Genomic DNA, 132266 nt, shown 5'->3' on the forward strand with positions numbered 1-132266 from the left:
CCGAGCACCAGAAATGTGTCCAACAGTCCCTGCTAGACCAGTTTTCTTTTGGTCTACTTTCCGCCAGTTTACAGCGCCCAAAAATGGCTGTGACACATATTAATTCTGTCTGAGTTTCCACTCCGCCAAAGCCACGCCCCTTTTCGGAGAAGAGTCGGAGCAGACGGAAAAAGTCATTTTTTCTGTCCCCGACAGCTAATAAATAGGTCTGAGAGCAGAACATGTGGTGAGAGCGCCACAAAACTGGCGGAAACACCATAGTCAATGTCCCCCTATCTGTTTTGTGGATGCAGATAGAGTTGAGTACAATGATAATGCAGGGGGATGCTGGTTCCTTGTAATGAGAGACAGCACCATCGTACTAGCTGTGTTTTCACTTTACTTTACTTCATCTGAATGCATTTCTTATTCCTGGACAGACCAGACAAATCTTCTGGTCTTTAGGAAGAGTACAGATGGGCCTGGAAGAGGAGGAGGACAATGGGGCCAGGAAAAGGAGGAGAACAATGGGGCCTGGAAAAGGAGGAGGACAATGGGGCCTGGAGGAGGAGGACAGAGGGGTATGGAGGAGGAGGACAGAGAGGCCTGGAGGAGGAGGACAGAGGGGCCTGGAAGAGGAGGACAGAGGGGCCTGGAAGAGGAGGACAGAGGGGCCTGGAAGAGGAGGACAGAGGGGCCTGGAGGAGGAGGACAGAGGGGCCTGGAGGAGGAAGAAGACAGAGGGGCCTGGAGGAGGACAGGGGGATCAGGAGCAGGAGGATAGAGAGACCTGGAAGAGGACAAAGGGGTCTGGAGGAGGAGGATAACAGAGGGGCCTGCAGGAAGAGAACAGATGAGTCTAAAGGAGGAGGACAGAGAAGTCTGGAGGTGAGAGGGGCCTGGCAGAGGAGGACAAATATGTCTGGAGGAGGAGAACAGTGGGGCGTTGAGAAGGAGGACAGAGGGATCTGAAAGAGGAGGACAGATAAATCTGGAGAAGGAGGACAGATGGGCCTGGGGAAGGGCACAACTGCGTCTGGAGGAGAAGGACAGAGGGGCCTGGAGGAGGAGGAGGACAGAGGTGCCTGGAGGAGGAGGACAGAAGGATCTGGAGGAGGAGGATCTGGAGTGGCCTCTAGGAGATTGGAGATTGGGGTAGGAGGAGGACAGAGGGGCCAGAAGGAGGACAGAGGGGCCTGTAGGAGGACAGAGGGGCTGAAGGAGCAGGACAGAGAAGTTTAGAGAACAGAGGGGCCTGGAGGAGGAGGATAGAGGAGTCTGTGTGAGAACAGAGGGGCCTGGGGGAGGAGGATACAGGAGTTTGGAGGAGCAGGACAGAGGGGCCTGTAGAAGGATAGAGGGGCCGAGAAGAGGGAGGACAGAGGAGTTTGTAAGAGGACAGAGGGGGCTGGAGGAGTGGGATGGAGAAGTTTGAAGGAGCAAGGCAGAGGGGTCTGGAGGAGTACAGGGGAGCCTGGAGGAGGAGGATAAAGGAGTCTGGACAAGGAGGACAGAAGGCCTGGAGTGGAAAAAAGGAGTTTGGAGGAGGGAGACTGAAGTGCCTGAAGGAGATGGACAGAAGACAGAGAGGCCCGGAGGAGGACAGAGGTGTTTGGAGGAGTAGGACAGAGGGGTATGGAGGAGGACAGAGGTGTCTGGAGAAGGATGACAGAGAGGCCTGGAGAAGGTGGAAGACAGAGGGACCTGGTGGAGGAGGACAGAAGACAGAGGGGCCTGCAGGAGGACAGAGGAGTTTGGAGGAGGAGGACAGAGGGGTCTGGAGGAGGACAGAGGGGTCTGGAGGAGGACAGGAGTTTGGAGGAGTAGGACAGAGGGGTCTGGAGTAGGACAGAGGGGTCTGGAGGAGGACAGAGGTGTCTGGAGGAGGACAGAGGTGTCTGGAGAAGGACAGAGGTGTCTGGAGAAGGACAGAGGTGTCTCGTGGAGGACAGAGGTGTCTGGAGAAGGATGACAGAGGGGCCTGGAGAAGGAGGAGGACAGAAGACAGATGTGCCTGCAGGAGGACAGAGGAGTTTGGAGGAGGAGGACAGAGGGGTATGGAGGAGGACAGAGGGGTATGGAGGAGGACAGAGGTGTCTGGAGAAGGATGACAGAGAGGCCTGTAGAAGGAGGAAGACAGAGGGACCTGGTGGAGGAGGACAGAAGACAGAGGGGCCTGCAGGAGGACAGAGGAGTTTGGAGGAGGAGGACAGAGGGGTCTGGAGGAGGACAGAGGGGTGTGGAGGAGGACAGGAGTTTGGAGGAGTAGGACAGAGGGGTCTGGAGGAGGACAGAGGTGTCTGGAGGAGGACAGAGGTGTCTGGAGAAGGACCGAGGTGTCTGGAGAAGGACAGAGGTGTCTCGTGGAGGACAGAGGTGTCTGGAGAAGGAGGACAGAGGGGCCTGGAGAAGGAGGAGGACAGAAGACAGATGTGCCCGCAGGAGGACAGAGGAGTTTGGAGGAGGAGGACAGAGGGGCCAGGAGGAGGAGGACAAAGGAGTGTGGAGGAGAAAGGCAGAGGGCCTGAAGGAGGACGACAGAGAAGTCTGAAGGAGGACAAAGGGGCCTAGAGTTATTATTATCATCAGTTATTAATTTTTAATATTGGTGCTGACAATTACATCCCTAACCACAGCCCAGCCACAGGTAGGAAAACAGGGGTCATTATTATACCATCCCCGGCATGGGTGTAACTACTGTAGTAGCAGCCATAGCAGCTGCACCGCGGCCCGTAGTGCCAGGGGCCCGGCCCAGAAGTGTGTTAAGAGAGTGCTGAGTGCAGGGTAGTTGCGAGTGTATCTATTATATCCTCTCTGTAGAACACTACTTGTTTAACCCCTTCCTGACCCGCACCATAATAGTATTGCGCGCATCGGGTGTGGGTGCACTGAGGGGGTTTACAGGCTGAGCGGTGCTAGCACTGATCACAGGTGTTATCCCGTCGATCGCTTTGCTGGCAACTTCAAAAAGATTGTGGGCGCCGCCATCTTGGTGACGATAGTTGCTCCCCGTGACGTCATCGGGTAGCGTCGATCGGTTGCCATGGCAGTTTCAGGTCTTCCAAAGACCCGAAGCTGTAGTACAGCAGTATATGGTAGGATCACTCAGACAACCTAGGGTTAAAGTATCCTAGGGGGTCTGAAAAATTAGCTGTAAAATCCAAGGCCAAAGAAAACGGCGCAAATGCGTTTTTCACCATTTTCACTGCATTTGGAATTTTTTTCCCGCTTCCCAGTACACGGCATGAAATTATTCAATACAATCACTATGAAGTGCAATTTGTTATGCAGAAAATAAGCCCATACACAGAGCTCTTTTCATAGAAAAATTTTAAAAAGTTATAGATTTTTGAAGGTGTCGAGTAAAAAATGGAAATGAACAAAGAAAAAAGGGCCTGGTCATTAAGGGGTTAATGAGAATTTTTGTTGCTACCTCTCGGTCCTTTGTTTTATGTGCCCTGGGCCCGTAGTTAGGTAACTGAAGAGCAGTGTGAGCAGGGATCAAAGAGCAGCGTTCTGAGCGGATCAAAGAGCTCAAGAACAGAGTCTCGTGCCTCCACGTCTCCGCTTCTTATCAGCTCAGAACTTTTATGAGATCCTGTCTGGACCTTCACTGCCGTCCTGGCAGCAATAAATGTGAATTGTTCTATGTGATCTGCACAGCGGTAACAAAAAAAAAGTTTGTAAGAAATAAAACATAGATTTTTTTTTCCCCATCATAATTCACCTGACACCTGATGTTACTATAGTAAAAAGCAAATTGAAAATTAATACCTATTCGTTTTCTGGGCATGGATATAAACAGGAGGAGTCAAACTGCGTTCGCACGTTGCGTTTAAATTACATGTTAACTGGTTGAAGACACGGGACGAAATAGATCGTCCTAAATAGCAGCCTGTTGATGCATTTGGACGATCTATAACGTCCTCCTGATCCGCAGCAGGAGACCAGATGTTACGTACAGCTGTGCCCCTGCTGTGTCTGCCCGGCAGTGAAATCTCTCCTTGCTGGGCACTTTAATTCCTTAAAGGGGTTGTCTAAGAGCATTAAAAAACCTGAATGGTGCCCGGGAGGGGGCTGGTTAAAAAAAATAAACACTTACTTACCTCCGTGGTCCCTCCTGGCTTCCCACACTGCCATCACTCTGGTCCAAGCGCCATGTAAATAGACAGGGGCACGGAAGCCGCTCTGCGTTCCGCTTCCCACAGGCCACGCCCACCCGTCCCTATTCCCAGCACTGTGTCATGTTGGACCGGTTGGGATTGGCCTGCCACCTTGACCAGTCTAAAGCTGAATGTAGTGCGGCTTCCTTGCCCTATTGTTTACAGGTAAGTGTTAATTTTTTTTAACCAGCTGCCTCCTGGCCACCATTCGGTTTTTATGCTTTTTTATGCTCTCGGACAACCCCCAATCAAGCACAATTGCAGTAGCCAAGGAGAAGAACAAGGTGTGGTGTCGGGGGTCGCCAGGGCACCCGCCGGTCGCACAAAGACCCCCATGTCTGCCAGGTACTGTGACCTATTAGACCTAGGTCTAGACTAGGTCTAACAGGCAAACTGTCAGAAGTCCTGCAATGTATTAAATAAGGGATCAAGGTTTTTAAAAAATAAATTAAAAAAATAAATAAAAAACCCCCAAAAAAACACAAAAATCACCCATTCCCTATATATAATTCTATTTTGCATTAAAAAATTAAAATAATAAAACCCACCGGAGAACATTGGTACCTACGCGTCCGTAACGACCTTGGCCAAGAAGATGTAACATTATTATACCCCTATTGTAAAGGGTATAAAAAATAAAAAGCTAAATTAAAAATTGCAATTTTAGTGCTTCCTACTGCCCCCAAAAAAATTTATAGAAAGCAATCAAAAAGTCAGAATTATACTACAATTGGACCAATCTAACCTTTCCTTCAATAAACAAGCCCAAATAATCGTCTTTTGATTGGGGAAAAAAAAATATTATAGTGCTCAGAATTTGGCAACACTTAGGCAAATGCCGTTTCCTTATAAGGAGTTTTTATTTGCTCAAGTATTAAAACCTGTAAATGTTTGGTATCTCCGTAATCGTACATAAAGGGGCAGATTTACTTACCCGGTCCTGTCGTGATCCCACGGTGCGTTGTCCGACGAGGATTCGGGTCTGGCGCGATTCACAATGGTCGTGCGCCCGAGTTCCTGCATCCATTGCTTCTGCCCCTGAGCCCGAGGTCCGCCGGAGTTCAACTGCTTCTTCTCGCTTGTTGTCCGAATCCATCAGGTTGTCGGACGGTCCGGACCCAGATTTCTGTCGTGTGCAAGCTGGCGCAGATGCGCCAAAAGCCGATCGCGTGCGCCAAAATCCCAGGGACAATGCAGCGCAAAATGGAAATCGTCTGGAAACCCGGCAAAAAAGCGTCCGGCGGACCTTTAGTAAATGAGCCACATTGTATCTGAAATGGCTGCTACTATGGTAGCTACGTCCCTGAATACGTTACTAGTGTGGGTTCCATTGGCTCTGGATTTTACCCCTTCCCACCAAATTTGAGTGACATGTTGATGGCTTCTGTAGATCACAACAATTTACAACACTGCCAGGCACAGTAAAAATGCAATGGTGGTAGTTTATGAGGACAAAACTACCTGAAGGTTTTAGATTTTTTTGAAAGGTGTTTTTCGTAATTTGTGAAACTTGGCAGAATATTATGGAAAAGAGTCATAAACTTAGATGTGACCCTGACGATGGAAAGCCAAGCTACACATCTATGGGACGGGGGCCCATTTAAAATTGTGCTATGGGGCCCAGACACTTCTAGTTATGCCTATGATTAAAGACCGAAGTAGGGCCTGAAACGCGTCAGTAAGTCTCTATTTTTTGATGAATGTCAATGTGTAGCTATTTTATCATGGACCAATAAAGTATTCACGTTGATGGAACAAGTGAGTGCAGACCTCATCCATTTTTAATTTCCTGTATATGTGGAAAGGTTCCTGGAGGATCATGAACCTGGAGCTGAGCGGCTTCCTATGTGTTTTTTAAACAATATTGTTCTTCTAGTTATGCCCCCGATTCACTGGAATAACAGTTGTAGCCCCAGTTTCCCAACCAAAACCCGTGCACCTGGAAGAGAGTGGAGAAAGGTATTTCTGTATTCTTTATTTCACCCCCACCTTGTCTATACATTTCCGACTCCCACAATATACCGTGGTTCTTCTGCTCCTCTTCGGGATGTTCCGCTCCTCTTCAGGTCTTCGCGCTCGGCTGGCACACGGAATGACGTCAGCCACTTGCCAACGTCATTGTGTGTGAGCCGCCGCCATCGCGAGGGCACCCGAAGAGGAGCTGAAAAACCTGATTTAGGTTCAAAGTACCCGAGTCGGCTCCGGGGCATCAGAAGCAGAAGAGAACCTACAGGGGACGTCGGAAAGGTGAGTACAGTGTTTTTTTTAATAGACTCGAGTATAGGTCGAGTTAGGGTTTTTCAGCTCAAATTTTGTGCTGAAAAACTTGGCTTATACTCGAGTATATAAGGTAGATAATATTTTTGTGTACCAGTAGGTGGGCCCCCAGAATCCATTTCACTGTTGGGCACCAGGCACTCCAATCCAACCCTGTGAGGTGATGTTGTTTCTATCTTCCTCCTTTAGAGCAACTCTGGCATCAAAGGTCGGGAATTCCAACTACTCTTCTTCTTCCGTGGGTCTTTTCCTCTACGTGAACTTCTAATTTCATGCTTGGTGGCTTTCTCTTGCTTTCTGGTGTTGTTACCATACGTGGCTGACCATCAGTTTCTTCTCAAGCACCAGTACATTGAGGTCTCTCGGCCAGACCACCTTATAATGAATGGATTCATTGTGGTTCTTCTGGTCTGTCTGGTTACACATCATCATATGATCTGCAATGTCTATAGGCAACTTCTTATCAGAAAAGTGTGTAGGACCCAACCTCTGTGGTGCGTTGCTAATGGTTGACTGCCAATTACCATGTGCTGCACCATGCTACCATTGCAAAAAGTTCTAATGTAAAGTGTCAACTTCTACAGATTGGGGTGAGAGTAGAACCACTATAGCTACGCAAAATCTTGGCAGGTCCATAGTGCCCTCTTTCCTCGTGCATCCACTTTTGGTTTCATTCACCTCTCCTGTTGACAATTTAACAAGATGAGTCAATATCAGTTGGAACTTGCACTCTCCATCACCCCCACATTTTGGTGACAGAGTTGCTTTCCACTTGTTAGGAAGGTTTTCTTTTTGTCACTAGTGAATCAGTGACCCTCAGGAGCCACATTCAATGTGTCTTCACCACAAACTGGAAAGACAACTTCAGGGTCACTTTCCTCTTGTGGGCAACTTAAAGAAATTGAGGGTTTCATCCTTCTCTCTCTTCTGTACATTGGGACCATTAGACTCACTATAGGCTCACCCTGATGATCAATGAATATTGATTATTCCATGCATCTTCACCGCAAAAGCCACCAAAAAGCCAGCTTCAGCTCCTTGAATGGGTTCACTTTTCCCCCTTTTGGGCCACTTAGGTAATTTTGGGTTTCATCCACCTCTGTCTCATGTTCATTTAGACCTTGAGGCTCTATAGTCCACAACGTAAAATGGGATTTACAGTTGAACTTGCTAAGAGGAGCAATCTTCACCCTCATTAGGATTTCTGTAAACATTTCTCACAGTGGAGAGATCATGGCGAGGAACTGAAGTTTTTTGGGTTCTTCTGATCCTCTCTCGGGTCATATAAGCGATCAACGACCATAGCCATCCAGTACCTACTTCAGCAGCATCACCAACTGGTCACCAAACTGCTCTAAGTCTTTACTGACAGGGATTCGAAACACCCGTGCAAGTCAATCTTTGGCTCCATGGTAAAACCTTCATATCTTCATATCAAGAGAAGATTGTATCCATGATGTTGATCATAAAATAGACACAAGCAGATCAAAGAAGACCATAGTTGGGGACCACAGAAGGGTAGATAGATTGTGAAGATTCTTCTTTGTCTAGCAGTATGTGGTCCTATACATGGACATAGAACTATTTCCTGTTCTGTAGGTCTCCAGTAGGTTCCACAGGACGAGGTCCCAGGTCAAGGTCAACAGTGCCACTTCCTGGAAGCCCCAGCTGTTTGGTCACCTTAACATGGTGTCCTTTCATTATAAAGGAAGAAGTTGACTTTAAGATCATATATAATTTTATAGGCTGAACTGTTGATCAAAACTGAACTTAAACCAAATCAACGTGGACCCAAAATTTTTTTAGGGAATGCAATTTTTGACACCTCCTGCTTAAAACCCAAAAAAATTGCATTCGCCTGAGGATAAAATATATTTTACTTTTCTACTTTGAAGGATCGCAAGTGGATCAAAAATATGAACTGACTACAACCACCAGTAGATGGCTCCGTTATACTCCAAACCAATGAACACTAAGAGCCCTGAAGTAAATACCGTGAGGTTGTGGGAACATCAAAATTACTGTGAAAAAAATATTCTGAAAGTAAAAAATTGATCATGATTATAAAATTTGAGCTGAAACTTAAATGCTCAGGCTATGTTTTCAGTTCTACTTATGGCTATCACCCCCATACAGCAGGACAGACCCTAGATCACTACAGGCCCCAGACCAATGCAAAAAGACACCCAAACCAACCTGATAAACTAATAAAGACATAGACCAAACATAAAAAGACCTCAGACACAATACAGACATCAACTCAGACCCCAATACAATATTATATAATTATATGTGGAGAACAATGGAACAGCTTTATAATGCGATGGGCACAAAAGGAGAACATTATAAGTAGTGGCCAAGGGTGTAACTACAAGAGTTGCAACCATAGCAGATTCTATGGGGCCCGCAGTGTCAGGGGGCCCTGGCATCTGAGGTATTGGATGTGAATATGCTGTATGTGTGTATTTGTGATGTGTATATGCTCTAAATGTGTATGTGTGTATGTATATGTGTTGTGTATATATGTGTTGTGTATGTCTATGTATATGGGTGCACTGCAAGTGGGGGGGGTCACAAAAAGAGGACTTTTTAAGAGGATTGGGGGACAAAGATGTAGGATATTACAATTATAAGTTGGTGGGCCACAGGAAAAGGGACATCATAAAGTAGGGTTCATTATACAATGGTGGCTTTAATAGGAGAGCTATTATATATAGTTGGAGGTAGAGAAGGGTCTGTTGGGGACATTATACCATGTGGGGGGTTCACTAAAGGGGCTTTAGTGTAGGCATGGAGGAAGGGGGGTTACTTGATTTGACGGTCGTACTCCGAGTCCTCGGAAACTCCATCTATTGGTATCTCAGGAGACTTGTTGAGTATCAGTCAGTCAATATTCACATCTGTGTTGGAGCCTTTGTCACAGATGTCTTGGCACAACTTTACCCACATCTTTTGGGTACCTCAGGTGCCCCTGGTCTGGGCTGGCGACAGCACTGAGCATACCTGGGAAAATGCTGGGGCCCAGGGCTGCTGGGGTGGCCCACATAAGGCTATACATAGGGAGTGAGGGGGGCTTTATGTATTATACCCATGAGGGGGCTGTTTGGTGTGATAAACTAAGAAAAGGGCCCCACTGAGGCTCTGTCACCCTAGGGCCTACTGAAACCTGCACCCAACCCTTTCCCTGGTGTCTGTCCCAGTACAGATTCAGCACAGTTTTGTGGCATCTAAACTCATAGGGGAGGTAACAGAAATTTGGCATCAATAGGTTTATGACCTGACAGGGGGCACAGGATCAAAGCTCAGAACTACAAACACAAATCAGAGAATAACAACCGTGGTGACAACACTACAGGACAGTTGAGCAAATCCCTGGAACGGAGGAATTGGAATCACAAATTATTTTGATGCAAAAACACCTTGGACATGGCAATGTTATCTGAAGGCCTAAGGTCCGTAATGATGTAATCTAAGGGAGTCCTCTCCCAAAGTAAAAATCATACACAGGACCCTCCTTTAAAAATGGCCGCCACCGTTTAAGAAACTTAGCAGTGGGCAAGTCCAAGACGTGTCCCTCAGGGTAGACCCTAGATGCTATTGGGCTAAAGGTACTTTCATAATGTTATGAAAACATGGCCAAGCTCATCCTAAGTCTTCTACAATCTACCGTAATAATCTAGGGGTACTGTCTTAAACTTCGGCACACGGCAAACGGGGCTCAACAATGGAAAGCAGTCCACCAGGGATCTCTACTCTATGTTGGGTGTATGTAGTAAAATTTTTACTTCATATTAAAGGACACCATAAGAACAGGTCTAAATTTTGTAATTTTAAGGCTGATTTTGGTTTTGGGAAGGGTCACACAACAAGAGTCTGTTTTACTGGTAGTGAAGTCGGGTGAAGGTCTACGTTGAACACCACTGTGGGTCATTTTACCAGTGGACACTTTACATCAACATTTTCAATTTGTTTGTAAGTAGGAAACAAGATCTGACTCCATAATTATTTACCACCATAGAAACTCATTTGGACCCCAGACCACGCCCTTAATGTTACTCAGACCAGAAATGGGACTATTATGCTTAATTCAGACACCTGACCATATCTTTATATTAATGTAAGCCCCTGACTAGACACTATGCATTTTAGACTATGGAAAAAAAAAAAAAAAAAAAAAACATTCTAGCATCTAAAACCTGACATTACTAATTCCGTAACATCCTCACTCAGTACTGAAGATCACGGACACCCTATGTCTGACACTACCCACATTGACGTTGACAAACTGGTAACAGTCGGTAACACAGACAGACATTAGTGACATCCAGTATCTTACAGGGGACTCTTTGCTCTATCAGGTAGATGATATCGTTATGATTTCTCCCGGCCATGACAATCACTGTTGAATTCATGGCCAGATATCTTCAGCTCCGTGCAGCATCTCCACACTGCGCTCGTAAAAATACAACAATCACTTACAATGTCACCTGGATAACAACACTGTGCTCCTAAATAGTATATATCGCAAACTACACAGTTTAATATACAGCCCCTTAATAATTTAATAAATAGTACCACCCATATAACTAATAAAACACCTCCCTAATGAACTTATATACAGCCCCTAATTAAATTATATACAGAACCCCATATACCCCCCCTCCCGATTATTCAAATCTGCATCCCTTTATGGAATCCCTCTTTAATTATATACAGTATCACATAACAGCTCTCCCTATAAAAGCCCCCCTTTTATTTAATATCTGACCATCTACATCCCACCAGTTAAGCTATATACATCGGGCCACCCCCCAGTTCAATTAATATCCATCACCCCCTAAAAATCCCCCTCCAGCCCCACTTTGGTTATACTATATAGTATAGTACTTATTTTTAGAGAACCCCACCCCATTTTAATGCTGGGCACCATAGTGAGTCATGGACCTCCGCCTTCCCTCCGGTTTTGTTATATATAGAGCCCAATAATATCCCCTCCCCCCGATTTAGTTGGAATTCGGCACCAATATTTAAGTCTCCCTCTCCTTTTTCGGTATATATTAATAATAGTTATTATAATTATATTAATAATGTGGCCTGTTAAAAAACATAAAACTTTTACTTACTTCTCCTCCCGGATGCAGGTGGTGTGATATCATCAAACGCCACCTGCATCCTCCAGAGGCAAAGAGCAGATAAAAGGGTCTGCACTGCTCTTCTCGGCAGTGCAGACCCGGGCTAGCGGGTGATTCAGCTGTTTTGCCGTCTCCTTCTGGGCTCCGTATCTGCCGCCTGAGGCAGAATTTTCATCCCGCCTCATGGCAGATGTGGCCCTGGTTAAGGCCTATGATCTTTGGCATTTAATGAAATGGTCTTGCCCAAGGTCTGTATCAGTTTAGAAGTCTGGTCTGGGGTCTATATGTAGTCAGAAAGGTTCAGAATCAAAAACATGTTGAATTCCTAACTTTTTAGTCTTATGCTTTTTATAAATTTTAAAATCCTCCCTGATGTATGGGTTCCACCCTTGCAACCTGCTTTTGCTCTCCCTATAACCTATCATACATACATGCTTTTACAGATGGCAGACTGCATTTTGCTGCTATTCCTACATTGCATAAGGGGACCCAGAGTTTATACTGCTCACCTACTGTAAAGGGACTTATGTGAAATATAACTCGGGGTTACTGTGCTAAATGTCAACTGATATACAGGGGAAGGTTCACTAAAGGTCAACAAAAACTTTAAAGAATGATTGACAATTCAAGTCATTAAGAGTTACTTATACATACGATAAGATAAAAGTCTTTAGTAAATATTGTCAACCAAACTCTGAGACTTTGGCCATAACAAGTACACGTTAAAAGTCAATGCTCGGGCATCTGCCAGGCAGGGGCAGCAGGTACCAGGAAGAACTTGAAAAATTGATGCAAGGTCTGGCAAATTGATCAAAATGGTGAATTTGGCAAAAATGTTACAAACTGTAGGATACCGCCCCACCAATTATCCAATCAGTAGTCCAGAGATCTGAATGTTTGAATAAATGGAGCTGATTGGTTACATGTTGCTGATTGATACTGAGACTTCCTGCTGGGAGAGGAGGAGAAAGAGCTGCTACATGAAATCTCTTACTAAAGACAATTCAGAATATTGAATAAAGTTAAGAATGTGGTCCAATTGTTCTTGACTGAACAATGAGTGTACATTGCAATTGTACACCTGTCACGGGCAGTCCCGCGACCCATGTCTCAGGTCACAAGCTCGCCCGTGCCCCTCCGTGTGCCCCACTCCGCGACACAACTACTTACCCGTCCTCGCTCCTGCTTCCTGGGTCCTCTTTCGGGTCCTAGGCCATGTGCGGCTTCACTAGATTTAAAGGGCCGGCGCGCCGTTAATTGGTGCTGGCCTAACCCAGAATTCTATTTAACCCAGCCTCTTCCCATACACCATGCCGAATCTTTGTGCTTTATGCCTTTGAGAAAGCTTTTATCTGTGACCTGTGTATTGACCTCCCGTGGTGAACCCAGACCTGTTCCTGACTTCGCTCCTCCACTGCCAACCCTGACCTCCTGCTCCATCTCTGACCGCGAATCTTTGCCACATGTCTTGACCTCCTGCCTGTCCCCGACCACAAGATTGCCTCCCGACTCTGTACCTTGACCTTGGCTGTCACCATGGACAAGTCGCACTTGTGGAACGACCTGGTGGTACCACGCCGCAGCAAGTCCAACCCGCTTTGTGGCGTGCTCTGGTGAAAACCGGGTGCCACTTAGATTCCGGTCCCAGGTGTCAGCTTGTGTCATCATCTGCGGAGGTCCAGGGGGTCCACTACCCTAGAAGCCTGACAACATTGAAACTTACAGGACTGGTTAGAGGTCCCGAATTGTGGTAAGTTACATTGGTAGTCTGTCTTGTAAAGCCTATTCCCTCAGGAGAAGGTGCCTGAGCAAGCCTAGCCTCGTCTAGTTTATGCAAAACTGCTCCTGTCTAATATCTTCTTAAGTTTTCCTTTATGACATTTGGTTTGTTTTCCGACCTCAACTTTGTACATTACTCTGAACTGTCTTCTGGAACTCTGTCAAACTCTCCTGTCCTGATCTCAGCAAGTTCCTCATCAGTGATAAAGCTGTTCTCTAGGTGGTTTGCCCTATTTCCTCTCTACGAAAAGGAGTATAAAGTGGTGAGGTGGCATTTATCTATTGTAATTGGGACTTTGTCACCAAAACCACAAATTCCAGAAGTACTTGACTGGTGGTCTACCTGCGGCAAAGTCCAGACTCCTGTATGGGGGTTAAAGAGTGAAAACTGAGAAGGACCCTTAGGCAATACGCTTATTATTGGGCAAAATTAAATACAATAGATGTTTGGAAAATCACAGTCATAGAAACTTCTGATACTGAGATTCATGAAATTCTAAGTATCTGCAGTAACCGTCAAGGGACTATAGGAGCTTACCACCCCAAGAATCTGCACAGAATAATAGACCCCCAATGGAAATGGTGATAAGAAGTGGAGACTTTACTGAAGGGTCTTCTCAGGTCTTCCCACCATCTGATCACCATTGGATATCGAGTGTCCTGGTTCAAACATGATCTATTATGTTTCTACATCTTCCTGATTAAGTAGTGTTTTTCTCGTTGACGGCCTCGTCGGTGTTGGCTCTGCAGATGATGTTTATGTTCCGTTCTGTCCAAATTTATTAAATCATACAAGAACCAGAAGGAAAACACAAGGAGGACGAGAACCACCAATTATCAGAGCGAAGGAAAGAAACCACAAAGTCTCGGCAAAACTCCGAGAAGACGGTGCCTGTGATTAGCAGAGAACAAACCACCAATTCTCCGGGAGTAAAATTATATATCCAATTTCCTCAAGACGTTGAGGCTTCCACTGTCTGAGGTCCATCGACTAGAGGTCAAAATACTGGAACATGGTACAATTCAGTGACATCCAATATAGGGGATAACTTGCTAATCAGTGGGGGTTCGCAGTGGTGGGACCCCATGGATCAGGAGAAAGAGGGTTGATTGTTCCCCAATTGTATCCCGAAAGACTGGAGCGGCAGGTTAGTAGGACATGCACTTACTGTTTATGGAACTGAGGGAGATAGTCGAGTACAGGTCTCAGCTATGTCTATCACTATAATAGCTATGGATAAAGCAGCAGAGGGGTGTGTGACTGGCTGCACTCTTCATTGGAGGTACAATGGAACCCCAATTTCATGATCCTTGGGGGTCCCAAAATTAGGGCGCTAACAGATCTCCAAGATATCCCCAATACTGTGGAAGCTATCGGTATGTGTTGACTCATCTTGTAGGGGACACAGATTTGCTGCTGCTGCATAATCTCTTCCCGGGAGTAATTATTTTTATATTGTCCTATCACTGGGTTCTCTTATCTCCCTGCAGCTGAGATCTCAATTGTTGTGTAAAGTACAAACCACAGTTTACTATTATACAAACATCCCACGCAGATTACAAAATAATATTAACATGTAGGTGTGCACTCAATATTCTGCTGGTGCAGTCACTGTGTATATATATATGACATTACTTATCCTGTGTCACGGGTGCCCCGCGACCCACATCCCGGGTCACGGGCACACACGTGTCCCTCTCTGGTCTCCGAGCTCCCCTCCCCCAGTCTTACCTGTCCGCGATCCAGCTCCAGCAGACTGGCGCCCTAGTTCTCACCTCCTGGGGCACGCGCAGGCGCTCAGAGATTTAGAGGGCCAGCACACTGCTGATAGGTGCTGGCCATTCCCAGGAAAATTGATAAAATTTAGCCTCTCCCAGCATTCCGCGTGGATCTTTGTGCCTGGTGCCTCTGAGAAAACTATTTCATGCAATTCCGTTATTGACTCTGATCCCGTGCTGCCTGTCCTGACCTTCTGCTACGTCCCCAACTCCAATCCTGTGCTGCCTGTTTCGACCTCCTGCCTGTACCTGACCAGGAGTTTGCCTTACGATTCTGTACTTCGCCTTGGCCGCCACTACGGACAAAGTCGTGCCTGTGGAACGACCTGGTGGTACTAAGTCCAACCTGCACTCACTATTCTGCTACTGGTGCAGTCACTGTGTATATACATGACATTACTTATCCTGTACTGATCCTGAGGTACATCCTGTATTATACCCCAGAGCTGCTCTCACTATTCTGCTGCTGGTGCAGTCACTGTGTACATACATGACATTACTTATCCTGTTCTGATCCTGAGTTACTTCCTGTATTATAATCCAGAGCTGCACTCACTATTCTGCTGCTGGTCGCAATCCTGCTCCAGCTCCAGCAGCTCGGCATGTGCATCTCCACCTCCTAGGGCGCACGGGCGCCGACGTTCGAAGATTTAAAGGGCCAGCGCACCGCTGATTGGTGCTGGCCATTCCCAGGAAAATAGATAAAAGCCCGCCTCTCCCAGCATTCCTGCCAGATCTTTGTGCCTGGTGCCTCTAAAGCAATTTATTTCTGAATTCCAGTTGTGACCCCGGTTCCGTTATTGACGCTGATCCCGTGCTGCCGTTCCTGACCTTATCCTACGTCCCCAACTCCGATCTTGTGCTGCCTGTCTCGACCTGCTGCCTGTCCCTGAGCACGAGTCTGCCTTACAATTCTGTACTTCGCCTTGGCCGCCACCGCAGACAAAGTCGCGCCTGTGGAACGACCTGGTGATATCATGCAGCAGATGGTGCAGTCACTTTGTACATACATGACATTACTTATCCTGTACTGATTCTGAGTTACAACCTGTATTATATTCCATAGCTGCACTTCTGGTGCACTCACTTTGTACATATGTGGCATTATGCATACTGTACTGCTCTTTACGGAGTTACAATTTGGTTTATACTTGGTTGGTTGAATAATAGTTAATCCACTGTGATGAACAGCATCTCTCCCTACTCTTCTTGCTGCCCAGTCTAGTGTGAAAGAACTGATCCAATCATCTTTTGGACCATAGCTTTGGCATCTCATAAAAGGCTTTGTGGACTATTGCTCTTTACTTGCTATAGTATTGTACTGAGCCAGCTGTGTTTATTCTGTATTCTGATATATTTGACCCTTTGTCTATCTCTATGACTATCCATTTGCCTGGTTATTTTGTACTGCATTGTCCTCTTGGTTCTGATTAGTATTTGGCATTTGTCTGTTTGTTTGTCTTGTCTTATCTTTGTTTCTGTGATTGTCTCCCAAACTAGAAAGGGACGGATGAGTAGAACATTTAGTCTCATGACACACTGTCCGTGTCTGTCCTTCAAGTCCATCCTATCCGTTCCCTTACACTGCATTCCAATCATACAGGAAAGTCAATCACAAAATTGAGCAATGGTGGTCAGGTGACTGGCTCACAAGTGGAGGTCATTTACATTTGGGGACCTATTAGCACCAATCATGTGATTAACACTGCAATGAAGTGGACTTATCTGTCCATAGTTGATTACCTTTTGGTGGAACAGCTCTTATACTACAGACAGAGTTCTGTTCTTCTGGGTTGACCTTAGTGTAAATTAGTTGATCGATGGAGTAGTTAGTTGTTAATAGTTGTTCCCATCATACACATTCATAGCATATCCTCATATACGTATTCTGTAGATAACTGTCAGGGTTGTAGCGCTGTGTCTGTGGACCCTTTGGACCACCACAGGAGATTGTACTAGCCGACACCTGGGACCGGAATATAAGTGGCACCTGTTCACCAGAGCCCATCTCAAAGCAGGATGGTCTTGCTGCGGCGAGGTGGCACCAAGTTGTTCCACAGGTGCGACTAACCTGCGGTGGCAGCCATGGCAGTAATGCAGGACACAGTCCGAGCCTGGGGTGACAGCAGGAGAACAGCGCTGGAAGGAACACTGGAACTCACGGTAGGAACACAGGAGCTGGCACACAGAACAAGAACGCAGGAACAGACTGGCACACAGAACAGGGATGCAGGAACGGATGACCGGAACACAGGAGACATGGGAACACAGGAGAGCTTATACTTCACAGGATGATGCTGAAGATCCGGAGCAGGAGCGTGGAGAGGTAAGTGCAGCCCAGAGGACCGGGCAGTACCACACAGAAGGGCACGAGTGTGCCCGCAATCTGAGACATGGATCACGGGGGAACCCGTGACAGTAATGGGCCAAATCTCTGGTACTTTCAGCCATATCAGGAGGCCAGAAGGCTGTTGACCCTTGTTTACTAATTCCGTTATCGGTGGTCTCCAGCCATTATGATTCTCATCATCCCCAGCTTCTTTTTACTGCTGTCAAGATTTTTTCTCGCCAATTTACTACCAATGACAGAGCGACATGTGATCCACAGCGGAGCATTGTGTTGAGTTGCGTCCTGAGGCAAACATCGCCCTCCCTCCAGAATGTCTTGTTTTCTCTCAAATTTTTCCACTATAGTAGAAGAACTCCCGTAATGTCAACAAATATAAAATGTGGTCAAGTCACTCAGTGTCAGTGAACTTGGAGATAAAGCTTGTGGTGACTGCTGGCAGGATGATCAGGGGAGGGGAAGAGAGGGAAGTCAGCACCCGCCATCACCTAGAGATCAACTGGGCTGACACAAACTTCTGCGTATTCTAATCTATCCATATCCATGTATCCATACATCAATCTTTCTTCAATTCTTTCAAATCTTTCAATAATCTATTATCCGTCTAGAGAGTCCAAGGCTGCACAGAGTAGCAAACGCCTAATCTAAATCCATATCTATCTATTACTACCATCATATTGCCATCCACCTGTCAACTACCCCCTCTGTAGTCTACTAAATGTATCGGGAGAGATGGAAATTACGGTGGAATGTGGGAATAAAATGATGGTGTGACAAGATGTGTTGTCACCTTTTAAGTAATGGCCCCATGTTTTGGAAGTCCAGTATTTTTCACTTCATTGATGGTGGATGAGCTTGGGGGCTGCAGAGTTGGGTAGGACGTTAACCACCCAGACTTCATGTCGATGGAATTTAAGATTTCATGCTCTCTTTGCACCTACGTTAGTGCGCTGTTGTTGTTTTATCCAGAGTAAAGCGAGTTTAATTTTGGGATAAATCGGACAGAGAGGAACCTATGGAATGGTGCCTGATTGCCACCCTTCTGTAAGGCGCACCTCGGTGCAGAAAGTAGTGACCGTCTGTACAAGAACACTCGGTAGCAACGCCATGGAAAGGAGAAACTGCAGTTGCCTGGTGGGCTCTGCTAAATACCCGAACGACCCGAACGCTCCTCTACAGTTGGCTAACGGACTGATGAGATTCCTTACTATATCTGTAATTAAAAAAAAACTCTCGTGTTTGGTTTAAAAATGGGACGTGTGGAAGATTTTTGTAAAGTGTACAGAGAAGATAGGGTTTGTTTTTTATTTTGTTTGGTTCACCAATGAAGTGGTATTGTGGTGGTAGCCCTTACCAGAGGCCCATAATAGATGGCTTGGATCATTGCCGCCACCTCTGTCTAGGACTATATCTAGTTTAACCTTAATATTCAGTCTCCAAGTTTTCAACCCTCAATCTGTGTCATGTCCACTTGGCAGCTATTGTCCTGGCAGTAACCGGTCTGCACTCACTGACCTCTCCTTCAACGTTGCACCCAGCACATTCAATCTTTCGGATTTACTATCGGACGGGTTCTGTTCCCACAGTGATCTTCCCATTTCTACTCACAGATTCTGACATGGTCCTCCTTTATAAGGGGACTTACTTCACTTAATGGTGAAGGCTCTTCCTCTATACTAGTAAACCATGAAATTGTAGCTATTCCACAATTCTATTCTCCAATAGGAACCCCAAGTGTTTCATAGCTTCTATAGGAACATAGTCCCACATGCAACATTTCTTCAACTGCAGTTTCATCTATTCCACTCGATATTTACAGTGAGATAGCAACTTCTGATATTAATTTCAAGTAATCTACTGAACTGCCTAAATTTTTCATATTATTCTTTTTTTAATAGTAGTAGTTTGATTAAAATATACTGCCCTTACTGTAGGCATAGGGACAATACCACTTTTTCCATGAGGCGAAATGAGAATCTTGCCTCAGGCGGCATATGTCAGGACCCTGAGGGTGGCGGAAAACAGGCAACCCGAGTGACTTAAATATTGTCCTTATGTATAAAGGGGATGGGGAAAATTCCTGCCATGTGGATATCGGAAAGGGTATTAAGACTCCATTATATATTCTCCACTTTTTCACTCAGGCCCACCCTTTATATCCTCCACCCTGTATATTCTCCTCTATTCTTTTGGAGGAGAGGTGGCATTTCAGTTTTTGACAGCAAAAAGGTGTGGTTAAGTTTCTCATTATAGGACTACATCAAACTGGAAAGGACCAACATCCACTTTGGGTGAACTGCTTCAATTTTTCTGGGGCAGAATGTCTGAATTTGCCAGGATTGTCACCAATTATTGGGGAGAGTCCCATCAAATTTGGAACTGTAAGTAAAAATAGCAAAGTTATTCGAATCTTACAATTTCAGCAGGATTGTCCAACTATGTTTTGCGCAATGGTCCTTCCAATTATATTCTTTGGGAATAAAAGGTAAGAAGGTACAATACTATCATGTCTGATCTGCTGTTCCTCTGGAAGATGCCAGAGAAGTCCTCATAGGTCCCAGCCATGGATGTGTTTCCCATGGGATGTAGACCCACTTTGCCAACAAAGGGATTTGACTTGAGACTTCTCCTAAGGGCATTGTTGGAGTGGTTCCATGGTATTCTCCCTTTAACTTGGCCTTTGTTGCATGGGACCACAAGGTCCCTTCTACTTGGTTAAGTTTCATTAATTAACAGTCGACCCAAATGGGTTAAGAGACATTAGCTTGTACCACAAGAGACAGATTGGTAGGCAATGCGTTAATCAGTCAGAGATCAGAACTGTCGAAAGAGGTGTAGAGCCGTGTTACAAAAATTATGGCCCAACACGTGAAACATGGACAACTCTAATGTCACTAGGAGACAGTAGAAGAAAATATATAGGGGCACTGCTTGTAGCCTCGATTTGTAATGCTTGCCTTAGCATGTAGGGCTAGCAAATAATATTTCTTAGAGAGTCCATCTTTTCTGGGGGAAAAAAACACCGATGGTGCTCTGACTTAGTAAAGATGAAAGAAGTCTTTTATCTGAAACACATCAGGAAGATAGAAAAATAGTCGGCACTCACCGTTTTTCTTTAAAATACTGACGTAGTAAGAACACACCCACAACCTTAACCTGTTGCAATTGGTTAAAAACATAAACAAGGGAGGAGTCGAATTTCGATCACACCCTTGGGAAGGCTAAATGCTGCGTCGGACCAGAAGGGAAACTACTTCTCTATTTTCCTCCAATCACTGATTCAGTGGGCGGAGCTATGCGTTTGAGGCAAAATGGACCTTAGTGGAGGCTGGATTGTAAGGCATGATCACGTGTCTACCGCATCATGAATGGGGGCGTAGTGCAACGACTTTGGGGAGGGGTTTAGGAGATATCCAATACATTGTAGAGGGAGGATATCTAGCCCGGCCAGGAATTTGGCACGGACTTAAGGAAAAACGGAGTCTGTGGTCTATGCCTTCTATTTGTAAAGTCTTCCCCTGAATCATCTGGGAACAATGGTTGCAACTTCCACATCTGTGGTTTCCTAAAGGGGTCATCTTTTTTAACCAATTTCCCTCATTATTTCTCTCAGGCAGTCTACTTCGTACTATGAAGTCTTTTATCGTTTTGCTTCTTCTGAAGGAGGCATAGACCACAAAGTGAATTCCTTTATTACATGTAGATCGTGCTACATTGTGTATGTCATTTTTTGTCCATGTGGACATTTTTAGCTCCGCCCACTGAATCAGTGATTGGAGGAAAATAGAGAAGATGTTTCCCTTCTAGTCCGACGCAGCATTTAGCCTTCCCAAGGGTGTGATCGAAATTCGACTCCTCCCTTGTTTATGTTTTTAACCAATTGCAACAGGTTAAGGTTGTGGGTGTGTTCTTACTACGTCAGTGAGTTTTGCATGGCGGCTAACATAAATTGTTTGGAACACCATGCAGTAGCAGGCAAGATGAAGCGCTAGGTTAGCGCGAAACGATTCGTCCCTCCGACTCTCACTTTTTTCCTGCTGTCAGATGCCTCTCCCTGTGAAACAGAACACTTTTTAACGACATGAAATAAAAGAAAAAGTATTTTAAAGAAAAACGGTGAGTGCCGACTATTTTTCTATCTTCCTGATGTGTTATGGACAACTCTATGGCTTACACTGTTGAAGGACAATTAGAACTAGGAACCGTATTGTCCAGGCAGCTTCTCAACAGGTATGTGGACCCAAGGAAGCCATCAAGTCCTAATGCTTGTTCAGGAGCCATTGGTAGTGAACAAATAACTTGACACCTTCAGTCATTCGTCTTTTGGTCAAGAACAGGTTGGACAAGTGCACATTTTTAGAGTATATAGTCTCCGCACACTCCTGGAGTGGCGCTTATGTTTGACCAGGTACGAGTCTACGAGTAATCGCGAGCTGGAATGGGTTGTTACGACAATTACATGAATTTAAACAATGCGGCTCAATAATCCCTCAAGATTGTTTACCGAGTGCCACAGAATAGAACTGAAGAGGACTCGTAGATCTCATACTTTACCCCCTCAGGGGACTTCATGTTGAGGACGTGATGAGTCTCAATACTTGCCACAATCTGTGTAATTCTTGTTCATTCTGACAGCTATTGACTCATAATAATAAAGCTTATTTACTAAGGGTCCATGAATTGCACTTTCGCCGGATTTTCGAAATTTTTCGGGATTTGCGCTGCAGTGACAGGTATTTAACTGGGGATTGTGCCACAGGCGATCGGACTGTGGCGCAGGTCTGATGGACAGGTCTAAGTGCTATAATATTCTGCTGTGTGAAATAAAATAACAGCAGCCTCCTTAGAGGATGGGGAGAATTATAAGTTCATGGAGGCTGCTGTCAGGGCCGGCTCCAGGTTTTAGTGGGCCCCTGGGCGACAGAGCTCTAGTGGGCCCCTTTATGGGCCGCCCTCCAGTAGTCACACTGCCCCCCCCCTGCAGCGTGGACATACGGCCCCTCATTCCCATGTACACATCCCCCCCTCCTGTATACATCCTGCCCCCCTCCCCCTGTATAATACACACTGCCCCCATCCCCCTGTATACACACTGCCCCCCTCCCCCTGTATAATACACACTGACCTCCTTCTCCTGTATACACACTGCCCCCCTCCTCCTGTATACACACTGCCCCCCCCCTGTATACACACTGCCCCCCTCCTCCTGTATACACACTGCCCCCCCTACCCCTGTATACACACTGCCCCCCCTCCTCCTGTATACACACTGACCGCCCTCCTCCTGTATACACACTGACCCCCCCCTGTATACACACTACCCCCCTCCTCCTGTATACACACTGACGCCCCTCCTCCTGTATACACACTGACGCCCCTCCTCCTGTATACACACTGACGCCCCTCCTCCTGTATACACACTGACCCCCCCACCCCTGTATACACACTGCCCCCCCTCCTCCTGTATACACACTGCCCCACCCCCTCCTGTATACACACAGCCCCCCAGTAAGTAATGTCCCCACACAGCCCCCCATGTTCTCCCCCTCACAGATGCAGGTCTGTGTTGTCACTGCTTTTCCCGGCAGGTCATGTGACCATGATGTCATCACAGGTCCTTCAGCCTCTGCAGCTCCTGCCGGGGAAAGCAGTGACTGCACATGTACTCACCGGAGAACACAGATCGCGATGAGAGAGGGAAGGAACCTCCCGGGCAGCGGGGCAGATGTCCTGCTGACCCAGGGGCTCGAGTGGGCCCCTCCAGTACCCCGGGGCCCCGGCACTTGCCCGGGTTAGCCGGGTGCTGGCGCCGGGCCTGGCTGCTGTGATTTCATGTGATCAGATACATACATGGGGTACATGTTGCTAATGTTAGGAGGCTAAAGGAACTTAGATGTCACTCTGGTCACATGACATTCTGGTAGGAGAATGGGACATGGGGAGTAGTAGATGGGAGGGACTGGCTCAGAAGTAAACGCCCTCTCTGATGCCAGGGAATTTAATATAAAGTTGATTTATGTGGGTGTAAGGGAAACTATTTTTAGCTAAAAGAAGGTTGTCAATTGTTAATAGGGCTCTAAAGGAACCTGTGTGAAAATGTGGGGACATGTTAACTTTAAAAGGAGCACATTTACTAAGGGTTCGAACACCGCATTTTTGTCGGGTTTCCAAACTTTTTACCATTTTGCTATAAATTGTCCCGGGTTTTTGGCGCACGCAATTGGATTGTGGCGCATTGGCGCCGGCTTTCATGCGACACAAATCGGGGGGGCGTGGATGTCAGACACCCGACTGATTCAGACAAACCACGGAATTTAAAAACGCAAGATCAGCACTCACATGCACCGGGAAGAAGAAGGTGAACTCCGGCGGATCTCAGCGGGGGAAGCGCCACATGCAGGAAATTGGACGCCCGATGATTAGTGAATCGCGGCAGCTCCGAATCCTCTTCAGACAACGCACCTCGGGGATCGCGACGGGACGGGTAAGTAAATGTGCCCCATAATGTTTATATAGTCACAACGCCCCACTTACTAGCGTGGCCATGCCTGGTACTGCAGTTACTTCCTAGCCACATAGATTATCTGGACCAAGCTGCTGGATTCTGCTCATAGGAAACCATCATTTCACATCTGTATACCCAGGGCATGGTTTCTGGATGTAAAGCCCCTTTAAGAAGTATCTGCTGATGGCGTAGTCTGCTGACCTCTCTACATACTCGACAGTGTGATGTTTACCCAGGACTGACAGCAATGCATTATTCAGTGTCAATACGAGATTGCTGATACCGAAGGATGAAAATAGTATGAATAGTATGATGTGTCTACCCGGGGGGGGGGGGGGAGTGGGGAAACCACATGCCACAACAATCCTGCGCCCGCTCCGTACCTCTCATTCCAGTCAAAACACAATCACAAGATCATTTTAATCTACACAATTGTTCTCCATGTACAATGTTGTGTCATATGATCAGCACAAGATAACGGCAAAACAGGACTACGGTATTTGTTTTTTAACTTAAAGGGGTGTTCCTGAGGCTTATGACCTATGGCTCCAATTACTATCTATAGGAAGCCAGAGATACAGCTGGGATCCCTGGGATTCCAACTGCTGGTGCCCTTACGTTTGCACTAAGTGCCGATCCCGAAAATTCAATGTACTATAGGGTTACCCGTGGATATTAACAGTTCTGCAAATTTCTAGGGGTCCCAGTATTAAGATATTTATTTCCTTCAAGAATGAAACCCCTTTAAATTTTGGGACAACACCTTTAATTATCCGTAGCTAAGTGGTGTCTGGAATATGTCTACTTGAAACTGACCACTCTTTTAAGATGTTGGGCTGCTCCCCAAACTTGCACCCAATTGAATACATTGGGGCTCATTTACTAAGGGTCCGAACGCCGCACTTTCGTCGGGTTTCCCGAATATTTCCGTTTTGCGCTGAATTGCCCCGGGATTTTGGAGCACGCGATCGGATTATGGTGCATCGGCGCCGGCTTTCACGCGACAGAAATTGGGGGTCGTGGCCGTCGGACAACCCAACGGATTCGGAAAAAACACAGAATTTGAAAAACGAATTATATCGCAAGATCACGCACTTACATGCACCGGGAAGAAGAAGGTGAACTCCGGCGGACCTCGGCGCAGCAGCGACACCTGCTGGATATCGGGTGCACGACCTTAGTGAATCCCGGCAGACCCGAATCCTCGTCGGACAATGCGCCGCCGGATCGCGACTGGACCGGGTAAGTAAATGAGCCCCATAGAGTTCCCTCACCAGATCACTTAAAAAAGACCCCTAAATATAGACCCCCAAACTAAACCCACAGCAGCCCCACACCCAAAAATAAAATTCAGACTCCAAATTCCCTAGTTAGAGATCCCAAACCAGACACTACATACTATCCGGCTCTGTATAGCCTTGATTTTCTTCTCCCGGATTTAAGGACCTACAAGGATGAGGTCATGTGAGCTTATTTGTGCAGGTCCTTCAACAGAAATTACCTTACATATGATCACGTGACCAATGCAGATCCCCCAGACCCTCTACACTTTTCCTAGTGGTTTTGATATTAAAAAAACACAAAAAAAAAAAACATAACATCAACTTTTTACAACATCTAAAAATAAAATTCAGACACCAAATTACATACACCCTAAATACAAATCCCAATCCAGACCCGAGAAACTTAAAGTTAGTGCATACTATCCGGCTCTGTGGAGCCTGGATATTCTTCTCCTCGATTTAAGGACTTACAGGGATGAGGTCATGTGACCATATTTACACAGGTTCTACAACAATAATGACCTCACTTATGGTCATGTGATCCATGCAGATATTTCCCTAGATGCTTTAAATTTTTACAAGTGATCACAACACGGAGCGGTTTTGAAATGAAAAAAAAGCCCTCCCCCCCACACACACTGAAAATCAACACCAACTTTTTATGACACCCAAAAATAAAACTCAGACACCAAATTATCTAGATACAGATGCCAGGCCAGACTCTACACACCTAAAGTTAATGCATACTATCCGGCTCTGTAGAGCCCTGATATTCTTCTCCCAGATTTAAGGACCTACAGGGATAAGGTCATGTGACCTTATTTGTGCAGGTCCTTCAACACACAAAAAAACTAAAATTAACATCAACTTTTTACGACAGCCAAAATGAAAATGTAGACACCGTATTCCCGAGTTATAGATCCCAAACCAGACCCTACACAGTAGTCCATATTATCTGACTCTGTGGAGCCTTGATGCTCTTCTCTTAGATTTAAGGACCTACAGGGATGAGGTCATGTGGCCTTCCTTGTGCAGGTCCTTCAACAGTAATGACCTCATCTTGTAAACCCATGAAGATCCTTCTCCAGACCCGCTTACTTATCTGTGTTATAGTATTATAATCCAGGCTAGAAAAGAACATTCCCTATCACAACCGGATAATCTGAGCCACAAAAAGTCTGGGAAAATATGCAAAGTTTTCAAAGGATGGGATAAGGAAAACCCCGCCTCTTTTTGCTACCTTGTAAGGCAGCCCCCTTGACATCAAGCATGACCTAACAAAAAGTCTTAACAGATTACAGTGTTACTCAATAGTCATCAGTCATCAAAAATTTATTATGTGTTACATCATTATAATCTATTCCGGGGGAAAGTAATCTATGTAACCCCACGATAATCTCTGTATTACAACATTCTAATCTGTTCTTTTGTAATTGCATTATTATGTGTTATATTACATTATAATCTATGCATCACAAGTTGTCAAAAATTATCCAGAGAACATGAGAAAAAAAAAGAAGACTTACCATTGCTGCAGCATAGGTTCACCAATGCTCCCGATTGGACCTGAATTGTTGGCGGTCACTGGACTTGCTGCAGCCAACCAAGTGGCCTACAAGGCAGACTTTATGGCAGAAGTCTCTGACCACTAGAGGAGCATAATGCAAGAATGGGATCACAGACCCAAGTAGCCATATTGTCCCTATCCTGCTGACCAGGGGTTTTCTAGGTTACTTCCTTAAAGGGGTTTTATCTTGAGGAGAGTCTGTCACCACCTTTTTCACAAAAACAGGGATGGGTTCCCATAGAGCCCTATAACCGCAATGGCACCCTTCATTAAACTTTGGCTCACAACCCCATAAAATTAACTTTGTTGCCTTACCTGCAGCAAGTCAGAGGGTGTGTGGCCAAGTCCAGTAATACTCCAGCCTCTTGAGATGTATCATCCGAGTAGCTGGCTGAATTCCCGCGCCTGAGCACTACTCTTCAGTTTCCGGTCATACGCAGTGAGTGGCCGGGTTAGTTCACGCCCTCCACCACCTCACTGAGCATGACCGGAGACTCAAGAGTGTAGCGAGAAGTGCAGGAATTCTGCTAGCTGGCTCAATGGGTGGAATGAATGGGTGGAATGAGGTCGGGAGGAAGGGATGGGTCGTTTGACTTGGACGAGGAGACCTCACCATCTCCGACTACCCCTTTGTGTCAGGGTTCAGGGTCAGTGGACCCTCTGGACCACCGCGAGAGAGGGTACTAGCCGACACCTGGGACCGGAGTCTAAGTGGCACCTGGTCTTCACCAGAGCCCGCCGTAAAGCGGGATGGTCTTGCTATGGCGGGGTGCCACCAGGTCGTTCCACAGGTGCGACTTACCCGCGGTGGCAGCCGAGCTAGTAATGCAGGACACAGTCTGAGCCTGGAGTGACAGCTGGAGAACAGCTTGGGAAGATACGCTGGAACTCACGGGAGGAACACAGGAGCTGGCACACGGAACAGGAACGCAGGAACGCACTGACGCACAGAACAGGAACACAGGAACTGGAACGCAGGAACGCAGAAACGGAACACGGGAACACTCAGGAGTACAGGAACGCAGGAGGGCTTTCACTTCACAGGGAATGGCTTGAAGATCCGGTTGGGAATGATGGGAGCCGCTGATCTTTATGGAAAACCCGGAAGTGCCATTGCCAATCAGAGGGATGCTGGCCCTTTAAATCCTAAAGTGCCTCGCAGCCGGATCATGGAAAGGTAAGGTTTACAAGTATGTGTATACAGTATATTCTGATGTACAGGTGGACAAGTCTGTGTATACAGTATATTCTCAGTATACAGTATACAGTCTTAAAGGGGCAATTCATTTACAAGATCTGATTATTAATCCCATCCAAGATGGGGAGTGATGTGACTACTGCAAAGATGATCTTTCACTTCATTGTTGTCAGTGCCAATCACGGTGTAGAGTGACTACTATGGCCTTAGATGCCCGACTACTGCTTTATGTATAGGATAGTCAGGGAACAAGATACAGTCATAACTAGGAGTGACTACTATCTCCCGACTGCTGTTTTATGTATGCAGTCTCAGACAATGCAGAGTGACTACTATGTCCCCGACTACGACCTTATATGTAATACCAGAAGGGCACGGGACAGAAAAGGGAACATAGTAATCAGATTTGTGTAGGTAAAGATGCGTCTTAATAGGGTGTCCCGAGATTTATCTATGAGGATAAGGGACAACTTGAACTCCCACTGATCATGGATGGTGCAATTTGGATGCCGCTTTAAAGGAGAGGGCTGTGTGCACAGCTGATGCGGCAGTGACAGTTGTGAGGCTGAATTATTGCAGAGTCAGGATAGGAGGCTGCCCCGGGCTCAGCTCCCGGTGTCTCTCCTCCCCCGACCTCCCTCCCGCCCCTCTGCTCAGCGCCTCTTATCTGCCGCCCGGTGCGGCGCACACTCCTCATCCCAAGCCATGGAGCTGAGCGCCCAGCAGCACCGCATCCCCCTCAGCGACGGCAACAGCATCCCGCTCCTGGGGCTGGGGACCTACTCCTCCCCCGCCACGGTAAGTCATTGCTACCTACCTGATTTATCATCTCATAGTACCTGCAACTCCTGGAGTGTAACAAATGCACTACTGCCATAGACTCTACAACTGCTCTGCTACTACTGCTAGTAAGCATGAAGCACTACTGCATTGCTCCTGGTACTCATATGGTACTCTATTCCTAATGTTACTTCTATACTTGTGGCATGTGTACTGATGTAATACTACTATTCCTCATAGCACTATTCTCATACTCCTGCTCCTGTTACTATACTTCTACTACTTCTGTTATACTTATCTACAATATCTAGTTTCCTGGTGCTACTTACTATATTCTTGTACTTTACTAGTACTAGTAAACCTGGTTGTATTACTGTTACCACTATAACAGATAGTGCTACTGAATTACTCCTGATACTAATATGATAGCATTGTTTATATTCCTGATACTACTATAATACTTGTGGTATTGATTGTATACTCCTTGCGCTCACATTACACCTCTCCTACTACTATGATACAACTTATATATCCTGGTGCTACTTCTATTATTGTGTTACCATACCTCCCAACTTTTGTGGAGGAGAAAGAGGGAGAAAATGGCGGCGCGCGAAGCGCGCCGCGGCGATTTTTTTACCCACAGGAGCCACACCCTAGCCACGCCCCCTAACCACACCCCCTGGCCACGCCACTGCTCATACCTTCAACGCATCCACTGGCACCAATGTATATTTATGTATATAATTGGGGGGCATATTCCACTCCCCCTAGACAACGAGCATGCCCTCCTAGACAACGAGCATGTCCTCCCCTAGACAACGAGCATGCCCCCCCCAGACAACGAGCATGTCCTCCCCTAGACAACGAGCATGTCCCCCCCTAGACAACGAGCATGTCCCCCCCAGACAACGGGCATGTCCGCCCCCAGACAACGAGCATGCCCCCCCCTAGACAACGAGCATGTCCCCCCCAGACAACGAGCATGTCCCCCCCAGACAACGAGCATGCCCCCCCTAGACAACAAGCATGCCCCCCCTAGACAACGAGCATGCCCCCCCCTAGACAACGAGCATGTACCCCCCCCTAGACAACGAGCATGTACCCCCACCTAGACAACGAGAATGTACCCCCACCTAGACAACGACCATGTCCCCCCCTAGACAACGAGCATGTCCCCCCCCCCTAGACAACGAGCATGTCCCCCACCTAGACAACGAGCCTGTCCCCCCCTGTGGCTGCGTGCCCTTTTTTGTGTGTTTTGTTATTTTTGTCTTCCAGGACCGTGCCTGCTGTGGACTGCTTCCGATTCGAAGGATTACATCGATGACCGACAGTTCTAACAAATAAAATGGTCAACGAGGGTGTGTCTGCGTTTTTTGTTCAATAAAATTTTCTGAAAACGGTGTGATTATTTATTTTTTTGCGACACTCTTCATAGTTTGCCGTAGTAGTGGTGCCGGCTAGGTGACGGTGCTCATTACTAAGGGCTGGCCTTAGTGTTTGCCTTAATTTTTTTGGCAAATTCACACTAACGCCCATACCATTACCCCGGTACCCACCGCCACCAGGGGTGCCGGGAAGAGCCGGGTACAAACCAGTACCTGACCGTCTATAGATGGTCAGGTGTTGGGGCGGCTGCAGGCTGTTATTGTTGCGCTGGAATAGCCCCCTAACAGTGACCTATCCCAGCTCAGTAATGGCGGCTGCTGCTGCTTTTTTGTATCAGGCTGATTTGAAAAATAGGGGGCCCCCATGCCGTTTTTTCTTCAAATTTTTGACAAAAATATGCGTGGGGTCCCCCCTTTAAAGGGGGCTCCCAGGCTGTTTCCCCCATTTTTACAAAAAAATGGGGGGGAAAAACGGCATGGGGTGCCCCCTATTGTTCAAATCAGCCTGATACAAAAAAGCAGCAGCAGCCTGCCATTACTGAGCTGGGATAGGCCACTGTTAGGGGGCTATCCCAGCGCAACAATAACAGCCTGCAGCCGCCCCAACACCTGACCATCTATAGACGGTCAGGTACTGGTTTGTACCCGGCTCTTCCCGGCACCCCTGGTGGCGGTGGGTACCGGGGTAATGGTATGGGCGTTAGTGTAAATTTGCCAAAAAAATTAAGGCAAACACTAAGGCCAGCCCTTAGTAATGAGCACCGTCACCTAGCCGGCACCACTACTACGGCAAACTATGAAGAGTGTCGCAAAAAAATAAATAATCACACCGTTTTCAGAAAATTTTATTGAACAAAAGACGCAGACACACCCTCGTTGACCATTTTATTTGTTAGAAATGTCGGTCATAGACGTAATCCTTCGAATCCGAAGCAGTCCACAGCAGGCACGGTCCTGGAAGACAAAAATAACACAAACACACAAAAAAGGGCACGCAGCCACAGGGGAGGACATGCTCGTTGTCTAGGGGTCAGGGGTAGACATGCTCGTTGTCTAGGGGGGGGGGAAATGCTAGTTGTCTAGGGGGGGGACATGCTCGTTGTCTAGGAGTCGGGGGGAGACATGCTCGTTGTCTAGGGGGGGGAATGCTCGTTGTCTGGGGGGGGGGACATGCTCGTTGTCTAGGGGGGGGGCATGCTCGTTGTCTTGGGGGGGGACATGCTCGTTGTCTAGGGGTCAGGGGGAGACATGCTCGTTGTCTAGCAGGGGGAAATGCTCGTTGTCTAGGGGGGGAAATCCTCGTTGTCTAGGGGGGGGACATGCTCGTTGTCGCAGTAAAGGGGAGGGGTCCTATGGAGCGCAGTAAAGGGGAGGGGTCCTATGGAGCGCAGTAAAGGGGAGGGGTCCTATGGAGCGCAGTAAAGGGGAGGGGTCCTATGGAGCGCAGTAAAGGGGAGGGGTCCTATGGAGCGCAGTAAAGGGGAGGGGTCCTATGGAGCGCAGTAAAGGGGAGGAGTCCTATTGAGCGCGCAGTGAAAGCCATAAAAAACACATTTGATATTTTCCTTCCCGCTTCCCAGTACAGGGCCTGGAATATTTAATACTGTCACTAGGAAGTATAATTTGTTACGCAGAAACAGGCCGCACACAGCTCTGTACGTGGAAAAATAAAAAAGTTATTGATTTTTGAAAGTGGGGAGTGAAATATGGAAACGCAAAAATTGTTCCGTCAGAGTAATGGAGCAGACGGCCGTGTATGACCATTCTGCTCCATTACCGTCATAGAGCGATGACATGGACCTTATGTGGACCCCAACAGACCCCTCGTTTTCATGATCTATGGGGGTCACATCACTGAAACCCCCACACATCAGCAGGTTAAGCCCTGTCCTATGGATAGGGCCTAACTTGTATTTGTGGGAAAACCCCTTTAACCCCTTAACGCTCTGCGCCGTAGCTCTACGACGCAGAGAGTATAAGGAGTGTATGAAGAGGGCTCACGGGCTGAGTCTTCTTCATACAAGGTGGGGGGTTTTGCATGTTGCAGAAAACCCCCACCGCTAATAACCGCAGTCGGTCATTGACGCCGGCAAAGTCTTTTTTACGATCGCTGTGCCCCCGAGGCTACATGGCTTCTGCAGGTTCGTTACAATGAGCCAGAAGTATTGCAGTATATGGTAGGAGCGATCTGACCATCTAGGGTTAATGTACCGTAGATGGTCTAAGAAATAGTGGAAAAAAAAGAAAAAACAGGTTTTAAAAATAAAAAAAATTTATAAAATATTAAAAATTCTAATCACCTCCCTTTCCCTAGAACGGATATAAAACATGATAAACAGTAAAGATCACAGACACATTAGGTATCGCCGCGTCCCAAAATGCCCGATCTATCAAAATATAAAAACGGTTACGGGCGGCGGTGACCTCCGAGGCGGGAAATGGCGCCCAAATGTCCGAAATGCGACTTTTACACCTTTTTACATCACATAAAAAATGAAATTAAAATGATCAAAATGTCGCACAGACCTCAAAATGGTAGCAATGAAAACGTCGGCTCATTTCGCCAAAAATGACCCCACCCCCAGCTCCGTGCACCGAAATATGAAAAAGTTATTAGCGTCAGAAGATGGCAAAAATTTTTTTTTTTTTTTTTTTGCACACATGCGTTTAATTTTTGAAAATGTATTAAAACACAATAAAACCTATAAATCCGGTATCACCGCGATCGCACCAAACCAAAGAATAAAGCTGAGGTGTTATTTTGAGTGCACAGTCAAAGTCGAAAAAACTGAGCCCACAAGAACGTGACATGTGCGGTTTTTTAAAAAATTTTTTCCACATTTGGAATTTTTTGCAGCTTCGCAGTACACGGCATGTTAAAATAAATAACATTACGGGAAAGTAAAATTTGTTACGCACAAAATAAGCCCTCACACAGCTCTGTACACGGAAAAATGAAAAAGTTATGGATTTTTGAAGTTGGAGAGCGAGAAATGAGAGAAAAACCCTGCGTCCTTAAGGGGTTAAGGGATTAAGTATATGGTACAATAAAAGCAGAATAGAAGGGCACTGGGGGGGTTAGGGATGGGGGCAGGGGGTCTATGGAGGAAAGTGTTTAACCCTTTAGCTGCTGCCTGCAGTCACTGTAGAGTACCTGTTATCACACTGCAGCAGCTGCACACACTCGGCTCTGCTTCATCAGACGAACTTCAGTGAGGAGCAGGAGGAGGAGGTGGGGGCAGGGAGCTATTGATGTAGCAGTGCTGGAGAGTTCCTGCCTGCACGGAGGATGATCCCCTGGGGCTGCTGTGCAGGGGCAGTGCAGAGAACATGACACTCTGCACTGCTCCATCCATCCATCCATCCATGTGCCTGCAAGTGGCAGCCTGAGGACAGGGAGGGCTCTGCCTCCCAGGGGAGGGGATGGGGGAGGTGCCGGCTCTGCAGCAGACAGCCCGGGAGCTGGAGAGGAGGAGGACGCTGTACCCCGCCCCCTGGCTTCTCTGTATCCTGAGCAGGACGGGGGCGGGAGACGGGGGCGGGACTCGGGGGCGGGACTCGGGGGGGGCGGGACTCGGGGGCGGGACAAAACGGAAAAATCCGTGAAACCGCAAAAAAACCGGGACTTTCACTTAACGGTCCGTGCAGGCGGGACAAGGGTTAAAAAACGGGACTGTCCCGCCCAAAACGGGACGGTTGGGAGGTATGTGTTACTGCTGTTGGTACTATTACTATTTTCCCTATTGGTGACAGCTCTACTGTAATACTTGTGGTACTATTACTATACTTCTGCTACTCCTGTTGTACTTCTTGTACTCTGCTATTCTTGTACTACTACTACTATACTTGTGCTTCTAGTGTTATAGTCTTGGCATCACTCTTACAGTAAGTACTACTATACTTGTACTACTCCTGTTGTACTTCTTGTACTCTGCTATACTTGTACTAGCACTACTATACTTGTGCTCCTAGTGTTATAGTCTTGGCATCACTCTTACAGTAAATACTACTATACTTGTACTACTCCTGTTATACTTCTTGTACTCTGCTATACTTGTGCTCCTAGTGTTATAGTCTTGGCATCACTCTTACAGTAAGTATTACTATACTTCTACTACTCCTGTTATACTTCTTGTACTCTGCTATACTTGTGCTCCTAGTGTTATAGTCTTGGCACCTCTCTTACAGTAAATACTACTATACTTGTACTACTCCTGTTGTACTTCTTGTACTCTGCCATACTTGTACTACTACTACTATTGGTGACAGCTCTACTGTAATACTCGTGGTACTATTACTATACTTGTACTACTCCTGTTATACTTCTTGTACTATGCAATACTTGTACTAGTACTACTATACTTGTGCTTCTAGTGTTATAGTCTTGGCACCTTTCTTACAGTAAGTACTACTATACTTCTACTACTCCTGTTATACTTCTTGTACTCTGCTATTCTTGTACTAGTACTACTATACTTGTGCTTCTAGTGCTATTGTCTTGGCACCTTTCTTACAGTAAGTACTACTATGCCTCTACTACTCCTATTGTACTTCTTGTACTATGCTATTCTTGTACTAGTACTACTATACTTGTGCTTCTAGTGCTATTGTCTTGGCATCACTCTTACAGTAAGTACTACTATACCTCTACTACGTCTGTTGTACTTTTGCTATTTTAATTACATTCCTGGGACTCTTAGGCTATATTCACACTGCCGTTGCCCGCCCGTACCGTACTGTAGCGGGCAACGGCAGTGTACGGGGAGAGGAGGAGGAGGTGAGCGCCGCTCACCCCCGCCCCTCTCCATAGCAACCTATGGCGCACGGCGCAGTATTACGGGAAAAGATAGGACAGGTCCTATCTTTTTCCCGGGTACGGAACGGTACGGTGCCACACGTGTGCTGCACCGTACCGCTCCCGTATGGCGCCGTGCGCCCATAGAAGTGTATGGGGGGCGTATATCGGCCGTATATACGTCCCCCATACGTTCGTGTGAATATAGCCTTACTACTATATTTGTGGTAGTTGTACTATTATTGTGCTGCTGCTTTACTCATGTTCCTACTATCACAGGTCTGTTTCTAGTATTATATGTGTGTTACTACTGCTCATCTCACTTCTGTTACTATTGTGACAAGGACTAATAGTATATGGGGGTCATTTATCTTTTCCTTCCGTTGTTTTTGCATCTTTTGGCTGCGTAATGGCTGTTTTGCAAATGTTACTCCTCAATTCAATAATGCGCCAGTCCTGACCGTGCTTAGGAAAGGCAATGGTGTTATTTGCGCAACAAAATTGTGCCTTTTTTTTAACATTTGCGCCTCATAAGGCACAATAAAACCTGCATTTGAGAAAGAGCCAAAAGGTCCAAACATGCAGGGGTTTTTTTTTTAGCTTTATCAGGCGCGAATTTTAAAAATGGTGCACTTTTGTTGCGCACATTGGGGGTCATTTACTAAGGGCCCGATTCGCGTTTTCCTGACGTGTTACCCGAATATTTCCGATTTGCGCCGATTGTACCTGAATTGCCCCGGGATTTTGGCGCACGCGATCGGATTGTGGTGCATCAGCGCCGGCATGCGCGCGACGGAAATCGGGGGGCGTGGCCGAACGAAAACCCGAAGTATTCGGAAAAAACGCTGCATTTAAGAACGGAAAATGTGTCGCTCGGGACGCGCTTACCTTCACTCAGCCCAAGCCGGTGAACTCCAGCGCGTTCAGATGCTTTTCAGCGCAGCAGCGCCACCTGGTGGACGGCGGAGGAACTACCTTATTAAATCCCGGCCGGATCCGAATCCAGCGCAGAGAACGCGCCGCTGGATCGCGAATGGACCGGGTAAGTAAATCTGCCCCATTATACCATTATACCACAATTATTTGTGTCCATGTAAGCGAAAATCAATGTTAAATAAGGCGCAAACACCTGTAAAAAGGCACAATAGGGCGCAATAACACACAACGGAACATTGAGGCGTTACATTCCAAAAACACAAAACGGCCATTACGATGCAAAAAGGCGCAAAAACACCAAAAACGACAAGGGTAAAAAAAAAAAAAAATGACCCCCATAGTGTAAGATTCTCCTTTGCCCTGTAGTAACGTGCTGTTATATATTCCTACTATTGCCTACAATATTATTACTGTTGCTGTTATAGTAATATACTACCCTGTAGCTGTATTATGGCTATTGCTATAGTTTCCTTTGTACCTTCACACCTTCAATAACTAATATAGAAAATATCACTACACTGATTATGTAATGGCATTACTATATTCCTCCAATACGAAGCTAATACTGTAATATTACTATCGCTATAACACTACTTGTACCTATATTGTAACCCTGTGACTCCTATCATAGACATATTGGGGGAGATTTATCAGAAGTCTCTTAGAACTATTGCCCATGGAAGCCAATCAGAGCTCAGCTTTCATTTTCCCACAGCTGCTTATAAAATCAAAGCTGAGCTCTGATTGGTTTCCATGGGCAACGACAACAGTTTTACCTCAGAAACTTGATGATAAATCTCCCCAATTAACCCTACACTACCCTTCAAAACCCTAAAATGACTATTGCTATAGCACACTTGATACCCATAATAAACTTGTTACTCCTATGATAGCCATATTACTCTTATACTACCCTAAGGCCTCATTCACACTGCTGCATGGGGGACGTATTTACGGCCGATATAAGCCCCCCTCATTGACGGAAATGGGCGCACAACGCCCTACGGGAGTGGTACGGTGCAGCACTCGTGCGGCACCGTACCGCTCCGTACCCCGTAAAAAAATAGGACATGTCCTATTTTTTCACGGCATACGGCGCCGTGCGCCATGTATCCCTATGGAGATGGGCGGGGGTGAACAGCACTCTCCCCCTCCTCCTCTCCCCGCGCGCTGCAGTGTGCCCGCCGTGCTACGGTACGGTGGCCAACGGTAGTGTGAATCCAGCCTAATACTGTAACATTACTGGTGCTTTAACATCACGCTGTAACACATTTATCAGAAGTGTCTGAGGTAAAACTGTCCTAGTTGCCCATGGCAACCAATCAGGGCTCAGCTTTCATTTTCCCACAGTTTTTTATAAAAGTAAAGCTGAGCTCTGATTGGTTTCCAAGGGCAAATAAAACAGTTTTACCTCAGACACTTCTGATAAATCTCCCCCCAGTGGGGAAGATTTATCAGAGGTGTCTGGGAGCAGAACTCTTCTAGCTGCCCATAGGAACCAATCAGAGCTCAGCTTTCATCTTCCCACAGCTGTTTATAAAATCAAAGCTGCGCTCTGATTGGCTGCCATAGGAAACCAGGACAGTTTTACCTCAGACACTTCTGATAATTCTCCCTGTTGCTTGTATAATCGCCTTATCCTACCCCTATTACTCCTATAGTACCCTAATAGTACTGGTGCTCCCACACCCCTTGTGTCTATATAATACCCCTATAACTCTTATATTGCCTTAATACTGTAATATTACTTTTCTTATGCCACTCCTTATACCTGGATAGTAACCCTGTTATAGTCTCTTATACTACCCTAACAGATTAAAATTACTATCACTATAACACATCTCATACCCATAATACTCATAATACCTCTATGATAGCTCTATTACTTATTTATGCATGTATTATACCCCTATTGCTCCTATAACATCCACTATACTCCCCTTATACTGTGATATTACTGCTGCTCTACCACCTACCACATGTATTATACCCCTATTACTCCTATAACATCCACTATACTCCCCTTATACTGTGATATTACTGCTGCTCTACCACCTAACACATGTATTATACCCCTATTACTCCTATAACATCCACTATACTCCCCTTATACTGTGATATTACTGCTGCTCTACCACCTACCACATGTATTATACCCCTATTACTCCTATAACATCCACTATACTCCCCTTATACTGTGATATTACTGCTACTCTACCACCTACCACATGTATTATACTCCTATTACTCCTATAACATCCACTATACTCCCCTTATACTGTGATATTACTGCTACTCTACCACCTACCACATGTATTATACCCCTATTACTCCTATAACATCCACTATACTCCCCTTATACTGTGATATTACTGCTGCTCTACCACCTACCACATGTATTATACCCCTATTACTCCTATAACATCCACTATACTCCCCTTATACTGTGATATTACTGCTGCTCTACCACCTACCACATGTATTATACCCCTATTACTCCTATAACATCCACTATACTCCCCTTATACTGTGATATTACTGCTGCTCTACCACCTACCACATGTATTATACCCCTATTACTCCTATAACATCCACTATACTCCCCTTATACTGTGATATTAGTGCTGCTCTACCCCCCCTACCACATGTATTATACCCCTATTACTCCTATAACATCCACTATACTCCCCTTATACTGTGATATTACTGCTACTCTACCCCCCTACCACATGTATTATACCCCTATTACTCCTATAACATCCACTATACTCCCCTTATACTGTGATATTACTGCTGCTCTACTCCTCTACCGCATGTATTATACCCCTATTACTCCTATAACATCCACTATACTCCCCTTGTACTGTGATATTACTGCTACTCTACCCCCTACCACATGTATTATACTCCTATTACTCCTATTAGTCCTATAACATCCACTATACTCCCCTTATACTGTGATATTACTGCTACTCTACCCCCCTACCACATGTATTATACCCCTATTACTCCTATAACATCCACTATACTCCCCTTATACTGTGATATTACTGCTACTCTACCCCCCTACCACATGTATTATACCCCTATTGCTCCTATAACATCCACTATACTCCCCTTATACTGTGATATTACTGCTGCTCTACCACCTACCACATGTATTATACCCCTATTACTCCTATAACATCCACTATACTCCCCTTATACTGTGATATTAGTGCTGCTCTACCCCCCCTACCACATGTATTATACCCCTATTACTCCTATAACATCCACTATACTCCCCTTATACTGTGATATTAGTGCTACTCTACCCCCCCTACCGCATGTATTATACCCCTATTACTCCTATAACATCCACTATACTCCCCTTATACTGTGATATTACTATGGCTATAACACGTGATGTAATATAATATCCGATCATGTAATATGTTCCACCTGTTGTTTTATGGTCTGACCCCGTGTAATTTATCCCCCATACACCAATTACATCGAATTACTCCAAAGGACCCGTAACACCGTCTCCCTCCTCCTCCTCCCGTCCCCTCGTCCTCCTCCCTCTCCGGCAGCTGTGCGCCTGCAGATGTTTTATATGTCCAGCACCTCGTGTATCACTAGCCTCGTATTTTAACCCTCTCATGACTTTTATATCCAAAACCGGTGCACGTTGTTCTTATCGGGGGGGCTCGGAGCTGGGTCCCGAGTTTCGAAGAAGGACCATTGCCATAAGCTCTTAGTATCTTGTGTGTAACTTTTTACGGCTTTCTTTTTTGCTATGGTTTGTATTGGTTATCATTCTGGAGGACTGGAACAGCAGCGCCTAGTGGTGAGAACTGCGTTCTACACTCTGATAAATAAAACGTTGCATAAAATGTGGTGATCTTGGGACACCCAGTTATCTTCTTTTTCCATGGGGTTGATGTTTTTGTTTTTGCTCAGAGAGACTTTCAGTTTTGCAAGTTGCTTTTAGTTTTCTCGTTCTGAGCTCCAGGAACTAGCACTTTATGCAGTTCAATACAAAAACCTTTTGGCTCCAAAAATAAAATTGTATCAAGCAACAAAAAAACCTGTAAAGAACCTTCATACTGAAGAACCCTACAGGTGGGAGCTCAGTGAATAGTGCCGTCTCTCCGCACTGTTCAAAGGTTCGGCCAGTCAGCATTTTTCCAGCCGTCCAGGTGAGACCATGGAGGAAATATCTGAGTAGGTTTTATGGTCCTGGTGGGACCTTTGCTCGATGTTACTGTTAAACTTAATTTATGAGTCGCTGACATATGACTCAGCCACTCGTTCTGTTCTGTTTCTCGTTCTGGGTTCCTCACATGGACGTTGCCAACCTCCATTGAGACACTGCCTTCTCCAATCCCATTGGTGGCATCTGGAAAGAGCTTCCTCTGGGATTCATGGGTTGGGTCATGTTAAAGAAATTTGAGTCATTTTGGGTAGCATCCTTGAAGATCTCCAGAGATTGGGTCATTTTACACTAACCTTTGACTTCCAAACTCTCCTAGACCTCCACCTGCCCTGACCTTGGCCTGACCATAACCATTCACTTTCCTAACCCTCTTGGTGCCTCACACTGATTTACCCCGACCCTGTTGGGTCTGCTGTACTAGTATTTAGACAACTCCAACAGGTTGTCGTACAACATCCAAATCCTGCAAGGTCACCCTTGGGTTTAGCCAAAAGTTCAACCTATCTAGTGGAATACTGGAATACTTTACAGCAAAACTTTCACTCCTGAAAATCTTCAAAATGTATCCCAAACATCCAATCTTCACGACGTGAACTTGGGAACTTGCCCTTGCTGTTTTTGCAGGACTCATCTAACAACACCTTACGTCTATAATATATATTTTGGCCGATCTGAAGCCAGACCTACAGTGACTATGAGCCAATTTTTTTCCTTTCCCCGTCCCAGTCGGTGCCAGTTCCCGAGTGGAATCTCCCCATAAGAGTGGTCTCGGGTTAATGAATAAAGTCTCTGTACGGGGCTGAGTCATATGTCAGCGCCTTATAAATGATGTTTAATAGTAACATCGAGCAAAGGTCCCACCAGGACCATAAAACCTAATCAGATATTTCCTCCATGGTCTCACCTGGACGGCTGGAAAAATGCTGACTGGCCGAACCTTTGAACAGTGCGGAGAGACAAGACCTACTCACTGAGCTCACACCTATAGGGTTCTTCAGTATGAAGAGTTTTTTTTTGTTTATTTTAAGGATACAATTTTTTTTTTGGAGCCAAAAAGTTTTTGTATTTAACTGCATAATGTGCTATTGTTCAAAACCTTTCACGCACCTTCTTTCATAGGAGAAGTTCCACTGATCCAGGGGTGGTTGGAAATTTTCCGTTCCTGAGTAAGCCATTCGTTTTGGTTCTCAATATGAAGATGGTGATTTCTAAAGTCAAGTGGGTGGTGCTAGGTTGCCTGCTCCAACCAAGGACCTCCCCTTTTACATAACAGAACTCGATTAGCATATTAAGTGAAGATACTTGTTGTTCAGTAGCTATTTCCGGGCCTCGTGGCCGGTGGAGGATCCTTGTTACAGATTTTGTAATGGGGCCATGGAGTTTTTTATCCGATTCTGGTTTGTTCCAACCCAGGATCCCGATTCCTGGAAAACCCCTAAAGGGTCATGACCATAAAGAACACATACTTACCTTCCCCCTTCCCCCCTTCCCGGGCTGCACGTGGCTGGGGCATGAGGTGGGGTAAGGGTCATGAGACCCAGTTTAGCAAATAAGGAATTTTGGCTGGTGGGAGAGGGGATCGTGTGACCCACTTTAGACAATTATTGGTCTCCTCAGGCCAGGGAAAAACAAGGAAGTTTGGCTGATGTAGGGGGGGATATGTGACCCGCTTCAGAAAATGACTGGTCCCCTTAGACAAGGGGACAACAGAGTAATTAAATTCCACTGGAAAAATGAAGCAACTTCCTGTTGTCTGGGGAGGCCCCTCATTGGTTGGAGTGGGTAACTTGTGGACAGTCATGCTTTGTCTGTTAAAGGAGGAGATCAGCACCAAACACCTCTGCCTGACCCCATAAAATTTTTGACAATATGGCTTTTCTAAGCCACACCTCCTTTCTGGATGTCATGCCCCTTTTTGAGGTCGGACACACCCCTTTTTGCCCAATGTATACACCATTCACTTCCCACTTGGAATTTTCCCTTATCTTTGAGAAGTACCGGGTGAGTTGGCAATACGTCTTTAACCAGATACTTGAGGCTTATCAGTCCCAAAGCGAAATTTGTAAAGGGGCTCTGACTAACGGATGTATCTGCAACATCCCCCGCAGGGGCCTAGCTTTTTTTGGCTTGGGGAAGCCGGAGCGCTATGTACCTGAGTGGCTTTCTGAGAGTGGCCTAGCGCTTATCAGTGGTCTCTGTGCTTGGTACCAGGGAACGGAGGCCTCGTCCACAGCCTGGCAGGTCTCCGGCAGGTGGAATGTAGAAGAGATAGAGGGAGAGGCTGATAAGGTAGGTTTCTCCCTGGGGAATCCCCGATTTAGCTATAGGATCCCTGGTGTTGTCGAGTGGGGCACCCTTGGTGGTAAACAGCCTGGCAAAGGGATCATTCAGAGGCAACGTTGGTAAAGCATTCAACTTACAGTCCTTTTAATGGAACTCAACAACAATAACTTCAACTGGATAGAGATGGCTGGTTGCATGTCATTGCACAGGGATGATCTTAGCCTGGTAAGCTAGCTTCATGTTGGAGAGGATAGTTGGCTGCTTCAGCAGGAGGGTAAGACAGACTCCTGTTGGTGAATGTCTGCTTGGGCCTGATCTCCACTCAGGTCAAGGGTGTCACGGCAGTTTTTATGAAGCTCTGCATCTCCAAGTCTCTAAAACTTTCCACACCCAAGGGGTTTTATATACTCCCCTTGTGAGGCGGTAAGTCTCTAATCCAACCAGCTCTCTCTTTGCATTACAATAGTAACATTACATCTGATTGGTCAATATTATTAATATTCGTCTCATTTCGTCTCAAATTGCCAGCTGCATTACCCTTATCCAGCACGTGAGTTGATCAGGCTCCTTAGAGAAACTCTATTGCATGGAGAGGGATTTTAATTTTGCAACATTAGACTTGACCCTTGCATTGGCAGGGGTGTTGCATATCATCTTCTCGTACTGGAAAGGGGGAACTTTTGGGGCTCCTCACGGTTTAGGACCTACTGGATTTTTTGGTGTTTGCTGCATTTTTTGGGAGGACAAAGGGGGGTTCGCAAGACAATATATTACCATAACTATTATCCTAAGCTTACTATGAGTGAGATCCCGATCTTGTGGTTACGTCCTCCACGACACATGGGTTTGAAGACGGGGGGATTCTCTCCAACTGCACTTTGGGTCAGATTAATAAGCGAGAGTCGAGAGTCGTCTTACATTCAGTATGTTTTATGATGCCAGGAACATGCTGAACCTTCTCCAGGCCTTCCGATAATAATGGTTAGGGAACAGAAATATGCACAGTCTTAACATTTATATCCGTGTTCATGTTAATGGAAATTGGCACCACTTCCTTCATGTTGTAGAAATTCCTCAAAGTCCTGAAGAGATGCTCTGTGCGGCCGGGACACTTAAGCCGGGGTAACAACAGTTCATCTGTACCACGAACAGACCCCGTTCCGCCTTCAAAGAGGAACTATCACATTACTGGAAAAGCTGTACATGCATTAGGAGCGGTGTGAAGGACATGCTGCTACGACGTAAGAATTCCTATTCATTGGCAGTGACCACCATCGGGACGTTTTCTATACTGGACGGCGTCCAAAATGTACATATTAAACAGGTTTTACCCAAACTGGTGGATTATGCTTAATAAATGTGTTCCCAGGGGTTTAACTAGAGTCACGTGGGCTCCAGGGCAAGTACAACAGAAAAATAAGAACATAAGACCACCAAATGGCTGTTTGACCATCTAATACAACCTTGTGATTTCTGATTTCCTTTCCTGGAAAAACCCTTTAAGAGAAGTGTCTTAGGACGTTGATACGGCTGATTCATCTTTGGCTGGGGTTATATCTGTGCAGTAGATAAGATGTTCTGTGGTGTACCGGCGGTCATTCCCCCGCTGCCTCCTTGACTTCCACGTGTAATCTTCTTTTATGGTTGGGACCTTTTGTTATTGATTTGTGACCTACAGTTAGAAAAACCTGTATCAGCTCTCCAGATCCACACTGTTCCCTTGTTTCTAACAAGGAGATGTATGTAATGTCTGAATACTATGAGATCGGTGAAATCTGTTTTGGGGGTTACGGTGATCAAATGCTTTGTTGATACCACATCTCTGGAGTTGGATTAGCAGATACCAGCAGGGACCAAGGAAGTGCTGGTAAATGAGTGGCAGGGGACAATGTTTCGTCGATTTAGTCTGCCAGGGACAGCTTTTGGTAACAACATTTATGGGTTTGCAACTTTTAGAAATTTCCAGTATTGGTGATATGTTGTGACCACAGAGGCTTGGCTTTCGTGTAAGAACCATCAAAGTAAAGCAAGGTGTCCAAGCTCAATGGAAGATTAGAACAGACAATAACTGAAACTTGGGGTATAGGACAAAGAGATGCTGCCACTGGGGGGGACAGGACAGGGACACGCTGCCACTGGGGACACAGGACAGGGACACGCTGACACTTGGGACAGGATAGGGACACGCTGACACTTGGGGGACAGGACAGGGACACGCTGACACTTGGGGGACAGGACAGGGACACACTGACACTTGGGGGACAGGACAGGGACACACTGACACTTGGGGGGACAGGACAAGGACACGCTGACACTTGGGGGACAGGACAGGGACACGCTGACACTTGGGGTACAGGACAGGGTCACGCTGACACTTGGGGGACAGGACAGGGACACGCTGCCACTGGGGGGGCAGGACGGGGACACGCTGACACTTGGGGGACAGGACAGGGACACGCTGACACTTGGGGGACAGGACAGGGACACGCTGACACTTGGGGGACAGGACAGGGACACGCTGACACTTGGGGGACAGGACAGGGACACGCTGACACTTGGGGGACAAGACAGGGACACGCTGACACTTGGGGGGACAGGACAAGGACACGCTGACACTTGGGGGACAGGACAGGGACACGCTGACACTTGGGGTACAGGACGGGGTCACGCTGACACTTGGGGTACAGGACGGGGACACGCTGACACTTGGGGGACAGGACGGGGACACGCTGACACTTGGGGGACAGGACGGGGACACGCTGACACTTGGGGGACAGGACGGGGACACGCTGACACTTGGGGGACAGGACGGGGACACGCTGACACTTGGGGGACAGGACTGAGACACTGACACTTGGGGGGCAGGACAGGGACACACTGACACTTGGGGGACAGGACAGGGACACACTGACACTTGGGGGACAGGACAGGGACACACTGACACTTGGGGGACAGGACAGGGACACACTGACACTTGGGGGACAGGACAGGGACACACTGACACTTGGGGGACAGGACAGGGACACACTGACACATGGGGGACAGGACAGGGACACACTGACATTTGGGGTACAGGACAGGGACACGCTGACACTTGGGGGACAGGACGGGGACACACTGACACTTGGGGGACAGGACAGGGACACACTGACAATTGGGGGACAGGACAGGGACACACTGACACTTGGGGTACAGGACAGGGACACGCTGACACTTGGGGTACAGTACAGAGACTAATTGAATAACACAGAATAACAAGCCACTCCTAGAATACCTGTATATTTTTCTTCCTCTATAATCTTCAGGTCACTCACCTCTTTTGTTTACTATAACAAGGATTTCGAGGACCTTACGTTCTGTGAATAAGGCAATTCATCTTATCTTTTCTGGGCCAAGGGTCACCTCAGTTGTTGGGACCAGAGGTCCCGGTTTATGGTTCACCACTTGCAGCGGGTTTTTAGAGAAATTCCTTACTGCTTAACCATTAACACATGAGGCTATATCATCATACATACATATTGAGGTATAGCAGAATCCTGAAAGATGAGCCACATCTTATTTAAAGGGGCACTTCCATCTCATCATTTGATGACATATGATATTAATACAATACAAGTATAATCTGGAACAATTTCCAACAACCTGGAAGATCTGTTTAGCCAGCAGTTCCCAGAGAGTGAGGAACACTTGATCTGGGGCATACAATGCTTGTATTATATTACCCTACAGTAATATTCGAGAGTGAAGTCCTCCAAGACCCGGTGACTTTTCTCCACATGATCGCACACTGAGCTATGAATGAAGCACACTCAGGATGTTTGCCGTAATTTGCGGGAAAGTGCTGTACACCCTACGGCAGTTTTTGTACTTCATCAAAGCACATGTGGTCCTCAGATAACCCCTGTCCTACATTGTCTTGTTGGGTTATCTTCAAATCATTGAGGTCAACTTTAAGTGTCCAATGAAGGAATCTCTAACTCTCTGTTTATACTGGTCGAAACAATTGGACAATTTGACCCCCAAGAGCGTGATAATTGCTGGACCTGAAGTTGCATGTTGAGGGCTTGTTCTAGGAGGGTCTCAATGGATTTAGATAATTGTGACTCGTGACCAACATCTTGATAATAGCTTCATTGCCCAAGTCGCTTTATGAGTCAACTTGGCAAAGATTATAAGAAAATTCCATGCCACTATGCCAAAACAGCAGTCTCAATTTTTTGATACTGATGTTGGGTGTCAAAGTATGGTCTGAAGATGATGGTAGAACCATTATCATCCCAACCAAATTGTTGAAGAAGTCTGCATCAAGAAAATACTGAGCAATTTATTACCATTAGACCCAAGAGCATGGTTGGGCACTATTGTTGGTTGTCAAAAATCGTATCCCTAGATAGATTTTGATAGGACCAAAGTGTAGTTATCTCTTAAAATGATACAGAGAAAGGGTCCATAGTTGGCCCGTTTACCCTATGGTACAGTGTCTTCTGGTCAAAGCTCTACTTAGTCAAGTTCTTCCTCAATAGAAGATGGTTTATTGACCAAAAAAAGTGTATTTACCAACAAGTAGACTCATTGTGGGCCCAAAGGGTCTCAGGTGGGGGATCTTTTTCATTTGCTGGTAGCTTTAGTTCCATACTTAGATCCAGTGACTTCTACCACATGATCTTACACTGAGCTATCAAACGAAGCAAACTCAGGATGTTTGACGTAATCTGTGGAACATTGTAACATGCCCTGTGGCAGTTTTTGTACTTCATCAAAGCATCTCTGGTCCTCGGATAACATTAATAGATGGTCCCACAAAGCCTTGCTCAGATACCCTCCGTTCATCAACATTAACCTCTGTGTGTCCATGAAGGCACTCTCTAGCACTGTGATTATCCTGCAGATTTAGGTGGTTGAGATAATGGGGTAGAATCCGATAAAAAACAATTCATGGCTAAAGCACATGGGGACCTTCGACCTTGGAATTGGTGGCGGTTGTTTTTCACACCATACTTGACCATCTTTCATCCCAGACAGATACCCAATACTCTGAAAATAATACACTGTTCTTGTGCTTAGCCTTAAGATGGACACTTCCAATAATTATTATCTCAAATCTTGCAGACCCCGAAAGGAACATGCTTGGAATCTGTCAAATTGGCCATTGACATTGGATATCGTCACATCGATGGTGCTTACGTGTATTACAACGAGCATGAGGTTGGAGAGGCTATCAGAACAAAGATAGCTGAAGGCAAGGTTAAGAGAGAAGACATCTTCTACTGTGGAAAGGTGTGTGGACCTACTGTTATACCTCTTATCAGAGTTTCAATCATGGTCTGTTGAAGTTAGTAATATTCATAGTATTTTAGTTTGCACTGAAAATAAAGAAAAATCTTGTCCAACTCATTGGTAATTTTAGCCTTGGCCTAGAAAGACCATCTCGTTCCTCAAGAATAACTCTCATTAATTTTATGGATGAGTAATAGTAGAATATTCTCCTGGCAGATGATTATTCATAGCAGGTCTTTTGCCAATGAGAGGCTGTCTTGACCTCTTCCAAGACAAGACGACACATCATTGGTTTTTAAGTTGGATAGACTCCTGGTCCTTCAAGGCCATTTCAGGTTCTCCCAAATTTCCAGGAATTCTAAGGCCCACCAGACAGCTTCTGGCTCCCTGTCATGGTTTGTATCCAAAGACACAAATAGCTGAATGGTTTCTGAGGAGTTTTCTTCCAGAACTTGATATAATTTCCCGTTTTCACATTTCAGCCCTGCAGAGTTAGGGCCCACAGTATTTTTTTGTTCTCTCAAATCGTGAAGGTACAGAATCTCAAAGAATCTGAATCAATAGACAGTGTCCACCCAAAAACAGGACCAGATGGGACCACTACATTCATAGGGGGAGCCTTCTGATGCAGCCATGGAATTTAATCATATTGTTGACAAATAACCCTCTTCTAGGACCACCAATGATCATGAGAATGGTGGTCTAGTATCCCTTAAATTCTATAGGTGATCACAAATCTACAGTACTTCTCCAGTCAATGCCTATCCAACTGATGGAGATTAATGGTGAGAACAATTTATCTGCTACTCTATCCCAACCATTCTTGGAGTTTTTGGATGGAATGATGGCCCATACCATGTGGGACTACCTTTCCTTTAAACTGTGGAAATGGGACCCTTATTCTCATAATCATAGGGGTTTCAGGTATCATAAATGTATCACCTATGCTTTGGAAAAAATAATAGTAATAAAATATGACTAAAAACTCTGTCCCCACCAGTTGGGGAAGCATCTAGCTACCCCTAGTTGTGAGGCTAACTGGACAAAATATTTGCTGTAAATACTGTCCTAACTTTATTTGCCCTATTTATTGTTTTAGCTTTGGAATACTTGTCATCCACCAGAACTTGTTCGACCGACCTTGGAAAGGACCTTGAAGACATTGGGTTTGGATTATGTGGATCTATATATAGTCGAGCTACCAATGGCCTTCAAGGTAAACCTCAGTCTTTGCTCCATCCACCATCCAGCTACTAATCGGGTCAAAAAAGCACCCTTATCCCAAAAGGTGGAGCTCCGAAAAGTGGCACACCTGCCTATTTCACATTTATAGTATATCCTATGTGCTGCAGTTTGTAATGAGACATCGCTTAAGTTGACCCTTCAAATCTTGCCGTATAGGTAAAAATATTTTATCTTTTGTAGCCAGGCGATGCAATATATCCAAGAGATGAAAATGGAAAGTTTCTGTATCACAAGACGGATCTGCGTGCTACCTGGGAGGTACGGCTACTTACTATGTACTATAATATTCTGTAGGACCATTCATGATGGAGCGAGCAGGAGCTTGGTCATTGGGTGCTTGATGGACTTTGAAGAACATCATAATTATTAGTTTTCCTGTTATTTTTTAGATTAACTAAGGGAAATAGGTGTGGACTGTGCTAAACGGGTTATTCGGGGGCGTTAACAGGGGCGTGGCTTATACTGTCCAGAACTTCCATGGAATGCCTCATATTTAGGCTGTAAACATTCCATTATATAGACTCATCTTTTCTTGGCACAGGCTTTAGAAGAATGCAAAGATGCCGGCCTCGTAAAATCCTTGGGGGTCTCCAATTTTAACAGAAGACAACTAGAACTGATTCTCAAAAAACCAGGATTGAAGCACAAGCCCACCACTAACCAGGTATAACCAGCTCAATTCTAGTGATTTTTGGGGGATTTTGGGCATGGAAATAGGTCTTCCTTACGTCTATTTTGTTGGTGTAGGTTGAATGCCATCCTTACTTCACCCAGCCAAAGTTAATGGAGTTCTGCCAACAACACGACATCGTCATTGTGGGTTATAGTCCAATTGGGACAAGCCGTGATGCATCATGGTACGTAGAGTATGCATGTGAATGTCACTGGGGTCAAGAGAGGTTTAGGCATCAATAATAATATAGAATTTAAATTATCGCTTGTGGTCCAGGGCATTTTAAAGGCTAATATTCCTGTTGTGGGGGATAGAGGGTTTAAGTGGTCAACAGCTAGAATTGGATAGGTTTATCATCTGACATTCCTGGGGTCTAAGAGGGGTTTAATGATAGCAACCTTGAATCTCTGGTGGTCTTATGGTCTCTAAAACCTATGATCTATGGTGGTCTAGGATGGTTATGGACTAATATCAAATATTCCTTGTAGACTAGAGAAGTTAGGGCACGTAGATGTCCATTATCTCTGGTGGTCCATAATGGCTATTTACAAATATCTAATGTCCATGGGAAACTGGAGAGGAGGGGTGGTCAATACCTAGAACTGCTGGTGGTCTAGCTTGAGCAAAGGTTTAATATAGAAATAATTTATCGCTGATTGCCTAGGCTGGACAAAGACTAATATCTAATATTCCCATAGACTAGATGGGTGTGGTCTAGTCTTTAACAGGCAACACCTAGAATCCGTGCTTGTCTATAGTGATCCATTATCCGTGGTGGTTGGGATGGTTAATCATCCGAAATCCCTGTAGGTCAAAAGGGCATTAGTGGTAAATAACTACACCATATGGTGGTGGGAATAGGTTTCATTTCCACAACCATAATCCATGGTGGTCTAATTTGGTGTGGGCTAATATCGAATATTCCTTGTGGACTAGAGGGATCATTAAGGGCACGTCCATTCTGTATGGGGGATTTTATTCCGTGAATTCTCTCAATTGCTGGAGTATATATGAACTCCACCAACAGCAGAATAGTGAGTGCAGCTCTGGAGTATAATAATACAGGATATAGCTCCTTCACAATGATACCCAATGAATGAGTTTGAACTTCTTTCTATCATTATAGGGTTAATGTCTCCTCTCCGCCTCTTCTAGAGGATCCAGTCTTAATTCGCATTGGTGAAAAGTACGGCAAGACTTCAGCTCAAGTTGCACTAAGGTTCAACATTCAAAGAGGAGTTGTGGTCATTCCAAAAAGTTTCAATCCAGAGAGGATCAGAGAAAACTTCCAGGTTACTTATGTTTGGACCTCCACTAGGGGGCGCTGAAATGTTGTCATTTTTATATCTGGGAAGTGAATGGAATGACTTTGAGCTTTTTATAGAAAAGCATTTAACCCCATTACAATATATAATGTAATTACTCTCCTCCCCGATCCAGGCTAAAAAAAATCAATCACTTGTTTTATTTTTTTGTTTTAGTGACTCTTCAAAACAACAAAAATGCAGTGCGTCTCCTATGTAGTACAGCAGCAGAGCAGTATGTCCCCTGTATAGTGCAACAGTAGAGCTCAGCCAGTGTTTACATTACTTGCAGCCTCTGTTTAGAGTTCTGGAGTTTCTAGCTACAAATTTTCTGCAAAAGCAGCAGCTCAGAGACAGGTAGAAGAGACATGTGTAGGGGAGAGACAATGCAGAGAAATGTCCCTGTGTAGCAGGATAGAAGAGCAAGGAAAGGGGAAGAGACAGTACAGAGACATGTTTCTGTGTAGTAGGATAGAAGAGCAAGGAGAGGGGGAGAGACAGTACAGGGAAGTGTCCCTGTGTAGCAGGATAGAAGAGCAGGAAGAGGGGGAGAGACAGTACAGAGAAGTGTCAGCGTGTAGCAGGATAGGAAAGCAGGAAGAGGAGGAGAGACAGTACAGAGAAGTGTCCCTGTGTAGCAGGATAGGAGAGCAGGAAGAGGAGGAGAGACAGTACAGAGAAGTGTCCCTGTGTAGCAGGATAGGAGAGCAGGAAGAGGAGGAGAGACAGTACAGAGAAGTGTCCCTGTGTAGCAGGATAGGAGAGCAGGAAGAGGAGGAGAGACAGTACAGAGAAGTGTCAGCGTGTAGCAGGATAGAAGAGCAGGAAGAGGGGGAGAGACAGTACAGAGAAGTGTCAGCGTGTAGCAGGATAGAAGAGCAGGAAGAGGGGGAGAGACAGTACAGAGAAGTGTCAGCGTGTAGCAGGATAGGAAAGCAGGAAGAGGAGGAGAGACAGTACAGAGAAGTGTCCCTGTGTAGCAGGATAGGAGAGCAGGAAGAGGAGGAGAGACAGTACAGAGAAGTGTCAGCGTGTAGCAGGATAGGAGAGCAGGGAGAGGAGGAGAGACAGTACAGAGAAGTGTCAGCGTATAGCAGGATAGGAGAGCAGGAAGAGGAGGAGAGACAGTACAGAGAAGTGTCCCTGTGTAGCAGGATAGGAGAGCAGGGAGAGGAGGAGAGACAGTACAGAGAAGTGTCAGCGTGTAGCAGGATAGGAAAGCAGGAAGAGGAGGAGAGACAGTACAGAGAAGTGTCCCTGTGTAGCAGGATAGGAGAGCAGGAAGAGGAGGAGAGACAGTACAGAGAAGTGTCCCTGTGTAGGAGCATAGGAGAGCAGGGAGAGGAGGAGAGACAGTACAGAGAAGTGTCAGCGTGTAGCAGGATAGGAGAGCAGGAAGAGGGGGAGAGACAGTACAGAGAAGTGTCAGCGTATAGCAGGATAGGAGAGCAGGAAGAGGAGGAGAGACAGTACAGAGAAGTGTCCCGTGTATCAGGATAGAAGAGCAAGGAGATGAGTAGATACTGTACAGAAAAGGGCCCCATGCAGCAGGATAGAAGAGCTCGGAGAGGGGGAGAGACTGTACAGAGAAGTGTCTCCGTGTAGCAGGATGGAAGAGAATGTCTGGGGGAGAGACAGGACAGAGAAGTGTCCATGTGTATCAGGATAAAAGAGCAGGGAGAGGGGGAGAAACATTAAAGAGATTTGTTCCTGCTTAGCAGGATAGAAGAAAAAGGAGATGGGGAGATACAGTACAGAGAAGAGTCCCCATGTATGGGGGGGAGACAGGATAGAGAAGTGTCACTGTGTGGCAGGATAAAAGAGCAAGGAGATGAGTAGATACTGTACAGAAAAGGGCCCAATGCAGCAGGATAGAAGAGCTCGGAGAGGGGGAGAGACTGTACAGAGAAGTGTCTCCGTGTAGCAGGATGGAAGAGAATGTCTGGGGGAGAGACAGGACAGAGAAGTGTCCATGTGTATCAGGATAAAAGAGCAGGGAGAGGGGGAGAAACGCTAAAGAGATTTGTTCCTGCTTAGCAGGATAGAAGAAAAAGGAGATGGGGAGATACAGTACAGAGAAGAGTCCGGTGTAGCAGAATAGAAGAGCAGGGAGAGGGGGAGAGACAGGATAGAGAAGTGTCCGGTGTAGCAGAATAGAAGAGCAGGGAGAGGGGGAGAGACTATACAGAAAAGGGTCCCCATGTAGCAGGATAGAAGAGCAGGGAGAGGGGGAGATACAGTACAGAGAATTGTCCCCTTGTAGCAGGATGGAAGAGCAGGGAGAGGGGGAGGTACAGTACAGAGAATTGTCCCCTTGTAGCAGGATGGAAGAGCAGGGAGAGGGGGAGAGACTGTACAGAGAAGGGTCCCCATGTAGCAGGATAGAAGAGCAGGGAGAGGGGGAGATACAGTACAGAGAATTGTCCCCTTGTAGCAGGATGGAAGAGCAGGGAGAGGGGGAGAGACTGTACAGAGAAGGGTCCCCATGTAGCAGGATAGAAGAGCAGGGAGAGGGGGAGATACAGTACAGAGAAGTGTCAGCGTGTAGCAGGATGGAATAGCAGGGAGAGGGAGAAAGATAGTACAGAGAGTTGTCCCCATGTAGCCGGATGGAAGAGAATGTGTAGGGGAGAGACAGGAGAGAGAAGTGTCCCCATGTAGCAGGATAAAAGAGCAATGAGAGGGGGATATACAGTATAGAGAAGTGTCCCTGTGTAGGAGGATAGAAGAGCAGGGAGAGGGGGAGGTACAGGACAGAGAAGTGTCCCCATGTAGCAGGCTAGAATAGCAGAGAGAGGGGGAGAGATAGTACAGAGAAGTGTCCCCGTGTAGCAGGATAGAAGAGCAGAGAGAGGTGGAGAGACAGTACAGAGAAGTGTCCCGTGTAGCAGGATAGAAGAGCAGGGAGAGGGGAAGAGACAGGACAGAGTAGTGTCCCCCGTGTGGCAGAATCTAACATTGCGCCTAAACTGCGCCTAAAGTAAAGTGATTAATAAGAGGCAGAAACTCATCACAGATGGTTGTAGCTTCTGGCGCAACAATCTGCCTCATCTAGGTGCAAAAAGGGAACTAGTGCACCACAACTGTGATACATATGGCCCATAATGTTTTTAAGCCCGTTCTCACTTTTTTGGTATTTTACATTTTATGTTCTTCTTAAATTTATAGATATTTGACTTCTCGCTGACAGACCAGGAAATGAAGGAGGTGGAAGCTCTGAACAAAAACATTCGTTATGTGGAACTGTTAATGTGAGTATTTTGAGGAGGATTAATAGATAGGAGATAGATAGGAGATAGATAGATATGAGATAGATAGATAGATGATAGATAGATATGAGATAGATAGATAGATAGATAGATAGATAGATAGATAGATAGATAGATATGAGATAGATAGAAAGATATGAGATAGAAAGATATGAGATAGATAGAAAGATAGGAGATAGATAGGAGATAGATAGGAGATAGATAGGAGATAGATAGGAGATAGATAGATAATAGATAGATATGAGATAGATAGATATGAGATAGATAGAAAGATATGAGATAGATAGAAAGATAGGAGATAGATAGATAGATAGGAGATAGATAGGAGATAGATAGGAGATAGATAGATAGGAGATAGATAGATATGAGATAGATAGATAGATAGATAGATAGATATGAGATAGATAGGAGATAGATAGATAGATAGATAGATAGATAGATAGATAGATAGATAGATAGATAGATATGAGTAGCAATGGGAAGATGCCTATTGTACCTGTATATGTGGGAGGAGCCATCAGTAGGTGCTTTGTCTTTCTAGGTGGAGCGATCATCCGGAATATCCATTCAAAGAAGAGTATTAAAGCTGAAAGACGCCCCGGATTCTTCCTTCGGTCACATCAATGATGAGAATGTCCCTTCCATCGACATCAGAGCCAATCCCGATGCAACCACCTTCCTCGTCACTTCTGGCACCCCCCTCTCCCCCCCCCCACACACCATTGGTATTATCCAATCAAATTTTAATAAACATGTATTTTTTTTATACAAGCTCGTGTGTCTTTGGATGTGTTATTGGCATCACAATATAAAGTTATAGACAATAGAGATACTAAGGAGGTCATTTTTAAAAAAATAAAAAGTCTTATTTTTTTGTCATATTTTAAGCTGATATTTAAAATCTTTGCTGTTTCCTGTTTTAAAACAATTCAGTTCCAATGTTTTTTGGAATTCTTGCTGCCCCCTAGTGGACACCGAAGTGCAAAACTCCAGTTCCGTGAGTAAAATGCTTGGGATATCAGGGCCTGGAACTGTGAATCTCAAATATACTGCAAATGTATTCATCATGGAATCTGAAAGAATCTGTTACTAAGTTAAGATTATTTAAAGGGGGTTTTCACCTAAAACTTAAATGGTCTAAATCTTAGTAAATCAACACTTAAAACTTGTTGGTTTTATAGGGAAAGGGTGGAGAGGAGTTGGAAGGATAAGTTACCATAGAGAATATTAAAGTATTTGGGGGTTAAATGCCCAGAATCCGAGTCACTCGTATTGGCAACCTCAACCTGTAGAACAGGAGGGGAGGAGCCTTTGAATGACTGAATAATTAGTGCCATAATAATAAGGGCGGTTTGGGCGGTTGCCCGGGGCCCAAGGCTTCTAGGGGGGACATGACCTCCTGAACCAATTGCCAAGTTTGATACTACCCTATAGAGATAATAAAGAGAAGGACCTCCAGCTATGAAATCCTCATGCCCTCTACACATACATATACAAAGATCCTTCTAGAACCTTTGAAGGTTCTCAATCTGTAGAACTAATAGAACCCACCTCCTTTCCCATGTAGCATGATTCTAATACTACAGGCAGTCCCCGGGTTAAGGACAAGATAGGTTCCATAGGTTTGTTCTTAAGTTGAATTTGTATGTAAGTTGTAACTGTATATTTTATCATTGTAATTCTAGACAAATTTATTTTTTGGCCCCAGTGACAATTGGAGTTTCGAAATTTTTTGTTGTAATGGGGCCACGGTTTATCAATAAAGCTTTATTACAGACATCTTACAGCTGATCTTTGCTGTCTGGGACTATAGTAACATCAAGAGAGCTTCACCAAAGGTCACAGTGGGCAGAGGGGTCCGTCTTTAACTAGGGGTCGTCTGTAAGTTGGGTCTCCTTAAGTAGGGGACTACCTGTACATGAAGAAAGTTAATGCCATTAAAGAATAAGACTCTTTTTGGCCCACAATTTCCATACAGCCCAGGGCCCATGGTCGTCCTAATCCAAGACCGAATATGGTGGGTGGAAATAATTATGCAAAAAGAGACTTGTCACAATGTCACGTGATAATCTTCTTCAGTTCATTAAAATTTTGTGTATTACAAAGATATAGACAGTAGAGGAGATTAGATACTAGTAGATTGGCAGCCATATTGGAAGAGTGGGAGGAGTCATCACCGTGTTGTGTGTTATTTGGTGGACCGATCATCCAGAATAGCCCGATGGTTAAAGGTGAAGGATGTCCAGTGGTTTTCTCCACCTTCCTCTTCCTTTAGTCAAAATTTTGGTAATGATAATTAGGATGATCCTTCCATCTAAAGAAGATAAAGAAAGTCAATACCAACCCTCCAGTCCCTCGACCTTCTTAATTCTACTTGGACTTCCTGTTCTGTGATCTCTACATCTCCTTACAAAAAAGTCTATAAATCAGGGTCACATCTTTTTAGTAAAATTTACCAAAATTTTGGTGATCGCTCTTACTTCTGATTAACATTGATTATTGATCACATTTTTGGAGGAATTTTAGGATAGTCATCGTCTGAACTCTTTGGTCTCTAATCTACTCACACTTCATATTTCCAGTAGCGCAGGTTTTGGTTGAGGCCATCGATCTCTTTCATGTCTTCGGGACTGAGATGGAAGTCAAAAACCTGCTCAGATAAGCGAAACAAAAAAATTTTAGGCATCGTCAACCATATGGAAGAGGCTGGACTCGAGGGGGAAGCCATCTTGACACAGCATGGAAGGGCGGAGGGAGGCGGAGTGAACAGGGAGGTTACTAAGGGGAGGAACTTAAGGTGGACAGAGGTGAAGGCCACCATTTTATCTCATCCGGCACACAAGACTGGTGTTGTTGTATTTGGTATCTAAAGGTGGTGGGTGATGATGTGAGGGAGAGAAATAAGACGTAGGAGGGTAAATATAGATGGAGCGTCTCGACAGTGATGGAGTCATTGGGTATCAGAATCTGGTCACCTGGACATTGAACTTCCTTGCTCTCTACAGATGTGTCCACCTTTACCATTTGCTCAACTTTTTAAGAACTTTAATTTCTCACAAAACTCAATATAACCTTGAGATAACCAGGAGGGGGCACACACAGATATATTGTATATAGGATGGAGGTCTCGAGGGAGGTTACTAAGGGGAGGAACTTAAGGTGGACAGAGGTGAAGGCTCCAATTTTATCTCAGAGAATCATGTGGGTTTAGATACCTGCTCAACTCCTGGTGGACATGTCCAACCATAAAGATCGGAAATGCAGGACACATGTTATTGTTACCCTAATTTGTATAGTAGGGAAAGGTCCACACAAGAGCCCACATGGACACAGAATGAAAACCAATATTCTAGATCTCAGTCTTTACCTGGAAGTTCTGCCTCAAACGTTCCGGGCTAAAGCTTTTTACGATGGGCACCACCCCCCGCTGCATGGTGTATCGGATCGAGACTTGCGCTGGACTTTTCTGATATTTCTTCCCAATGGAAATCAGCATTGGATTTTGCAAAATACTTGGCACCCCTTGATCTTTCCTGTTGGTGCAAAATATCTGTTGAGGTTATTTTCGACCATCTATGTAATATGATGACCACTTATAGCTGTACCCACCAGTTACCAGCTCCGGGGGATCCCAGCACCCCATATCCAACCAGAACAATGTCCTTAGATCTACAGAATTCCTGCAGCCCCTTCTGAGTCAGGTATGGGTGGAATTCTACCTGAAGGTGACAAAAAGAAAATCATACAGTGTCTGAGATGACCCTTATCATGGCCCGACCACCCTCACTAGGCCAAGTAATTGAGGGAAGTAAATGTATCAATACCTAGTCTGTAGATGAACAATTCTAAGATTGTTCTTATTTTACACCGTTGTGTCAAATATGGGGCTCATGGTCACGGAGTTGCTAACTATGTGTCATGGACTGGTCTTTTTCCAATGACATATAAAGACTGAGATTTTAGATACTCCGTAGGGTTAAATAGCTAAAAAAGAGTTTAGAACCATAACATCACATCATCTATGCAAAGAATCTTAGCTACAAGACAATGGGTCCACATCGTATTCTCTTCGTCAAAGGTTACTGTAGACTCCCAACCATCCTGAGCCAAATTCATAGATGTTGGCGTGCAAGGCGTGCCCATTGCGGTGCCCTTGAGTTAGTGGTAAACTCTAGAGTCGAAATGACCCTAGTTCCACAAAATTATAAATTCATTCAGGAGGCAGCATAAATATGTAAAGAGGTGAATTCTAAATCCCCAATATCTTTGTAGGGGGACACATCCTAGCCATAGAATTAAATGTTTAAAGTATGGCTGCCTTGTGTCACCACTAGGTGGAGCTAGATATTTTTATGCAATTTTTAGCAGTTATAGCTCTGGCCAATAACCGTTTGAATTGTATCTTTTACCTCTATGGCATACTATAATCATACTATCATATAAGGAATGGAATTGATTGGCCAAAGAATGTTCTACCACCACCCAATAGGAGGCGCTGTAACATCCTTAATTTCCTAACAACCTGATTGCAGACAGGTTTATATTTCAGTCCTGGCTTATTCAGAATCATCTCCAGCAGCTCGCGGTTGAAGTTGGACACTCCGATAGATTTCACCAGCCCGGCGTCCTTACACTGCTCCAGAACCTGCAAAAAGAAGAACATGAGCCCCCTCAGGGGTAATTAGGAAGCCAGGTTTCGGTTCCAAAAAATCAGATGAATTAATTGAAAGCACACACTGTGCGGCCAGTGATCACCGCTGGGATTAGATTCTTATCTAAAGCACATTATGGCCGAGCGAGAAAGATTGTGTAATGTGAGCTGGAACCTCGCCAAGAAAGTGAGAATCCTCGTACAAGCGCGGAAGGAATATTGTGAAATATTGTATCTATGTTCATGCTATGACAATGCTGCCATATGGTAACAGAATATACCGTCCCAGTGACAATCCCTATATAATACCGCCACATAGAGTGTCATGGTATACAGTTAGCGCATAACAATGTAAAATCTTTCCTCCACTACACACAACAAATTTGAAACGTTCTGACTCCACTGATTCTTTCTCAAGCATAAAGTGCAGTGCAAACATATATACTTATATATATACCCAACATTACATCCACCCTTAATATATCAAACAAATATTAATGAATACATATTGTCCTATGCAAAAACATCTACTAAACTTAAAAACATAATTGTGATTTACAATACAACCCAAGAAAACTATTTGACCACAGAAAAACTGGCGCGCATGCGCTGTGTTTCTAAACATTATGGCACATGTGTTGTGTCTTTATGTCATGGCCGGTTACACGGTTACTAGTGTATACAAGTCATATCTAGTGTTATATTTATTGCATACATAAAAAAGTTATGTGTACAGCATCAAGGTTGGTGCGCATGCGCTGAATCTCTAAAGAGTACTGCATATACATGGTCTCTTTATGTCATAGGCGATTACATGGCTACCAGTGTAAACAAGTCGTATCCAGTGTTGTCATGTTCATTACATAGATATATAAGGAATGTGTACAGTGCCAGGGTGGTACGCATGCGCTGTGTCTCCAATGAGTCACCAACATGTGTGGTCTCTTAATGTCATAGGCGATTACATGGATACCAGTGTAAACAAGTCATATCCAGTGTTGTCATATTCATTACATAGATATATAAGAAATGTGTACTGTGCCAGGGTGGTGCGCATGCGCTGAATCTCTATAAACTAACGCACATACATGGTCTCTTTTTGTCATAGGCGATTACATAGCTACCAGCGTAAACAAGTCGTATCCAGTGTTGTCATATTCATTACATAGATATATAAGAAATGTGTACAGAATCAGGGTGGTGTGCATGTGCTGGATCTCTAAACAGTAACACACGTATGTTTTTTTTATGTCACAGCCGGTACAGCTTAGCAGTGAAAAACAGTTGTAACAGCTGCTAGAATAGAACATATTTCATATTTTCAAGGTCTATAGTGTTTGTGGCTAATTAACGCTGGTAGCCACGTAACATGCTGTGACATAAAGAAACCATTCATATGTGTTACTGTTTAGAGACATAGCGCATGCACATCCATGTGGTGCTGCACACATCCTTATACACTTATGTAATAAATATGATAAGTGTCATTGGCTAATTTACACTGGTAGCCATGTAACAGGCTGTGGCATAAAGAAACCATGCACATGTGTTACTGTTTAGAGAGACAGCGCATGCGCATCATTCTGGTGCTGTACACATCCTTATACACTTATGTAATGAATATGACAACAGTGTCTTTGGTTAATTTACACTGGTAGCCATGTCACAGGCTGTGACATAAAGAAACCATGCATGTGTGTTACTGTTTAGACACATAGCGCATGCGCACCAGTCTGGTGCTGTACACATCCTTATACACTTATGTAATAAATATGATAACAGTGTCTCTGGCGAATTTACACTGGTAGCCATGTAACAGGCTGTGACATAAAGAAACCACACATTTGTGTTACTGTTTGAAGATAGAGCGCATGCGCACCACTCTGGTGCTGTACACATCCTTATACACCTATGTAATGAATATGACAACAGTGGCTCCAACTAATTTACACTGGGAGCCATGTCACAGGCTGTGACATAAATATACCACACATGCACTGCTGTTTAGCGAGAGAGAGCGCATGCGCACCAGTCTGGTTTAAAGCCATATATTTATATATATATATATATATATATATACATACATACACATAAATAATTTACATCACACTCCCTAAATAATAAATTACAGCAAATAATACCATAATACATGTCAAGAATAATTAACTCTGCATTCACTAAATCACAAAAGTAAAAAATGTTGCGCATACCAACCCCATACATGAAAGTAGATGTGTCAGTGAACATTGTCTAGAGTATGATTGGACAATTAGTGACACACTAATGGCTGTATACGGTAGGGTGTACAAGTACACACATGCTTACAGAAAAGCGCACAGTACTGCCGAAAGCAAGAGGGTTGGGCCCTAATTACCAAAAAATTCTCACCTCCCAGGTCTGGCAAAGATCCACATTATCAAAAGCAACGGCTCCGTTCTCATCAACAGACATGAGGTCCTCTCCTGGCTGAGGAAGAACACAACAGAATCAACAAAACTACAAGGACTTTTGTAATCAAACCCTCCCCCTCTTATTTTTCCCAGCCACAAGACCATCCCCTGAGGATCTATCAGTTTGGAGGGAGGTGCCAGGATCTGGGGTAACTTCACTCCTGATTGCCAAGTTTGCCTAACGTGTAGATGTTGTAGTTTACCTGTAATGTTGTGGGATGGTGGATGAGGTAGAGGTCAATATAATCCAGTTGAAGAGAATGAAGTGAACTTTCTAGACCCAGGCGGACACGATGGGGTTGATGGAAAGTGTTCCAGAGCTAAAATTTCGAGGAGACATTTTGTAATGACATCAACATTTTAACCACAATTTTAAAGAAAGTTCTAGACTTGTCTCTAGAACTTCACATGGTACTTAATCCAACTTCTCCTACCACTGTAAAAGAGAAGCATGAATTATACAACTTTAGGGGTTAAAGGGTATGTTATTGTAAAGTCCATGTAGATATCATTAGGGTAACTTAGTGGATAGTCTATAGGGCTACAGGGTAAAAAAAAACTATAACATCAACCTACCTTAGATGTATAGAACAGATCTTCTCTTTTCAAGGTCCCATCCAGGAACTTCTCTCGAAAGACCTTCCCCAAACTCTCTTCTATCAGATATAAGTAGGCACTGTCCACATGGCGGTACCCAATATCCAACGCAGTCTTGGTAGCCTCTTCCACACTCTTCAGTATAGTCTACGAAAGGTCAAGTTGTGAAGATAAAGTCATGGACAACATGGACAAGAAGCTACCACTTGTGTTGGCTTACCGGGTCATGCGTGTCTCTAGCTTCATCAATGGAACCCATCTGGGAGTTTGTCGGGAGCATTTTAGCTGAAACCTGAAGTTAAGAATGATCAATAATGTTGGTAGTAGTAAAGTGCAAAGGCATCCTTAAAGGTAAAGTGACTTAAAAGGGAACCTGTCATCAGGAGACCTTTTTCTGGCTCTCCCATGTACCCATAGAGAATAGTGTACACATTGCCAAGACGTTTTTATAGTAAAACTGTCTTTTTTGAAAAAAAAAGATAAGTTGGATCAAAGTTTACCTTTTGTGTATGCAAAGCTGTGCCCCTAGTTCCATGGGAGTGGCCAATGACGAGTGGTCCCCCCTACCCTCGGGAAACTGCTCCATCATGCATCAATTTCAAATTAAAAAAACCTCCCATGTCCCCCATATCTCCTCGCCCCCATTGCTTCCCCCCTCACAACATCATACATGTGTGCCCCCTCCTCACTGGCCACTCCCATGTCCTCCATATCCCCCCCTTTCACTTCCCCCCCTCAGGACGTTATACATGTCTGCCCCCTCCTCACTGGCCACTCCCATGGGACAAGAAAACACTGCTCTGCATATAGAAAGGTAAAAGGTCATCTAACTTTTTTTTTTTTTGGAAATCTCTTTGGCAATGTGTACACTATTCTCTATGGGGACATAAGTGAGCCAGCAAAAGGATTCCTGATGACAGGTTCCCTTCAAAGCAACCATTTTGAAATCTGGGAGCTGTAAGGTCTGATACACCTGGTTACCGTCCCCGATGGACATTTCAGGCTGGGGAAGAAGATACCTGAGGGTCAGAGTTCCTCAAAAACTTTTATTTTCAGATTGTGACGAAAGATGTGATGGCCAAATTGGCTGGAAAAATTGGACACGTGAGACAACCATGAGAAAACTTCCCATAGACTTCTTGGCAAATCTCAGGCTCACACAAACACAGGGTGTCTTGCTTCTTCTGGTAAGTTCTGTAGCTTACTCTACAGACTGGCTCCTTGAAAGACCTCACTGCTTGGGAATGCTCTAGCTCTTTTTGGGTCTTCGGACACCTCTTCACCTTTAGTTAGTCACCCCTGGTCCCCTTGGACTTTCTATTACAAAGAGAGTCCCGAAATGGAGAGAGCCCCCTCCCAGTTGACGTAACCACCAGCTATTAGTGGGACTTCTCTCTTTATAGATGAACTTGAAGCCATGGCCAGGATGGACACCATAAGCCTCCTGGTCCACCAGACCTTAGGTTTCACCGGAATGGTCTGGGCAGTGTAACGTTCACCATTCATGGGACCCCAGACCTAGATGACCTTGTATTGCATTAGGGTTCCCCCCAGTCATAACATTCAATACAGTCCCAAGATATTCCAAATTTAAGCACCTGATAAACGTATATGACAATAATACATACGATTTCGGGGCTGAACGTGCCCAGTCCTAACACCGGCATCTTGTTCCCATCGTTGAGGAGAACACGGGAGGTTTCATGTAGACGGCCACCACCAAACATCTCCAGAGCTTCAGACATGTCTGATCACTACATCCAGAGTCTGCGAGTAATTAGCTGCCGGAGGGTGCACAGGAGGTAGGTGTGTACCTAAGGTATGTGCTATGTGTGTGTTATGAAAGATTATAATCCCCCCCCCCCCTTCCACCAATCATTATCAAATAAAGTTTTTAAGAAAAGTTTTAGGATTTAAATCTTTGTATGTTCTAACTATTCAGGATGTCCATGGGTCGAATTCAGTTGCCAATAATTATATGTCTCACAACTTCTTACATGTCACATAACGACCCGGAACGTCTGGGATTTCCTGCAAGTTACAGAATCTGAAACCCTTACAGAGCAGAACACAGATCTCTTATATCACATAACCAGGTGATAGCTATTATTCCTACTGTACTCCGGTGCTACACTCACTATTCTGCTGCTGGTGCAGTCACTGTGTACATACATGACATTACTTATCCTGTACTGATCCTGAGTTACATCCTGTATTATACCCCAGAGCTGCACTCACTATTCTGCTGCTGGTGCAGTCATTGTGCAAATACATAACATTACTTACCTTGTACTGATCCTGAGTTACATCCTATATTATACTCCAGAGCTGCACTCACTATTCTGCTGCTGGTGCAGTCACTGTGTACATACATGACATTACTTATCCTGTACTGATCCTGAGTTACATCCTGTATTATACCCCAGAGCTGCACTCACTATTCTGCTGCTGGTGCAGTCATTGTGCAAATACATAACATTACTTACCTTGTACTGATCCTGAGTTACATCCTATATTATACTCCAGAGCTGCACTCACTATTCTGCTGCTGGTGCAGTCACTGTGTACATACATGACATTACTTATCCTGTACTGATCCTGAGTTACATCCTGTATTATACCCCAGAGCTGCACTCACTATCTGCTGCTGGTGCAGTCACTGTGTACATACATGACATTACTTATCCTGTACTGATCCTGAGTTACATCCTGTATTATACTCCAGAGCTGCACTCACTATTCTGCTGCTGGTGGTACAGTCACTGTGTACATACATGACATTACTTATCTTGTACTGATCCTGAGTTACATCCTGTATTATACTCCAGAGCTGCACTCACTATTCTGCTGCTGGTGCAGTCACTGTGTACATACATGACATTACTTATCCTGTACTGATCCTGAGTTACATCCTGTATTATACCCCAGAGCTGCACTCACTATTCTGCTGCTGGTGCAGTCACTGTGTACATACATGACATTACTTATCCTGTACTGATCCTGAGTTACATCCTGTATTATACTCCAGAGCTGCACTCACTATTCTGCTGCTGGTGCAGTCACTGTGTACATACATGACATTACTTATCCTGTACTGATCCTGAGTTACATCCTGTATTATACCCCAGAGCTGCACTCACTATTCTGCTGCTGGTGCACTCACTGTGTACATACATGACATTACTTATCCTGTACTGATCCTGAGTTACATCCTGTATTATACTCCAGAGCTGCACTCACTATTCTGCTGCTGGTGCAGTCACTGTGTACATACATGACATTACTTATCCTGTACTGATCCTGAGTTACATCCTGTATTATACTCCAGAGCTGCACTCACTATTCTGCTGCTGGTGCAGTCACTGTGTACATACATGACATTACTTATCCTGTACTGATCCTGAGTTACATCCTGTAAATCTTTTATTTTATCTAAAAATGAAAAACATAACACTCATAAACATAAATCGAGCCATAACTTATGACAAAATAAATGCAAAAAAAAAAAAAATAATATAAACTAAAAGAAACTTCTCCTGGCCAAGCCACACACACTCAGCATGAAAACAACCAAAACCTTCACCCAGTCCCACCACCTAATTTCTTTTTTTTTTTTTAATTGAACAATACACAGCAAAATACACATAAACAGAAATAACAATGAATATAACTGAAATAACATTAATTATAACTAACTAAATCCTGCGCCCATCACCCAGAATTATTGTCCAAATCCGTCCACCCCCCTCCCAACCCAACACCAACAACAAAAAACCAACCAACCTATATACACAAGAACTATAACTACATATAACTATATACACACTGTACACAAGATACAAACGCATTTAACATATCAACATACACTCACCGGCCACTTTATTAGGTCCACCATGCTAGTAACGGGTTGGACCCCCTTTTGCCTTCAGAACTGCCTCAATTCTTCGTGGCATAGATACAACAAGGTGCTGGAAGCTCCTCAGAGATTTTGGTCCATATTGACATGATGGCATCACACAGTTGCCGCAGATTTGTCGGCTGCACATCCATGATGCGAATCTCCCCTTCCACCACATCCCAAAGATGCTCTATTGGATTGAGATCTGGTGACTGTGGAGGCCATTTGAGTCCAGTGACCTCATTGTCATGTTCAAGAAACCAGTCTGAGATGATTCCAGCTTTATGACATGGCGCATTATCCTGCTGAAAGTAGCCATCAGATGTTACAGGGTACATTGTGCTCATAAAGGGATGGACATGGTCAGCAACAATACTCAGGTAGGCTGTGGCGTTGTACCAAGGGGCCCAAAGAGTGCCAAGAAAATATTCCCCACACCATGACACCACCACCACCAGCCTGAACCGGTGATACAAGGCAGGATGGATCCATGCTTTCATGTTGTTGACGCCAAATTCTGACCCTACCATCCGAATGTCGCAGCAGAAATCGAGACTCATCAGACCAGGCAACGTTTTTCCAATCTTCTACTGTCCAATTTCGATGAGCTTGTGCAAATTGTAGCCTCAGTTTCCTGTTCTTATCTGAAAGGAGTGGCAGCCTGTGTGGTCTTCTGCTGCTGTAGCCCATCTGCCTCAAAGTTTGGACATACTGTGCGTTCAGAGATGCTCTTCTGCCTACCTTGGTTGTAACGGGTGGCGATTTGAGTCACTGTTGCCTTTCTATCAGCTCGAACCAGTCTGCCCATTCTCCTCTGACCTCTAGCATCAACAAGGCATTTCCGCCCACAGAACTGCCGCTCACTGGATGTTTTTTCTTTTTCGGACCATTCTCTGTAAACCCTAGAGATGGTTGTGCGTGAAAATCCCAGTAGATCAGCAGTTTCTGAAATACTCAAACCAGCCCTTCTGGCACCAACAACCATGCCACGTTCAAAGGCCACAAATCACCTTTCTTCCCCATACTGATGCTCGGTGTGAACTGCAGGAGATTGTCTTGACCATGTCTACATGCCTAAATGCACTGAGTTGCCGCCATGTGATTGGCTGATTAGAAATTAAGTGTTAACGAGCAGTTGGACAGGTGTACCTAATAAAGTGGCCGGTGAGTGTATACCCCCAGTGGTTGTGGTTAAGTATACAAAGTGCCAATAGTATTACTCATAATAATCCACAATTTGAAAGTTATGAAGCCATATAGTAAAGTGCATAGGCATATATATATATATATATATATATCAATCAAAATTCATGTGTAGAAAAGACATACATACAGGTCAGAACATTATACAGTGTAGTCATGTGTCCTATGCAAATAACAGCTGGTATATTAATGAGATCATGTTACCTGACGTCTCCAGTCTGCATGGGATACATGTTGGTGATCGGGTGCTGATACACGCACTGCACATAGCCGGAATTATGCATCGCGCATGCACAGTGTGAAAAACAAACTGCCCTGAATTGCCCCGGGATTTTGCTGCACGCGATCGGATTTTGGCACATCGGCGCCGGCTTTCACGTGACATAAATCGGGGGGCTTGGGCGTCGGAAAACCCGAAGGATTGGGAAAATTTTTTAAAAGAATTTAAAAAAGAATTTGTGTCGCAAGATCAGCACTAACATGCATCGGGAAGAAGAAGGTGAACTCCGGCAGACCTCGGCGCAATATCGACACCTGCTGGATATCGGTCGCACGACCTTCGTGAATCCCGGCAGACCCGAATCCTCGTCGGAGGACGCGCCGCTGTATTGCGACTGGACCGAGTAAGTAAATGTGCCCCGATAACTATGTAAGTAAAGCTCGGTGATTATTGTGAATAAACTCCCCTGGGATATCAACCCTACAAGATGGTGTGAGCCAGAAACCGGGTCGGCCAAAAATCCAGCCCGGCTCTAGAGCACGGTACACATTGCGGAGCGACATTTACCACAAATGAATGAGGTTCGGAATACCGAACAATTATATGCAGAAAATAATAAACTGCTCAACAAAACGGCCACAATGCAACAATACCATCGAGACTTCAGTTTCCTAATTGATCTTCATACCAGTGATTGAAGGGAAGTATTTACAGTCATCTAAGAAAAAAATTAAAATCATACCAAATTAAAATTACAATATACTCGAGTATAAGCCTAGTTTTTCAGCACAAAAAAAATGGGCTGAAAACCCAAACTCGGCTTATACTCGAGACAAAAAAATATATCAAACCGCACCTTTCCGGATTCCCCCGCTGCTGGCTATATACTGCGGCAGGGGTCTGGCTATATACTGGGGCAGGGGGCTGGCTATATACTGGGGGATAATGGCTGGCAGGCTATATACTGGGGGTCAGGTGCTGGCTATATACTATGGGGCAGGGGGCTGGCTATATACTGGGGCAGGGGACTGGCTATGTACTGGGGGATATGGGCTGGCAGGCTATATACTGGGGGTCAGGTGCTGGCTATATACTATGGGGCAGGGGGCTGGCTATATACTGGGGCAGGGGGCTGGCTATATACTGGGGGATATGGGCTGGCAGGCTATATACTGGGGGGCAGGTGCTGGCTATATACTATGGGGCAGGGTCCGGCAGGCTATATAATGGGGAGGCTGTGACCAATGCCTTTCCCACCCTTGGTTTATACTCGAGTCAATAGGTTTTCCCAGGTTTTTGTGGTAAAATTAGGGGCCTCGGCTTATACTTGGGTCGGCTTATACTCGAGTATATACGGTAAAAAAAAATTCTTAGCATATTTTTTTTTGCTATCTTATGGCTATTAATAAGGAGGGCAACACATTCTTCCATGTAGGGCAGCGGTTTTCTCAAACTGTGGGTCAAGGCCCCCGGTGGGGGTCGAACGACCAAAACACAGGGGTCGCCTAAAGCCATCGTACCACGATTTTATTGCATTTTTTTGGGCACGAATACAATATTCTTGTACATGGTTTGGGGTCACCGCAACATGAGGAACTGAGAGTGTCCCATCTCCACAAAGTGTCTAGACACTGGGAGGTCTTTCCATTTTTTTTGCCGATGGTGTATCTGTGTTGTGTGAACCTGGTCTTAAAATCCAATGTAGTTTCCCCAACGTGCGCCAACCCTCATGGACATTTCAATACATAGATAACGTGATCGCTATCGCAATCCAAATAGTGTTTTATCTTTACTGTTTTCCCATTGGGTGAAAAACTCTCCCCTCTTGTCATATGAGAGCAGTTCACACAAGTCCGGCACGGGTAACTACCGGTCCGTCTATTGCCCCAAAGTCCAGTCTGTGTCAAAGTTTTGAGAGGTCCTACATTCGCCCAAACCAACCTATGCCTTAAATTTTTAGCTCTCCTGTATGACGTTAGGGGAGGGGTAGTAAATTCTGGGACCCAGTGTCGTCTAATGATATTAGCTATCTCCGGACTACAGTCGCTACAGGTGGTGACAAAGGGGATTCTATCCATAGCGTCCTTGCTTGTGTAAGATTTCCGTAAGGTATTACGGTCCATATCAAGAACTGTCTGCTTAGTTTTAATCAATCACATGTTTGGGGTATCCTCGTTTTAAAAATTTATTTTCCATATGGGACAAGTTTTTCTCCAGTAATTTGGGTTCTCTGGAGATCCTCTTCACCCTCACTGGACTCAGAGGGAGTGATTCAAGCATCGGTTTGGGGTCGCTACTGTCAAACCTCAATAAATTGTTTCTATCGGTCGGTTTTACAAAAAGATCAGTGGCAAGTCCTGTGTCTTTTTGCTTTACCAATACATCCAAAAATTGAATTCCAGATGTGGAAGAGACTACAGTAAATTTAATATCTCCATCGACTGTGTTGAGATAGTAATGGAATTCATCCAGTTCCACATGAGAGCCCATCCATAACAGGGAGACATCGTCTATGTACCTCCACCTTCCCCCCCCCCTCAGTACCTCACTGAAGTGGTGGGATACATAGACGTGCTCTTCCTCCAGCACTGACATGACAATGTTAGCATAGGCGGGGGCCATATTTGACCCCATCGCGACTCCACGCAATTGTAAAAAGAACTCGCTTCCAAAAAGAAAAAAACCCCATTGGTCAAGGCAAGTTTAAGTAATTCCAAAATGAACGAAAGTTCTTTTTCAGTGAATGTACAGCTAACCAACCTCTTATTTACAGCCACGGTCATGGTTGATTGAAGTATAAAGGGAAACTACATCAAAAGACACCAATGTGATGTCACGAAAATCTTCAAGATCACTTTCTGATAATTTTACCAAAAAATCAGATGTGTCCCTGATATAGGAGGGTCTTGTATTAGCAAATGTATTTAGAGCTCTGTCCAAGACCACATTAATCCAAGAAAGGATGGAATCACTCCCGGATACAATCGGACGTCACGGGGGTGAATTGAGTGGCTAATGGATATGAGATAGATGGATAGATAGATGGATAGATATGAGATAGATAGATATGAGATAGATAGATATGAGATAGATAGATATGAGATAGATAGATATGAGATAGGAGATAGATATGAGATAGGAGATAGATATGAGATAGATAGATAGATAGAAGAGATTATTGGATTAGTAGCAATGAGAAGATGCCTATTGTACCTGTATATGTGGGAGGAGCCATCAGTAGGTGCTTTGTCTTTCTAGGTGGAGCGATCATCCGGAATATCCATTCAAAGAAGAGTAAGATAAGATAAGATAATCCTTTATTAGTCCCACAGTGGGGAAATTCACAGCGTTACAGCAGCAGAGAGGGTACAGAGAGTGAAGTACAAACTCTGACAACAATAATATTAGGGATAAATGAACAAAAAGAAAAAGGGGGATAAAAAGACAAAAAAGAGACAAGCAATGATCGGCAGTTTGATGTTTAGTCTGTGGATGGGACCTGCAGGGACTGGTTAGGTGGGGGGCGCAGGTTACTTCTGTTTGGGCCTTGTTTGTTGAACAGCCTGATGGCAGCGGGGAGGAATGACTTACGATAACGCTCCCTTTCACATTTGGGGTGAAGCAGTCGGTCACTGAATGTGCTCCCCAATGCCACCACAGTCTCATGCAAGGGATGGGAGCTATTCTCCAGAATAGACTTCAACTTACCCAGTGTCCTCCTCTCAGCTACCACCTGCACTGTGTCAGGAGGACCCCCCAGGACAGAGCCGGCTTTCCTAATCAGTCTGTCCAGTCTGCTCCTCTCCCTCGCTGAGATGCTGCTTCCCCAACAGACTACACCAAAGAAGATGGCTGGTGCCACTACAGAGTTGAAGAAGGTCTTAAGAAGAGCCCCCTGCACTCCGAATGCCCTCAGCCTCCTCAGCAGGTGTAGCCTGCTCTGACCCCTGCTGTGAAGTGCATTTATGTTCTCTGCCCACTCCAGTTTATTGTTGAGGAGGACACCCAAGTACTTATAGGACTTCACTGCCTCAATGTCTGTCCCATGGATAACCACCGGTTGAGAAGGAGGACTGTGCTTACGAAAGTCCACCACCATCTGCTTGGTCTTCCCAGCATTAATCCTAAGGTGGTTTCGCTAGCACCAGTCCACAAATTTCCGTATCAGTTCTTTGTACTCCCTGTCGTTCTCACCTGTAATGAGGCCTACTATTGCAGAGCCTACTATTAAAGCTGAAGAACGCCCGGATTCTTCCTTCGTTCACATCAATGATGATGAGAATGTCCCTTCCGTCGACATCAGAGCCACTACCGATGCAATCACTTTCCTCGTCACTCCTGGCTCGTTATCCCCCCACCACCATTGGTATTATCTAGAGATGAGTGAGCACTAAAATGCTCGGGTACTCGTTATTCGAGACGAACTTTTCCCGATGCTCGAGAGCTCGTCTCGAATAACGAGCCCCATTGAAGTCAATGGGAGACTCGAGCATTTTTCAAGGGGACCAAGGCTCTGCACAGGGAAGCTTGGCCAAACACCTGGGAACCTCAGAAAAGGATGGAAACACCACGGAAATGGACAGGAAACAGCAGGGGCAGCATGCATGGATGCCTCTGAGGCTGCTTAATCGCACCATTATGCCAAAATTATGGGCAACAGCATGGCCATGACAGAGTGACAGAATGAGGCTAGATAGCAACTAAAACATGCAATAATTGACCCTGACACTATAGGGGACGGCATGCAGAGGCAGCGGCAGCAGTGACAGGCTAGAGAGTGGCATGGCGACATACCCTACATACCCTCACATGATTTCCTATGTGACCAAAAGGTTGACGGTATATTTAGTCGATAACACAGCATGGTGGCGACATAGTGACCAAGTTCCATAACGTATCTGGTGAAACACCCGAAAAATGAGCCTGACACAGCTCTTTTGATAAGGGGACGACATGTGGAGGCAGCCATGGAGACAACTTCCATGATTAAGAGCGACAGTATGGGGCATTCATATTGCGCTGCTATGATTGCAACTTCAGGTCTCCAGCATGGCGGCGACAGATGGGCCGAGTTCCACTATGTATCTGGTGAAACACCTGAAAATTCTGCCTGACACAGCTCGTTTGATAAGGGGATGATGTGCTGCATATCCTCTCGTGCTCCAGCGTCTGGGGTATAGAGAGTTCAAATGAGACATTGGTGGACGCTGTGGAGGATCGTGGAGGCAAAATGGACAGGAAACAGCAGGGGCAGCATGCATGGATGCCTCTGAGGCTGCCTAATCTTGGGATGGAGCTGGCGGTCCACTGCCAGGCGAGCTTTCGCCTGTCCAAGCCCCTGTCTCTAGGCTCCTCCCCACCCAAAATGGGCCTGGGGGCCAGAAGCGTTTACTTTGAAAAAATTATAATTTTCAAAGCAGGCTGGGTCGTTTGAATATTTCACCTAGGAATAATGGAATAGCATAGTGGTTCTATTTTTAATTTTTTTTACGGAAATGGTTCCATGATTAAGAGCGACAGTATGGGGCATCCATATTGCGCTGCTATGATTGCAACTTCAGGTCTCCAGCATGGCGGCGACAGATGGGCCGAGTTCCACTATGTAACTGGTGAAACAACTGAAAATTCTGCCTGACACAGCTCGTTTGATAAGGGGACCATGTATGGAGGCAGTGAACTAGTAGTAGATTAAGGTACTGCAGTTAAAACTATGTTAGTTGGATCTTGAGATGGAGCTGGCGCTCCACTGCCAGGCGAGCTTTCGCCAATCCAAGCCCCTGTCTCTAGGCTACTCCCCAAACAGCACTTCTAAGAACCTTTTGTATAAGATCAAGTGTAGTAGCGTTCTTATAAGTTTAGGATATGGCGGGTGAGGGGAATGTAAACAGATGCGCAAGAAGCGCTGAAATAATATCGGTAAATGATAAAAGTTTGCCAGTATATTTTGTGGATTACACAGCAGGGTGGCGACAAAGTTAACAAGTTTGATGTGGAATGCATGAAAACAACCCAAAATTCTGCCTGACACAGTTCGTTTGATAAGGAGACCATGTATGGAGGCAGCTATATGGATGACTTTTGGAGGCAGCTATGGCGATGACGTGTGAAGGTAGCAATGGAGACAACGTGTGGAGCCAGCTAAAAAGACGACATGTGGAGGCTGCTATGTGGCAGTCCAAAAAAGTTTTCAAACCAGAGGAGCAGGTAGGTGGTCTTCCAGAAAAATTAAATAAATTGAGTGCCTGTATGTGGCACTCCCAAAAATTGCTTAAAACAGAGGACCGGGTAGGTGGCCCTCCAGAAAAATTAAGTACATAGAGTACTATAGCTAGAGCCAGTTGGCCCTGGCAAAAAATAGCCAGTTTACTCTGCTTTAGTGTACAAAGAGGAGGAGAAGGAGGACAATGAGGAGGAGGAGTGCATACATTATTCAGGTTGAGCTTCTTTCACCTGGTGAAGAATGAAAATGCAGAGAAATCCAGGCTTTATTCATCTTGATAAGCGTCAGCCTGTCAGCGCTGTCAGTCGACAGGCGTGTACGCTTATCGGTGATGATGCCACCAGCTGCACTGAAAACCCGCTCGGACAACACACTAGCGGCAGGGCAGGCAAGAACCTCCAAGGCGTACAGCGCCAGTTCATGCCACATGTCCAGCTTTGCAACCCAGTAGTTGTAGGGAGCTGTGTGATCATTTAGGACGATGGTATGGTCAGCTACGTACTCCCTCACCATCTTTCTGTAAAGATCAGCCCTACTCTGCCGAGACTGGGGACAGGTGACAGTGTCTTGCTGGGGTGACATAAAACTGGCAAAGGCCTTGTAAAGCGTACCCTTGCCAGTGCTGGAAAAGCTGCCTGCTCGCCTACTCTCCCTCGCTACTTGTCCCGCAGAAGTACACCCTCTGTTGCTAGCGCTGTCAGAAGGGAAATACTGTTTCAGCTTGTGCACCAGGGCCTGCTGGTATTCATGCATTCTCACACTCCTTTTCTCTCCAGGGATGAGAGTGGAAAGATTTTGCTTGTACCGTGGGTCCAGGAGAGTGAATACCCAGTAATCGGTGCTGGAATAAATTCTTTGAACGCGAGGGTCACGGGATAGGCAGCCTAGCATGAAATCTGCCATATGCGCCAGAGTACCAACGCGTAAGAATTCACTCCCCTCACTGGCCTGACTGCCCATTTACTCCTCCAACTCCTCTTCTTCTGCCCATACACGCTGAACAGTGAAGGACTGAACAATGGTCCCCTCTTCTGTCTCGCCAACATTCTCCTCCTCTTCCTCCTCATCCTCCTCCACCTCCTCCGATATGCGCTGAGAAACAGACCTAAGGGTGCTTTGGCTATCAACAAGGGAATCTTCTTCCCCCGTTTCTTGTGACGAGCGCAAAGCTTCCGACTTCATGCTGATCAGAGAGTTTTTCAACAGGCCAAGCAGCGGGATGGTGAGGCTGATGATGGCGGCATCACCACTGACCATCTGTGTTGACTCCTCAAAGTTACTCAGCACCTGACAGATATCAGACATCCACGTCCACTCCTCATTGTAGACTTGAGGAAGCTGACTGACCTGACTATCAGTTCTGGTGGAAGTTGACATCTGGCAGTCTACAATCGCTCTGCGCTGCTGGTAAACTCTGGATAACATGGTTAAAGTTGAATTCCACCTCGTGGGCACGTCGCACAACAGTCGGTGAGCGGGCAGTTGGAGGCGGCGCTGCGCTGCCCTGAGAGTGACAGCATCTGTGCTGGACTTCCTGAAATGCGCACAGATGCGGCGCACCTTCGTGAGCAAATCAGACAGATTGGGGTATGTCTTGAGGAAACGCTGAACTATGAGATTTAACACATGGGCCAGGCATGGCACATGTGTCAGTCTACCGAGTTGCAGAGCCGCCACCAGGTTACGGCCGTTGTCACACACAACCATGCCTGGCCTCAGGTTCAGCGGTGCCAGCCACAGATCAGTCTGCGCCGTGATGCCCTGTAATAGCTCTTGGGCGGTGTGCCTTTTATCGCCTAGGCTCAGCAGTTTGAGCACCGCCTGCTGTCGCTTAGCGACGGCACTGCTGCTGTGCCTAGAGCTACCGACTGATGGCGCCATGCCCACGGATGGTAATTCGGAGGAGGTGGAGGAGGGGTGGGAGGAGGAGGAGGCATAGTTGGCCTTTGAGACCTGGACCGAGGTAGGCCCCGCAATCCTCGGCGTCGGCAGTATATGACCAGCCCCAGGGTCAGACTCGGTCCCAGCCTCCACCAAGTTAACCCAATGTGCCGTCAGCGATATATAGTGGCCCTGCCCGGCAGCACTCGTCCACGTGTCCGTGGTCAGGTGGACCTTGTCAGAAACGGCGTTGGTCAGGGCATGGATGATGTTCTCTGACACGTGCTTGTGCAGGGCTGGGACGGCACATCGGGAAAAGTAGTGGCGGCTGGGGACCGAATACCGAGGGGCGGCCGCCGCCATGAGGTTTCGAAAGGCCTCGGTCTCTACCAGCCTATAGGGCAGCATCTCCAGGCTAAGCAACTTGGAGATGTGGACGTTGAGGGCTTGGGCGTGTGGGTGGGTTGCGCTATACTTCCTTTTGCGCTCCAGCGTCTGGGGTATGGAGAGCTGAACGCTGGTAGATGCTGTGGAGGATTGTGGAGGCGAAGATGGGGTTTTCGCACGGGAGGTGTTTGGGCCGTGGTCCTGGGCAGGGGGCTGACTATCAGCTGACACAGGGGAAGGAGCAGTGGTGTGCACGGCCGGAGGTGAACGCGCTTGTTGCCACTGAGTGGGGTGTTTAGCATTCATATGCCTGCGCATACTGGTGGTAGTTAAGCTAGTAGTTGTGGAACCCCTGCTGATCCTGGTTTGGCAAAGGTTGCACACCACAGTCCGTCGGTCATCCGGTGTTTCTTTAAAGAACCTCCAGACTTCTGAAAATCTAGCCCTCGCCACGGGAGCTTGACTACGGGCAACATTTGGCGCTGATGCACCAGCTCTGGCCCTGCCTCTCCGTCTGGCCCCACCACTGCCTCTTCCAACCTGTTCTGCTATAGGACTCGGCTCCGTCACCCGGCCTATCAACCCAGCTTGGGTCTGTCACGTCATCATCCTCCGATCCCTCAGTCTGCTCCCCCCTCGGACTTCCTGCCCTGACAACAACTTCACCACTGTCTGACAACCGTGTCTCCTCATCGTCCGACACCTCTTTACACACTTCTTACACTACGTCAATAATGTCATCATCACCCACAGACTGCGACCGGTGGAAAACCTGGGCATTGGAAAATAGCTCAGCAGCAGCAGGACAAGTGGTTTGTGACTGTGGGAAGGGTCTAGAAAACAGTTCCTCAGAGTATGCCGGTTCAAATGCCAAATTTTGCTGGGAGGGGGCAGACTGGGGGGAAGGAGGCTGAGGTGGAGGAGCTGGAGGAGTGCTGATTTCGGTGACATGGGTGGACTGCGTGGAAGACTGACTGGTGGACAAATGGCTAGAAGCATTGTCCGCAATCCACGACATCACCTCTTCGCACTGTTCTGGCCTCAACAGTGCTCTACCACGAGTCCCAGTAACTTGAGACATGATGAACCTAGGGAGTGTAGCTCTGCGGCGTTCCCCTGCTCCCTCATCAGCAGGTGGTGTCTCACCCCGCCCAGGACCACGGCCTCTGACCCCTGCAGTAGTTGGACGCCCACGTCCACGCCCTCGTCCTCTACCCCTAGCCCTTGGGTTAAACATTTTCAAAATTAACCCCTTAAGGACGCAGCCATTTTGTAGCTTAAGGCTCAGCCCGATTTTTTACATTCTGACCTGCGTCTCTTTATATGGTTATAACTTTTGAACACTGTTACTTATCAAAACGATTCTGAGATTGTTTTTTCCCCACATGTTGTACTTCATTTTAGTGGTAAATTTTGGCTGATAAGTTTTGCGTTTATTTACAAAAAAAAAAGAAAATATGATAAATTTTTTGAAAAATTTGCCATTTTCGAAATTCTAAATCATTGCGTTTTCAGGCAGATCGATTTACCACCTAAATAAGTTGCTGAATAACATTTCCCATTTGTCTACTTTACATTTTCATAATTTCTGAAATGTCTGGATAATTTATTTTGATGTCACGCGGCTTACAAATAGAATATCGCTTTTCCGGATTTTCAGAATTGACTATTTTGGGGATAAATACAGTTTTGAATGAAATTTTACATATTTAGCATCAAAACCCCCTATATAATCTACCCATTTTCAAATCTGCACCCCTCAAGCTATCAGAAACAGCTTTTACGAAGATTGTTAACCCCTTGAGATCTTCATAGTAATTGAATCAAAATGGAGGTGAAATTTAGAATGGTCATATTGTTCCCTTGTACGTTCATTTAGCACTAAAATTTACACATTTCCAAAATATAAAAAGAGAAAACCCACCATACAATTTGTTCTGCAATTTCTCCTGAGTGCAGAGACCCCCCACATGTGGCTGTGACTTGTTTTATGAGGGCACAGCGAGGTGCAGAAGGGAAGGAGGGCGCTGCAGCTGCCAGGATTTTAGTTTCCTCATTGGCCCCTTTTGAAGGCTATAAAATTTTCGCTTTTTCGTTATTGGGGCCATGTGACGGCATTTTTTTTGCGGGATGAGATGCTTTTTCCATTGTTACCATTTTGGGGTTGGTATCACCTATTGTTGAAAATTTAGGAACTTTTTTTGAGGGCAGGAGTAGAAAAGCATCAATTCTGTACTGGATTTTTTACTTTTTTTTTTTTTGGTGTTCACCGTATAGACTAATAATCATGTTATCTTTATTCTATGGCTTGATACGATTACGGGGACACCAGACATGAATATATTTTCTTACGTTTTACTAAATTTGTCAAACAAAACCCTAATTTGGGGAAAAATCTATCATTTATGTATTGCCGTCTTCCAAGTGGCATAACATTGTTACTTTTTTGGCTACGGAGCTAGTTGATGGCGTGTTTTTTTTTGCGGGACATGTTGTACTTTGCACCATGTCTGAGTATATATGGTTTTTTGATCGCATTTTATAGCATTTTTTGTGGGATTGAAAAGGTAAAAATCATAATTTTTGGAGGGTTTATAACAGTTTTTTTTTATGGCGTTTATCGTGGGGGTTCAATAATGATTTACTTTTATTCTACGGGTTGTTACGGACGCGGTGATACTATATATGTGGGGTTTGTGTTATGATTTAGACTTTTTTTTTGAGTTATATGTCTCTTTATATGTTTTGGGGGTTTGGGGCATTTTTAGTGATTTATGACTTTATTTTTTTATTGAATAACTTTTTTTTTTACTTTTTCACTTTTATACCATGGGACATGAACAAGCAATCATCTGATTGCTTCTTCATGATAATATTCTGCAATACTGATGTATTGCAGAGTATTATCAGTGTCAGCCTATACACTTGCATAGGCTGGCACTGTGCCAGTAAGATGACGTCACAGACGCCATCTTACCGGCAATTCTTGCAAGTAACTCTGGGGTCCAGATCGGACCCCAGAGTTGCTATAGCAACGATCGGCGCCCCCCGAAAACGGTTCGGGGGGGGGGGGGCGATCGTGGGGGAAAGACCCCCCAGATGCATGTTAGATGCCGCGGTCGCGCTGACCGCGGCATTTAACGGGTTAAGCACCCGCGATCGGAGACAACTCCGATCGCGGGTGTTACACTGGGGTGCCGGCTATTAGTTACAGCCGGCACCCCGTGTTTCCCGATGCCGGTTCGGCTCTGATCCAGAGCAAAGCTGGCATAAGCGCCATGGCGGATATATCCGCCACTGAGCGCTAAGTCACTGCGCTCCGTGGCGGATATATCCGCCACGGAGCGTGAAGGGGTTACAGTGTAAACTTCAAATTTTTTTTTTAAACAAAACAATGCTATCCTATTGCAATGGCTAGTTTCTAATCTACACTGACAGCACACAACTGGATTTTGTGCTGTGCCTGATGACTTTGAGTTATAAGAGAAATAAACGTAAAAAATAAATAAATTAGCAGACTCTGCCTAATTCAAATCAAACCCCTAATAAATTGTCCCACTTCGGTGTTTGAGGTGGATATGCGTGTCACTAAGAGCTAAACACAACAGTCGCAGGTCTCCCTGCAAATTCCTCACAATATGGTACTAGCTGCACTACTAGTGCCAGCAAGCCCAGCCACAAGCAAACAAAAAAAAAAGGAAAATATAACGCTATTGTAGGCCTAAGTAAGCCGTTGGGGTTCTCCTATGGCTATTTTCTAGCCCACATTCAAAGCACACTGCTTTGGCAGATTACTGTGAGTTCTAAAAAGAAATAAACGTAAAAAAAAATAAATCAGCAGACTCGGCGTAATTCAAATCAAACCCCTAATAAATTGTCCCACTTCAGTTTTTGAGGTGGATATGTGTGTCACTAAGAGCTAAACACAAGTCTCCCTGCAAATTCCTCACAATATAGTACTAGCTGCACTACTAGTGCCAGCAAGCCCAGCCACAGGCAAACCAAAAAAAAGTAAAATAAAACGTTATTGTAGCCCTAAGAAGGGCTGTTGGGTTCTTGTAGAATCACTCCTGCCTAACACTATTCTAATAGAACACCCTAACGCTTTCCCTGACCAGCAGCAGCTCTCTCCCTAGCGGCATCCAGACACAGAATGATCCGAGCAGCGCAGGCAGGGGCTAGTCTATTCCAGGGTCACCTGATCTGGCCAGCCAACCACTGCTATCCACGTGTAAGGGTACCACGTCATGCTGGGTGGAGTGCAGAGTCTCCTGGCTTGTGATTGGCTCTGTTTCTGGCCGCCAAAAAGCAAAACGGCGCGAGATGCCATTTTCTTGAGCTGGCAAAATACTCGTCCGAGCAATGAGCAGTTTCGAGTACGCTAATGCTCGAACGAGCATCAAGCTCGGACGAGTATGTTCGCTCATCTCTAGTATTATCCAATCAAATTTTAATAAACATTTATTTTTTTTATACAAGCTTGTGTGTTGATGCCGTTAATTGGCACTGGCCTTACCCAGAATTCTATTTAACCCGTCTCTGGTGAAAACCGGGTGCCACTTAAACTCTGGTCCCAGGTGTCGGCTTACATCATCGTCCGCGGTGGTCCAGAGAATCCACTACCTCTGATCCTGACATCAACACTTAAAAGTCATTGGTTTTAGTACTTTGATGACGGGGTTAAATGCCCAGAATCTGAGCCACTCGTACTGGCAACCTCAACCTGTAGAACAGGAGGGGAGGAGCCTTTGAATGACTGAATAATTAGTGCCATAATAATAAGGGCGGTTTGGGAGGCCGCTCGGGGCCCAAGGCTTCTAGGGGGGACATGACCTCCTGAACTAATTGCCAAGTTTGATATTGGCTTGTAGAGATAATAAAGAGAAGGACCTCCAGCTATGAAATCTTCATGCCCTCAAGACACATACATGTACAAAGGTATTTCTAGAACTTTTGAAGGTCCTCCAAAGGTTTTCAATCTGTAGTACTAAAAGGACCCACCTCCTTTCCCATGCAGCGTGATTCCACTACTTTATGAAGAAAGTTAATGCCATTAAAGAATAAGACTCTTAATGGCCCACAATTTCCATACAGTCCAGGGCCCTAATCCAAGACCGAATATGGTTGATGGAAATAACTATGCAAAGAGAGACTTGTCACAATGTCACGTGATAATCTTCTACACTTCATTAAAATTTTGTGTATTACAAAGATATAGACAGTAGAGGAGATTAGAGATTAGTAGATGGCGGCCATATTGGAACAGTGGGAGGAGTCATCACCGTATTGTGTGTTTTTTGGTGGAGCAATCATCCAGAGTAGCCCGAGTGTTAAAAGTGAGAGACGTACAGTATTTTTCGTCACCTTCTTCTTCCTTTAGTCAAAATTTTGGTAATGATAATTAGGATGATCCTTCCATCTAAATAAAATAAACAAAGTCAATACCAACCCTCCAGTCCCTCGTCCTTCTTAATTCTACTTGGACTTCCTGTTCTGTGACCTCTAAACCTCTTTACAAAGAGGGTCACATCTTTTGTATTAAATTTACCAAAATTTTGGTGATCGTTCTTACTGCTGATTGACATTGATTTTGATCACATATTTTTGAAATAATTTTAGCATGGTCATAGTCTGAACTCTTTTCTCGAATCAACTCACACTTCATATTTCCAGTAGCGCAGGTTTTGGTTGAGGCCATCGATCTCTTTCATGTCTTCAGGACTGAGATGGAAGTCAAAAACCTGCTCAGATTAGCGAAACAAAAAATTTTTAGGCATCGTCAACCATATGGAAGAGGTTAGACTCGAGGGGGAAGCCATCTTGACACAGCATGGCGGAGGGAGGCGGGGTGAGCAGGGTGGATATTAAGGGGAGGAACTAAAGGGGACAGAGGCACACAAGACTGTTGTTGTTGTATTTGGTATCTAAGGGTGGTGGTGGGTGATGATGTGACGGAGAAAAATAAGAGGTAGGAGGGTAAATATAGATGGAGCGGCTCGACAGTGCTGGAGTCATTGGGTATCAGAATCTGGTCACATGGACATTGAACTTCCTGGCTCTCTACAGATGTGTCCACCTTTACCATAGCTCAATTTTTTAAGAACTTTAATTTCTCAAAAAACTTAATGCAACCTTGAGATAAACAAAGCTACCTAAGGCACGACACGATCACCAAGAGGGGGCACACACGGATATATTGTATAAAGGATGGACATCTCAAGACTATCAGAGAATCATGTGGGTTTAGATACCTGCTCAACTCCTGGTGGACATGTCCAACCATAAAGATCGGAAATGCAGGACACATGCTATTGTGTGGACCTTTCCCTACAATACAAATTACGGTAACAAGAGCCCACATGGACACAGAATGAAAACCAATATTCTAGATCTCAGTCTTTACCTGGAAGTTCTGCCTCAAACGTTCCGGGCTAAAGCTTTTTACGATGGGCACCACCCCCCGCTGCATGGTGTATCGGATCGAGACTTGCGCTGGACTTTTCTGATATTTCTTCCCAATGGAAATCAGCATTGGATTTTGCAAAATACTTGGCACCCCTTGATCTTTCCTGTTGGTGCAAAATATCTGTTGAGGTTATATTCGACCATCTATGTAATATGATGACCACTTATAGCTGTACCCACCAGTTACCAGCTCCGGGGGATCCCAGCACCCCATATCCAACCAGAACAATGTCCTTAGATCTACAGAATTCCTGCAGCCCCTTCTGACTCAGGTATGGGTGGAATTCTACCTGAAGGTGACAAAAAGAAAATCATACAGTGTCTGAGATGACCCTAATCATGGCCAGACCACCATCAGTAGGCCAAGTAATTGAGGGAAGTAAATGTATCAAAATCTAGTCCATAGATGAACAATTCTAAGATTGTTCTTATTTTACACCGTTGTGTCAAATATGGGCCTCGTGGTCAGGGAGTTACTAACTAGGACCTAAGAGTTTAGGACCATAACATCACATCATCTATACGAAAAATCCAAGTTACAAGACAATGGGTCCACATTGTATTCTCTTCGTCAAAGATTACTGTGGATTCCCAACCACCCTGAGGCAAATTTATATATGCTGGCGTGCAAGGCGTGCCCATTGCGGTGCCCTTGAGTTGGTGGTAAACCCTGGAGTGGAAATGAACCTAGTTCCACAAGATTATAAATTCATTCAGGGGCAGCATAAATATGTAAAGAGTTGAATTCGAAATTCCTGGTATATTAGTAGGGGACAAATCTTAACCATAGAATTAAATGTTTAAGGTATGGCTGCCTTGTGTCACCACTAGGTGGCGCTAGATATTTTTATGCGTTTTTAAGCAGTTATAGCTCTGGCCAATAACCGTCTGAATTTCATGTTTTAGCTCTATAACATACTATAGGTCCTATATAAATTCTAGAAACTAGGATAATAGTCAGGGGCAGAGTCATCATATAAGGAATGGATTTGATTGGCCAAAGAATGTTCTACCACTACCCAATAGGAGGTGCTCTAACATGCTTTATTTCCTAACAACCTGATTGCAGACAGGTTTATATTTCAGTCCTGGCTTATTCAGAATCATCTCCAGCAGCTCGCGGTTGAAGTTGGACACTCCGATAGATTTCACCAGCCCGGCGTCCTTACACTGCTCCAGAACCTGCAAGGAGAAGAACATGAGCCCCCTCAGGGGTAATTAGTAAGCCAGGTTTTGGTTCCAAACCGCTGGGATTAGATTCTTATCTAAAGCACATTATGGCCGAGCGAGAAAGATTGTGTAATGTGAGCTGGAACCTCGCCAAGAAAGTGAGAATCCTCGTACAAGCGCAGGAGGAATATTGTGAAATATTGTATCCATGTTCATGCTATGACAATGCTGCCATATGGTAACAGAATATACCGTCCCAGTGACAATCCCTATATCAGTGATGGCGAACCTTTTAGACACAGAGTGCCCAAACTACAACCAAAACCTACTTTTATGTCGCAAAGTGCCAAGATGACAATTTAAGCAGTAACCTATTGATCCCAACTGTATCATAAGTCTGAATCCTATTGGCGTTCTGAGGACATCAATACAATAGAAAGAAAATTTGGATTGTAGCTTCCTTCCAGAGGAAGAATCAGGGGACCCAGAGCAGGAGCTCCGACCATAATCCATCTCTTCCCACACCTTCTCGCTTCTTGTGTAGTCCTGGCAGCCAAGAAGGTGTCGCTTTAAAATAGTTTTGGACAGCAGGAGGAAACCTTGAGTCTTGACTAGCAAATTTTGTGCTAGGGTGAAGGCCTGGGTGCCCACAGAAAGGGCTCCGAGTGCCACCTCTGGCACCCGTGCCATAGGTTCGCCACCACTGCCCTATATAATACCGTCACATAGAGTCTCATGGGATACAGTTAGCAAATAACAATGTAAAATCTTTCCTCCACTACACACTAGAAAAATCGCAACGTTTTGACTCCACTGATTCTTTTTCAAGCATAAAGTGCAGTGCAAACATATATACTTATATATATACCCAACATTACATCCACGCATAATATATCAAACAAATATTAATGAATACATATTGTCCTATGATGAAACATCTTCTAAAATTAAAATACACAATTGTGATTTACAATACAACCCAAGAAAACTATTTGACCACAGCAAAACTGGCGCGCATGCGCTGTGTCTCTAAACATTATGGCGCAAGTATTGTGTCTTTATGTCATGGTCGGTTTCATGGTTACTAGTGTATACAATTTGTATCTAGTGTTATATTTATTACATACATAGATAAATTATGTGTGTAGCTTCAAGGTGGTGCGCATGCGCTGAATCTCTGAACATTATGGTGCAAGTATTGTGTCTTTATGTCATGGCCGGTTTCATGGTTACTGGTGTATACAAGTTGTATCCAGTGTTATATTTATTACATACATAAGTTATGTGCACAGTGTCAAGGTGGTGCGCATGCGCTGAACCTCTATCGAGTACTGCACATACGTGGTCTCTTTATGTCATAGGCAATTACATGGCTAACAGTGTAAACAAGTCATATCCAGTGTTGTCATATTCATTACATAGATATATAAGGAATGTGCACAGCGTCAGGGTGGTACGCATGCGCTACGTCTCTATAGAGTAATGCACATACGTCATACGTCTTTATGTCATAGGCGATTACATGGCTACCAGTATAAAAAAGTCATATTCAGTGTTTTCATATTCATTACATACATATATAAGGAATGTGTACAGCGTCAGGGTGGTACGCATGCGCTGAATCTCTAAAGACTAACACACATATGTGGTCTCTTTATGTTATAGGCGATTACATGGCTACCAGTGTAAACAAGTCGTATCCAGTGTTGTCATATTCATTACGTAGATATAAGGAAAGTGTACAGCGTCAGGGTGGTGCGCATGCGTTGTACCTCCAAAAAGTAACACACACGTATGTTTTTTAATGCACAGTCGATTACAGCTACAACTTCGCAGTGAAAAACAGTTATAAGCGCTGCTAGAATAGAACATATTTCATATTATTTCATCCTGGGGCTGTACACATTCCTTATATATATATATGTAATGAATATGACAACCACAGTTATGACTACTGGAAGCCATGTAACTGCCCGCAACATAAAGAAACCACACACACACATTACCGCTTACAGTCACCGCACATGCGCAACAGTCTGGTGCTGTACACATTCTTATACACTTATGTAATGAATAGGTGTAATGAATATAGCTTAATGTATAAGGTCTATAGTGTTTGTGGCTAATTTATGCTGGTAGCCATGTAACAGGCTGGGACATAAAGAAACCATGCATATGTGTTAGAGACATAGCGCATGCGCATCAGTCTGGTGCTGTACACATCCTTATACACTTATTTAATAAATATGATAACAGTGTCTCTGGCTAATTTACACTGGTAGCCATGTCAGAAGGCTGTGACATAAAGAAACCATGAATGTGTGTTAATGTCTAGAGACATAGCGCATGCGCACCAGTATGGTGCTGTACACATCCTTATACACTTATGTAATGAATATGACAACTGTGTCTCTGGTTAATTTACACTGGTAGCCATGTAACAGGCTGTGACATTAAGAAATCATGCATATGTGTTACCGTTTAGAGGCATAGCGCATGCGCACCACTCTGACGCTGGACACATCCTTATACACCTGAGTAAAAAATATAATAAAAGTGTCTCTGGCTAATTTACACAGGAAGCCATTTAACAGGATGTGAAATAAAGAAACCATGCATGTGTGTTACTTTTTAGAGACACAGCGCATGCGCACCACTCTCGTGCTGTACACATCCTTATACACCTATGTAATGAATATGACAACAGTGGCTACAGCTAATTTACACTGGTAGCCATATCACAGCCTGTGACATAAAGAAACCACACATGCATTCCTTTCTAGCGAGAGAGAGCGCATGCGCACCAGTATGGTTGAAAGCCATATATAAATAGTTTACATTACGGTCCCCAAGTCTCTAAATAATTAATAACTGTATGGTTCCTAAATAATACTGCGATAGACGTGAAGAATAATTAACTGTGCATGCACTAAATAACAAAAGTAAAAAATGTTGCGCATACCAACCCCATACATGAAAGTAGATGTGTCAGTGAACATTGTCTAGAGTATGGTTGGACCATTAGTGACACACTAATGGCTGTATACAGTAGGGCGTACAAGTGCACACATGCATAGAGAAAAACTCACAGTACTGCCGAAAGCAAGAGGGTTGGGCCCTAATTACCAAAAAATTCTCACCTCCCAGGTCTGGCAAAGATCAACATTATCAAAAGCAACGGCTCCGTTCTCATCAACAGACATGAGGTCTTCTCCTGGCTGAGGAGAAACACAACAGATTCAAGAAGGACTTTTGTAATCAAACCCTCCCCCTCTTATTTTTCCCACCCACAAGACCATCCCCTGAGGATCTTTCAGTGTGAAGGGAGGTGCCAGGATCTGGGGTAACTTCACTCCTGATTGCCAAGTTTGCCTAACGTGTAGATGTTGTAGTTTACCTGAAATGTTATGGGATGGTGGATGAGGTAGAGGTCAATATAATCCAGTTGAAGGGAATGAAGTGATCTTTCTAGTGCCAGGCGGACACGATGGGGCTGATGGAAAGTGTTCCAGAGCTAAAAATTTGAGGAGACATTTTGTAAAAACCATCAACAACTTAACGGCTCCACAACCTCTTTTAGGATAGAAGCTATGAGAACAATTGTGGTCAAAGAAAGTTCTAGACTGGTCTCTAGAACTTCACATGGATCTTAATCCAACTTCTCCTACCACTGTAAACAGAAGCATGAATTATACAACTTTAGGGGTTGAAGGGTATTTTATTGTAAAGTCCATGTCGATATTATTAGGGTAACCTACCTTAGATGTATAGAACAGATCTTCTCTTTTCAAGGTACAATCCAGGAACTTCTCTCGAAAGACCTTCCCCAAACTCTCTTCTATCAGATATCCGTAGGCACTGTCCACATGGCGGTACCCAATATCCAACGCAGTCTTGGTAGCCTCTTCCACACTCTTCAGTATAGTCTATGAAAGGTCAAGTTGTGAAGATAAAGTCATGGACAAGATGGACAAGAAGCTACCACTTGTGTTGGCTTACCGGGTCAAGCGTGCCTGTAGCTTCATCAATGGAGCCCATCTGGGAGTTTGTTGGGAGCAATTTAGCTGAAACCTGAAGTTCAGAATGATCAACAATGTTGGTAGTAGTAAAGTGCAAAGGCATCCTTAAAGGTAAAGTGACTTAAAAAGGAAAATGTCATCAGGAGCCGTTTTTCTGGCTCTCTAATGAACCCATAGAGAATAGTGTACACATTGGCAAGACAATTTTATAGTAAAACTGTCTTTTTTGGAAAAAAAAACGGTAAGTTTGATCAAAGTTTACCTTTCAGTAGGCAAAGCTGTGACCCTAGTCCCATGGGAGTGGCCAGTGAGGAGTGGTTTCCCACCACCCTCGGGAAACCACTCCATCATGCATCGATTTCAAATTTTAAAAAACTCCCATCTCCCCCATATCTCCTTGCCCCCATTGCTTCCCGCCTCAGGACATCAAATGTCTGCCCCACTCCTCACTGGCCACTCCCATGTCCCCCATATCTCCTCCCCCCATCTCTTCCCCCCTCAGGACGTCATAAATGTCTGCCCCACTCCTCTCTGGCCACTCCCATGTCCTCCATATCTCCTCCCCCTATCTCTTCCCCCCTCAGGACATCAAATGTCTGCCCCACTCCTCACCGGCCACTCCCATGTCCTCCATATCTCCTCCCCCCATCTCTTCCCCCTCAGGACATCATAAATGTCTGTCCCACTCCTCGACGGCCACTCCCATATCCTCCATATCTCCTCTTCCCATCTCTTCCCCCTTCAGGACGTCATACATGTCTGCCCTACTCCTCACCGGCCACTCCCATGTCCTTCATATCTTCTACCCCCTTTGCTTCCCCCCTCAGGACGTCACACATGTCTGCCCCACTCCTCACCGGCCACTCCCATGTCCTCCATATCTCCTATCCCCTTTGCTTCCCCCCTCAGGACATCATACATGTCTGCCCCACTCCTTACCGGCCACTCCCATGTCCTCCATATTTCCTCCCCCCATCTCTTCCCCCCTCAGGAGGTCATAAATGTCTGCCCCACTCCTCAGTGGCCACTCCCAAGTCCTCCATATCTCCTCCCTCCATCTCTTCCTCCCTGAGGACGTCATACATATCTGCCCCTCTCCAAACTGGCCACACCCATGGGACTAGGGACACTGCTTTGAATACAGAAAGGTAAATGTTCATCTAACTTATTTTTTTTAAGAAAAAAACTGTTCTACTATAAAATCTCAATGTGTACACTATTCTCTATGGGGACATGGGTGAGCCGGAACAAGGATTCCTGATGACAGGTTCCCTATAAAGCAACCATTATGAATTCTGGGAGCTGTAAGATCTGATAGACCTGGTTACCCTCCCCGATGGACATCTCAGGTTGGGGAAGAAGATACATAAGGGTCAAAGTTCCTCAAAAACCTTTATTTTCAGATTGTGCCAAAAGATGTGATGGCCAAATTGGTTGGAAAAATTGGGCACGTGAGACAACCATGAGAAGACTTCCCATAGAAGTATCAGGCTCACAAACACACAGGGTCTCTGGTTTCTTCTGGTACGTTCTATAGCTTACTTTCCAGACTGGCTCCTTGAAAGACCTCACTGCTTGGGCATGCTCTAGCTCTATTTGGGTCTTCGGACACCTCTTCACCTTTAGTTAGTCACCCCTGGTCCCCTTGGACTTTCTATTACAAAGAGAGTCCCGAAACAGAGAGAGCCCCCCTCCCAGTTGACGTAACCACCAGCTATTGGTGGGACTTCTTTCTTTATAGATGACCTTGAAGCCATGGCCAGGATGGACACCATAAGCCTCCTGGTCCACCAGACCTTAGGTTTCACCAGAGTGGTCTGGGCAGTGTAACGTTCACCATTCGTGGGGCCCCAGACCTTTATGACCTTGTATTGCATTAGGGATCCCCCCAGTCATAAAATTGACTATAGTCCCAGGAAATTCCAAATATAAGCACCTAATAAACGTATATGACAATAATACATACGATTTCGGGGCTGAACGTGCCCAGTCCTAACACCGGCATCTTGTTCCCATCATTGAGGAGAACCCGGGAGGTTTCATGTAGATGGCCACCACCGAACATCTCCAGAGCTTCAGACGTGTCTGATTCACTACATCCAGCGTCTGCGAGTCATTAGCTGCCGGAGGGCACACAGGAGGTAGGTGTGTACTGTATGTGCTAGCGCGTTATGCAAGATTATAATCCCCCCCCCCCTTCCACCAATCATTATCAAGTAAAGTTTTTAAGGCTTTAAAACCTTGTTTGTACCATCTATTCACGATATAAATGGGTCGAATTCAGTCGACAATAATTATATGTCTCACAGCTTCTTATGTGTTACATAACGACCCGGAACGTCTGGGATTTCCTGCAAGTTCCAGAATCTGAAACCTTTATAGAGCAGAACACAGATCTCTTATATAAGATAACCAGGTGATAGCTATTAATCCTACTGTACTCCAGAGCTGCACTCACTAATCTGCTGCTGGTGCAGTCACTGTGTTCATACATGACATTACTTATCCTGTACTGATCCTGAGTTACATCCTGCATTATACTCCAGAGCTGCACTCACTATTCTGCTGCTGGTGCAGTCACTGTGTACATACATGACATTACTTATCCTGTACTGATCCTGAGTTACATCCAGTATTATACTCGAGAGCTGCAGTCACTATTCTGCTGGTGCAGTCACTGTGTACATACATGACATTACTTATCCTGTACTGATCCTGAGTTACATCCTGTATTATACACCAGAGCTGCACTCACTATTCTGCTGCTGGTGCAGTCACTGTGTGCATACATGACATTACTTATCCTGTACTGATCCTGAGTTACATCTTGTATTATACCCCAGAGCTGCACTCACTATTCTGCTGCTGGTGCAGTCACTGTGTACATACATGACATTACTTATCCTGTACTGATCCTGAGTTACATCCTGCATTATACTCCAGAGCTGCACTCACTATTCTGCTGCTGGTGCAGTCACTGTGTTCATACATGACATTACTTATCCTGTACTGATCCTGAGTTACATCCTGTATTATACTCCAGAGCTGCACTCACTATTCTGCTGCTGGTGCAGTCACTGTGTACATACATGACATTACTTATCCTGTACTGATCCTGAGTTACATCCTGTATTATACTCCAGAGCTGCACTCACTATTCTGCTGCTGGTGCAGTCACTGTGTACATACATGACATTACTTATCCTGTACTGATCCTGAGTTACATCTTGTATTATACCCCAGAGCTGCACTCACTATTCTGCTGCTGGTGCAGTCACTGTGTACATACATGACATTACTTATCCTGTACTGATCCTGAGTTACATCCTGTAAATCTTTTATTTTATATATAAAAATGAAAAACATAACAATCATAAACATAAATCAAGCCATAACTTCTGGCAAAATAAAACAATAATAATAAGAAACAAAACAATAATACAAACTAAAAAAGAGTCTTACGAAAATCTCCTGGCCCAGCCACACACACACACCACAATCAGCATTATAAAACAAAACCTTCACCCAATCCCACCACCTAATTTTTTTTTTTTTTTTTTATATATAAATTTTTATAATTTTTTTTTTTCCTAATTAACTAAAGAATACACAGCAAAAAAAAAAGACATAAACAGGAAATAAAAACATTAAATATAACTAAATCCCACGCCCATCACCCTCCCACCCAGACACTGGTCTAACGTCCAAAGTTTGCGTTATATCGTCCAGACCAGTGCCCGGGATCGTATAGTCCTAACCTAACACCCTAACACCAACACCCCAAAACCAACCAACCTACAAGAACTATAACTACATATAACTATAAATAAATACACACTGTACACAAGATACAAACACATTAAACAAATCAACATATAACAAATCCAAACCACATAAAGCCCAGGTTCGGCGCCTGCAAGCCCTACATCACTATATGCCCAGATACAAAACAAAAATCTACTGTGCAGCATCAGCCCAACACCAGGAGAGGAGATGACAGACTAAGGGACACTAAAGGAGAAGCCCCTCCAAAGGAGAGAGGCCCTCCCCGTGCCCAGCCTCTCATACTCCAGAGCGCGCACCTTCACCAGGTCACCCAGAATGTTCCTAACCACCTCATCCACCGGGAGGATTTTACGCTGCGTCGAAACTAAGCACGTGCGTTCCCGGGCCAATGGATGGAACCGCCCACCCGGTTGTACACCTCTGTGTTAAAGGGGCACTGAAGCAGGAAGTGGTCCATGCTCTCCAGCAGGCCACCGCTCTCCTCCCGGGGACAACCCCTTTCCTCAGAGCTCCTACACTTCAGATTGTCCCTCACACACAGCTTCCCATGGAAGCAGCGCCAAGTCACGTCCCAAAACTTCAAGGGGATCCTGATGGAATTCAACAAACTCAAACCCACCCTCAGATCCTGACTTGGGCAATCCCTGAGGGCCAGAGGCTTCTGGAAATGGGTCAACAGAACCCTCTTGTCAAGGATTTTCCTCGACATGGTCCTGATCTCCCACATTCCCAGACCCCACAGGCGAATCACCTTCAGAACCGGGGTAGCGTAAGCCGGAAGATGCCCATGCGGTGTGCGGAGATCCTTCACTTGCCCTCCTGTCTCCCATTCCTGGAAGAAAGGCCGAAACCATCCACTACAGGAGTATACCCACGGAGGAGCCCTCTCTTTCCAGAGGTTTGCTACATTGATCTTAAGAAAGGTATTCACTGGGAACACCACAGGGTTGACCATACACAACCCTCCATGTCTCCTCGTGCGGTAAGTAACCTCCCTCTTGATTAGGTTCAGCCTATTCCCCCATAACAGCTGGAAGAACAGACTGTACACCCGAGTCCAGAGGGGTTCTGGCAACATGCACACACTGCCCAGATAAATCAGCAATGGGAGCAGGAAGGTTTTGATCAGATTAAACCTTTCCCTGAGGGTCAAAGACCAACCCTTCCACTGGTCCACCTTCTGGGCGGAGATCTTAAGCCTGCCATCCCAGATTTGCATGGGGTAATCCCCCTGGCCAAATTCGATGCCGAGAACTTTGGCCGAGTCCTGGGGCCCTGGAAGAGTGTCTGGGAGATAAAAGCCTGGACCTCCCTCTCCCAACCAGAGACTCTCACACTTATCCCGGTTGATCTTGGACCCAGAAGCCTCTGAGTAGCGGTCAACCTCTGACATCACCCATTGCGCCTCCCCTCCCGAGGACACGAAAACGGTGACATCATCAACATACGCTACCACTCTAAGAGCGGCTTCCGGTGCTGCCCGATCCATCACGACTCCCACCAACGGCGCACGATCAACCCTCCTAAGGAATGGGTCGATTGCAAACATGTACAGTAGTGGGCTCAGAGGACAACCCTGGCAAACACCAGACCCGACCTCAAAAGAGCGGCCAATCCAACCGTTCAAAAGCGGAAAACTCTCTGTCCCTGCGTACAAAACTTTCAGCCAATTGACAAACCGGCCCGGCAGGCCATACCTCAGAAGGACAGACCAGAGGTACTCATGGTTAACCCGATCAAACGCTTTTGCCTGATCCAAGGACAGCAAGTACCCCTTCCAGTTACCAGCCCTGCCCTGCTCCACGGCCTCCCGAACACAGAGCACAGCGCTAAATGTACTGCGGCCTGGAACAGAGCAGTGCTGGGTCCCCGAAAGGAGCCGGGGCACAAACTGCACCAGCCGATTAAACAGCACCTTTGCCAAAGCCTTTCTGTCCGTATTGAGAAGCGCTATGGGCCTCCAGTTCTCAACACGAGATCGGTCCTTACCCTTTGACAGAATGATCAGGGCAGACCTCCTCATTGACTTCGGCAGAGCGCCCGAGGAAAGACACTCATTGAATACCTCATTCAAGAGGGGAAGCAAGGCGTCCTTAAAGGTCTTATAAAACTCGGATGTTAAGCCATCTGGACCTGGGGATTTCTTGAGGGCGAGCCCTTCAATCGCCAGGCTGACTTCCTCTTCCCTGATCATCTCTGTCAAAACATCAAGAGAGGGGTCTACTCCTGGCTCAGGGACAGTTTCAGCCAGGAAAGCCGACATCACATCCCGATGTAGATCCTTCCTGCCCAAGAGGTGTGAGTAGAAGAATCTGACGACCACCAGAATCCGTGATCTGGACCTTTTCAGGGATCCCGTACTGTCGACCAGTCCTGTGACAACTTTACTATTCACTGACATCTTGCAGTTTCTGTAAGGGTCGGGCGAGCGGTATTTCCCGTAATCCCTCTCAAAAACCAAAGATGCGTGTCTATCGTACTGACACCTCTTCAGCAAAGATTTCACTCTGGAGATGTCCTCACGACTACCTCCAGTCGAGACGAGGTGCTCGAGTTTCCTCCTCAGGCTCTGATACAGGCGGTACCTGTCCAGGCTCCTGAGGCTCGAGAGCTGGCGGAAGAATCTCGCCACCCTTTTCTTGAGCATCTCCCACCACTCTGACTTACTGCTACAAAGGCCCAGCAATGGTACCTGGCTCTGAAGAAAGTCCTCAAAGGATTGTCTGATCTCCGCTTCTTCCAGGAGAGACGAATTGAGCTTCCAGTAGCCTCTTCTCATCCGGCGGGTCTCTGTAACATTCAGAGAAAACAAAATTAGACAGTGGTCGGAGAACTCCACCTCAACAAGAAATGGCTTCCTCCTTTAAATAAAACCTGTCTATTCTAGACCTGCAGCTACCCCTATAATAGGTGAACCCCGCGTGGCCTGGGGTGTGCCGGATGTGGACATCCACCAGGCGAGCCTCACTGGCTATGCTATTAAGAGCGACGCTATCATAAGTCAGCTTGTCTCTGGAACCTCCCCTATCCTGGGACCTCGCGACAGCATTGAAGTCCCCTCCAAAGATCACCTGTCGACTTGTAAAAAGGTAGGGCTTGATCCTCATAAAGAGACACTTCCTGTCCTACTTGGACTGGGGACCATAGATGTTAATTAGACAAAGTTCTTGTCCCTTCATGAGGACATCCAGGATCAGGCACCTCCCCATTTCTAACTCAATAACTCGTCGGCATTCTACCGGTGTGGTAAAAAGGACCGCCACTCCGCTATACGGCTCAGCCGCAAGAGAACAATAGGAAGGCCCATGTCTCCATTCCCTCTTAGCTTTAAACACGGCCGCCAAATCTGGCAGCCTGGTCTCCTGCAAAAATAAAATGTCAGCTTCAACACGGCCGAGAAAATCAAAGGCCGCAAATCTAGCCGCATCAGACTTAATGCTGGCGACATTAATGGACTCCAGCGTCAATGGAGTGGGTGCCGCCATCAAGAGTGATTGAGTTAGGCAGCTTTCTTTTTACCCATCTTACCACCACCCTCAGGAAATGAACACCCCCTTTTTAGACATATTGTGGTGTCCATCTCCCTCACCTCTGATGCTTCAGGGGCAGATCCAGGACCCGCCCCCTCATCCTCATCTCCCGACTCTGGGCCAGTCTCCCCTCCTGAGGACCCTGACTCCCCAGGGGGAGACTCGGCACCCCCTGCAGGCTCCGCCACCTTTGGCTCTTCACCCCAGCCCCTCCATCGGCAGGAGAGGCTCCATCCAGGGCCAGGAATCGATTTGAAAGTTCGACCAGCGGGGGGTCGGTTGCACCTTCCTTGGGTACCTTAGTCAGGGAGGGAGAAGATCTTACACCTCCCTTTTTTTTACCCTTTTTCTTCTTTTTAGCGCCACGCTTACGCTTTTCCTCTAGCCACGCCCTTTTAACCTCATCCATACTCTCATAATGGGAGGAGTCTGAGGACGTGGCACCTTCCTCTCTCTCGATTCTCCTGACCTCCTCATCCAGTACATCTCCAGTGTGGTCTCCTGGACAGCGCCGGAGGTTGTCCCAGCAGCCCGAGACTCCCCCCGCTCTCTCTCCTGTTGACGCTTCTCTAGACGCCGTAGTTGGGCAGGCGTCTTTTTCCTGTCTTTCTTCCCTGGCCCCTCCATTCCTCCACCTCTGCTAGTCCACTCCCCAGCAGATTCAGCCTCATGAAAGAGGACAACGACTGTACGGGTGACCGAGATCACCACACAGGTTACACCTAATCTGCTCTGTACAGGATGCAGCGAGATGGCTGACACCCCCACACAACGCACACTTCTGTACGGTGCAGTTTGCGCTGAAATGTGTGGGGTCACCGCACATGTGACACAGCTTAGGCTGCCCCCGGTAGAAGATCAGGATCCGATCCCTCCCCAGGAAGGTTGATGAAGGGATGTGGGCGACTGAGTTACCTGAACGCCTCAACTTCACCACGAAGGTCCAGGCTCCTGACCAGATACCATACTCATCACGATTTTTCTCTGGTAATTCTAGCACCTCTCCATAACGATTCATCCATGTCAAAGCAAGATAGTGATTCGTTACGGGTAAGAACGGTCACTTTCTTGAGTTTTCTCTGGCGGGACACTGCTTGCACAGCAAAGTCCCGCCACTCGGGCTCGTTGCATCTCAGCTCATAGTTGGACCAGAAGAGCTCAAGCCCCTCCAGCCGAACAAAGCTGATATCAAACTCAGATGTACCATAGGGATGGATCAAGGCAAAGATGTCAGCCGCCTTGAAGTCCATCTTCAGCAGCAGCTCAACTACCCGTGCCCGAGGGGGACACACATCACTGCCACGCCACCGAAGACGCATCACATTCCTACGGTTAGCACCCGGCCCAGTTGTCGGGAGCGACCATGGTGTCTCCCTGCCTCTTTGTTCTCGGAAGCCAGACAGGCCGTGCCTCTCTATCCAAAACGACAAATCAACCTCCTGCCCCGCTACATTGATCGTCCTTTCTCCCTTCTGTAAGGCCTGCAGGAGGCGCCGTTGCAAAAAGCCGTCTCCAGAGCCCAGAGACGAGGATGATGGAACCCTACTTCCCCCAGCAGCGACACTGGCATAGCTCTTAATAGGGGCCGCCACTGGGGGAGCAACCGGACCAACCCCTGCACCCACCACATTAACACTACCCACCTCCATGCCACTCGCACCACCAGTCACTCCATCACTCACCCCCATGACTGCCTGCATATCCTTTCCCCAAAACCCAGATAGGCCCACCCAAATGTCCCCTTTAACTCAGCCAGAAAAGACCACAGACACGTTTTAACCTTAAACTTTGTGGTATGACGACTCGAGAGCCGGCCACAGCTTTATTTAACTAATAACATGTAACTCCAACTCGTAGAGTAGCACTGTCAAATATAACAAATAAACCCGGGCACCTGTGAGCCCGCCTTTCAGAGGGCATGTAGGTCACAAACCCGATATAAAAACCGCCAGCTGTGACATTGGATATAATTACAAATAGGGGAGGGAGGGTGGGAAGATCCGCAGGAAAGAGGGTGAGCTCAGGCTTGCAGCCTGCTTTATCACTTTTGCCCACCCCTAGATACCACCCACACCTGTAGCCCACCCCCAGTCACGTAGCCCATGTACCCGGGGGATAAACAACTTTTCTTAAAGGGGCCATGCTGCACCTGCTAAAACCCTTGCTAAATTTTCACGCCTAAACCTGCAGGCAGTCATTAGCCCCACGGCTAAGCGCCTGCGGGCTATCAAAACTGGTAATGTTTTTGCAACACTCACACCAGCATTTGCTCCAGCTGGACCAGCAGCAACATTAGGGGGCATAAGGGAAATAGGGGACATAGGGGGCATGACCACCTCCGCATCTTCAGGCACAAGGGACGAGGGTCCCCCTTTAGGGCATTGCCCTGAGGGGACCCCAACTTTTGTCACACTTGTGCCCTCCGCATCATCAGTAGCAGATGTTAATTTAGTTTTCTTAAAATTGGGAAAAATTCGCCGCTGATCCTTCGCAGGTATTAGGCGCCGCTTTTCTTCACCTGCATCCGGACCATCCCCAACACCAACACAAAATAAAATTTTACTGTCCTGTCTGGGAGGTCCGGAGCCCTCAGCCTCAGCGACCCCTCCACACTGCCGCCGCCCCCCACCTAAGTGATCAGCGGCAACAGCATGAAGAGGCGCCGAGGCACCGGAAGCTGCCACCAGTGCCGGGCTATCCCCCCCTCCCACTGGGGGACGCACCACAGCACTGGATTTTGATGTTATCACCACATCCGAGCAGCCCTGACTGTCCGGCCTTGCGGCCGATGCCTCCCCTGCTCCCCCACTGTTACCACAAACAGAGACGGAGCCCATCGCCACATCAGATGTCACACCTGTAATCTCCCTGCACCTTTGCACCGGGTCGACAGCAGAACTCGGGGGGGTTTGGGTAGCAGGGCTTGCACAGTGAGCTGACCCTGCGCTTTGCCCGGGGGGGTGTACAGGGAGGGGGGTAAAGATGAAACGTACCTCTTCTTGCTGCTTTGGCCAGGTCTTCTTACTCTTCCTCCGGCTGCTCTCCCCAGCGGCTTCCTCTGAGAGTTCATCACCAAAAGAAAAGTTCTCCATGTGCACTGGGGATTCGAGCAGCCGGATCTCTGCCAGGAGCGCCCCTCCCTGGCTGCCGGTGTCACTGTCCTCCCCCGAGCGAGGTGTTACTGCTGGCTGTCCTGCAGGGGGCCCACTGCACGGGGCCTGCTGATCTTCCTGCAGGCCGCCAGGTGGGAACTGCTGCTCGTCATCATCATCCTCCTCCTCCACCTGGCTCGCAGGCTGCAACCCCTTCAGCCTTTGCTCTCTGTTGTCAGCCATTTCTGAGAATCTGTCATCATTTGAGAGTTTTTCTTTAAATGGTCCACTATTGTTGCAAATAAAGTTTTTTCTTTTCATCAGTTTATCAATATCCGCTTTAAGTTTATTAATTTCACAACATATTTCAGTTTTTCGTTTCTTTGGCGCCGTCTTCGCCCTGGCGCGGGCACATCGCAGCTCCTCCCGGAGCCTCCTGATGGTCTTGGTCGCCTCTTCGTACTCACAGAGGTGGCTCCGGACCCGGGAGGCGTAGGTGGACAAAGACTCCCGGGGCCCCTGCACCGCCCAGCCTCCCCCCGCATGGTCAGCCTTACCTCTGTGAGCACTCCGCTTCATAGCTCCAGCCCCGGAAGGACCGCTGTCACCCGCACCATCATGGACGTCCGGCTTCTGGGTCTTTCTCTTAACACTAGACTCAGGGGGAGTAGGAGTCACACTGCTGCGACTCCTGGTGGAACGTCTCACCCCTGAGTCCTCCATAGCGCTGGCTGGTTCCTGGCTACCCCTGCCCCCCGCCGGCCTGGCCCGGGAAGCAGGAGCCTGGGGCTTGCCGCTCTGGCTCATGCCTGGAAACCCACCCCCTCCCTGGGAAGGGAGAGAGCAGGCCCCAGGTGGAGGTGGATTATTCCTGGAGCTCAGAGCAGCAGCAGCACACAGCCTCTCACAGCAACAGACAGCTAACGAGGCACACCAGAGATGCACTCACTATCTGCTACTGGTGCAGTCACTGTGTACATACATGACATTACTTATCCTGTACTGATCCTGAGTTACATCCTGTATTATACCCCAGAGCTGCACTCACTATTCTGCTGCTGGTGCAGTCACTGTGTACATACATGACATTACTTATCCTGTACTGATCCTGAGTTACATCCTGTATTATACCCCAGAGCTGCACTCACTATTCTGCTGCTGGTGCAGTCACTGTGTACATACATGACATTACTTATCCTGTACTGATCCTGAGTTACATCCTGTAGATCTTTTATTTTATATAAAAGTAAAAAACATAACAATACAAACAAAACATAATATACACTATATAAAATCTCTTACCTGCTGGTCCAGCCACATTCACACCTAGTAAAAACAATAACTTAAAATACACCGAAATGAATGAACACCAAATACCACAACCCCCACCCAAACGATTATCACAACCTAAACCAAACCAATAAACAATAAGACAAGCCACACCCACAAATAAAACATAAATGACTATAAATATACATAAACCCACCCCACACCCTCTAATAACAAACCACCCCACACAGACCACATCCCACACCCATTTTTTTTTTTTTTTTCCCAATATATAATAACAAATACACACAACACTACACTAGACTAAATCCCTCGCCCGCAACCTCCCCTTCCCCCCAGACACTGGTCTAACGTCCAAAGTTTGCGTTAAGTAGTCCAGACCAGTGCCCAGGGTCAGTTCATAAGTCCACCACTATCACCCCCCTCCCAACCTAACACTATGTCCCAAACCCCACTATATACAATATATACAATATATACAGTAATTACAACATAACATAAAGAAAACAGAATACAAATAAAGTCTAAACAACATCAATCAAAACCACATAAAGCCCAGGTTCGGCGCCTGCAAGCCCCAACATCACTATAACCTCAGAACACAAAACAAAAATCTACTGTGCAGCATCAGCCCAACACCAGGAGAGGAGATGACAGACTAAGGGACACTAAAGGAGAACCCCCTCCAAAGGAGAGAGGCCCTCCCCGTGCCCAGCCTCTCATACTCCAGAGAGCGCACCTTCACCAGGTCACCCAGAATGTTCCTAACCACCTCATCCACCGGGAGGATTTTACGCTGCGTCGAAACTAAGCACCGTGCGTTCCACATGTGGTACCTGACCACTAGACTAACTAAGAATAACGTGCAGCGGTCCCGGCCACCCAGGCCTCTGAATGCTCCATAGGCCCACTCCGCATAGGAGAGACCGGCCAACCCGGGCCAATGGATGGAAGCGCCCACCCGGTTGTACACCTCTGTGTTAAAGGGGCACTGAAGCAGGAAGTGGTCCATGCTCTCCAGCAGGCCACCGCACTCCTCCCGGGGACAACCCCTTTCCTCAGAGCTCCTACACTTCAGATTGTCCCTCACACACAGCTTTCCATGGAAGCAGCGCCAAGTCACGTCCCAAAACTTCAAGGGGATCCTGATGGAATTCAATAAACTCAAACCCACCCTCAGATCCCGACTTGGGCAATCCCTGAGGGCCAGAGGCTTCTGGAAATGGGTCAACAGAACCCTTTTGTCAAAGAGTTTCCTCGACATGGTCCTGATCTCCCACATTCCCAGACCCCACCGGCGAATCACCTTCAGAACCGGGGTAGCGTAAGCCGGAAGATGCCCATGCGGTGTACGGAGATCCTTCACTCGCCCTCCTGTCTCCCATTCCTGGAAGAAAGGCCGAAACCATCCCCTGCAGGAGTATACCCACGGAGGAGCCCTCTCTTTCCAGAGGTTTGCTACATTGATTTTAAGAAAGGTATTCACTAGGAACACCACAGGGTTGACCATACACAACCCTCCTTGTCTCCTCGTGCGGTAAGTAACCTCCCTCTTGATAAGGTTCAGCCTATTCCCCCATAACAGCTGGAAGAACAGACTGTAGACCCGAGTCCAGAGGGGTTCTGGCAACATGCACACACTGCCCAGATAAATCATTAACGGGAGCAGGTAAGTTTTGATCATATTAACCCTTTCTCTGAGGGTCAAAGACCAACCCTTCCACTGGTCCACCTTCTGAGCGGCGATCTTAAGCCTGCCGTCCCAGTTTTGCATGGGGTAATCCCCCTGGCCAAATTCGATGCCGAGAACTTTGGCGGAGTCCTGGGGCCCTGGAAGAGTGTCCGGGAGATCAAAGCCTGGATCCCCCTCTCCCAGCCAGAGACTCTCACACTTATCCCGGTTGATCTTGGACCCAGAAACCTCTGAGTAGCGGTCAACCTCTGACATCACCCATTGCGCCTCCCCTCCCGAGGACACGAAAACGGTGACATCATCAGCATACGCTACCACCCTTAGAGTGGCTTCCGGTGCTGCCCGATCCATCCCGACTCCCACCAACGGCCCACGAACAACCCTCCTAAGGAATGGGTCAATCGCGAACACGTATAAAAGTGGGCTCAGAGGACAACCCTGGCGAACACCAGACCCGACCTCAAAAGAGCGGCCAATCCAACCGTTCACAAGCGGGAAACTCTCTGCCCCTGCGTACAAAACTTTCAGCCAATTGACAAACTCCCCCGGCAGGCCATACCTCAGAAGGACAGACCAGAGGTACTCGTGGTTAACCCGATCAAACGCTTTTGCCTGATCCAAGGACAGCAAGTACCCCTTCCAGTTACCAGCCCTGCCCTGCTCCACTGCCTCCCGGACACAAAGCACAGCACTAAATGTACTGCGGCCTGGAACAGAGCAGTGCTGGGTCCCCGAAAGGAGCCGGGGCGCAAACTGCACCAGCCGATTAAACAGCACCTTTGCCAAAACCTTTCTGTCCGTATTGAGAAGCGCTATGGGACGCCAGTTCTCAACACGAGATCGGTCCTTACCTTTTGACAGAAGGATCAGGGCTGACCTCCTCATTGACTTCGGCAGAGCGCCCGAGGAAAGACACTCATTGAATACCTCAGTCAAGAGGGGAACCAAGGCGTCCTTAAAGGTCTTATAAAACTCGGATGTTAAGCCATCCGGACCCGGCGATTTCTTGAGGGCGAGCCCTTCAATCGCCCGGCTGACTTCCTCTTCCCTGATCACTTCGGTCAAAACATCAAGAGAGGGGTCTACTCCTGGCTCAGGGACAGTTTCAGCCAGGAAAGCCGACATCACATCCCGATCTAGATCCTTCCTGCCCAAGAGGTGTGAGTAGAAGGATCTGACAACCTCCAGAATCCCTGATCTGGACCTTTTCAGGGATCCCGTACTGTCAACCAGTCCCGTGACAACTTTACCATTCACTGACATCTTGCAGTTTCTGTAAGGGTCGGGCGAGCGGTATTTCCCGTAATCCCTCTCAAAAACCAAAGATGCGTGTCTATCGTACTGACACCTCTTCAGCAAGGATTTCACTCTGGAGATGTCCTCACGACTACCTCCAGTCGAGACGAGATGCTCGAGTTTCCTCCTCAGGCCCTGATACAGGCGGTACCTGTCCAGGCTCCTGAGGCTCGAGAGCTGGCGGAAGAATCTCGCCACCCTTTTTTTGAGCATCTCCCACCACTCTGACTTACTGCTACAAAGGCCCAGCAAAGGTACCTGGCTCTGAAGAAAGTCCTCAAAGGATTGTCTGATCTCCGCTTCTTCCAGGAGAGACGAATTGAGCTTCCAGTAGCCTCTTCCCATCCGGGGGGTCTCTGTAACATTCAGAGAAAACAAAATTAAACAGTGATCGGAGAACTCCACCTCAACAACAGAAACTGCTGAAGAAATGGCTTCCTCCTTTAAATAAAACCTGTCTATTCTAGACCTGCAGCTACCCCTATAATAGGTGAACCCCGCGTGGCCTGGGGTGTGCCGGATGTGGACATCCACCAGGCGAGCTTCACTAGCTATGCTATTAAGTGTGACGCTATCATAAGTCAGCTTGTCTCTGGAACCTCCCCTATCCTGGGACCTCGTGACAGCATTGAAGTCCCCTCCAAAGACCACCTGCCGACTTGTAAAAAGGTAGGGCTTGATCCTCATAAAGAGACACTTCCTGTCCCACTTGGACTGGGGACCATAGATGTTAATTAGGCGAAGTTCTTGTCCCTTCATGAGGACATCCAGGATCAGGCACCTCCCCATTTCTAACTCAATAACTCGTCGGCATTCTACCGGTGCGGTAAAAAGGACCGCCACTCCGCTATACGGCTCGGCCGCAAGAGACCAATAGGAAGGCCCGTGTCTCCATTCCCTCTTAGCTTTAAACACGGCCGCCAAATCTGGCAGCCTGGTCTCCTGCAAAAATAAAATGTCGGCTTCAACGCGTCCGAGAAAATCAAAGGCCGCAAATCTAGCCGCATCAGACTTAATGCTGGCGACATTAATGGACGGCAGCGTCAACGGAGTGGGTGCCGCCATCATGAGTGATTGAGTTAGACGGCTTTCTTTTTACCCATCTTGTCACCACCCTCGGGAAATGAACACCCCCTTTTTAGACATATTGTGATGTCCATCTCCCGCACCTCTGATGCTTCAGGGGCAGATCCAGGACCTGCCCCCTCATCCTCGTCTCCAGACTCTGGGCCAGTCTCCCCTCCTGAGGACCCTGACTCCCCAGGGGGAGACTCGGCACCTCCTGCAGGCTCCGCCACCTCTGGCCCTTCACCCTCAGCCCCTCCATCGGCAGGAGAGGCTCCATCCAGGGCCAGGAATCGATTTGAAAGTTCGACCAGCGGGGGGTCGGTTGCACCTTCCTTGGGTACCTTAGTCAGGGAGGGAGAAGATCTTACACCTCCCTTCTTTTTACCCTTTTTCTTCTTTTTGGCGCCACGCTTACGCTTTTCCTCTAGCCACGCCCTATTATCCTCGTCCATACTCTCATAATGGGAGGAGTTTGAGGACGTGGCACCTTCCTCTCTCTCGATCCTCCTGACCTCCTCATCCAGTACATCATCCCCTGGGGCCTCAGCGACAGGTGTGGTCTCCAGGATAGCGCCAGAGGTTGTCCCAGCAGCCTGAGACTCCCCCCGCTCTCTCTCCTGTTGACGCTTCTCTAGACGCCTTAGCTGGGCAGGCGTCTTTTTCCTGTCTTTCTTCCCTGGCCCCTCTATTCCTCCGCCTCGGCTAGTCCCCTCCCCAGCAGATTCAGCCTCATGGCTTTCATCCGCTGAGGCTGAGCCTGCATTAGCGAAGGATAGAGGACAACGACTGTACGGGTGACCGAGGTCACCACACAGGTTACACCTAATCTGTCCCGTACAGGATGCAGCGAGATGGCCGACACCCCCACACAACGCACACTTCTGCACGGTGCAGTTTGCGCTGAAATGTGTGGGGTCACCGCACCTGTGACACAGCTTAGGCTGCCCCCGGTAGAAGATCAGATCCCTCCCCAGGAAGGCTGATGAAGGGATGTGGGCGACTGAGTTACCTGAACGCCTCAACTTCACCATGAAGGTCCAGGCCCCTGACCAGATACCATACTCGTCACAATTTTTCTCGGGTACTCCCAGTACCTCTCCATAACGATTCATCCAGGTCATGATGTCAAAACAAGATAGTGATTCGTTACGGGTAAGAACGGTCACTTTCTTGAGTTCGCTCTGGCGGGACACTGCTTGCACAGCAAAGTCCCGCCACTCGGGCTCGTTGTATCTCAGCTCGTAGTTGGACCAGAAGAGCTCAAGCCCTTCCGGCCGAACAAAGCTGACATCAAACTCAGATGTACCATAGGGATGGATCAAGGCAAAGATGTCAGCTGCCTTGAAATCCATCTTCAGCAGCAGCTCAACTACCCGTGCCCGAGGGGGACACACATCACTGCCACGCCACCGAAGACGGACCACATTCCTACGGTTAGCACCCGGCCCGGTTGTCGGGAGCGACCATGATGTCTCCCTGCCTTTTTGCTCTCGGAAGGCAGACAGGCCGTGCCTCTCTATCCAAAACGACAAATCAACCTCCTGCCCCGCTACATTGATCGTCCTTTCTCCCTTCTGTAAGGCCTGCAGGAGGCGCCGTTGCAAAAAGCCGTCCCCAGAGCCCAGAGACGAGGATGATGGAACCCTACTTCCCCCAGCAGCGACACTGGCATAGCTCTTAACGGGGGCCGCCACTGGGGGAGCAACCGGACCAACCCCTGCACCCACCACATTAACACTACCCACCTGCATGTTACACTCAGCCACGCCACTCACACCACCAGTCACTCCATCACTCACCCCCAAAGCTGGAAAAAATTCAGCACCACTCACACCATTCACATTATCCACCACAACATTACTGACACCACTCACACTGGCTGGACCAGCAACAACATCAGGGGACATGACCACCTCCGCATCTTCAGGCACAAGGGACGGGGGTCCCCCCGCAGAGCATCGCTCAGAGGGGACCACAACTCTTGTCACACTTCTGCCCTCCGCATCATCGGTAGCAGATGTTATTTTACTTCTCCTGGGGCTTGGTAACATTCGCCGCTGTTCTTTAGCCGGTGTGAGGCGCCGCTGATCTTCAATTTCCACAGAATTCAAATTATCCCCAACACCAACGCAGAATAACACTTTTTGTCTGGGAGGTCCGGAGCCCTCAGCCTCAGCGACCCCTCCACACTGCCGCCGCTCCATAACCAAGTGATCAGCGGCAACAGCATGAAGAGGCGCCGAGGCACCGGAAGCTGCCACCAGTGCTGGGCTATCCCCCCCTCCCAGCGGGGGACGCACCACAGCACTGGATTTTGATGGTATTGCCACGTCCGAGCCGCCCTGACTGTCCGGCCTTGCAGCCGATGCCTCCCCTGCTCCCCCACTGTTACCACAAACAGAGACGGAGCCCATCGCCACATCAGATGTCACACCTGTAATCTCCCTGCACCTTTGCACCGGGTCCACAGCAGAACTCGGGGGGGTTTGGGTAGCAGGGCTTGCACAGTGAGCTGACCCTGCGCTTTGCCCGGGGGGGTGTACAGGGAGGGGGGTAAAGATGAAACGTATCTCTTCTTGCTGCTTTGGCCTGGTCTTCTTACTCTTCCTCCGGCTGCTCCCCCCAGCGGCTTCCTCTGGGAGTTCGTCACCAAAAGAAAAGTTCTCCATGTGCACTGGGGACTCGAGCAGCCGGATCTCCGCCATGAGCGCCCCTCCCTGGCTGCCGGTGTCACTGTCCTCCCCCGAGCGAGGTGTTACTGCTGGCTGTCCTGCAGGGGGCCCACTGCACGAGGCCTGCTGATCTTCCTGCAGGCCGCCAGGTGGGAACTGCTGCTCGTCATCATCATCATCCTCCTCCTCCACCTGGCTCACAGGCTGCAACCCCTTCAGCCTTTGCTCTCTGTTATCAGCCATCTGAGCAAATCGGTCATCATTAATCAGTTTTTCCTGAAACGGCCCACTGTTCTCACAAATAAAGGTCTTTCTTTTTATCAGCTTATCAATCTCAGCTTTTAGGTGATTAATTTCTCCTTTAACCTCCATTTTTCGCTTCTTTGGCGCTGTGTTCGCCCTGGCGCGGGCTCAACGCAGCTCCTCCCGGAGCCTCCTGATGGTCTTGGTCGCCTCTTCATACTCACAGAGGTGGCTCTGGACCCGGGAGGCATAGGTGGACAAAGACTCCCGGGGCCCCTGCACCGCCCAGCCTCCCCCCGCATGGTCAGCCTTACCTCTGTAAGCACTCCGCTTCATGGCTCCAGCCCCGGAAGGACCGCTCTCACCCGCACCATCATGGACGTCCGGCTTCTGGGTTTGCCTCTTTACACTGGACCCAAGGGGAGCAGGAGCAGTATTACTACGACTCCTGGTGGAACGTCTCACCCCTGAGTCCTCCATAGCGCTGGCCGGTTCCTGGCTACCCCTGCCTCCCGCCGGCCTGGCCCGGGAAGCAGGAGCCTGGGGCTTGCCGCTCTGGCTCATGCCTGGAAACCCACCCCCTCCCTGGGAAGGGAGAGAGCAGGCCCCAGGTGGAGGTGGATTATTCCTGGAGCTCAGAGCAGCAGCAGCACACAGCCTCTCACAGCAACAGACAGGGATAACGATGTAACGAGCTCCAGAGATGCACTCACTATCTGCTGCTGGTGCAGTCACTGTGTACATACATGACATTACTTATCCTGTACTGATCCTGAGTTACATCCTGTAAATCTTTTATTTTATATAAAAGTGAAAAACATAACAATAATAAACATAAATAAAGCCATAACTTCTGGCAAAAGAAATACAAAAGAACAAATATAAACGAAAATAAACTTACAAAACCTCCTGGCCCAGCCACACACACACCACACACTCAGCATGAAAACAAACAAAACCTTCACCCAGTCCCACCACCTAAATTTTTTTTTTTTTTTTTTTATATCAAAATACACAGCAAAATACACATAAATAAATAAACAATAAACACAGAAATAACAATGAATATAACGGAAGTAACATTAATAACATTAAATAACATAAAATAACCTAAAATATAACTAACTAAATCCCACGCCCATCACCCTCCCCCCCCCCCCCCAGACACTGGTCTAACGTCCAAAGTTCGCGTTATATAGTCCAGACCAGTGCCCAGGATCGTACAGTCCAAGTCCAGTCCACCCCCCTCCCAACCTAACACCCTAACACCAACACCCCAAAACCAACCAACCTATATACACACAAGAACTATAACTACATATAACTATACACACTGTACATAAGATACAAACACATTAAACATATCAACATATATCAAAACCACATAAAGCCCAGGTTCGGTGCCTGCAAGCCCTACATCACTATAACCTCAGATACAAAACAAAAATCTACAGTGTCAGCTTCAGCCCAACACCAGGAGAGGAGATGACAGACTAAGGGACACTAAAGGAGAACCCCCTCCAAAGGAGAGAGGCCCTCCCCGTGCCCAGCCCCTCATACTCCAGAGAGCGCACCTTCACCAGGTCACCCAGAATGTTCCTAACCACCTCATCCACCGGGAGGATTTTACGCTGCGTCGAAACTAAGCACCGTGCGTTCCACGTGTGGTACCTGACCACTAGACTAACTAGGAATAAAGTGCAGCGGTCCCGGCCACCCAGGCCTCTGAATGCTCCATAGGCCCACTCCGCATAGGAGAGACCGGCCAACCCGGGCCAATGGATGGAAGCGCCCACCCGGTTGTACACCTCTGTGTTAAAGGGGCACTGAAGCAGGAAGTGGTCCATGCTCTCCAGCAGGCCACCGCACTCCTCCCGGGGACAACCCCTTTCCTCAGAGCTCCTACACTTCAGATTGTCCCTCACACACAGCTTTCCATGGAAGCAGCGCCAAGTCAAGTCCCAAAACTTCAAGGGGATCCTGATGGAATTCAATAAACTCAAACCCACCCCAAGATCCCGACTTGGGCAATCCCTGAGGGCCAGAGGCTTCTGGAAATGGGTCAACAGAACCCTTTTGTCAAGGACTTTCCTCGACATGGTCCTGATCTCCCACATTCCCAGACCCCACCGGCGAATCACCTTCAGAACCGGGGTAGCGTAAGCCGGAAGATGCCCATGCAGTGTACGGAGATCCTTCACTCGCCCTCCTGTCTCCCATTCCTGGAAGAAAGGCCGAAACCATCCCCTGCAGGAGTATACCCACGGAGGAGCCCTCTCTTTCCAGAGGTTTGCTACATTGATCTTAAGAAAGGTATTCACTAGGAACACCACAGGGTTGACCATACACAACCCTCCTTGTCTCCTCGTGCGGTAAGTAACCTCCCTCTTGATTAGGTTCAGCCTATTCCCCCATAACAGCTGGAAGAACAGACTGTACACCCGAGTCCAGAGGGGTTCTGGCAACATGCACACACTGCCCAGATATATCAGCAATGGGAGCAGGTAAGTTTTAATCAAGTTCACCCTTTCCCTGAGGGTCAAAGACCAACCCTTCCACTGGTCCACCTTCTGGGCGGCGATCTTAAGCCTGCCGTCCCAGTTTTGCATGGGGTAATCCCCCTGGCCAAATTCGATGCCGAGAACTTTGGCAGAGTCTTGGGGCCCTGGAAGAGTGTCCGGGAGATCAAACCCTGGATCCCCCTCTCCCAGCCAGAGACTCTCACACTTATCCCGGTTGATCTTGGACCCAGAAGCCTCTGAGTAGCGGTCAACCTCTGACATCACCCATTGCGCCTCCCCTCTCAAGGACACAAAAACGGTGACATCATCAGCATACGCTACCACCCTTAGAGTGGCTTCCGGTGCCGCCCGGTCCATCCCGACTCCCACCAACGGCCCACGATCAACCCTCCTAAGGAATGGGTCAATCGCAAACACGTATAGAAGTGGGCTCAGAGGACAACCCTGGCGAACACCAGACCCAACCTCAAAAGAGCGGCCAATCCAACCGTTCACAAGCGGGAAACTCTCTGCCCCTGCGTACAAAACCTTTAGCCAATTGACAAACTCCCCCGGCAGGCCATACCTCAGAAGGACAGACCAGAGGTACTCGTGGTTAACCCGATCAAACGCTTTTGCCTGATCCAAGGACAGCAAGTACCCCTTCCAGTTACCAGCCCTGCCCTGCTCCACTGCCTCCCGGACACAAAGCACAGCACTAAATGTACTGCGGCCTGGAACAGAGCAGTGCTGGGTCCCCGAAAGGAGCCGGGGCGCAAACTGCACCAGCCGATTAAACAGCACCTTTGCCAAAACCTTTCTGTCCGTATTGAGAAGCGCTATGGGACGCCAGTTCTCAATACGAGATCGGTCCTTACCCTTTGACAGGATGATCAGGGCAGACCTCCTCATTGACTTCGGCAGAGCGCCCGAGGAAAGACACTCATTGAATACCTCAGTCAAGAGGGGAACCAAGGCGTCCTTAAAGGTCTTATAAAACTCAGATGTTAAGCCATCCGGACCCGGCGATTTCTTGAGGGCGAGCCCTTCAATCGCCCGGCTGACTTCCTCTTCCCTGATCATCTCTGTCAAAACATCAAGAGAGGGGTCTACTCCTGGCTCAGGGACAGTTTCAGCCAGGAAAGCCGACATCCCATCCCGATCTAGATCCTTCCTGCCCAAGAGGTGAGAGTAGAAGGATCTGACGACCTCCAGAATCCCTGATCTGGACCTTTTCAGGGATCCCGTACTGTCAACCAGTCCTGTGACAACTTTACCATTCACTGACATCTTGCAGTTTCTGTAAGGGTCGGGCGAGCGGTATTTCCCGTAATCCCTCTCAAAAACCAAAGATGCGTGTCTATCGTACTGACACCTCTTCAGCAAGGATTTCACTCTGGAGATGTCCTCACGACTACCTCCAGTCGAGACGAGATGCTCGAGTTTCCTCCTCAGGCCCTGATACAGGCGGTACCTGTCCAGGCTCCTGAGGCTCGAGAGCTGGCGGAAGAATCTCGCCACCCTTTTCTTGAGCATCTCCCACCACTCTGACTTACTGCTACAAAGGCCCAGCAATGGTACCTGGCTCTGAAGAAAGTCCTCAAAGGATTGTCTTATCTCTGCTTCTTCCAGGAGAGACGAATTGAGCTTCCAGTAGCCTCTTCCCATCCGGGGGGTCTCTGTAACATTCAGAGAAAACAAAATTAAACAGTGGTCGGAGAACTCCACCTCAACAACGGACACTGCTGAAGAGATGGCTTCCTCCTTTAAATAAAACCTGTCTATTCTAGACCTGCAGCTACCCCTATAATAGGTGAACCCCGTGTGACCTGGGGTGTGCCGGATGTGGACATCCACCAGGCGAGCCTCACTGGCTATGCTATTAAGAGCGACGCTATCATAAGTCAGCTTGTCTCTGGAACCTCCCCTATCCTGGGACCTCGTGACAGCATTGAAGTCCCCTCCAAAGACCACCTGCCGACTTGTAAAAAGGTAGGGCTTGATCCTCATAAAGAGACACTTCCTGTCCCACTTGGACTGGGGACCATAGATGTTAATAAGACGAAGTTCTTGTCCCTTCATGAGGACATCCAGGATCAGGCACCTCCCCATTTCTAACTCAATAACTCGTCGGCATTCTACCGGTGCGGTAAAAAGGACCGCCACTCCGCTATACGGCTCGGCCGCAAGAGACCAATGGGAAGGCCCGTGTCTCCATTCCCTCTTAGCTTTAAACACGGCCGCCAAATCTGGCAGCCTGGTCTCCTGCAAAAATAAAATGTCGGCTTCAACACGGCCGAGAAAATCAAAGGCCGCAAATCTAGCCGCATCAGACTTAATGCTGGCGACATTAATGGACGCCAGCGTCAACGGAGTGGGTGCCGCCATCATGAGTGATTGAGTTAGACGGCTTTTTTCTTACTACCTCCCTTCCCTCTACTGTCCTCTGAGGATGATCCCTTTTCCCTTTTCCCTTCAGAATTGGGGCAACTTCTTTTTAACGAAATTGAGGTGTCCATGTTATTACTGACCCCCAAGGACCCACCCGGACCACCCTCTCCTTCGTCCTTGTCTCCTGGCTCTGAGTCAGTCTCCCACTCTGAGGACCCGGCTTCCCCAGAGGATAGAGACTCGGCGCCCCCTGCAGGCTGCTCCGCCGCCACCTCCAGAACCCCACCCTCAGCCTCTCCTTCCGAGGAGGCGATCTCATCGAGGGTGAGGAACTGGTTGGAAAGCTCAACCAGAGGGGAGGAAGTTTTCCCTTCCTTAGGTACCTTAGATACGCCGCGTTTTTTCTTTTTCTGCTTGCGCTTATTTTCTAGCCAAATCCTATTATCCTCATCCATACTCTCATAATGGGAGGACGTGGAGGACATGGCACCTTTCTCGCGCTCCATCCTCCTGACCTCCTCATCCAACTCATCATCCCTCAGGGCCTCAGTAGCATGACCAGCCTCTGAGGAAGGACCAAGGGTCACCCCAGCAACCTGAGGCTTCCCCAGCTCTCTCCCTTTTTGTCTGGCTTCAAGCCGCCTTAACTGAGAAGGCGACTTCTTCTTGCTTTTCTTCACAGGCCCCTCAGCTCCTCCACCTCTGCTGGTACCTTCCCCAGCAGAAGCAACCTCATGGCTCTCCTCCACTGGGGTCACAACCGCATTGGCAAAGGAGCGAGGACAACGGCTGAAAGGGTGACCGAGCTCACCACACAGGTTACACCTAATGTCCTTACAGGATGCAGCGAGATGACCTAGCCCACCACACAAAGCGCACTTCTGCACTTGACAGCTGGCGCTAAAGTGTGTGGGGTCACCGCACCTGTGACAGACCTTCGGCTGCCCCTGGTAGAAAATCAGGATTCTGTCCCGCCCAAGAAAGGCTGAAGAGGGAATGTGGGCGACTGTGCCGCCTGAACACTTCAACTTCATCATGAAGGTCCAGGCCCCAGACCAAATGCCAAATTCATCGCGGTTTTTCTGAGGTACCTGTACAACCTCACCATAACGACTTAGCCACGTCATGATGTCCATGCAAGAAAGTGACTCGCTACGGGTCAAAACGGTCACCTTCTTGACTGTGTTTTGGCGAGACACTGCTTGCACAGCAAAGTCTCGCCATGCGGGCTCGTTCTTTGCCAGCTCATAATTCGACCAGAAGAGCTCTAAGCCCTCCGGCCGAACAAAGCTGACATCGAACTCCGGAGTACCATAAGGATGTATCAGGGCAAAGATGTCACTAGCCCTGAAGTTCATCTTCAGGAGGAGCTCCACCACCCTTGACCTGGGTGGGCATGCGTCACTGCCCCTCCAGCGAAGACGAACCACATTCCTACGGGCAGCTCCGGGCCCGGTTGTGGGTAAAGACCATACAGTCTCTCCCCCCCTTTTCTCTTGGAAGGCTGCCAGGCCATGCCTGTCTGTCCAGAAGGACAGATCAACCTCTCTCCCCTCTACATTGATTGACTTTTCCCCTCTCCTGAGAGCCTCCAGAAGACGCCTTTGCAAAACGCTGTTCCCAGAGCCAGGAGACAAGGAGTTAACCCCACTTGCCCCAGCGGTGACACTCGCATAGCTCCTTATGGGAGCGGCCACCACTGGGGGTGCAGATGGACCAGCACTCACACCAGGATCCCCCTCAGCGCCATTCACCACCCCCACATTCACCACACTATGTACATTACTGCCTCGCTTCCTTGCATCACTGCCTCGCTTCCTTGCATCACTCACACCAGCTGGGCCAGGAGGACCTGGGGTTGCCTCGGCGTCACTGGGCACTGGGGGTAGAGCCACCTCCATAGCTGATTCAGCCTGAGAAGAGGCAGCTCCAACCCCGATCTTACTTGTGCCCTCTGCCTCATTGGCATTAACCCCTTGTTGTCCAGCAGTTTTTATGATGTTTGAGCATCGCTGCTCGATTAGTGGTAGAGGCCTCTTTTCCTTACAGACTCCAGACAGTTTTTTTTGCCCCTTTCATATCTTCAGAGTTTGATGCACCAATACAGAATAACACTTTTCCTGCGACTTTCTCTGCAGGCTGCACGGGATGTTTGGGAGGCGCCGCACTACAAGCCCCAGCAGCCCCATCACGCTGCCGCTGCTCACCGGAGCAAGCAACAGCGCTAGGGGCCACAGGAGCTACCGCCACTGCCCCTGGCACCGGGCCACCCCCCCCTCCCACTGGGGGGCAGCGCACAGTACCAGGACCTGCTGGATCGCCCTCACTGTCCGGCCTTTCGGCCGATGCCTTCCCTGCACCATCCTTGCTACTACAAACAAGGCTGGTGCTCTGCGCCATGATGGAACGTGGCTTTGCACTCTCCCCGCACCCTGGCACCGAGTCCACTGCAGGATTCGTGCTGGGCTGGGTAACGGGGCCTACACGACAGGCTGACACTGCTGCCCGCCCGGAGGGAACAGGGAGGGGACGAAACACCAGATTCACCTCCTGAGACGCCTTGGTCTTCTTGGCTCTCTTCTTTCTCTTTAGTTCGTCATCTGGCATATCATCGCCGAAGGAGAAGTTTTGGAGGTGAACTGGGGACTCGAGCTGACGGATCTGAGCCATTAGCGCCCCTCCCTGGCCGCTGTCATCACTTTCCTCCTCCAGGTTGGCAGAGCCGCAGCCTGATGGTAATGGCGCTTGCTCCGCAGGCAGCCTGTCGTGCGAGGCCTGCTGGTGTTGGTGCAGGCCACCAGACGGACACGGCAGGTCTTCCTCATCCTCCTCATCATCGCCATCATCCGCCTGGATCTGAAGCCCCTTCAGCTTTCTCAGCTTCTCCTGGCGCATGTCATCAAACCTGGCGTCGTTTTCTAATTTCTCACGAAACGGACCGCTGTGCTCACGGATTAGATGTCGCTTTTCTTCCAGAGCGGTGACCTCGGCTTTTAGTCTGTCTATGGTGTTAAGAAGATCAGACTTTTTCTTCTTAGTGGCCACCCCCGCTAGGGCCACGGTCTCCCGTATCTCCTCCTGGAGCCTCCTCAGCGCTTTTCCAGCTTCCTCGTACTCACGGAGGTGCTCAGCAATCCGGGAGCCATAGATGGTAGCAGACTCCCGGGCCTTAAGTTCACCCCATGCTTTTTGCACACCTCCGTGAGCACCCAGCTTTCCAGCTGAACCACCCAGCTTTCCCGCACAGTCACTCAGCTTTCCAGGAGGAGCACTCAGGCTGATGTTACTTGCCTTAATATTCTGTGTTCCGGAGACCTTGCGGCTTCCCTGGGTCTTGGGGGTGGCAGCCGAGGTCACATCGCTGCGTCCTTGGCTCCGGGCAGATCTTCTTACCCCCTGCGCTTTGGCCGGTAACTGGATTCTCCTGCCCCCCGCCGGCCTGGTCCGGGAGACAGGAGCCTGGGATTTTCCTGGCTCACTCATCCCACAGAACCCACTCCCTCCCTGGGGAGGAGAGAGCAGGCCTGGGTGGATTGATCTTCCTCCAGGTGGTGCAGGAGCTCAGTCACAGACAACCACACCCACAGCAGTTCACAGCAGAATGATCCAGCACGAACTATTCTGCTGCCGGTGCAGTCACTGTGTACATACATGACATTACTTATCCTGTACTGATCCTGAGTTACATCCTGTATTATACACCAGAGCTGCACTCACTATTCTGCTGCTGGTGCAGTCACTGTGTACATACATGACATTACTTATCCTGTACTGATCCTGAGTTACATCCTGTATTATACTCCAGAGCTGCACTCACTATTCTGCTGGTGGTGCAGTCACTGTGTACATACATGACATTACTTATCCTGTACTGATCCTGAGTTACATCCTGTATTATACTCCAGAGCTGCACTCACTATTCTGCTGCTGGTGCAGTCACTATGTACATACATGACATTACTTATCCTGTACTGATCCTGAGTTACATCCTGTATTATACTCCAGAGCTGCACTCACTATTCTGCTGGTGGTGCAGTCACTGTGTACATACATGACATTACTTATCCTGTACTGATCCTGAGTTACATCCTGTATTATACTCCAGAGCTGCACTCACTATTCTACTGCTGGTGCAGTCACTGTGTACATACATGACATTACTTATCCTGTACTGATCCTGAGTTACATCCTGTATTATACCCCAGAGCTGCACTCACTATTCTGCTGCTGGTGCAGTCACTGTGTACATACATGACATTACTTATCCTGTACTGATCCTGAGTTACATCCTGTATTATACCCCAGAGCTGCACTCACTATTCTGCTGCTGGTGCAGTCACTGTGTACATACATGACATTACTTATCCTGTACTGATCCTGAGTTACATCCTGTATTATACTCCAGAGCTGCACTCACTATTCTGCTGCTGGTGCAGTCACTGTGTACATACATGACATTACTTATCCTGTACTGATCCTGAGTTACATCCTGTATTATACTATTATATCCTGCATCGTCTCCAGTTACCTGCAGTTGGACTCTGTATCAGATATATTCGGACCCCCATCCAGGGTTGGATGAAGAAGAACATTACCCCCTCCCCCAGGAGTAATTAAAAAGCTCAGGACAAGTTGGATCCGGTCCTTGTCCTAATTGATGATTGAGCACATGATGCTGTCAGTGGACTCTGCTGGGATTAGGTTCTGGTTTCGGTACATTAGGACTTGGGCCGAGCGTCTGATTGTGTAAGATGAAGTGGATCCTGTCCAAAAAAGTTATAATCCTTCTTCAAATCCCAGGACAATACTGTGAACTATGTACAACTACTACATGAAGACAAAACCGGATAGAAAATGGAATTGTCGGTGCTGAATGATGGGAAAGGTAAGTTACAGCCCTTCCCCCTATATCTGTGCGACTGAAAAAGTCCCAAAACTGCCTGAGGCAGAAGCCTCAATGTGACATCACTGTGTGTATTATCCCTGTACTGTGACATCACTGTGCGTATTATCCCTGTACTGTGACATCACTGTGCGTATTATCCCTGTACTGTGACATCACTGTGCGTATTATCCCTGTACTGTGACATCACTGTGCGTATTATCCCTGTACTGTGACATCACTGTGTGTATTATCTCTGTACTGTGACATCACTGTGTGTATTATCCCTGTACTGTGACATCACTGTGTGTATTATCCCTGTACTGTGACATCACTGTGTGTATTATCCCTGTACTGTGACATCACTGTGTGTATTATCCCTGCACTGTGACATCACTGTGTGTATTCTCCCTGCACTGTGACATCACTGTGTGTATTATCCCTGTACTGTGACATCACTGTGTGTATTATCCCTGTACTGTGACATCACTGTGTGTATTATCTCTGTACTGTGACATCACTGTGTGTATTATCTCTGTACTGTGACATCACTGTGTGTATTATCCCTGCACTGTGACATCACTGTGTGTATTCTCCCTGCACTGTGACATCACTGTGTGTATTATCCCTGTACTGTGACATCACTGTGTGTATTATCCCTGTACTGTGACATCACTGTGTGTATTATCTCTGTACTGTGACATCACTGTGTGTATTATCTCTGTACTGTGACATCACTGTGTGTATTATCCCTGTACTGTGACATCACTGTGTGTATTATCCCTGTACTGTGACATCACTGTGTGTATTATCTCTGTACTGTGACATCACTGTGTGTATTATCTCTGTACTGTGACATCACTGTGTGTATTATCCCTGTACTGTGACATCACTGTGTGTATTATCTCTGTACTGTGACATCACTGTGTGTATTATCCTGTACTGTGACATCGCTGTCGTAAATACAAAGTCAGAAATCTTCCTTTCCTGGGTTGAAAGCTCAAAGAAAAACAAAAAAATGTTAATCTTTATTGATATTAGTATTAATAAAATGCACAGGATACCATGGGGGGTCAGAGGTCACTCCGGGATCTTTAGTATTCATCATGAAAAGGATATTCCGGATGACTAGAAACCCTGTAAAGATATGGAAACTATTACTTTACATTTTGTTATTTTATCTAGTGCTGAATATTAGTAATTAAATACCAAGATTTCTTTATAAAATTTAATTATAGTTTTTTTTAAACCGAGCAGTTTTACACACATTTAGATTCACGTTTATATTTTATAATTACTGTATATACTTGAGTATAAGCCGAGGTCCCTAATTTTAACACAAAAAAACTGGAAACACCTATTGACTCGAGTATAAGCCGAGGGTGGGAAATGCATTGGTCCCAGCCTACCAGTATGTAGCCAGCAAGTCCCCTGTAGTATACAGCCTGCCAGCACCTGTGTAGTATATAGCCAGCTAGCCCCCTGTAGTATATAGCTTGCCAGCCTCCTGTAGTATATAGCCAGCCATCCCCCTGTAGTAAATAGCCTGCCAGCCCCTGTAGTATATGGCCTGCAAGCCCCCTGTAGTATATAGCCTGCCAGCCCCTGCAGTATATAGCCTGCCAGCCCCCGTAGTATATAGCCTGCCAGCCCATATAATATATAGCCTGCCAGCCCCCGTAGTATATAGCCTGCTAGCCCCCGTAGTATATAGCCAGCCCCTGTAGTATATAGCCAGTCAGCCCCCTGTATTCTACAGCCTGCCAGCCCCCTGGGTATATAGCCAGCCCTCCCCCTGTAGTATATAGACAGCCAGCCCCCTGTAGTATATAGCCAGCCCCCTGTAGTATATAGCCGTACAAGCCCTCTGTAGTATATAGCCGCACAAGCCCTCTGTAGTATATAGACAGCCCCCTGTAGTATACAGCCGGCCACCCCCCGTTAATATATAGCCTGCCGGCCCCCTGTAGTATATAACCTGCCAGCCCCCTGTAGTTTATTGCCTTCCATCCCTTGTAGTATATAAGCCTTCCAGCCCCTGTAGTATACAGACAGCCCCTTGTAGTATATAGCCTTCCAGCCCCTGTAGTATATATACAGCCCTCTGTAGTATATAGCCTGACAGCCCCTGTAGTATATAGCCTGCAAGCCCCCCCCCCCAGTATATAGCCTGTCAGTCCTCTGTAGTATATAGTTTGCCAGCCCCCTGTAGTATATAGCCTGCCAGCCCCCTGTAGTATATAGTTTGCCAGCCCCCTGTAGTATATAGCCTGCCAGCCATCCGGTAGTATACAGCCTGCCCCCTGTAGTATATAGCCTGCCAGCTCCTGTCCCCAATATAATGCCTGTAAATAAAAAACAAACACTGTACTCACCTTTCAGACGCCCCTCTTCTATACAGTGATGCTCCGGCAACGGCTCCGTGTCCCTGCGCCGTCTATCGCAGGAACCATGACGTCAGCCGATCCCTGCGACGGACTGGGACACGGAGCCGATACTGGAGCATCGCTGTATAGAAGGGGTCCTACCGGGGGTGTCTGAAGTTGAGTACACTGTTAGGTTTTTTTTTACTCGAGTATAAGCCGAGGTGAGGTTTTTCAGCACATTTTTTGTGCTGAAAAACTCGGCTTATACTCGAGTATTTACAAGTAGGCTTTTTGTTGTCTCTATTATTACATTGAAATGTTTTTTTTAGAAGTTGTCATTTCTAATTATGTACAACTAATTATTGGGTGATATTATTTTTATTACATTAGAATTTTTAATTTTCCGTTTTTTATTGTATTATTATTTTAGATTTTCTCACAATGAGATTTTTACAGCACGTTTTATACTTTTTAAAAAGTCTATTTGGCCCCAATTCTCACTGTGTGTATTTCTTAATTCCCCCGATTTTCTCGGCCTGGCTCGGGATTACATTTCGTTGAGATGTTGTAATAGTGAAAAAATATTTTTGTTAATCTAATCTGAGAACCTGTTTACAAAAATACTAAAAAAAAAAAGTTTTAGATTTCAATTTTGGCACAATGGGAAAATTGCACAAAACCTCATTGTTTTATGTAGATTTCATCTATGGACAGAATTCCTCGTTACTTTTGGGCTTTGGGATTTTTGTGCCAAATACTATTCCTGGCACCCAACTCGGCTGCCCCCATTCCCCGAACACCTCACTAATGGACGCCGCTCATAGACTGTTTATATCTGGGGATGTGATTGCACCACAGGTCTGTTCCCTGCAGCCAAGAAGGAAATGAATGTCTTCATTTGTGCACATTTATGTTAACAACGAAACCTAAAAGGGATCCTGGAGGTTTAAAAATTCTAAAAAAAAAAAAATCCAAAAAATTTCCTAACAAAATTATATGAAATCACTTTTATTTTACATTTTATCTCAATGCATATAGAACCTGTAATCTATATGATGGGCTTTTTTAAAGGGGTGTTCTAGGTTAAATATATTGATGTAATACTTTGTACAGCTAGGGGTCGGACCTGTTACCCCAACTGATCAGTTGTTCTTATCATTCAATGCATATAAAACGGAACACAAAGCAGATGCCCTGTTTCCTTTGTAATGGAACCTCCATTGTCCCTTGGTTAATAACCACTGTAGGCACTGAAGGTGTAGCTTCCTATTTCCTCCCTGATAAGAACATATAACTCAGTGAGCAGAGGGAGTCGAGAGGACATGAACCTGTGACTGTAGATAGAGGAAATAAAGAGCTGTTCAACTGTACTTAAAGGAAGGGGTAGAGAATTTTATGCGGGGATAGAGAGAACTGTGCAGCTGTGACTATCGGAAGAGGCTAGAGAGAACTGTGCAGCTGTGACTATAAGCAGATGCTAGAGAGAACTGTGCAGCTGTGACTATCGGCAGAGGCTAGATAGAACTGTGCAGCTGTGACTATTGGCAGAGGCTAGAGAGAACTGTGCAGCTGTGACTATCGGAAGAGGCTAGAGAGAACTGTGCAGCTGTGACTATAAGCAGATGCTAGAGAGAACTGTGCAGCTGTGACTATCAGCAGAGGCCAGATAGAACTGTGCAGCTGTGACTATCGGCAGAGGGTAGATAGAACTGTGCACCTGTCACTTGTTGCTGCAACATAAGAGATGAATTAAAGAGAACTCTAAGGCTATGACTTTAAAGAGGATATTGAGATAACTGTGTGGCTGAAACTGTAGAGAGGGGATAGAGAGGACTGTGCAGCTGTAACTGTATGGAGGGGATAGAGAGAACTGTGCAGCTGTGATTATAGGGCGAGAATAGAAAGAATTGTGCACCCCTAACTAGAGGGACAGGATAGAAAACTTGTTGTTGCAACTATAAAGAGGAAATAATGACAACTGTGCAGCTGTGTCTGTTGGCAGGGGATAGAGAGTTGTGACTTTGTGGGGAGGATCCACAGAATTTGTAGCTATAACTGTAGAGAGGGGATAGACAGAAATGCGGATCAGTAATTGTAGAGGGGGATAGAGATGGTTGTGTGAGGATTCTGAGACAATCGAGCAGCTGCGACAGTAAGGAAGAGATAGAGGGCACTGTGCAGCTGTGAATGTAAGGAGGGGGATAAAGAAAACTGTGCACCTGTGACTGTCGGGAAGGGATAGAAAGAACTGTGCAGCTGTGACTGTAGGAAGGGGATAGAGAAAACTGTGCAGCTGTGACTGTCGAGAGGGGATATTGAGATCAGTGTAGCTGTGACTGTAGGGCGGGGATAGAGAGAACTGTGCAGCTGTCACTGTAGGAAGGGAATATAGAGAACTGTGCAGCTGTGACTGTAGGGAGGGGATAGAGTGAACTGTGCAGCCGTGACTGTAGGAAGGGTATAGAGAGAACTGTGCATCTGTGACTGTTGGGAACGAATATAGATAACTGTGCAGCTGTGACTGTCAGGAGGGCATAGAGTGAACTGTGCAGCTGTGATAGTAGGAAGGGGATGGAGAGAACTGTGAACGGCAAGCAGAGAACTGTAAACTTACAGTACAGTAAGTATATTTGTATAATGTTTAACTCTTCACTCTTTAAAAAATAACATGGAAACTGGAAAGCGCTTTTAATAGAAGAAACTTTTTTCTCTAGCAGAGGTAACTTCTTAGCAGACGGTGTGCCTGGCTGGGTATAATTTTCTGTCAGTAAGTTAAATACAGGAATGCAAAACTCACGGCTTTAAATCTGTGTAGCGCAGGTTTCTGTTCATTCCATCGATCCTTTGCATTTCCTCAGGGGTCAACTCAAAGTCAAAAACCTGTAGAGAGAAACTACATCAGTTCAGAGCTGCTGTGCCTCTTGAAATACAGTGAGCTCCCTCTAGTGGTGGCTTATGGCCTCCGCAATTTGTCAAATGAACTTGTTTGGCTGAGGAATTATACAGAGGTGAGAAATCTATAGTTAAAGGATCTTTCCACATAAAAAGCACTTACTGATGTGTTTCTTACCTTGAAGTTTTCTTTGATTCGTTCTGGATTATAACTTTTGGCTATGGGCACTACTCCGCGCTGGATTTGGTAACGTAGGGCAATATGTGCTGATGTTTTATCATATTTCTTGGCAATTTCCACTAACACTGGATCTTCAAGTAATACTGGAGAGTTCTGATCCACCCTAAACATGTAAAATATGCCAAAAATTGTAATAATTTTTTGTACTATGTATCGGTTTTAGCATCTGCCCTCCCCTTGGGTAAAAAAAATGTCTAATAATTGACCAGTACATACCAGATCTTGTGTCTATGTGACCCCAGAACATTATATCCTGCAAGAAGAATGTCCTTAGATTTGCAGTAGTCGAGCAGTTTACTCTGGTTTAGGTAGGGGTGACATTCAACCTACAAAACATCGTCATATAAGAATTAAAATATTTGATTCTGTCTTTGTGGAGGGGGACACTAGGGGGAACCAAAGAGTAAACTGTATACTGTCCTTCACTGAGCTCAATGGTAACTCAGTATGCATTAAGTTCTCTAGCTCCCTCCAGTGGTGACTTCAGGAATCTGAAGCTTTCTCATTTAACTCTATGCATATGCAGCAGATTCGGGGCTCCCTATTAGGAAATTAGAACTCAAAGCCTAATATTGATTGACCAAGCCAATAATCTAAGCCAGATCTAGATTTTTAAAAAAAAATACCTGGTTCAGAACTGGCTTATGCTTTAGTCCCGGCTTGTTGAGAATCTTTTCCAATTGACGACAATTAAAATTGGAGACTCCGATGGATTTTACCAGTCCGGCATCTTTACATTTCTCCATGGCCTGTGAATAAGGGACACAAGAGGGATATTAAAGAAGACCCTTCCTTTTAATACTGTATTGATGCCTCTATCCTATGCTTTCTCATTGTGGCTACTGATGGGTACAGTAACAAAGCCCTAAGTAATTAAGAGATAATTAATTTTTACAAATAGAGTTCTGTTAATTGGCACCACTAGAGGGAGCTCAGGAGTTCATTGCATACTGTTAACTCAGTGAACTCAACAATTGAGCTCCTTTGCTCCCCTTAGTGGTGGATGCTGGTAGACAGAATGAAATCGTTGATCCCATCACTCAAAAGCTGTAAGTAGAGGAAAACTTCTCGAAAACCATGCCACACATAGTAATAGGTCATTTGAGCCCCCAATGGCTCTGGGGGCAATAGTGTGGTGCTAGCCCATCTCTTGGGTCCCCAGTGGTATTTTCCCTTTGCCGAGCTGATGATCTTGAAGGACAGGGACCTGATGAAGTAGTCAATCTACCCACCTCTCGACCAGTTACTACTCACCTCCCAGATGGCACACAGGTCTGTACTCATGTCAAGGAGAATTTTCCCATTTTCATCCATAGGGATGTAATCTCCTCCAGCCTGAGGAAGTAAGAGAGATTTATTAACCCAGTGACGGCTCCAAATGGAGTTTACACAGTGTGCTGGAGCATAACCCGGCAGCCAAATCCAGATGGCAAGAACCCAGCCCCAAATCTTAAGTTCTGTTAAATAATATTACTAAGAGGCTAAACACTAGATGGATAGTTTTGCTGATACATGGGATTTGAGACAGAGATAGATAGATAGACTTGCACTGATACAAGGCGGGGCACGGAGGGGCATTGAGTGGGGATTTCCAGACTGTGGAGTTTACTGGTGGTCAGTGTTTGTGGCTATAACCTGGATTTTTCCCGGCACAAGATATAGGGGCTCATTTACTAAGGAACCGAATCGCGCATTTTCGTCGGGTTTCCCAAATATTTCCTATTTGCACCGAATTGCCCCTGGATTTTGGCGCACACAATCGGCTTTTGGCGCATCGGTGCTGGCTTTAACGGGGCCACGGCCGTCGGAAAACCCGACAGATTCAGAAAAAAAAGCGGAATTTAAAAAAGAAAATTGTGTCGCAAGGATAGCACTCACATGCACCACAACAAAGAAGGTGAACTCCGGCGGACTTCAGCGCAGCAGCGACACCTGGTGGATATCAGGCACACGACCTTAGTGAATCCTGGAAAGCTCCGAATCAACATTGGACAACGCACCGCGGGATCGCGAATGGACCAGGTAAGTAAATGAGCCCCAATGTGCATATGATGGGGACTCAGAGACTATAGACAGAACAATGATACCTAAACTGTCCCTACCGACTTACTGGGTCCACCCTAACCAGTGGCTTGTAACGGGGCTTCCACCAAAGTGAGGGCACATAAACAAATAAGGTCAGAGGTCCGGGTCACAACTGAGATATAACAAATATGGTACAAAATCAAAGTACAAAGGGATAGTCAGAAAACATAAGTCACAATCTGAAAAACAGAGATACAGAAGTATAGTAAGAGAAGCACGATATAGAGCTAGCCGGAAATATAACCAAAAATCAACTAGCCATGAACAAAATATATATAGGTGGTCAAGGAGCCTCAGTTGCCGGATAATTTTAGGTAGACCAGAGCAGAGCTGCAGAGAGACTGCTTGTGGTGCAGTTAGTCTGGACACAGCCAGCAACATAAACCATAGTTCACACTATGAAAAGTCAAGCAAAAACAGAAAGAAATTCTACGGACAGAGGAAGACACTGGGATGGATGTTATAGTGAAGTTCTATCCAAGGCAGGACCTGGTGGTCATCTACATAATCATTTTATGTCCACATACCTGTGTAATGATATGGGTTTCTATAGCCACAGACCTGCCAGTCTGGTAATAGCAGTCCCTATCCAATCCTCATAAACCCCCCCAAATTCCTCCATCGATGGAAACAGAGCACCAGGATTCCTTGCCTTCCAGGTTCCTGCTTAGTGATCATCTCCAACGTCCCTGACCTCAGCCTCTTCTACGATTCTTCTACGATGGTCCTAGATCTCCAGGAATAACCTACAGATCGTTTCATGAACTACGATTGTATCCGACCTCTCCAACCAACTTCTAGTGGTATCATATGAAGAATATTCACCCGGAGAGACATCGGCCAGTGTATGAGGAAGAGGTCCATGTCATCCAGCTGAAGAGTCTCCAGGGACTGTCTCACGTTTGGTTCCACCAGTTCTGGTTTGTGAAATATTGACCAAAGCTGAGAGAGGAGATAAAAAATGTAAAAAAAAAGTGAGAATAAAACTAAACGAAACGACTTCCTGTGACTCCTACAGGACACACCCACATGTAGCAGGATGGTGGTCACCGGTGGTCACCACAGGAAGTCAGTGGTCGGTAGGATACAGAAAAAGTGATAAAAGAAGAGGAAAAATAGACAAATAGAAGTGTATAATACTAAGTTATACTACAGGGTGCCTGACACTACCGCAGAGGAAGTGGTATTTAAAGGGGATGTCCATATAGGTTCAAAAAGGGCTCCAATAATGAAACCTTAAGTCCGTCCTCTTGACCTGCAGATGTTTGGCAGGAAACCACAAATCCTTCCTGTGTTACGGGGATACCGAGGCTTTGTAATAGGATTTGAAATCAGATATTTGACCCTCCGCCTGCCACTCGCAAGCCAGGAAGCTTCACTCCGCAAGGAATAGACGGATAAGTCCAACCACATGTGCTCGCGACCATGGCCAACAATGGTCGGGAAGAGGCCACAGGAAAAGGGAAGAGGAGAAGATGAGGAACGACTCGTATCGTTGGACAATGCACTTTCTGTGAACTCCTCCGGACGGGTAAGTAAATCTGCCCCACTGTGTCTATAAGATGTGTGTACAATAAGGGACAATATAGAGACCTCCACTGGTACCACGACCAACCTCAGGTTCTGAGTTGGAATGGAATTTTACCCTCTAGCTCAGTATTAGTAGATCTAATATTCTAATCATGAACCAGAAGGATTGGGATGAGCATTTCTACAGCTGTGTAATAATTGGGAGCTCCCTTACCTTTCCAGTGTAGAACACATCATTTCGTTTTATCGTTCCATCTGCCATCTTCTTCTGAATCGCCCGTCCAACTTCTTTTTCATTGCCGTACAAATGTGCGTTATCAATGTGCCGGAAGCCAACATCTAGAGCGACCTCAACAGCGCATTCACTCTCCGAAACTGGGAACTAGAAGGAATGTATGTACACAGTGACCTCACCAGCAGAATAGTGAGTGCAGCTCTGGAGTATAATACAGGATGTAACTCAGGATCAGTACAGGATAAGTAATGTCATGTATGTACACAGTGACTGCAGCAGCAGCAGAATAGTGAGTGCAGCTCTGGGGTATAATACAGGATGTAACTCAGGATCAGTACAGGATAAGTAATGTCATGTATGTACACAGTGACTGCACCAGCAGCAGAATAGTGAGTGCAGCTCTGGAGTATAATACAGGATGTAACTCAGGATCAGTACAGGATAAGTAATGTCATGTATATGCACCAGCAGCAGAATAGTGAGTGCAGCTCTGGGGTATAATACAGGATGTAACTCAGGATCAGTACAGGATAAGTAATGTCATGTATGTACACAGTGACTGCACCAGCAGCAGAATAGTGAGTGCAGCTCTGGGGTATAATACAGGATGTAACTCAGGATCAGTGCAGGATAAGTGATGTCATGTATGTACACAGTGACTGCACCAGCAGCAGAATAGTGAGTGCAGCTCTGGGGTATAATACAGGATGTAACTCAGGATCAGTACAGGATAAGTAATGTCATGTATGTACACAGCGACTGCACCAGCAGCAGAATAGTGAGTGCAGCTCTGGAGTATAATACAGGATGTAACTCAGGATCAGTACAGGATAAGTAATGTCATGTATATGCACCAGCAGCAGAATAGTGAGTGCAGCTCTGGGGTATAATACAGGATGTAACTCAGGATCAGTACAGGATAAGTAATGTCATGTATGTACACAGTGACTGCACCAGCAGCAGAATAGTGAGTGCAGCTCTGGGGTATAATACAGGATGTAACTCAGGATCAGTGCAGGATAAGTGATGTCATGTATGTACACAGTGACTGCACCAGCAGCAGAATAGTGAGTGCAGCTCTGGGGTATAATACAGGATGTAACTCAGGATCAGTACAGGATAAGTAATGTCATGTATGTACACAGTGACTGCACCAGCAGCAGAATAGTGAGTGCAGCTCTGGAGTATAATACAGGATGTAACTCAGGATCAGTACAGGCTAAGTAATGTCATGTATGTACACAGTGACTGCACCAGCAGCAGAATAGTGAGTGCAGCTCTGGGGTATAATACAGGATGTAACTCAGGATCAGTACAGGATAAGTAATATCCTGTATGTACACAGTGACTGCACCAGCAGCAGAATAGTGAGTGCAGCTCTGGGGAATAATACAGGATGTAACTCAGGATCAGTGCAGGATAAGTGATGTCATGTATGTACACAGTGACTGCACCAGCAGCAGAATAGTGAGTGCAGCTCTGGAGTATAATACAGGATGTAACTCAGGATCAGTACAGGATAAGTAATGTCATGCATGTACACAGTGACTGCACCAGCAGCAGAATAGTGAGTGCAGCTCTGGAGTATAATACAGGATGTAACTCAGGATCAGTACAGGATAAGTAATGTCATGTATGTACACAGTGACTGCACCAGCAGCAGAATAGTGAGTGCAGCTCTGGGGTATAATACAGCATGTAACTCAGGATCAGTACAGGATAAGTAATGTCATGTATGTACATAGTGACTGCACCAGCAGCAGAATAGTGAGTGCAGCTCTGGGGTATAATACAGGATGTAACTCAGGATCAGTACAGGATAAGTAATGCCATGTATGTACACAGTGACTGCACCACCAGCAGAATAGTGAGTGCAGCTCTGGGGTATAATACAGGATGTAACTCAGGATCAGTACAGGATAAGTAATGTCATGTATGTACACAGTGACTGCACCAGCAGCAGAATAGTGAGTGCAGCTCTGGGGTATAATACAGGATGTAACTCAGGATCAGTACAGGATAAGTAATGTCATGTATGTACACAGTGACTGCACCAGCAGCAGAATAGTGAGTGCAGCTCTGGAGTATAATACAGGATGTAACTCAGGATCAGTACAGGATAAGTAATGTCATGTATGTACACAGTGACTGCACCAGCAGCAGTGAGTGCAGCTCTTGAGTATAATACAGGATGTAACTCAGGATCAGTACAGGATAAGTAATGTCATGTATGTACACAGTGACTGCACCAGCAGCAGAATAGTGAGTGCAGCTCTGGAGTATAATACAGGATGTAACTCAGGATCAGTACAGGCTAAGTAATGTCATGTATGTACACAGTGACTGCACCAGCAGCAGAATAGTGAGTGCAGCTCTGGGGTATAATACAGGATGTAACTCAGGATCAGTACAGGATAAGTAATATCCTGTATGTACACAGTGACTGCACCAGCAGCAGAATAGTGAGTGCAGCTCTGGGGAATAATACAGGATGTAACTCAGGATCAGTGCAGGATAAGTGATGTCATGTATGTACACAGTGACTGCACCAGCAGCAGAATAGTGAGTGCAGCTCTGGAGTATAATACAGGATGTAACTCAGGATCAGTACAGGATAAGTAATGTCATGCATGTACACAGTGACTGCACCAGCAGCAGAATAGTGAGTGCAGCTCTGGAGTATAATACAGGATGTAACTCAGGATCAGTACAGGATAAGTAATGTCATGTATGTACACAGTGACTGCACCAGCAGCAGAATAGTGAGTGCAGCTCTGGGGAATAATACAGGATGTAACTCAGGATCAGTGCAGGATAAGTAATGTCATGTATGTACACAGTGACTGCACCAGCAGCAGAATAGTGAGTGCAGCTCTGGAGTATAATACAGGATGTAACTCAGGATCAGTACAGGATAAGTAATGTCATGCATGTACACAGTGACTGCACCAGCAGCAGAATAGTGAGTGCAGCTCTGGGGTATAATACAGCATGTAACTCAGGATCAGTACAGGATAAGTAATGTCATGTATGTACATAGTGACTGCACCAGCAGCAGAATAGTGAGTGCAGCTCTTGAGTATAATACAGGATGTAACTCAGGATCAGTACAGGATAAGTAATGTCATGTATGTACACAGTGACTGCACCAGCAGCAGAATAGTGAGTGCAGCTCTTGAGTATAATACAGGATGTAACTCAGGATCAGTACAGGATAAGTAATGTCATGTATGTACACAGTGACTGCACCAGCAGCAGAATAGTGAGTGCAGCTCTGGAGTATAATACAGGATGTAACTCAGGATCAGTACAGGATAAGTAATGTCATGTATATACACAGTGACTGCACCAGCAGCAGAATAGTGAGTGCAGCTCTGGAGTATAATACAGGATGTAACTCAGGATCAGTACAGGATAAGTAATGTCATGTATGTACACAGTGACTGCACCAGCAGCAGAATAGTGAGTGCAGCTCTGGGGTATAATACAGGATGTAACTCAGGATCAGTACAGGATAAGTAATGTCATGTATGTACACAGTGACTGCACCAGCAGCAGAATAGTGAGTGCAGCTCTGGAGTATAATACAGGATGTAACTCAGGATCAGTACAGGATAAGTAATGTCATGTATGTACACAGTGACTGCACCAGCAGCAGAATAGTGAGTGCTGCTCTGGGGTATAATACAGGATGTAACTCAGGATCAGTACAGGATAAGTAATGTCATGTATGTACACAGTGACAGCACCAGCAGCAGAATAGTGAGTGCAGCTCTGGGGTATAATACAGGATGTAACTCAGGATCAGTACAGGATAAGTAATGTCATGTATGTACACAGTGACTGCACCAGCAGCAGAATAGTGAGTGCAGCTCTGGGGTATAATACAGGATGTAACTCAGGATCAGTACAGGATAAGTAATGTCAGGTATGTACACAGTGACTGCACCAGCAGCAGAATAGTGAGTGCAGCTCTGGGGTATAATACAGGATGTAACTCAGGATCAGTACAGGATAAGTAATGTCATGTATGTACACAGTGACTGCACCAGCAGCAGAATAGTGAGTGCAGCTCTGGAGTATAATACAGGATGTAACTCAGGGTCTGTAAATTATTCGTGTTATGAAGGACATAACTTATTACGTGAAATTTCATAACAACATTCTTAGTGACGTTTCCGCCATCTGGTGTCAGACCTAGGATACTGCAGACATGAAATCCTGATAAGCTCTGTAGTAGGTGACAAGTTGTGGATAGATCTCCAGTACTTGGCCGTCCTCCAGGTGTATATGCGGAGCAGTTGTCTATAGTAGTGTGGTGTGAGCCCAGATGATACATACAGAAGAAACTAGAGGGGGATAATAATTTTTAGAGCAGGCTTCCCCTCCCTCCCCTTATGTCTACGACTACACACAGCACTCACATATTCAGGGGCGTAGGTCCCGAACCCTAGAACTGGGATCCAATGTCCATCATTCATTAATAGTGATCCGGCTGCCATGTTAGGAGCTCGGGAAGCCTCGGATGTATGGGAGGGTGGAGGACATGTACAGGCTCTTCCTATAGCTCGGGGGTGTATGAGGCCAATGTACGGGAGGCCGCGAGGGACACAAAGGGAAATCCTCTAAATGGAGGAGAAACAAGAAGAACAGGATTTGTTCAAAGTGCAAGAACTGCAACAAAAGTGCAGAGCGAGCTGGACCTCCGCGTACATGGGAGCACGAGCTTCTAAAAATGTGATTATTGACAATTTTTGAGTAGAGAACAAGACCCTAAAATATGATCATCAACATAAACATAAGGTCAAAGGACCAAGTAAGGGAGACAATGGAAGGGGAAAGCTTCCTCGTCGCTTGTTGGATTCCGTTCAGCCCAATTTTGTGTTTGAAGGTCCAAGCAGAAGGGTCCTAGTGGGTTTGTACAACCTATCAGGGTTGAGGTTCAATGATGACTCAGTCCAATGAGCGTCTAGCATTGCGAGGTCGTTCTCTGGTAGTCAGAGGGGAGGGGGGACATCAGGAAGTTGAAGCACAAGGAGTAAAACAAACACAACGTGTCGCCTCACGGAGGCCAACTCATCCTGGGCATGATGCTGTCAGCCATGTACTGGGGTGGGCTCCCCAAGATCACAGACTATGAAGACAACCCCAACTGAGATTACCCAAACCATCAGATGTTACTTGAGTTTCTTAAAGCTTCTCACAGCAATCATTCCTGACCAACTGATCTCCATTGGGAGGTCTCCTCCGAGTTGTTGCTCCTGATACCTCTTTAAAGGGCATCCACCACCAGGATGAAGGACTGTATGCAAATGAGCCTAAGGGGCTCCAGGCTCCATAGGTGTCAATGGAGCCTGGAGCCCCAGAGGCTTATTTGCATACAGTCTTTAGTAGATGTCCTTTAATGTCCCGACTCAACTCTGGTGATGAAGCTCTCCGAGGTTTTAAGATATTTTTTTAACCCTTTTTGTCTCTTTATGGAGGCTTTGATCCGGCCCACATGAGCTTATGTAGGAACAATCCGAAAGGGGGTGCAGTGAGGCTGAGCAAGGGTTCAGAGGGAACTTTTGCAAACACCTGTCAGGAGTGTCGTAAGTTTTTTGTGTCCACAAACCCAAAGATTGCCCATATTGGGTCCCTTGTAAGGGATTAAGTTGTCAAGGCCATAATTGGGTTCAAAAAGGGCTGGATAGTCAGACAGGCCCAAATGCGGTGATAGAGGCCGCCTCCCAACCGGTGACATCGCCAGCACTGGGTAGTCTCATATACATGTAACGCCCCTGCCAAAGCGATCATTACGAAATATTGTGCTCCAATTAGATTGGTATCTGCCCATAGAGCCTGATCACCTCTGTGCGCCATCTAGTGTCCATAACTGGTAATGCAGCAGTACATTATCGGACTGGGAAGGGAAGATTTGATTGTAACCAATCATAACTGTTGTTTTACTTATGTTAATTGTGTTCTGCAGTGAGATTCCTTATTGGTGGATGTCTGGAACTCCGCCTAGAGTGGCATTAACTTATACACCCCCTGGCCGGAAGTTGCAGAGTCTGCTGTCAGAGCTAAGTAATTGCACACATCACTCCACAAGGCCTGCAGACAGGGCCGGCGCCAGCACTGGGTTTGCCTGGGCACGTGCCGGGGGCCTAGAGTTTTTGTGGGGGGGTGCCCCATAAGGAATCCAGGAACTACTGCCAAGATACTATAACCATAGACATCCTTATAATACCGCCATATAATATCAAGTACAAAGTGACATACTGCACAGCACAGGACCACCAGACCCGTGTAGATCCCCCATTGTAGTAGAACTTTCTATGGTTCTGGTGGAAATACCGGGAAGAACAGAAGATCTTGAGCATTAGATGAGCGGATGTATGAGAGAAGGAAAGGATAAGAGCAAAGCAATACCAAGAATATACCGCCATATGTAGCCACAAAATACTACTATACAGTGCCAGGATAATAGCCATAAATTACTGGCATATAGTAACATGAATGTCCCATACAGCTACATAATACCGCCATATGGAGCAAAGATAATACTGCTATACACAGCCGCACAATGCTGTCATATACAGCTACATAATACTGCCATAGCGTTCAAAGATAATACTGCTATACACAGCCACACAATACTGTCATATACAGCTACATAATACCGCCATTCAGTGCCAAGATAATACTGCTATACACAGCCACACAATACTGTCATATACAGCTACATAATACCACCATTCAGTGCCAAGATAATACTGCTATACACAGCCACACAATACTGTCATATACAGCTACATAATGCCGCCATAGCGTTAAAAGATAATACTGCTATACACAGCCACACAATACTGTCATATACAGCTACATAATACCGCCATTCAGTGCCAAGATAATACTGCTATACACAGCCACACAATACTGTCATATACAGCTACATAATGCCGCCATAGCGTTAAAAGATAATACTGCTATACACAGCCACACAATACTGTCATATACAGCTACATAATACCGCCATTCAGTGCTAAGATGATACTGCTACGTACAAGGACATAATACCGCCATATACAGCTACACCTTACTAGCATATTATAATACTGTTGTATATATCTTACTAATACCACCAATGAGTGTCAGGATAATACTGCTATG

The 132266-nt window shown here is 46.5% G+C and overlaps 4 protein-coding genes across 9 annotated transcripts in view; 2 read left to right on the top strand and 2 right to left on the bottom strand.

The window, feature by feature from the left end:
• Window positions 1–28665: 28665 nt before the first annotated feature.
• On the top strand, window positions 28666–54928 carry AKR1D1 (aldo-keto reductase family 1 member D1). Its single transcript, XM_072145091.1, has 9 exons — window positions 28666–28807; window positions 47499–47666; window positions 48766–48882; window positions 49092–49169; window positions 49453–49575; window positions 49659–49768; window positions 50711–50876; window positions 54057–54139; window positions 54699–54928. The coding sequence occupies exons 1-9, from the start codon at window positions 28715–28717 to the stop codon at window positions 54739–54741; spliced, it is 981 nt and encodes a 326-aa protein (XP_072001192.1). The 5' UTR covers window positions 28666–28714; the 3' UTR covers window positions 54742–54928.
• Window positions 54929–56220: 1292 nt separating this feature from the next.
• On the bottom strand, window positions 56221–89465 carry LOC140126034 (aldo-keto reductase family 1 member C3-like). Of its 3 annotated transcripts, none has more exons than XM_072145089.1 (10): window positions 89285–89465; window positions 87299–87370; window positions 87058–87225; window positions 86697–86813; window positions 61197–61274; window positions 58680–58802; window positions 57767–57876; window positions 57525–57690; window positions 56725–56807; window positions 56221–56471 (listed from the first exon to the last, which is right to left on the bottom strand). In XM_072145089.1, exons 1-10 carry the CDS (start codon window positions 89381–89383, stop codon window positions 56429–56431), a joined length of 1059 nt encoding a protein of 352 aa, XP_072001190.1. In that variant the 5' UTR covers window positions 89384–89465; the 3' UTR covers window positions 56221–56428. The 3 variants fall into 3 exon arrangements, with proteins under 3 accessions (XP_072001190.1, XP_072001189.1, XP_072001191.1); XM_072145088.1 differs by lacking the exons at window positions 86697–86813; window positions 87058–87225; window positions 87299–87370; window positions 89285–89465 and adding exons at window positions 61462–61578; window positions 61835–62002; window positions 62076–62147; window positions 63484–63657; XM_072145090.1 differs by lacking the exons at window positions 56221–56471; window positions 56725–56807; window positions 57525–57690; ... (1 more) ...; window positions 58680–58802; window positions 61197–61274 and adding exons at window positions 80802–81083; window positions 81323–81405; window positions 82068–82233; ... (1 more) ...; window positions 83189–83311; window positions 86440–86517.
• Window positions 89466–115719: 26254 nt separating this feature from the next.
• The window catches only part of LOC140126036 (rho crystallin-like), a 30473-nt gene continuing 13926 nt past the window's right edge, over window positions 115720–132266 (top strand). Inside the window, exon 1 of the mRNA XM_072145093.1 lies at window positions 115720–115765. Within this exon, the coding sequence (XP_072001194.1) occupies window positions 115735–115765 (31 nt within the window). The 5' untranslated portion in view covers window positions 115720–115734. The remainder of the gene's footprint in view (window positions 115766–132266) is intronic.
• Window positions 116783–129669, bottom strand: LOC140126041 (aldo-keto reductase family 1 member C1-like). Of its 4 annotated transcripts, XM_072145099.1 has the most exons (9): window positions 129536–129669; window positions 125091–125258; window positions 124172–124288; window positions 122516–122596; window positions 121888–122010; window positions 121478–121587; window positions 121199–121364; window positions 120926–121008; window positions 116783–116899 (listed from the first exon to the last, which is right to left on the bottom strand). In XM_072145099.1, the coding sequence occupies exons 1-9, from the start codon at window positions 129611–129613 to the stop codon at window positions 116857–116859; spliced, it is 969 nt and encodes a 322-aa protein (XP_072001200.1). In that variant the 5' UTR covers window positions 129614–129669; the 3' UTR covers window positions 116783–116856. The 4 variants fall into 4 exon arrangements, with proteins under 4 accessions (XP_072001200.1, XP_072001201.1, XP_072001202.1 ...); XM_072145100.1 differs by lacking the exon at window positions 124172–124288; XM_072145101.1 differs by lacking the exon at window positions 125091–125258 and having other exon boundaries at window positions 129536–129668.

This window comes from Engystomops pustulosus, chromosome 4 (genome assembly GCF_040894005.1).
Source record: "Engystomops pustulosus chromosome 4, aEngPut4.maternal, whole genome shotgun sequence".
Taxonomy (NCBI): domain Eukaryota; kingdom Metazoa; phylum Chordata; class Amphibia; order Anura; family Leptodactylidae; genus Engystomops; species Engystomops pustulosus.

What these genes read in the sequence shown, in the direction of transcription:
- AKR1D1 (XM_072145091.1), top strand. Translation starts at nt 28,715, where the DNA reads ATGGAGCTGAGCGCCCAGCAGCACCGCATCCCCCTCAGCGACGGCAAC. An exon ending in CCTACTCCTCCCCCGCCACG is followed by an intron (nt 28,808 to 47,498) that starts GTAAGTCATTGC and finishes CAAATCTTGCAG; the next exon opens with ACCCCGAAAGGAACATGCTT. An exon ending in AGCTACCAATGGCCTTCAAG is followed by an intron (nt 48,883 to 49,091) that starts GTAAACCTCAGT and finishes TATCTTTTGTAG; the next exon opens with CCAGGCGATGCAATATATCC.
- LOC140126034 (XM_072145088.1), bottom strand. Translation starts at nt 63,600, where the DNA reads ATGTCTGAAGCTCTGGAGATGTTTGGTGGTGGCCGTCTACATGAAACC. An exon ending in ATCTTTGCCAGACCTGGGAG is followed by an intron (nt 58,803 to 61,196) that starts GTGAGAATTTTT and finishes TTCTTTTTGCAG; the next exon opens with GTTCTGGAGCAGTGTAAGGA. An exon ending in ATAAACCTGTCTGCAATCAG is followed by an intron (nt 57,877 to 58,679) that starts GTTGTTAGGAAA and finishes TGTCACCTTCAG; the next exon opens with GTAGAATTCCACCCATACCT.
- LOC140126041 (XM_072145099.1), bottom strand. Translation starts at nt 129,613, where the DNA reads ATGGCAGCCGGATCACTATTAATGAATGATGGACATTGGATCCCAGTT. An exon ending in GGACCTACGCCCCTGAATAT is followed by an intron (nt 125,259 to 129,535) that starts GTGAGTGCTGTG and finishes CATTCCTTCTAG; the next exon opens with TTCCCAGTTTCGGAGAGTGA. An exon ending in ATAAGCCAGTTCTGAACCAG is followed by an intron (nt 121,588 to 121,887) that starts GTATTTTTTTTT and finishes GATGTTTTGTAG; the next exon opens with GTTGAATGTCACCCCTACCT.